The 144,179-nt window shown below is 40.3% G+C and overlaps 10 protein-coding genes across 11 annotated transcripts; 3 read left to right on the top strand and 7 right to left on the bottom strand.

Moving 5' to 3' along the window:
• Positions 1-5,108: 5,108 nt before the first annotated feature.
• Positions 5,109-17,220, bottom strand: wnt11 (wingless-type MMTV integration site family, member 11). Its single transcript, XM_080779656.1, has 6 exons — positions 16,989-17,220; positions 15,201-15,391; positions 12,758-13,002; positions 9,879-10,156; positions 8,966-9,258; positions 5,109-6,204 (listed from the first exon to the last, which is right to left on the bottom strand). Exons 2-6 carry the CDS (start codon positions 15,305-15,307, stop codon positions 6,030-6,032), a joined length of 1,098 nt encoding a protein of 365 aa, XP_080635782.1. The 5' UTR covers positions 15,308-15,391; positions 16,989-17,220; the 3' UTR covers positions 5,109-6,029.
• A 9,540-nt stretch (positions 17,221-26,760) lies between these two features.
• LOC308327196 (uncharacterized protein) lies at positions 26,761-44,707 on the bottom strand. The gene is made up of 11 exons (XM_080780423.1): positions 44,337-44,707; positions 42,959-43,079; positions 41,299-41,403; positions 38,099-38,135; positions 36,162-37,975; positions 36,014-36,044; positions 34,001-35,769; positions 33,838-33,886; positions 30,720-32,521; positions 30,541-30,586; positions 26,761-28,945 (listed from the first exon to the last, which is right to left on the bottom strand). Exons 1-11 carry the CDS (start codon positions 44,447-44,449, stop codon positions 27,429-27,431), a joined length of 7,404 nt encoding a protein of 2,467 aa, XP_080636549.1. The 5' UTR covers positions 44,450-44,707; the 3' UTR covers positions 26,761-27,428.
• A 1,216-nt stretch (positions 44,708-45,923) lies between these two features.
• Positions 45,924-51,545, bottom strand: thap12a (THAP domain containing 12a). Its single transcript, XM_080779488.1, has 5 exons — positions 51,341-51,545; positions 50,412-50,532; positions 48,658-48,753; positions 48,493-48,532; positions 45,924-48,059 (listed from the first exon to the last, which is right to left on the bottom strand). The coding sequence occupies exons 1-5, from the start codon at positions 51,424-51,426 to the stop codon at positions 46,207-46,209; spliced, it is 2,196 nt and encodes a 731-aa protein (XP_080635614.1). The 5' UTR covers positions 51,427-51,545; the 3' UTR covers positions 45,924-46,206.
• A 2,027-nt stretch (positions 51,546-53,572) lies between these two features.
• Positions 53,573-58,439, top strand: LOC308326999 (cytoskeleton-associated protein 2). The gene is made up of 7 exons (XM_080780116.1): positions 53,573-53,710; positions 53,933-54,021; positions 54,778-55,604; positions 55,702-56,026; positions 56,307-56,367; positions 56,766-57,042; positions 57,192-58,439. Exons 2-7 carry the CDS (start codon positions 53,977-53,979, stop codon positions 57,463-57,465), a joined length of 1,809 nt encoding a protein of 602 aa, XP_080636242.1. The 5' UTR covers positions 53,573-53,710; positions 53,933-53,976; the 3' UTR covers positions 57,466-58,439.
• A 112-nt stretch (positions 58,440-58,551) lies between these two features.
• On the bottom strand, positions 58,552-67,047 carry stt3a (STT3 oligosaccharyltransferase complex catalytic subunit A). Its single transcript, XM_080779498.1, has 18 exons — positions 66,992-67,047; positions 66,184-66,308; positions 65,739-65,799; positions 65,526-65,647; positions 65,193-65,338; positions 64,974-65,064; positions 64,759-64,865; positions 64,480-64,644; positions 63,892-64,072; positions 63,495-63,650; positions 63,260-63,351; positions 62,737-62,892; positions 61,399-61,587; positions 60,522-60,638; positions 60,332-60,434; positions 59,922-60,110; positions 59,361-59,476; positions 58,552-58,916 (listed from the first exon to the last, which is right to left on the bottom strand). The coding sequence occupies exons 2-18, from the start codon at positions 66,269-66,271 to the stop codon at positions 58,878-58,880; spliced, it is 2,118 nt and encodes a 705-aa protein (XP_080635624.1). The 5' UTR covers positions 66,272-66,308; positions 66,992-67,047; the 3' UTR covers positions 58,552-58,877.
• Positions 67,048-68,043: 996 nt separating this feature from the next.
• ei24 (EI24 autophagy associated transmembrane protein) lies at positions 68,044-73,948 on the bottom strand. Its single transcript, XM_080779372.1, has 11 exons — positions 73,823-73,948; positions 72,620-72,756; positions 71,637-71,782; positions 71,207-71,267; positions 70,811-70,877; positions 70,596-70,720; positions 70,362-70,481; positions 70,010-70,121; positions 69,801-69,912; positions 69,618-69,692; positions 68,044-69,506 (listed from the first exon to the last, which is right to left on the bottom strand). The coding sequence occupies exons 2-11, from the start codon at positions 72,659-72,661 to the stop codon at positions 69,344-69,346; spliced, it is 1,023 nt and encodes a 340-aa protein (XP_080635498.1). The 5' UTR covers positions 72,662-72,756; positions 73,823-73,948; the 3' UTR covers positions 68,044-69,343.
• A 917-nt stretch (positions 73,949-74,865) lies between these two features.
• Positions 74,866-81,638, top strand: LOC308326807 (beta-galactosidase-1-like protein 2; the record flags this gene model as incomplete). Its single annotated transcript, XM_080779841.1, has 19 exons — positions 74,866-74,957; positions 75,372-75,557; positions 75,648-75,716; positions 76,771-76,866; positions 77,261-77,369; positions 77,461-77,553; positions 77,679-77,760; positions 77,901-77,965; positions 78,097-78,181; positions 79,028-79,165; positions 79,347-79,424; positions 79,525-79,631; positions 79,727-79,873; positions 80,243-80,314; positions 80,430-80,508; positions 80,660-80,747; positions 80,830-80,941; positions 81,084-81,200; positions 81,552-81,638. 19 exons carry the CDS (start codon positions 74,866-74,868, stop codon positions 81,636-81,638), a joined length of 1,902 nt encoding a protein of 633 aa, XP_080635967.1.
• Positions 81,639-81,964: 326 nt separating this feature from the next.
• LOC308326921 (galactosylgalactosylxylosylprotein 3-beta-glucuronosyltransferase 1-like) lies at positions 81,965-94,958 on the bottom strand. The gene is made up of 7 exons (XM_080780001.1): positions 94,778-94,958; positions 88,792-88,898; positions 87,484-87,632; positions 85,788-86,299; positions 85,025-85,321; positions 84,174-84,279; positions 81,965-83,595 (listed from the first exon to the last, which is right to left on the bottom strand). Exons 3-6 carry the CDS (start codon positions 87,599-87,601, stop codon positions 84,193-84,195), a joined length of 1,014 nt encoding a protein of 337 aa, XP_080636127.1. The 5' UTR covers positions 87,602-87,632; positions 88,792-88,898; positions 94,778-94,958; the 3' UTR covers positions 81,965-83,595; positions 84,174-84,192.
• Positions 94,959-112,760: 17,802 nt separating this feature from the next.
• On the top strand, positions 112,761-124,591 carry slc37a4b (solute carrier family 37 member 4b). Of its 2 annotated transcripts, XM_080780334.1 has the most exons (11): positions 112,761-112,851; positions 113,610-114,081; positions 115,083-115,315; positions 119,262-119,508; positions 119,889-120,035; positions 120,119-120,204; positions 120,292-120,405; positions 120,716-120,778; positions 122,134-122,199; positions 122,325-122,463; positions 123,359-124,591. In XM_080780334.1, exons 2-11 carry the CDS (start codon positions 113,934-113,936, stop codon positions 123,523-123,525), a joined length of 1,410 nt encoding a protein of 469 aa, XP_080636460.1. In that variant the 5' UTR covers positions 112,761-112,851; positions 113,610-113,933; the 3' UTR covers positions 123,526-124,591. The 2 variants fall into 2 exon arrangements, with proteins under 2 accessions (XP_080636460.1, XP_080636461.1); XM_080780335.1 differs by lacking the exon at positions 120,716-120,778.
• Positions 124,592-125,795: 1,204 nt separating this feature from the next.
• On the bottom strand, positions 125,796-129,175 carry hmgn1b (high mobility group nucleosome binding domain 1b). The gene is made up of 6 exons (XM_080779828.1): positions 129,007-129,175; positions 127,545-127,571; positions 127,346-127,384; positions 127,180-127,218; positions 126,947-127,054; positions 125,796-126,819 (listed from the first exon to the last, which is right to left on the bottom strand). The coding sequence occupies exons 1-6, from the start codon at positions 129,022-129,024 to the stop codon at positions 126,763-126,765; spliced, it is 288 nt and encodes a 95-aa protein (XP_080635954.1). The 5' UTR covers positions 129,025-129,175; the 3' UTR covers positions 125,796-126,762.
• Positions 129,176-144,179: the final 15,004 nt, after the last annotated feature.

Here is a 144,179-nt window from a genome sequence, read left to right as displayed (position 1 = left end):
TGCAGACCAAGGGGAAAACATGAAACGGTTGCCTATGAAAGTTTTTATCTGACCAAAATAATAATTCAATTCAAATGAACTATCAAGATTTCAAAGTATAAATGAAAATGTTCAATCTTCGGTTTTTAAGTCCCGCAACGTAAAGTTCCTTTCAATGTATCCAATATCAAAAACGTTATCAAAAAAGTAATCCAAAAGTAATCAAACCAAACATTGTAGATCTTCTATTTTACCAATTAAAAAAAGTAATCCATATGATATAAGTCATCAAATAAAAATAATGCATTGCTCAAAAAGGGAAAATTATATTCATCATCCAACCTTCACGTCAGGAGGCCATAGCAGGTTCTCCTTTGTCCAAAAGTCCTGAACTGATTCAGAGCTAAACCCTCAGAAATGTTACTGAGGGTTTACCAAACCTTTCTTCTTCAGATCTCAAAGTTTTCCGGCCCCACTACTCAGTGGTTTATCAATTTCTGATTATGGTTTAGTATTGGCCTTAAAAGAGTCTCTGTGACAAACCAACAACAAACAGTCTTTTTGATACCTAAAATAGAACCCCTGGCCATCTCACTTCCTGTACCTTTATAGATGTTCCTGGTACCTCACTTCCTGGAACTATTGCTAACATGCTTTTCCCCACAGCTCCCCCTATGAGCAAATCTTGTCAACAGAAAATGAATGACCATATTATTCAACTACACAAAACAAAACATATTCTTCCGTACACTACATTTCGGGGGTTAAACATTCAACCAATATATTCCCTTGTTATCAATATCATCATTGTTATGTTTCATTTTCTTTCAAAACTCATACCAGGACAGGAAATACATTTCTTCAGACATTTATGTGGCAGTGTCACAACTCCGGTATCTATAGCATAATGGTCTTTAGTCAAACTTTTGCCAATTTGCCAAATCAAGTAAAATATCTTTGCCTCTAATTGCTATCACTAGCAGTGATCTACTGGTTGGGTGCATAATATCTGCTATCTCCCAGTAATGTGCCTGGGGACACATTCTAACTACACCCCCATCTCTCTATCTCTCTCTCTCTCTCTCTCTCTGTGTGTGTGTGTGTGTGTGTGTGTGTGTGTGTGTGTGTGTGTGTGTGTGTGTGTGTGTGTGTGTGTGTGTGTGTGTGTGTGTGTGTGTGTGTGTCTCTCTCTCTCTCTCTCTCTCTCTCTCCCCCCCCTCTCTCTCTCTCTCTCACACACACACACACACACACACACACACACACACACACACACACACACACACACACACACCGTGCTCAACAAAACATCAAAACAACATTTAATAGCACATACTGCTATTTAAAGTGTGGAGGGTGGGGTTGTGTCCTACAAAAGTCCATTTACAGTACGGGTCAGTACATCTCAAAGCCTTTAACGCTGCAGTCAAATTCTTTGTCCCCTTCATTCACAGCAAGTTAGCTTGTACAGAGACTATACAAAGGCAGTTGGCATTATATTGTCTGGACTGACATTAACCCGTGATATTTCCACTGCTCTCCATTAAAGTCCCTTTCCTTTCTCTATTACAGGGCAATTCTCACAGACACAGGGGTCATAGCAAACACTACTACTCTGGCATACTGAGACACGTAGACACTTCTCGACAAAGAAAGAAAGAAAGAAAGAAAGAAAGAAAGAAAGAAAGAAAGAAAGAAAGAAGGAAACAGCCACTTGATTTCTACAGCAACAATTAGTTCTATTGTTTTGTGTATCCTTTTGGTTGGTGTTATTTTTTTAAATGCTTTACCAGGATCTTTGAAAGTGGTTGACATGATTCTGGGCTCATTCTACCCACATGGCTCCTCTTCAACTTTTCTGATGGACAAAACAAGAATTTGCACATTTTTCTTATTAAAAAATGGTGCAAATTCTTGTTCAGTGCAACACATTCCTTTCTTTTGAGTGAAGTTGTTTTACGTGTCGTGTACCATATCCCCAATAAGGGGTTAAAAACAGGTCAGTGCAATAGTTGCACGTCTTGTTGATAACAATAGTTACTTAGAACATCAGCTACGATTGTATTTCACAGAAGGCATGTCAGACTATAGATACAAATTCAAAATCTAATCTTTTGAGGCGTGGTGAAATGTCTTTAATATACATTGCCATTGTTTTTAGTCTCAAAGATCTGTCAGTGACAGACATTCTGAAAGATATCAGTGAGATTATACGTGGTTCAAACAATTACATGGAAGATATTGTACATAGGGCCTTCACACGACCTGGCTTCCATTGATTGAAGATAAAGTAGGTTTTGTAAGACACTTGTCACAGGTTTGCTATAGTTGACACTGTGAAAGGTCAAGAGTTCAGTTACCCTCCAAAATGTCAGTATTTCGTTGTTCTACCAGTGCATTTAATAATGCAGTGCATTTTCAAATGTTTTATATCAGTTTGTTATTGATGTTTCCCATAGAAGTAAATGGTTAAATAACCTTCCATAATAACCTTGGATGTAATTAACATTACTGATGTAAATACACTTAACGCAGCGCCTCACAATAAAAAAGTGTAAAGGTTATGAGTGTCTTACTGTCTTTGTTATGTGTACAAGGCTTTGGAAGAGGCTGTCTTGTGAGTTGTGACAAACACCGACATGAGGGTGTAATTTATTCTCTGTCTTCTGATAATCTGAATATTGTAGACCCAAGGTACCACATCATGCTGACCTGTTACTGTTATGGGAACAGCTTGTGACTGAGACATAAGGTTTGTGTATAACCATGGCCTGAGGCTGTTTTTGGCAGATGACTACTTAAAGGGATTTTATTTATTATTTATTGTGGCCCTATTTATTTCATCATTTGGACCACAAACAAAGCGTGGGCGCAAGAACTATTGAAATCGTTCCCTTTGGTCGCCATTCACCTTGGTTGAGGGGCAAGCTTGTAATTCTGATTCAAACTATGCCTGTATTTTCTTCGCATTTATTTTGTATTTTCCTTTTTCTTTTTACCCCAGAGACCATTAGAACAGTACTGTGTTTTCAGACAGATGTAAGAATATACGCCTGGATTTGTTACAAAAAGAACTTGCTCCTTGATCTGTACATGAAATGTTCACAGGCGATTTGAAAGGACCAATTCTAACAATTTTCCAGACACTCTTTGTTTGTGGACCAAAATATCTAAAATAAGGCCTAGAATTCCCCTACAAAAACCTGTATTTTAATGTACCTCTCCGGTGAGCTCATGTAGTAAAAATCTATCTTATAAATACTCAAGTGTGCCAGACTGTTTGCCTCAACATCCTCATCGACAGTGGTCTCAAAATCACGACTATCCAATTCCAGTTATTAGGCCACCTCAATTCAACAAGTCCTACATTCAAAAGTTTAGGCCTCACGTTTACAGCACTGAACACAGTAATGCACTGCAGACAGTCCACACACACACACACACACACACACACACACACACACACACACACACACACACACACACACACACACACACACACACACACATCTTAACCTCTCCAACTGCCAGGCTGAGGAATGCCAATGACTGAAGGGTCCTCGAGGCTGTCGACAAGACGGGGCTGTATGGCAACAGACCCCCGCTCACCTGAACTTTTTCTTTACATCAGACCTTCCCTCCCCCTAAGTCTTATTTACTACCAACCCCACAGACATACTGGCCATCGTTGCTGCTGCCTCTGCTTTAAACCACACAAATATTAGCATCCCTTAACCCTTTCTCCCTAAACTTATTGCCATTTTTTACTATAAAAAAAAAAGTTGAAATAGCTGATCTACAAGTTCACAACATGTAGATGTAGATCGACTAGTTGAACTATTTTAAAATGATTTTCAAAATAGTAAAAAATGACAAATAAGTTTAGGGATAAGGGATAAGGGTGGCGCAAGATGGAGCCCTTGGTGTAGAGGGGGAAAGCGGTAGACAGAATGTACCTTAATGTTATCTCTCCAATATAAGCCATTGTCCACTATTGTTACTACACTGTATGATTGTATCATCTTATATCATTATTTCGCTGTTGAAAAGAAGAAAAACGCTTGTATCCAGCTTCTTGGCTTAACTAAAAATCTCAATATGGAATCTGGAGTCACATTTCCCCTCATTACAAGTGTTAAAATGTGGCTAATTGGCTAATCATAACCCGTGGTTTCACAGAGAAAAACTAAATGAAATGAGGAATGGAAAAAACACCCAATGAAACATCAACGCCCAAATCATAAAAGTCACACTATAGTGTAATCATAAAAGTCACAATATAGTCTGGTGTAATGGTGATGGCATTCCAGCAAGGCTTATTGTTCTGAAGCATATAGTGCTGTTTTGGCAGTGTGTGCGCTTCCACAGGCCAGGGTCAATGGTGTTACACTTGTGCAGATATTGCAGACTGGATGTGTCATGTGAGCTCACAGCATGGACCCGTACATGCTCTTCAGCTATTTCTGTCGGCGTAAAATCATGAGAACCACTTCAGCCAACACAAGACTGGAGGGCAATACTTTTGCTCCCAACAGTCTTTGGGAGTGAAGTCTTTTGTCTCCAATAACAACCTGACCATCTATCAAAATAAAATTGATTTTGTTCTTTTCTTTTTTTTTTGTAAAGCCATTGGAGGTTTGGTTCCTAAGATGAGTGTTTGTTAGAGCCATGATAGAAGGGATGAAAAGCCCTTTACAATGGCCTTTGTGAGGATGTGGAATGACCAAACAAACACTTTCCCAGGGTTGGGTAATACAGAGGCCGATCCCAAAAGGGCTTTCAGGTTGAACTCTGAAACTCATAATGGAATGTGCTGATTTGATTTACAATCGAAATGCGCTATAAACTGTGTTGAATTGTTATTTTCTAACACTTGAACATATATGGTAATTAATAACCCCATTCTTTTTGCCCCCCTTTTTAAAAGTAGCTTAATCCAAAAATAATTTGCCTCCGAGGTTATGTGGCCCAGCCGGTTACTGCAAGTACACACACACACACACACACACACACACACAAACACACACACACACACACACACACACACACAGAGAGAGAGAGAGAGAGAGAGAGAGAGAGAAGAGATGTGGTCAGAGTAAAGGAATACAAATGCAATTTTCATGTAAAGATCTTGGTAAAGATTATTTAATTAGTTTATAAATATTTCTTTCTTTATTTCAGTATACAAAAAGACAGTATTTACAGCCACACAAACGTGGTTTACAAAATAGCATTGTAGGAGAATCCATGAGTTCAGTTCATAAGCTTTCCAAATAAAATAATTTGAACTGCCTGCGTTTCAGACATTGTGGAGATAATGCACTTTTTCACAAATGGCAAGTTCTTTATCCTGTTGTTGCGCTCCTCAGATGCACAGACATGACCGATAGGACCCATGATCAGAGTCAAAAACACCAAACACGAAAATGTTCCACAACTGAAAAGTACTTGAAGTTCCCTTTGTGTTGTTCCTTTTTCTGTCTGTCCGTGACAGTCCGTCATTCCATGGGGGAAAAACGTACCAAAGTACATTGAAAAGAAAACGTACCGTTCGAGTTTCATGGATCCTTACAGAACCCTTTTCATTTCCATGGAATGGTTCTGAAGCCAAACACCCATCTGGGTATAGTTGGCTTGGAGATACAACACCCCTGAGGGGAGAGACCCTCCTCCACCAGAATAAAATCCAATAGTATTTCTCTTAATAAAGATATAATAAAATAGACTTTCAGTATCCAAGTAGGGCAATTGTGTGCTTATTAACAAGAGAAAATAAACACACATTAGGACGGTGGTCTTCACGTAAACCAACAGGCATTATCACAACACCCCACGTTCACGTTCGTGAAAGGAAAAAAAAGAAATGGCAGTTCGGGAGATTCGTAAAAAAAAAATAGACTTTCTTTTTTTGAGAAATATACATACTAAAGCTTAAGACAAAAGTAAGCCTTGTTGTTATCGTAGTGCTTTGGTTATCTGTAGCCCGATAGACACTGGGCTGGGTATTAAGGTATAGGACTGCTGGTTGTGCTGTTGTCGGTGGTAGGGATTCATTTGCAGACATATCTCTCCACCATTCTCTCACACTTCTTACAGGTCACATAGCAGCACCAGTGGTACTTGCAGTGGCAGCGCTCTACCAGTTTCTCTGAGTAGGGGTTGTAGCCACGACCACAGCACATCAAGTCACAGCTGTCACTGCCCACTGAGGTTTTGTTGCACTGCCTGAATGATAAAGATAGACAAAGAGAAAAAAAGTCAGAAAATAAGCTTATATATTTTTTTTTTATCTGTCCTGTCCTGCTGAGAAAAAAAGGTTAAATATTTGTCTCTATATGTGATGATGTGAATGGCTCTGAAAGCCCTGAAATGACTCTGAAAATTCCTGTGACAAACACAATTTGGTTTCCTGCCGAGGACAATTAAGTTTACAACTTCTTCTGTGAATCATTTTGTCCAGCGGCGTGTACAATCTCACAGACCACAAGGAGCGCACAATGGTCCCCAAACAGAGTTTGACCAATGTGCTTTTGTACTTTTGCACATTCATTTACCTAAATACTTGAGCAACGGATGCTTCGGGGCCTTTCATTTCAGAAGCCCGGGGCATCTTGAGGGAGCAGACAATAGCCCCACCATAAATCACATTGAATACACAGGGGGACCCTCCCTCCATTTAGCCTGCCCTCTACACATAATTGTATTGTTTTATAATGGCCAGAGTGTTAATGACCAGTGTGGTGAGAGAGACATTGGAGGAATGGTTGCCTGAGAGCGGAGTGTGGGTCACTGAGAACGTAGGACAGGCTAATTACATTGGCACGTCCTTTGTGACCAGGCCATTAAAGAAATAAATAATATGTTTTTGTCTGCCTAAAATCTTAACAGCTAGATTGGTGACTCCACTGACACTTATTCTATAGTAATCACACATCATCCATTACCTTCGGTGTACAATTTGTGCTTGGATTTGCGAAACAATAGGAGTATCGCTACAAGTAGTACAGCATAAGTGTACATGGACTGGGACACAGCGCTCTCGTTTCTCATCAATGGGTCACATGGCTATCAATGCTGACGAGTAGCAAGATTAGAAGTCACTTCAAGGGTAAAGCCAGATTACACCGTCCTGAAGTGGCCACCACTGAGCGAGGGGTCTGAGAACATATTACAAGATTGCACAGACCTCATACAGGAGAAGCCGCGAGACAAGTGTGGGATAGCAGAAGACACTGTGACCTTGTGATCAAGTGGGATGGTGGGTGGTTGGAACATCCTCCAGATTCCCCTGGGTGATGCTCATGGAAACATACAGACAACCAGAAGCATGTATCGGCATCACACGTTCCCTCGACGACGGCCACCGATTGGGTGCCTCGTGACTTGGCGTAAAGTGCTAAATATGTAGCAGGACGTATGTGACTGCAATACTATCAGGTGGGGGACAAGGGATGCATGGGGCACAGTGAGTGTACTTGATGTGAAGCATATCTTCAGGTTATCTACAGCAGGGGTTCTCAACCCGCACGACCCCTCGGATGGTCGCCAAATTATTTTGGGGGGGGTCCCCAAATTATAAAAAAAATGAAATGCAACTGCATTGCTGGAAAATGAAAATTAAGAGTTTACATAGTACGATATGATTATATCTGGTTTCAGTATTCATTTATGACATGTTTTCTCTATTATTAAGGTTATTTTTGCAGTCAGTTTGTATTGGTGGTGGGGAGGGGGGCGGGGAGGGGGTCGCGAGGAATGGCCAAAGCATTTCCGGGGGTCCCCAGCCAAAAACATTGTGTGGACAGGGACTGATGGACATGATATGACTGAGACATGATGTTTGGCATTTACATACCACTGGATGACTCCAGTCTCATTAACGGTTCTGACAAATAAAGGCACACTGATATGGATAAGTATTTCTTCTTAGGTTATTGTATAAATAAAAATCACACCCGTGTGAAGTGAGTGTTGAAACTCTGTGTGGGGGTCCCCGGAACTTCCAGACCCACAGGCACGCGCCCAGATGATAGATGTTTATAATTATGGTTTATGTTGGTGTAATTACATCAGATGTGATGTTTTAACAATTGTAGGGGAACTTCAACAGCCGCACATAGGTCACTCTTGAAATTGTGCTACAACCCAAAATAAATTATACAGACATATGAGCTATCCCACACTATAAATGCCTACAGCTGAGTATATTTATCATAATTTGGAAAATACAATGCACTGTCACACGTTTATATAGCATACGGGTTGACCAGAACTCAACTGTGGGTGGGTGTGTCTATAAGTGTGTGTGCATGTGTCTGGCTTTCAGACAATGAGGCCCCTCACTGCCCAAGTTCTCACAGTACACACACACACACACACACACACACACACACACACACACACACACACACACACACACACACACACACACACACACACCACCATCAACACAGACTCAAATAAAACATTGGGCATGAATGGAGTGAGTCTCTCTTTATCTTAGAGAGACCATTACCTATTTCCCCCCTTTTGTGTGGCGCTCTCAAATTGATATCAGCTGAGTGCACTCAGGCCTAAGAATAAGGACATTAGTCATTGGTTCTGTTCTGATAGCAGCATACAAGGGGCTCAGTCAGACACACGTGCTTAGACATGTCACAGTCACAGACAGGCCAATCTCAGGGATCACCAGTGGTTATCACTATCAGCCAACGTCCAAATGGAACGGTGCCATCAAGGAGGTCAACACTTCACTAAAGTCAACATCCTGGACGAGCCGGCAAAAAACAAAATTGGTCACTTCCTGTTTGTTGCTTGGCCGGATCTGTCACTTAGGTTCTGATAACGAGTCCAAACAGGAAATGACAAACTCACTACACCTTAACCACAACTTGAAGCTTTCAGCGTGTGCACACGCGCACACACACACACACACACACACACACACACACACACACACACACAGAGTGAGGGGGATGACCATTACCTGTCCTGGGTGCCGACAGAGCCAAGCTTGTCATTCTTAGTACAGAAGTCCGGGGAGCTCTGCAGGTATACCAGCTCATTCTCTCTCACTGGTCGAATGTCGATGTCTTTGGGCACCAGCTGCTTGCGTGTGCCCATGGGCCGGTGAACCACCTTAGTGGCAGACAGATACTTGGTCTTCAGGTCCATAGCAATGTCTCTCAGGTCTTGCAGGCCTCTCCAGCAGGTCCTTATTGAGCAGGAACCTGACACACCGTGGCATTTACACTTCATTACCAATGCATCTCTGAGGGCCTGGAGGGCAGGAGGGGGGGGGGGGGGGGGGAGGACACAGAGGTCAAATTCTGGATGCTTTCTAGATTTCATATGAACAAACTACATATAAATACAATTAATAAATAATTACACAAATGCATATGGTCGCCGTCAGTTGTAAACCTTGTAAGTCCAACAGCTCTACTTTTCAGCAAATAACCTGAATGGATCCACTCACTGTAATTTTTTGTCACAAGCTCTTGTTATACTTTTCATTAAATATTTATAGAACCAGACTTTTCTTTTTTTTAAATAGCAAATATAGCCAATCTAAAAGCTCACGATGAGTTTTCTATATTTGCCACTTTAGTGTGACACTGTAGTATAATGAAGTAGGGCATTCATTAACTAAAAAACACTTGAGGTTTCTGCCCGGCAGCAACACTATTACATTTAATTGAGAAGATATTTCTATAACAGAATAGACTGGGAGATTGCAACTGTGTGTATGTGTATGTGTGTGTGTGTGTGTGTGTGTGTGTGTGTGTGTGTGTGTGTGTGTGTGTGTGTGTGTGTGTGTGTGTGTGTGTGTGTGTGTGTGTGTGTGTGTGTGCGTGCGCGCGTGATGAGTGCATAGTCATATTTAACCCTGAGCTTACCTGTCTCCCGACTTCGCTGTTGTGCAGGTGCATCAGTTTGTTGGCATGGGACCCTGCCTTCTTCATTTTCATGGGGGCGTCACTGAACTTGGAGCCCATGACTAGACCATAGTGCAGGTTGTCTGCACAGCCGCCCCAGCGGTAGCCAGGTTCTGGGATCTCTCCGGGGATAGGACCACATGAGCATAGCCGCAAGTCCCCTGATGTGCACGCCCGCGCTATTGTGTGACTGATGGCCGCTGCAGACAGGGCATAGACAAACGCCGATTCCCTCGTTCCTGTCAGATAGGAAAGACATGGATCAGTATTAGGTATATCTACTAAATATGTGGTACAATCAAGTCTCTTGAGAGTTGAAAATGTCAGTATCATTATCTACATCCAGAGAGATGTGCACAGCGGATAAGACTCCTGTCCTTGAAAACACATGTGCAACTGCTGGGCCTGGAACTGAATTCCATTAGAGCTTTCTATCCTGTGTACCTCCCTCCTTCGATCTACTCTCAGGTTTCTTACTGTTTCGCTAAAAAGGAAAAGTAAAGTACTGATTAGAGTGAACTTCCCGTGTTCTTTTGAAATACTAAATGTAATTATCAAATATATCAAGGGTATGTCGCTACTCGCGCTATAACAATGGACCGAGCAGCACTGATGTAATTGGTGATGATGTGCGTACACGAAGAGCACATGTGTTTGGGGCTAGAGAGCAAATGGAGATAAGATAACAATCATGCATAACCAAGGACGGACTGTAGATCAAAGCCAACCCTGGATAAAGAAGCACCGCCTCCCGTCTCCAAGAGCCTCAAAGGATGTTCACTTGGCAAAAGGAATCTGTGTTCTTTTCCGGGGAGCAAGCCCTCACCTACACCCTTTTCTCTGGCCTACTCTAAGTGGTGTTACATCATACTCAAAGAGTAGAAAACACACACCCATGCTGTCCATAGATAATAGTAGGAAATGTATCAATAATGAGATAATTATTAGCCTGGCCCAGCCAGTATGATTTCTGGTCTGTACTCTCTAGAGGGGCGGGTGCTGGTCAAAAACAGGCGGTTGATCCTTGATTCCTATTGGTTCACCGATCTGAGCGCCCGCCCCCGCTCCTCTCCACTATCCGGTAGAAAACACCGGAGAACACATAGATATTAAATAAATCACACCCGTGTGAAGTGAGGGGCACTCTTATCATTGTACATCATCATGCATTATCTCATACTGGCCAATCAGAATGCCTGTTGCCTGTTGCCACAAATCTACGTCATATTTGGCGGACATTTGACCTAATTTCTCCTTTCGTTGTCGATGGCAAATATGAGACATGTGGGGACAAGATGACGTACATTTTCCCTTCATTGTCAATGGCATTTAATGTTTGTGTTGCGGACATGTTGTGGGGACTAAAGCTGTATAAAATAAAAATAGATGCCTCATTGGCCACTGCAGTTCATTGGAGCGACGTGTCTCCATTGAAGGCAGGAAGTCAAGCGGAACGGCATTTGCTGAAGGCACGCTGCGTCGCTGCCCAAGTGACGTCACTCATGCGGCTCCTCCATGTCTCTCGTTGCCACTCAAGTGACTACTGGCCAATCACAGCGTGACTTTTCCGGGACTTCTGTGACACACACGGAAGCTTGACAAGCTTCCGCTCATGCTTCACAAGGAATCTCGGGAAAATTGTGCCTTCAATGGAGACACGCGCCACAGAGTCGGAAGAGGCATACCTTTTTATGTCTATGGGAGAACACTGACGTCACTAAATTTGGAGCAACGCCCCTCTGCACTGTTATTGGTTAGCGAAATACAAGTTGGCTCCCACTTCCTATGCCAGATTTTCCAACGAGTTTCCCCAGGCTTTCAATTTTTGAGCCGAATGACAACTAAAATAAAAGCCTGGGTACCGAGGATAGACAATTATTAAACCATTAAGACCTGAGAACGATTCTACAAATGTCTTCTAAATCAGTAATTCTCACACTTTCAAGATTTTTCAGAAATACTCGTAGCACGGTACAAAGTGATGTGCTGTGAGCTTGTACATCTGCTATTTTTGAATAGGCAACACAAACATCTAAAATGCTTAAATGCCTTTTTTTCTTTCTTTTTTTTTTACACATAATGCTTTCCCAGTTTTAATGTGTTTGTGGGTTAAAAAGGGAGTATTTCCGAATAACTGTTTTATTACTAGCTTCTGTGGGCTATTTAGAAATGTATGATGTAGGTTATTATGTACAATTAATTTATTTAGCAACATAAAATATTGAAGATAAACAGGATTTTCTTTACGAAATGACAACTTGAAATAACAAATAATTCTCATGTATAACTCGCCTTTCATTATGTCTACATCATTTCCGTATTCTCAATATAAAACTCACACGAATTGTGGCGTGTGAGCCCAGCCACTGTCATGTTTATGAGCATCATTCCAGAGAATCCTAAGTGAAAAAGATGCAGTTCATAAAGAGGATTGATGACCTTGGCCTGGGATATACACGCAACGTTTTCGAACATCAAGGAATCCACAAACCATTGCCGTAAATATTCCACCCTTGTGAATAAATCTAATAAACCATTCAGAATTTCCGATGCTCTTTGGAAACATCAGTGTTCCTACTTCCTACTGAGATTTGAATCCATTAAGGCGATCACGTCACAATTAATTTAACCACTTAACCTGGTGTCCCAATTTTGGGATGGAAATTATAGTATATAGAGCAGCCTCGAACATTTTCTGAAAATAGATTATGTACAAGCTCATCATCGCACTGCGATATGTTGTGAGCTTCTAGAGTGGCTACTTTCAAAATAATGTATAAAAACATTGTAGTTAAGTGGTTATAACAATCAACTCCTTCTGTTTATGGGCCAGCATGTACCTCTGTCCAGGTCGGGGCGATACTTTGGTGACTCGACGGGTATTTCGATGGAGGAACAGTTCCAGCGCATGTCAGCGAAGGTCTTCTGGCAGGTTTTCTTGACCTCACGGGCAGCTTGAATGATGGTCTGCATGAGCTCCAGGTTGCTGCGGCACAGCTGGGCTTGGGAGGACACCAGGCCTGGCAGCTGTTTACAGTGCTGAGTCTGGTTGATGTATAACGACGTGGGGGTGTGTGATAGCGCTCTGCAATGGGAAACACAGAGATGGCGAGTTCAGTCACACACGCAGCACAGAATGTATAATACTGTATGTATTAACATGGACTGTCTTCCGTCCGTCTTAAATATTTGAACCTCTGGCGTACCGATTCGCATGTCATGACATTTGCAAAAAGATAGATGAACATTTTGGTGAAGATAGCTGACCTGCAAGCTCACAGCGTGGCGCAATGGGACGCATTGTGATGCAGACATTAATGTCTTGTGATGTGTTTTCACTATTTGACATACAACAGATTATACATATACAGTAGGGTTTAAGACTTAAACCCATAACGCATCGTATTCAATTTATAACATTTTAAGTGGTTTGGAGAGTGTAGACTGTAGAGACAGGAAAATTAGGGCACAGAGAGGAGAAACATTAAAGTTTAAGTGGTTAAAATGAATACGATGCGTTATGAAATCAAATTCGAGAACATAAAAATAGTCAACAATAAGTGGAATGTTTTGAGTTCCATTGAGATTTCTATGTACATTCCTGTTTTTTAGTAATGCAGATTTCCAACATCTGAGATGATCAGATTAAATTGAAAAAATCATACCAAATTGCAGGAAGCAGGGGAAATTTCTGACTTGCTTTGGCAGAAGGGAACCAATTTATCATAATTTCATAATTTATCACAATTTCCTGGAGAAACTCCTGTCCGGTCTCTCACATGTTTCTCCTCTCTGTGCCCTACTTTTCCTCTCTCTACACTCTCCTTTATAGAATAAAGCATAAAATGAGAAAACAAAAATCATAGAAGAAAGAAAGAAAGAAAGAAAGAAAGAAAGTTTTCACTTTTGTTTCAACACAGAGGTCGTGGGATATGCCAGACAATCTTTCATTGCAAAACAAAACACTACAGATCTAACCCAGATCTTAAGTAAGGATCTGCATCCTGTGTGTAGGTTCATTGCATGTTATGTTCCGCATCCACTGCCATTGAAAGGGTTAGCTCTCTGTGGCCTTAGTTTGACATGAACCACCTGTTTACAGATGATTAAAGAAAGAGTGGCCAGATTTCATTACAACAATTTAAACCTATTGAGGATTAACTTAATAGAAGAACCACAGGAGGAGAAGGTCAGCTCTGATCTCGGCTTTCTGCATCTTGCACTCTACAGCGAGTTCGTGAGAATGCAGCGTCTCGTCCTGCACCTTGGCCTGTTTCACATTAAGGTTGAGGGGCCGCCACTCATTGTGCCCTATGATAAGCTGTGACTCCCCTGTGCTTGTGGTAACCCAGCACTCACAGGTGTTTACAGCTGCATCTGTTTTGCATTGGTAGAGCCATGCATTATCAAGGCTGTGAGAGTCCTCACTTGGATTTAGCACATGCCATCCCTTTTCTCATGAGCACATCTGTGTGAATGTTAGGCCAATAACCCTTGGTACACAATCAAATCCTCAGTGTTAACTACTCTGGACCCAAATTGACACGTGAAGGTCCATTTTTTAAATGAACATAAAGGGTACCCCTGTGTAGTGCACAAAAAGGTCTCGCTGATGAGTTGTGATTGTGACTGTCCTAACGTACATTCAGTTCCTGAAGAATTTGAAATGCTTGTACCCTACAAAGAAACTCTGTATCTCTCTGATCTGCTGTAAAATGAATCACTTCTCCAATTCTCATAATAATTACTTTTATGTTGCTTGCAAAAAATTAAACGGTGGAGTGACGCACGGCCCACACCAGCAGGATGCCTTGCCGTTTCTTTCCTAATTATTTGCTTTTCAAATCCTCTCATTGCCATAGTAAATTCAATTCAATGAGAGATTACAACTGAACACACCTTTCATAGAATCAGCATACAAAAAACATGGTTTCACTTGCTGAACCCCGGCCATGTAGACAGTAGATGGAATACAAAGGGCTGAACCCCGGCCATGTAGACACTACAGTAGATGGAATACAAAGGCCGCCATTTCCCAATTCCTGTATTGTGACATTGGAGTCCATTTCTTCTGCTCCCATCTATACACTGACATTTCAAGGCCACAAATACGGTAAGACATCTCGAATGTGGGGTCTCTATCTGTCTGCTCTGCGGAGCCTAACAACTAATACAGATAATTTATACCATGCTGAAAAGTAAAAGACACTTAATTCACAAATAGTGAATAGGCCTATGTGTCTTTTTATGTCTTAAAAAATAGAATAAGAATAGAATACTTACAGCCATTTTATTCCCGAACAGACCTGAGACAGCAGCAGAATCGTGAGCAGACCAACAGGCAAAATATACGAAGTACTCCTCATGATTAGGCTGTGGTTCCGATTCATAAAGGACAGAACTATAGGAGGCTGTTTAACTTCTTGGCTCAGAGAATCCACTCAAAGGTCAGTTGTCATGTCCACGTCTTCACCCTGTCATGAAAGAAGTCGAAACATTCACATTAAGGCAACACTCCAAAGTAAATAAGCCATAAATAACGTAATCATAGATTTTGCCATTTAATATTTTCAAATTAGATGGGAGGACTCCTTGACACATGATGATGCATGGGGTTCAGTAACCACTAGACTAGATTGTGGATCATGAGACCAAGAGTAAAAGTTTATCTGAGATAACATGGTGAAGATAGAAAGGGTATTTTAAGCATTTATACAAAATACAAGAACAGTAGCCTACTTGTATCTACAGTATATAGTCAGTCACGTTATCAAAACAGACAGAAACACTAGAGATGTGCTTATTTTCAACAGCAAACGTTTCTGGGACTAAGCATTTTTGTTTTTTACCTCTTTTTTTTTTACACAATTATTTAGATACACAGGTGCTCTAAATAGACACTAGGTCACAGCCAAACATAAGTAGGCTACTCTAGCGTACACTAAAAATACAGAGATCATGATGGGACAAGCTCAACCAACCAGCTATTTTCTAAACTTTTTCATGAGACACACACATTTCTCCCCCCAATAAACCTGTAAAATGTACAAATGTAGCTATTTGGGGGAAACTTTGAACAAGTTGATTAAAGCGGCTTAAGTGCATTTTAACAGTGTCAACTCTACTTCAGTTGGCGAAGGCGAAGCCCTAAGCATTTGAGATAGCAAGCTAGGCCTACAGCCATTATAGAGGATACAAACCATCACATCTCCCTCCAGTGGACGCAGCAGTGCATCTGAAGCGCATTATCTGATGGTGCTTTTTGTTGTCCCTATGCCGATAAGGTAGGCTATCTCTTTAGTTTAAAGCGTGCTTCAAATGTGTGCGCACAACGCCCATGCTGGCTGATTGCATCCTTATTTATGTTTGTTTAATTGTAGACCAATTAGCCACAGGAGGACAGACTTTAATACAGGTCACTGGACACTGGGCCAGGTCACTGACTGTCCGATAGATTTCACACAAACCATTAGATACGCTGGGCTGGACTTCATGATTGACAGAGCATCACATTAGTAATGATCATAGTCATTATCACTATTAATGATAATGCCTGCTACTATACTGCTCATTGATTAGCTGTAATCAAATGTTGCCTAATTTTGAGAAATGAGTAGCCTAAGCTAAACCCGCCAACCCTCCTAAAAGGGTCACTCTGCAATATTTATAGCTTTTATTGCACTATTAACAGTGTGACCTTAATGACTCCATAAACAAGACTGCGCCTGCTACCGATGTTGATTTAGGCTACTTTACATGAAATTAAGTGTGAGACTGAACCTAAATGAACCAAATATAGTCACAACATTTGCGATGGGTAATTAAGGCTAGATAGAAATCAATTTACAATTTCTACTGAAGATGTGTCCCCTGTCTGTTTTAGTCGATCACAGCGCGACATGTAGGCTAAATTCACGCAATTTTAAAATTGCTTCTTTTCTTATTTTTTACTAAACAATAACATACATAATACAACCTAAAAGTAGGCTATATCCTACACACACTACTACAACTAATATATGCTTGTAACAGCTTCAACTTTCTTTAAAACGCATTCGTTCACTGACTCACCTTTACTGAATTGATCACGTTTCGAAGTTGTTGCGAACCCTCCAAAACAAACCAAAAACCAAAATCTCAATATAAGGCGAAAGAAATATCCTTTTCATCTAGTAGTGGGATCGGCCAGGTACACGAGTAGTAAATCCACAACGAGGCGATAGAATAGCTCCAGATGGGTAAGCATCATTCAGTAGAGTGATGTGCTCCTCGTGCGTGCAGTGCAGTGTGGTGGTGTGTGGAATGTGTGTCGGACAGGGCAGTGCAGCAGCCTCCACTCTCATAAGTACTCCTGCACCGCTTTGATCTCACTGCTGATGTCACCGTTGATTAGCATAAGAAAGCAGCTGGAGGGGGGACTTAAAAGAAGGAACTCCAAATACTAAACATTGTTGTTTCATTTGTATCGAGGAAACAAAATAATAAAAAAATAAAAGATTAATCCACCCGCACACATTATTTTCTTCATCTATCACTTTGCCATTGACTACTTTGCCATGTTTCCCCAAATCCGCCTTGAAAAATAGCGGGCTTTGCCAACACACACAATAAAGTATTGTTTTCAATTTTAAACAGGTCACCCTTAAACAATAACACACTTTAGCTGGAAAATAATAGACTAATCTATTATAATCTTATTAATCCCGAAATAATTACAATCGCATACAACTCGCAGTAGATGATTCAGCCTAAAAGATATTTAAATCCTAAATTTTAAAAAGTTAATGATTCAGGCTACTTGCCTATATAAACTGGATTAATTAGAATAGCTAATGCTGTTTAAACATATAAGCATACATTGTAGTAGCCTATACATTGGCCCTACATTATATTATAGCCTACTATAATTCTAACCATTGAAATAAATTCTGTAGCCTATAGTCACCATCTGAAGAAAAAAATAGTGCTTTGCTCTATAGGCCTATCAAACGGCACTGAGGAGTACAATGTTATTTAATTACTGTGGCCTGAAGCATTTCATGCAATCTTCATGTTTTGTACACCGGCTACATCAGACTTTGAACCAGAATTCAATAACATTTCTGTTTGGCTAAACTATCCTGTACACTCTTTTGTTTGTACAGGTGTTATTCACTATTGCTGATAAGCTGTATATATAAAGGATACTCATTATATTAACAGTCACTGTTGATACATTGACTATATACCGGTAATCCAGATATACTCACTGCTGAAGAATGGTTGACATTCATATGTCTGTTGACAATATAGATACGTGCATGTATGTAATATCTAGATGTATATTATTGCATACATTTTATGATATTGTATATTTATAACCTACACAGGCACCAATAAAGATTGATTTTGATTTTGATTTCATTTGAAATTCTGTTGTCCTGACCTATACAATGGGAAAAAATATAGAGGCACACTACAATTTCACACAGCATATGAATATAAAATGTATGTTAAGCCATAAATATGGCAAAGTATTTAAACGCTCACACGCACGCACTCACTCACTCACTCACTCACTGACTCACTCACTCACTCACTCACTCACTGACTCACTCACTCACTCACTCACTCACTCACTCACACACACACACACGTATGTTCAGTTTTCGTTCACTGAGTGTTTCCACAGAAAACAACAACTTATTTTGTTATTTAATATTCACCCATTTTACCCTTAAATTATAAGTTGGATAGCCAGCAACGGGAGAATATAGTTCTACACATTGTCCAGACCTTGACATTGGTACTCAAAACCATAACATCATCATCATTTCACACAGCCTATGAATATAAAATGTATGTTAAGCCATAAATTTGGCAAAGTATTTAAACACTCACACTCACTCACTCACTCACTCACTCACTCACACACACACACACACACACACACACACACACACACACACACACACACACACACACACACACACACACACACACACACACACACACAGTTTTCGTTCACCGAGTGTTTCCACAGAAAGCAACAACTTATTTTGTTATTTAATATTCACCCATTTTTACCCTTAAGTTATAAGTTGGATAGCCAGCAACGGGAGAATATAGTTGTACACATTGTCCAGACCTTGACATTGGTACTCAAAACCATAACATTCACTCTTTATACACTATACTGGCCTCTACAGTGTACCCAGGAGATCAAATGTTGTCATGTTGTCTAAGTCTAACCCCCTAGAGAAGACACTTTTACAGACCAGAACATGCCCACTTCCTCTGGGAGCATGGGGATTCTACGTCCAAAGCTGTTTGCCAAACACGACCCGCTCCAACACTTTATATGACAGTCCCATATGTTGAGGGAGCTCTAAGGGACTGGACATATCTTATTTACAGTGCGGCTATGATCCTGGTTCCAGAGAGAGTCAATGTGTTTTCCATGGCAGTCAACTGTGAATGGGCATAGAGTGAACTGTGTGGGCGTTGTGGTGCTCACAGTGGAACCAGGGATGTCTGAGAGCTGAGCTTTTTACACTCAGGCTCTCCATTCCAGACTAAGCCAGGATCAACACACAGTCTCTTGATCTTGCTTCTCACCTTCCAAGTAATACACTAGGCGGGAGGAATGCCTGATTTGTATTTTGCACTTGTGCGCCGTGTTGCACACCAAAGATAGCTGATCTACAAGCTCACAACGTGATGTGACATGACGTGCTGTGAGACTGTAGATCGCCTATTTTTGGTGCAAGACACAAGTCAGACTCATGCATTTTGACTGTTCCAGAGGGGGCAAGTGAACCATATGAGGATTAATGTTGAAATCATTATTTGGGTAATTATATAACAGTTTATTCTGAGCCTGCTTATTATGACATAACGGTATATCAACACCACCATCAACATTTTCCCTTGACTGTCTTTGTCTCTCTATCAATCAATTCAAATATATGCAATTTAATTTACAATAAAAATAAAATATGCAAACATGGTTACAATCATTCACTCTTCAGCTACACTATTTAGCCCAATGGTATAATCTCATATGCAGGTCAGGTACATTTTTTTAATATAAATTAAAATGTTTTCACACATTTGGTTTAAATAATCGGTTCGCATCAGCACTGAGGTAAATTTAATTTAATTCAGTAATCTCTAAAATACACTGTTATTCATTGGGGATATATAGTATAACTGATCTACCAGCTCATAATTTGCTGCACCACAATGTGTTATAAGATTGTAGATCATCTATTTTTGTGTGCGACAACGACAAAGTATAAATCAGACTGAAGTCTTTGGCTGTTCCAACTATGGTTCCAACTGAACCATAATATGGAATATGGAAATAATGATTTCAACATTATAATGTTGAAATCATTAGTTGAGTAATTATATTGTGAGCCTGCTTATCAACATCAACGTTTTCCGGTTTTCCTGTCTGTCAATGTATATATGGTCTAATAATTGGGTTATAATTGTAACACTAATATTCAGAAGAATAGAGTGCTACAATCAATATGCAATTTAATTTACATAAATTAGAAATATGCAAACGTGGTTAGAAACAAATGTTCAATCTTAAGGGTAAAATCTAAATGAAAATGCTTTAACAATAAGATTTGGTTAGAAATAGCTAATTCACAACAACACTGAGTTATGTACACAAACAATACCCCAAGATATATATTGATCATTTATATTAATTTAATTTTAAATGGTGTAGGCCTACTGTAAAGACAAGCATCCAAGTGTAAATAAAAAATGAAATAGAAGCTTCAATTAATTTACTCATTTAGTAAGTTCCTGATAGTTTTAATAAGACAATCTGTTTTTATAATAATTTATTTCAACATCTGAAATTCTGAATAATCCAGAAAATAAACAATCTGAACTTTCTTAATAAAGGCTTAACTCAATGGAGCCTTGGTGCACATACTGTACAGTGCTAAAGACTGGGGAATGGCTTCTATGGCTCACAGTGTTGGACCATTGTCCATCCTATCTCAAGAGGATCAGGGCAAAATCAAGAGTCTGGAGGCTCACCAGAGGGAGATAAGGACACTCAACTTTCACCCAAGAGACCTGGTTCTGAATGGGTCCCGAGTCACAGCTATACTCCTTGAAAATACTCCCAGGGTTTCATCAGGACATCAAATTGTAATGAGCTTCGTGAAACAATGCGACTGAATCTCTGGCTCAGCGGGCAACAGAGAAACAATTCTGAGATTTAACAGATGCTTCAAAATGAATACACACAACAAACATACAGTTCATAATGTTGGTGCATGCCGGTGGAACAGCGAACTAACATTAGTCCTTTTAGGATATTGTTTTAAATTCAGAATTTTAAATTCAACCACTAAATAAAAGCATGTTATTTTCCTTCAGCAGTGCACACATCATTCCTTGTTCAAGCCTTTGCATTCATGCACGTACAGTACCAAGTGCAATGTCTCAACTATGTTGAGATATCCTAGAGAATTTAGCAGTTGACAAATATTCATGGGAATGTGATGGCCATTGAATTATTTTACAACAAATCCGTAATGTTGCATGCCACAGAAACCAGCCTTTTCAGGTTGGTGAGGTTGAGATTTGAGAACTGAAAATTGTGTTGTTGATTTCATACAAGGTGCTATATCTATAGTTTACAAGAGATATGCATGGAAAAAACAAACATTTATAATCAACTAAAGAATATTAGTCGACTAAGACCAAACCAAATGATTAATCGTCTATGAGATAACAGTCCTACTAATATGTTGTACATATATTGTAAATATGTTATGTGTGGAATTGTATTACTATATTTCTATCTGGTCTATAAAATATGATACATGACATATCTCATCACAGCATATACACAATTATGTTCCGTGCTTACTGCGTGCGTATACTGCTCACATCTTGTGAAGAACAACGCATGGGCACCCGAGGTTAGCTCACATCTGGTCTGAATCTATGCTCCTTATTTTGCTATTTTTACTTTCATATTTATATTACCTTTTTGTTACTGTAATATTATATATTATACTTGTTTATATCTGCTGTATATATTTATTTAGTTTGAGATCAATCCACCAAGTCAAATTCTTTGTACGCAGTAAAATTGTACATGTAACTGAAAGCGATTTTTTTACCCACATGTACAGTGGGTCTCAAGTTAAATGAACAACCATGATTTTACTGTGTGTGTGTGCGTGTGTGTGTGTGTGTGTGTGTGTGTGTGTGTGTGTGTGTGTGAACATACTTGTCCAATGTTTTCAGCAGGAACAAAATTACTTAGTGTCACATGCTGTACACAAACATATCCTTTTCACTGTCTGCATGGATTCTATCCCCTGAGCATTTCATGCATTATAATAAATTATATAAATTCCATAGACGTTTTCAATAATGAGATCAACCAGCATTCATGAATCAACATTGGTTGCGTGATGTTAAGCAAACCCCTTTAAAGCTTTAATTACTTTCATTTCTCAGCTATGAACACCGGGACAAATAACTAGAACATTATGCTCTAACCTCGATCCTAATATATTTTGAATACCAATGAATTTTAAACAAGGGATAATGCTTCATTAAAAAAGTCTGTAGTGTTCTGTTCAGCCATGGGAAAATCCAGTCTCTCAGCATTTTCTGGTACCCCACCTGTGCCTGCCAAAAGTGCTGTATCTCACAGCAGGGGTCCCACCAGAAACAACAATCTCCATCCATTTCATGCACCCACAGGGTGCATTGGACCCACACATCTTTTGTGAACCATTTGTTTATAACCTTTCTTCTATTGTGCTTTGAGGACTAAATTCTTTCAAGTGACAGATGGGTGGCACTTTTGAACATTATATGTGGTCTTAAAGGAGCGACTCAGACTCAGTCTGATTCTACTGACTAGTTACTACATTTTGACTGTTCATCCATGCATGAATCCTATCACAAATATATATATAATAGTTAGAGTTATATGAGCCGATCACTAAAAAAAACTAAGTTGTGTTGATGAGTAAAAATGTTGTATTCCACAAACTATATGCAAACAATCTTAGAGAAAGAGAAACTCAATTTTGAAAAATATAAATCCTACAATGTGTCTATCTAGCTAAACATATACAAAACTGGTCAACTTTGTCTGATAAGTATAAAACTGGAAACTATATCAATTTCACCATGTATTGCCTGTGAATATGTGAACATTCTTCAACAACTAGACAAGCTTAAAAATACATATTTTCTCTCAATGTGGCACTGGCAGTCAGGACTCGTGCAGCTATTTCGTTGCACAAAATTAAATCATATCACAGTGTCTGATGACAAGGTGTTTGTTGAAAGAAGAGCAAAGCGGTGCGGTGAGCAGGTGTTGAGGCTATAGTGGATTGAAGTGAGTAATGCACATGAGGTGATGACAAGGTAAGAGTTCCCTTCTGAGTCCAAGCTGAAGCCCAATTCATATTTTGTAATATGGTTCTTTTTAGAGTATTTTGTAGTTTGGTTCGTGAAAATAACCGATTGTTTAACAATTATGTATTATATATATAATATAATTATGTATACATCAACCAACCATTATTAAAAATAAAATATGGTAGGCCTAACCCATTTGGAAAAAAGAAAAATACAAAAATCTGTTTGAGTGAATTTCTTTTTCTGTTTAAAAATATGTCATATGTATCTTGGATGTATCTTGTATCTTGGAAAATGATTTTTTAAGGGCCCTACATTAAATAGCAAAAAGAAAAACACTGTTGAAGCCATAACACCCAAACAGTGTTAATTATGGAATTGGTCACAGCTGAAATGCATTTGAAAATGGATAAAAATGTAATTGGATATACACTATGGTCATCATGGATATTAGCTATGTCAAAAACAAAGAGATAAATACAAATTTGCTATGTATTTTCTTGAGTGATATTTGTTGTTTATTTTGTCTCTATTCCATGAAATTCATATTGTAAGGCACATATAGTAAATACATAATTGTACAATGTAATACATATACCGGTCATATAGATTAGCTTTCCCTCTGCTGTCAACTCTCACTAAACATGGGGCCAAAGAGAAGTGGAAGAGCCATAGGGAGAGATGCCAGTGCCACAGGCTTCTAACCAGCACAATAGGAAAATTGTGCAGATACATCTGTTTCGTATGTTTTTTTGGGGGGGCTCTTTTCATAATGGCTGAAAGCGGTGTCAGTGTACTTGGGCAATTTTATAATATAATATATGACACTTACATCTTAAAGTATTACAAAAGCAGAAACAATCAAGTGAAATGACTAATCCATCCTACTTGCCTGCTGTTTCTAATGACTGTTCTTTTTTCTCTTCATCTTTTTTTGTACAGTGAAAACATTCGGAATGTTTTTCCCCAACTGGTGGGCTGGAACCAAACTATGGGCGAAAGGAATGTTTGTCTGTGCTGACAGTCACAGACATGCATGTCTAAACAATATTCCTTTAATTACTAAGCACCGCATCCACATGAAGTGATAGGCTATTTCGGGATAAAATCAATAAAACAAAGATGTAAGATACTTCAGGCTCTTTCAGTATGAATATAATTCATTTATATAGGATTCCTGCTCCTTTTCTTATCCACATGTATAAAAAAGTACATTTGGACAGTCTAAACAATTTTAAGATAATGACAACTTGACATCACTATAACTAAGAAGTAAGGACTGTATATTTGTAGGTATAGAATCCTTGCCTATACCGCGGTTTTCCCTTGAAAGGGGTCCTTGAAATAAAATCCACTTAAGCCTGCTGTCTTCCCCTCCAGAGTGTAGTTAAATCCTGGCTGTGTATGGACATGATTACAGAGTGCCACAGGTCTTACATCAGTGCAAAACCTTGACTTCCAGGAGGAAACCTGGTATATGGGTCAATTATGGCAATTTTTCGGTTTGCTTAGAAACAGAGGATGTCTTCCCTTTGCAAAGAAACACAGAGTCCAGCTCAGTTTCACCCCCTTAAGCCTAATTTATACTCTGTAGCCAAAATCAGTTCTCATCGGCAAGTGACACCGTCATGCAATGGAATATAAAATTGGCTTTACACTCTGTAAGAATGTTCACCCCTACATCAAAAGCAGAAACAGAGTAGAACCTGTACAAGGAGGTCCATCACTTTTGGCAGGGTGTGTCAGGATGGGGTTATAAGACTATATCGGTATGTTACTAGACTGCACATGGTCACAGAATGGCCAGGACTGTTCTCCAGTCTGTGAACACAGCCGATTACCGGCTCACATTGGAGACAGATCCGTTTGCTCAGCAGCCGAACAAGGACATGGAGATGCACCTTTCACACTGACTGAACAGCAACAATCACGCCTTTGTCGGGGAGGGATCTGCTCTTACAACTCACAGGAAGAATACATGCCTCTTAAGTACATTGACTTACTTAAGGTTATCAGTGTTTAAGATATGAATGCCTCACATCAACACTCAAACAAATGTAAAAAATATACTTGGGGTGGGGTGCCAGAAATGAAAGTTTTTCATGAGACCTCTTGGGGCGATGATTCTTATCTATGACATGACATAATTATGGTAGTGTGAAGACCAAATTATTTGTTCATGGATATTCACAAACATTAGCAATGAGTAGCACATTTATCAGTCATGCGACGTTACCAAATGCTTTTAAGATAAACACAAAAGAACTTGCAGCAGCGTGATTTCAAATTATACTGACTACAAAAAAATTCAATAAATTCAAACAGATGCACAAAGTCCACAAGCTACGTATGTTTAAACTGAGCAACAAAGAACAATATCAGGCACTAGTATAAAGCTAGTATTCATTAGTTATGGTCACTGTGGTGCTCAAATTCATTTTGTAAACAGGCCCTGCAACAATATGTAAAGGATTTGATGAAAATGTAGTAGGCCTATAACTTTATGTACTCGATGTTCAAAACAGTCCTTCTCAACTTTGTTTCCAGTTAAATCTACAATTAAATTAATTCCCAATTTCCCATTAATACAGAACATAAGTAAACCTGGAATTTATACAAAGCAACAGCTTTCCTTAGTGAAAATGACTCTACGATGTGTAAATGACCATGAAGGTCAATAGAATTTCTGGCAAATTATTGACTGGAATGTTTTACAGCAAATATGCATAACTGTTTCTCAGAAGAAACTAAACATTAGCCAGATTTCAATAACAGGAATGGCATAAGTCTGAACATTTAGATGTGCATGAGCTACACAAAATGTGGCACATATACAGACGTGTTGATCGAGTACTTCACCTGACTTTGATCACTTCCAGACAGTGTAGTATTGAGCCTTCCTGTGCAATTTCTGTTTCCCTTCCCATAAACGACGAAGATGGTGGACTTCCCTGATTAAGAAATCAATCATATTAAATCTAAATCACCATTCCTTATAATGCAGAGCAAGTGTTTAGAACACTTCAAAGCCCTAAGTAACTTAAAACTAGGTAACTTCCCATAAGTATTTGAGTCCTGGTTAATTGTATGGCTTTTATAACAGCAAGATTTAATTTGTGCAATGTCAGTCAATGTGCTACTACCTAGAAAGATCAAATTAAGTAACTAATTATTTTGACCAATTCTTGAAAAAATAATAAAGGTGAAAGATGGGTTTGATATTTGAAAAGTCTACTTTTGACAAACGTGGTTCAGAAGATCAACAAGATATGCAATTAAATTGCTTAATGATAAAACCTTGTGTAGCTCTGGATAGTACAGATGAGATTTCTCCAGTTTCATTGGCTCACTGTGCCATCTTGTGTTATCTCACAGTACTGCATCAGCAGGTAAATAAAAACTTGACATGCAATGTATTGAAAACAAAGATGAAAACTATTAATCCTTTTGGAGATTTTTATTACTTTTTTGACAAATATATATGAAGGTTTTCCTTTCGAGGAAACATTCTTTTCAAGATACGTTTACAGCAAATCATTCCTATAAAGAGACAGAATCGTCTGATATCATCAGAAGATATATGATGGAACTAACCTATTTGTAAAAAAAGAAGGGAAAAAAAAGAAAATAAAGATAGTGGTGCAATTTCATATTTGCAATGAATCAATGAGAGTGATTTATTTAAAAGTCAAACGCATGATTTTTGGTAATGCTAAAAACAAACTAATTTCAAATGCCTGATGGGACAGTGCCATTTTCAAACACGATTTAAATTTCCAACTGTACTGTGATAGATGGGGTGGATTTTTAGTTTTGCATAAAGGCACACAAGCATTGATAACCCTCAGTTGAGCATTGCTTTTTGGCAAGACATTGGTCCCATTGGGCAGTACAATAATTGTTCAAACTACAGAAAAAGAAAAGTCTTTGCTTGCAAGAAAAAAAATACATGAATTCTCAAACAATTAAGCTCAATAATGTACAGAGAAATATCGGGCGAGCTCAAAACCTGGGACCTACAGTAAATCAGGGCTGACGATACAATGGGTCAGAAGCATGGTGCTTCTCTGAAAAGCTTTGTGTTTAACTTTGATGGAAGACCTTCATCTATCAGAGAGGATGTAGTTGGTTTAGGGATCTCTCCTCCTGCTGTAGAAATGCCTGCAAGCTTCTTTTCCCCTGCCTGAAGTTGCTCTCCTTCCTTAAGAAGGGCATAATGATTAGAAGTCTGAGGAGAGTCTCAATGTTACTAAAACTCCTTATCTGCGAGGTCTTCAGAGTGTCAAGCACAGTAGTGGGCAGATAGCCTGCCAAGGGATCTAGCCATTTCTCCTTCCAGGACTTCATCTCAGTTTGGAGGGAGGTTTTGTCTGGCAAATCCTCTTTGTACTGGCGGAACACAATACCATCAACAACGCTGGTTTCAACTTTGGACATTGCAAAAGGCACAATCTCCAAACACTTCAAGGTATCCACTAACTGCTCTGTGAAAAGGTCAGTGACTTCTGAAATGGAGTGCTCTACAACCTTCTTGCTCATTGATTCTTTGTAAAACTCACTTAGGGGCTCTAAAAGCACCGAGTGCAACATTGGAACCTGGAGTTTAGAAGCCAGCTGCACAGCTTCCTTGAACCATGCCTTGTGTTGGGAGTCAAGATCACTTTTCAATTGACTGAGGGATGCTTTCAGACCGGGCAAGGTGTTTACTGCAAGCAGAATATCTAGGGGCTTGCCTAGAAGGGACTGACTTAGCTTCTTGGTTCTGCTCAGAACGTTCTTCAGCACCACTGCTGAGAAGATAAACTCAAAGTTCCTGACCGCATCAAAGAACTGTGATGCCTGCCGCCTGTCTGGGCCACTCCCTTCCCGCTTAAGCTCATTCAGGCAGAGCATCACTGCCTCTAAAAGCTCTACCATGACTTCATGCATGTCGTGGCTTTTATCCCAGTTTTTGATGAGTTTGTCCCTCAGCTCGGTACCCTTTCCCTCATCAAGCTGGAACACATGAATGATCATGTCTTCCAGTTTGTTCTGGCGCTGTGGGTCCTCTGTGAGCCAGAGCAACATGTTCTCCATCAAAACCTCACCACTGGCTGCTTCTTCTGCAGGGGACGACCTGGCCAGCCATACATTAAGGGACAAGGCAGAACTAAAGGTTTGGATAGCCTGGGGGTATTTCTTCGCTATTGCTGAACATACAGCCCTCATCTGAGCTCCTATTTCACCAACACTCAACAAGGCCTGTCCTCTACAATTTTCCATGGTGAGGCCCCATTTTTCTGACAGTGTTGTCTCAATAGCATGTGCAAGGAGAAGTGGGTCTTCATTGAATGGGATGAAAGCCAATGTCTCCTCACACTGGATGTCCTCTTTGTTTAAATACCTGACGCACAGGGGGACATATGGCACACTACCCACCTCAACAGCCTGCTCACTTATTATAGTGAAGAATTGAGAGTCCGAGAGCTCCTTGAGGATTTCTTCACGCTGGTGTGGTTCATAGAAAGACATGGTTGTTCTTGGTTCCTGAGTATCTTCTATTATCACAGCAATCACGTCATCAGTGGACAGCTCTGCTACACCGGAAGCATGCGTCTCACTCTCCATCGGTTCAACCACAGCTGGTCCTAATTCGTTTTTTAATTAAAGTGAACATGTGTTAAATCTTGTCTGAGTATCGTTCAACAAATATTGCAAAACGATACCAAAACTCAATACAGATTATTTGCATTGCAAAACAATACAAAGTAAAATGATACGATATGTTGTCGTTTACATTTCGATATACTTCGATTCTTGAAATTAAAATCGATTTTTCGATTCAGTTACTATATCGTTACACCCCTAGTTGATAGCATGCAAGTCATTTTTGTCACACAATACCGTCATACACGGATTACAAATTAGGCTGTAGGTATCAAAATTAGGTACCGAATGACATGGACATGGAATGATATGGACACAAAGTGGGTGCCTATGGGCTATAGTTCCAAACATTGCTCCTATGGCTGGAACTATCCCATTGAGATAGAATGAGCACTTCCATTGTTACAATGGGAATCAACGCTAGTGTCACCACTCTTACTATATTACTCTGGATTAACCATACCTACGACCCTCCAAACCTTCAAAACCGCCCTCAAGACCCACCTCTTCAACATTGCCTTCCCTAGCTAACCCTTTTCACTGTCTTAATGATTTTTAGCTTCTAGTGATTCTTTATTTTTAAGTGGTGCAACCACTTCTACATCCAGCTTTGTCCGTGTACCTGTGTACGTACGTCAAATGAGCACGAGTGGTGTGCGCATGCGTGCGCGTGCACCACTGGTGTGCGCACGCACCCGCACCCGTGTGTGTAGTGCCGTGCATGTGCGCGTGCACCACTGGTGTGCGCACGCACCCGTGTGTGGATGTTGTTGCTAAATAGCGTCAATGCTAGCGAGCTAAAATATAGCCATCCTTGCTCTGAGAAAGCACCAATGTTTCCATCTAGACCACCGGATTATCAGCAAAAACCTCCGAAAATCGCGCTAATTGACCAAACCATGGAAAGCTCCGTAGATTAGGAGTTATTCAGCTTTTAGTCTGCCTGTATAATGGGAGGTGGACGGCAGCGCGCATGCGCGATCCATAATAAAACTAATCTAACGGAGCAGAGAGAGAGAGAGAGAGAGAGAGAGAGAGAGAGAGAGAGAGGGGAGTTGCGCCACTTGGTTCACACAGGTGTGATTTTTTCTATTAAAGTTGTTTTTATTTGTGTTGTTCTCTGTAAAGACCCCCCATGTAAAGCGTCTTTGGGTACTCAGAAAAGCGCTATATAGGTTTGAGATATTATTATTAAAGTGAATATGTAGATGATAGCCTAGATGATAATGAATGGATACAGACCATGGTTCTGAACTAAAATGGACATGTGCACATATTGGTTGGTGTCATGTGTCAAAGAATCCTTCCAACAAAACTCATTATGTTCAGGCCTTTAAGTTAATGTAGCTTTAACTTTACACACCATTCTTACACTGTTAAGTTTAGTCTACACATTACTTAAACCTTCTATATGTAATAAACTGGGTCTGTGTTGACTGTACCATCTCTTTTCCTTCTACACCAAATCTCTTTGCCAAAAATAGGTAATCTACAAGCTCACACCTTGTGGATCTTGTATTTTTGGTGCATGTAAAGTACATTGTAGCCTAGTGTTCATCATAACATTTTCACTTACCATTGCCCAGTTGTTTCAGAATCAGTCCTCGAAAGGTTTCCTTCACCTAAAAACATAAAATAAACCATTTTCATTGACTATGAAATACTGTGTAAAAACAACGCCATTAATTAATTTACGACATAAAATATACAATTCTGACAAAAACGTTTTATATACAATTGCTACTGTGAACTTACCTGAGAAAGACACTGGCTGCTCTCTGGATGAAGTTCCATGCACTTCTCAATGATCTCTTCTAGTCCCTGCAGAGTCGGCTGATGAGTGAGGAGCATCACACAATCCGTTTTGCTTCCCTTACTAACAGTGCTCTCTAAAAGTTCCCTGATTGAATTCAGTGTTGTCTTCATCAAGTCACACTCTATGCTGACACTAGGCAACACGGCCACCAGTCTGAGCAGCAAGGTAATGGTGGGGTGGCTCTGTGACTCAGGGTGGAGTATCGTTTCAGCGATGGATGTGGGAGGCGCAACATCCTGGTACTTCTCCCTCCAGACAGTGGCCCAGTCATTGATTTCCTGCTCCACGGTGTCAGGGTCAGGGAGATCTGTCAGGTAAAGACTAAATGGCTTGTGTGTGGACTCTGGGAGGATGGCCTGGGGATTACATGATGGCAGCAAAGACAGGACAGATAGCGCTTTCAAGTGGCTGTCTGAGAAGCTGTAATTCATTTCTTCGATGAGACTTCTGAGCAGAGGAACACTCAGGTTCTCTCTGTAGTATATCTCAGGGGACTCATAGGCGTTGGCTTCCTCTGGGAAGCACACTTGTTCAGGAGCCACTTTAGTAGCAAGTTGATAAGCCTGCTCAAACCAAGGGGCATGCACAGTACCGATGTTCTCCAGCATTTTGTTAAACGTCTCCATGATAGCAGGGATTTTCTCCACCTCACAGATGATGTCAGCAGGGTTGCCACAACGGAAGACAGTGCTGCAGTTACGGAGAGGGCCACAAGCATTCTTCAAGATCACAAGTGTGACTATGAAGTCCACACTTCTCAGAGCGGTAGAGAGAACTTGTGCATGCAAAGACTTTGCGCCTGTGGCACTGGAGCTGACAGATTCCAAGCAGCTCAGGATTCCCTCCAGTGTGTCAACAAGGATATCAAAGAAATCCTCCCTCTTCTTCCACCTCGAACAGCAAGTTTCTGGAATCTCCTCCAGGGCTTCCCTGGGTGTATTCAAGAGCCCATCAACAGCCTGTGCCAACTGCTCCTCCAAATCTGCAGAGTGGTCAAAGAACAGTAGCAAATCCTCCACAATATCTAGCATCTTTGTTACAGAAGGACAAGGCACATTTCCAACCAGCCAAGAGGCAAGGCCACAGGACTCACTAGGTGTGATGACAGACAGAGGATACTGCCGAAGGAAATTCAAAGACATTTTCTTCAGACTTTGGCAGCCGGAGCCCAAGTACATGAATGCTTGGCCACGACACTGGGACATTGGCAAGCCCCAGTCTTCGATGAGAATTTTGGCGAGACTCTTTGCTTGCCCATCACTTTCACAGGTTTCATCAAATGGTAAGAAACCAATGAGCTCCACTTTCGGAGCTGAATCACCCACATACCTTACAAATGCAGGTAGAAAGGTTTTGTCGGCAACTGTAACAGACTTGTCTGTAATAAGAGAGAAGAAGGGTGACTCCTGGATTTCCTGGAGTATGACATCTCTGATTGCTTTTATGAGCATTTTCATCATTTCTTCCTCAGCTACGGCAGGGGTGGATTTTCCATCATATCCAAACCACTGACAGTTACCGAGCTCCTCCTGGATGAACGTTTCTTGGTCCTCTTTAGAGATTTCAGACAGACTGCTATTCTTCTTCCCCAGTGATGCAGCTAGTTTGAAAACGGTCTCCAAACTTGGGCGATTATCTCCTCTATGGCTGTTCTCATCTGGTGGGTTAACGTCCTCTGCCTCTTTTCTGGCAGTACATTGCTGAATCATGAGTTCCTCTGCCTCTTCTTTGACGTGATCAACTAAAAGAAAATCCAGAAGAACACATCAAGACACCAGAATTGGTCAATGTAGCCTCTTAAGACAAACTGAACTACACTCGACGCAGTAAAACTTTTTCACGTAATGGACCCCCAAAATGATATATACACTCGCATCTCAAAACACAATACATCCCGTTACATTAGGCGGGAGCGTGAGACCAGTGCCAGTCAAATGGGCGAAATACCACAGTAGAAGAGATCCTCTGCAACCTAGGAAAAATAAAGAGGAAGGTGCACGGAGGTGTGGCCCGGTCTCCTGCGGGAGGTTTGCACATGTGCAGTGTAAACAGGAACTGCGATTTTTTTGTGGATTTTCCATGTTTTTTTGATGCTCGCTTTGATTGTAACTTTTATTTTTGTGAAATGACAAAGGAACATGGAAACTGTTCATTCAAGTGCTGTGGATGATATAAAACATTTGAAAAGGGAAGGGTGACTGCTGTTTAATTCTCAACTGTTCTGGATCTTATTATTTACATCTCAAGTTATGAGCTTTCTATCTAGCACCTCTGCTGGAACACTCCATCGCAGTTCCCGTTTACACTGAGCATGTGCAAACCTCCCGCAGGAGACTGGGCCACACCTCCGTGTACCTTCCTCTTTATTTTTCCTAGTCTGCAACCAGGAAGTGCATCCCCCCAGGAACCTCAATGGGGTTGTTTTGATCCGTGGATAATAACCTTCCAAACACTGGATTTTGGCTAATTTTGAGAAGAAAAAAAGTTATAAGCTGGCGCGTGCACATCAGATCCGTATGTAGGCTGTCTAACAAATGAAATTAAAGAATGACGAATGATGCACCAAATATTCGGCCGGAGAAAATATTCGTCAGAAAATGGCTAAAAATGCATTTTCGGCCAATTCGGTTTCGGCCCCAATAGGCAGAAAATGTATCACCGAATAGTATATGCAATTAATGCATTAAAAAGAGCTGAATAAATGTTTTATGGACCCATAATAGTGATTATTATTTAAGTAAAGTTTTGCCATAACCATTTATTTTGCCATAAATCAGATAGCTTTAAGGTACGGCCATGACATCAATTCGGCCAAGAATTTCCCTTTCGGTGCATCCCAAATATATATATATATATATATATATATATATATATATATATGGGTTTTTTTATTCAAAATGACACGATCTACAAGCTCATAGCTTGGCACGAAGTATATCTGCTATTTTTGAATAGTTAAAATCTAAAATGACACGGATGCTTTCCCGTTTTAATGGGTTACCGTAAGTGAAAATCATTACATTCAGTAATAATAGTGTAAATTGATCACAACAATACCTTCCATATTGTTCTCAGCGTTCTTCATGAGACCTTTCGATTCCTTGTCCTGAAAATACATAATCAGAGAGATAATAATAAACCATCAAATCAATCAATGTGATTAAAAGACAAACTTAATTCAGTGCAATATGTAAGGCAAAGCTAAATGAACAATATTTACCAAGCAGATGCCCTCCAAGGCTTGAGGGGTGATCTTCAGGCACCGACTCACCATCCGGTCAAGGTCTCTGTTGAAGTCAGTGCTCACCTGCAGCATAGCCAGGCATGGGGTCCTGTCTTTGGGGCTGGTATTCCTCAAGTACTCTTGGAACATCTTGTGCCGCATTACTGTCCCACAATCCTCGAGGGCTGTACTGGGTAAAACGGACATGATCCTCAGTAGAGTATTGATGTTCCCAAAGAACTGCATGAGTGGCAGACGCAGTGTATGAAATATCGTATCTGGGATGGTTACAGATGCAACTTTGGTCTTCCATGTCACTCTCCAGCAGCACAGCTCAGTGGAAAAGTTATCAGGATCAGGAAGATCACTGCTGTAGAGAGGAGGCTTTGACTTCAAGCTCTCAAACATGTAACTTACAGTTACAGAGCACGGAACCAAGGAAAGGAAGTTCAGAGCTTCCTTGTGGTCATCTGAAAATTGATCCTTCACTGCATTGATCAGGTTATCCATAAGAGGCACACTCAATGCATCCTTGTAATAACCGACTGGCTTCATCATGTTATCCATTTGCAAAGAGGAGTTTTCAGGTACATCAATCTGCACTCTTAAACTCTGTGCCATAGCACAAGCTTCATCAAACCAGTTCTGGTGAAACACCTTCATATTCGTTTTCACTCGGTTCAGTGTGGCCACAACACCACTGATTTGGCAAAGTTGGGAGGCAGCACTGAAATGGTCTTTCTGGAGGGCTGCACTCAACTCTCGGGTGAACGAGGAACTGTTCTTCAAGATAACCATGGCAATGATGAAATCAAAATCCATTATCTTGCGCAAAAGTGTGTGAGCATGATCAGACACGAAAGCTTTCCATCTTTGTGGATTGTTCTTGATTTTCTCTAGACATTCAACCAAGGGCTCTAGCATCTGCACAAACACCTCGTAAGAATCATGCTTTTCCTGCCAATGACTGCAGAACTTCCCTTGCAGTTCTTGGACTTTCTCGAAGCTCTCTCTGAGACCAAAAGCAATGACATGGTCCAACTGTTTTTCAAGAAGGGCACTATCACCAAAAAACGTCAAGACCTCCTCAAAAGTATCCAGAGCCCTTTTAATTGCCGGCACGGGGATGGATTTTGACCACCATGTGTTGAAGGAATAGCAAGAGCAGTGGGTGCATATAGCAAGGGGGTATGTCTCCTGGATTTTGCAGGCAAAAGCTTTTAGCTTATAAGACATATCGCCAGAGCCCAAGTAGGCTTGGCCTCTACAGTAATTGAAATCGAGACGCCACTCTTGTGTAACTATTTCTAACAGGCACGACTGCATGACTTCACAGTCAAGATCAGAGTCAAGGAATCCCATCAGCTCTAATCTCATGACATCAAAACTATCAACAAACCTAAGAAATAGGGGGAGATAATCTTTTTCCCCAAACTTCACAACACGGTCAATGAACAAGGAGAAGAATGAATTCCCCACTTCCATGATTATTCCTTCCCTGACTGCGCCCTCGCAAACAGTGAGAACCTCTTTCATCTCAGACTTGGACACATACTCTTGTTCGGCAGAAACTTCACCAGCTTTCCTGCTGTGGTGGCTACTTGCAGCACTTACTGCAATCTGCAATGCGGATTTGAGAGCTTCTCTATCAGTCTCTGCACACTTCATCTCTACAAGTTTTTCACTCTCCATTTCCAGGGTCATGATTTGCACTTCTTCTTCATTGTCCCGCTCAGTATTGGTTCCATCACTTTCTAAGGCGAGTGCTGTAATGAAGATGTGAGAATGTTTATCAGGCAAGATTACAAATTAGAAATAAACAATTGTGTGTTAAAAGACAGATTATGGTGTTTTGGGTAACTTAAATGGCTGCCATGGGCTTACTTATACTTTAATGACGGAACATAATGTTCAGTTTTTATAAAAGAATGTTAATTGTATTGAAATTAAATTAAGTTTGACTGTGGAAAAATACAATTGGAATTAATGACAGCTATGCATAAATCTCACCTTCAGGAAGTTTTTCTTCTTTGCCATCGCCCTAAAAATAAACACAATTAAACAATTAAAATATTTTCTTTAAAGGATATCTCATGTTCATGAAACCAAAACCGTGCAAACTATGACAAGCAATTGACTAATACTGCATTTTACTTACCATTTGCAGCAACTGCAATATATCAGGATGCTTTTGCACATAGGATTCCACCATTTGCTCAACACTGAAGTGCACGTCTTGGTTTACAAAGACATATGCCATGCTACACCGCCTCTGGTCCTCCGGCGTGCCTGTTAGGTAGGAATGACATCGCTCCAGCACCATGTTGTACTGCCCATACACGTCTGCCTCTGCATTCACACATGGAACAGTGCCCAGCACTCTCAGCAGACTCTGCACATTTGGGTAAAACCCTATGTCTGGAATTTTCAGTGTAGCAAAGACAGTGGTCGGCAAAATCCTGCGTTTGCTGGCATGCCTCCACTTCACTTCCCAACAGCCAAGCTCTTCATAGAATGTGTCAGGCCTGGCGAGGTTGTTCAAATTTGCATCTGCCACTTTATCCCGTCGAATACTGAAATTGTGATCGGCCATGTAAGAAGGCACCAGTGAGAGCCATCGAAGAATTCTCCCCATTTCAGTGCTGAACACTCTCTTTACCTCTGCTACAAGGTACTGCAGGATGGGCCTGCTCAGCGTTTCTTTGTACAAGTCCTCCATGGGGGTTTCATCCTTAGTTTCTTCGTTTGTCTCCAATAAGATCTCTGGCTTAGTGACCTCAACTCCCAGCTTCCTTGCTCGGCCAACTGCATCTGAGAACCACTTCCTGTGGAGTATTGAAATCTCCTGCTGATATTTGTTTACCAGCTTTAGGGCATTGGAAATTGTGTACTGCAAGGTGCTGCTGATGCTTATGACTCCCTTGAGACTTGAATTTAGAATGCTCACACAACAGAGAGTGTTCTTCAGAACAACAAGGGTAATGATGAAATTGAAATTCTTCAGAATGGGCTTCAGCCGTGCCATCTGTTCAGCAGTGTCTTCGTCCACCTTTGAGATCATCTCATTGATGCAGTTCAGGAATGGTTCAAGAATCTCCAACATGGTCTGAAAAGCATCCGTGCCGTACTCCCACCTACCATGGCTGGCCTCCTTGATTCTGTCTGCTTCACCTTTAATATGCCCATATGTCATCTGGATCTTTCCATCCAATCTCTTGCAGAGCTCTGGCGTTCTCCTGAGTAGCGCAGCCACCTCCTCAACAGTATCTGCAACTTTCTGAATTGAAGAGACAGGCATGCAGCGGATAATCCAAATGTTGAAGGCATACGGGTCACTGGGTGCCAGCACTACTTGGGGAAACTCCTGAAGAATCTTGCAGGTCAGGTCTCGCATCTTCTGACACATGCTGCCTGTAACCAGATAGGTGAGTCCTCGACAGTGCTCCATTCGCAGACCCCACCTATTTCTCAACTCTGAGATGAGAATATAAAACAGACCCTCAGCATCTTCATCACAAGGCAAGAAACCAACAAGGTGTTTTTGAGGGAACCCCGTTACTGTGACAGACCTAACGAAAACTGGGATTTGCTGCTTGCCCTCTATGATGGTTACATCTTGGAGCAAAATGGAGAAGAATCGTGCTTGACGTAGGCTGCTCTGTATCTCTTCCCGCATGAGGTCCTCACTGAACTGAAGGATTTCCTTCTGGTCAATTTTCTCCACACAGATGGGATTGAGAGTCTGCCGACCTCGTGCACTTCCCATTTGCTCATCCGCACTGGTATTTGCACCATTAATGCTGAATCCAGTGAGCGCAAGGATTTCTTTGAAATAGACTATTAGGATCTCTTTTGCGTTGGTGGTGGCTACATTGTCGGACACCTGGCCATCTTGTTGTGATTCATAATTCACACTGTTCTCTCCAGATACTTCATTTGCTTCCTCAGTCCCAGCGGGGGTTAATTCACTTTCTGATTGGAAAAACAAAATATTATAAATATTAACAGTAGTCACAACTATACGATGCAAAGAAATGTTCAGAACAGGCAAGGCATTTATCCTCATCTTTTGGTCTGAAGATGAAACAAACGTACCTTTAGTTTTCTTCACAGCAGAAGGTTCCTCTTGCGTCTGAGAAAACAAAAGAAATGGACATTCAAAAGGTATTGAGGTAGTACACAGAGCTCACTACTTTTGGTCAAATTAGTCCAAGCAATGCAGAGTAAATAAATTAAATAAAAACATTAGTTGCATGAGGAACTACATCATTACTAGGGGTGCACCGATGCATCGGCCGACAATCGGTAGGGGCCGATGTTTGCCTTGTTAACTGCCATCGGTGCATCTGTAAAAAACTTGACTTTCACCGATGGCAGTAGCCGATGTTCTGCTCTGCAGGCAAATCCGGTAATACACCCTTGTACGGAGATGTATAGAGCGGCTGCGTGTCGCTCAGTGTAGGCTACTGAGTGGTGATATTCCTCCTCCCCGGTTAATTTATGTGTACAACCTTTATTCAAATAGTTGAATGTATGTATGTATTTTTGATCTATAAGGCCAAACCTCATTTGAAAGAATATATTCAGAGTAGGCTATATGACAGCCTTTTAAAGGCGCAGTGAAACGGAAATGGTGAACAACATGAAAATGGTGTTTCCACCGGTCTGAAGTTTCTGAACCAATCAGAGTGTCGCATCCCTTCAGGCGATGGGACGGTAGCTAGGGACGGTGGCTAATGCTATGCGCAACAGCGTGGTGTTGTTTGTTTATAAATCAGACGGTCGCCCAGCACAACCAGTTTACTGTTATGTGGCTTATTTCTACCCTATAATGTTTTCAGAAACATATTTTAGCGTGATGATTAAGTTGAAACCGAGTAATACACTGTCTGAATGTTATCTTGAATGGAAATAAAAACGGAGAAATCTGTAATCAGAAGCAGCTGTGTTGCATGGATGCGCAGACATGGGGAATTAAACATGTGAGCTTCATTTTTATTGGCTTTTATCGATGTGTATCTCTACACGTCATCACGCAGCACGTTTTCGTTTTAATAAATAAATAATACAATCGTTTTTATGGATATAAAAACACACAGAAATGAGAATTTTCCCATTGTTTTGGCATCCATTGTTAGGTATGCTCATATGATGACCACGGATATGGTCTAAAAGTGTGAAAAACTTATTTTTCATTTCACTGCGCCTTTAAAATCTTTATATTAGAATTTTACACAGCTGTGCTACCAAACTAATTAATACATCACAGTCTGTTTGCACAAATCTGGGTCAAATCAATGAAGCAGCAGGAGCTGCTCCCATATTCTCAATATTAAATAAAAAAGACTAAAGACTTTGCCTGCTATGCATGTTCATCATACCTTAATATGGTCAGATAGGGACATATGTGATAATTTGTCCATTTTTTCCTACGTGCCTGCCCTGTGCTGTGTGTGGGAGAACAGCTTCAGAAACTGCCACCAGGGCCAGGGGGTGGCCGTGCCCACGCGTGTGTGTTAAATTAAGGGAACACCCACCAAAACCACAACAAACTGTCTTTTTTTAGCGACGCTATAGTATACTGGAAATTGTAATGAATTAATGAAATATGGGAGGAGGCAAGGGAGGAAACTACGACAGACAGGCTTTGTTAGGACTCAGGAGGATGCTTCTTTGGTAAAGTAAATGTTTCTATGTATGAGCTATAACATAAAATTAAACTTTTCCAATTTCTTTGGTGGTTTCTTTTAGCTCCTGTGTATTTTCTATCCCAACAAATATGCAATTCTGAATTAGGATTTCTCATCATATAGGGGCTTTTATGGAAATTGCTCTCAGGAACAGCTCAACTGATTTGGTCATATTTTTGTAATTTTGTATAATTCCTCCCTCTCTTCAGTCTTCAGTTCCAAATTTGCATTTCAACTTTCTTTACAATGTTGCGACGTTACATTGTTGATTTTCCAAGGTGGCATGTAATGGAAACAAGCCTGTGTTTATCTAGCATTAGTATTATAATGACTCAACTATTAAATAAGTTGCATATCAGCACCCCCACCACCTCAGGACATTGTACTGCAGCTAAAACAGCTTCAGAAGCAAAAAAGAAATGCCATGGAATGGTTATATCTGAGTGGTGAAGTGATTGAGGCTCAAAACATTAGAAGTAAGTTTGAGGGACATAGACAATATGATATTAAATATTAAAAACAGTTAAAATTCATGTTATAGCTGCTAACTAAATTGACACTGCACTTGCTGCCCTTGTGCCTCGAGACACGAGACTAACTTGGAACTGTACACAGTTGACTTGTCTTGGCCACATTACTATTGTAGCGTTCCGAGGCGTAGTGCATTAACCCGGTCGGTGCCAAATTTTGCACGCACACTCCCTGGATGCCAACGATGAAACTCCCTGGATGCCAACGATTGATAGTAATTTATATTACTCCTTCAGATTCTGTCCAAAAATGCCGCAAATCGTAACACAGTATCTCTATAGTCATGTTCAAGACGGATCTGTCCGATATTTCATATTAAATCTTAATTGGCTAACATTGGCTTTCAAAGTTTGCAGCATTGGCCCGTTTTGAACAAAAAGCCTCAAATCATGAACACAGCATGCAATTTACATGAAATCTTTCACAGACTTTCCTATTAGGCTGAGGAATATATCCCACCCTTTTCACATTGGCCTGTTACACATTGGCCGAGGGGCACAGCTCGTTAACAATAAATCATGCACGGCAAAACGCAGCCAACAACAATGCACTGACGTGCACCTCTTGCGTCATCATACAGTGATATACTTCAGTTCAGGCAAGAGCAATCTACCCCCCTGAGCTCCTGTGGCGGGGAGGCGGCCGCGAATAGGCCGAAATAAACGCATAAAACTAACTTTTGTTTTTTCTTTTTTTAAGTTCACATGCACATGCACATGCACGTGTACGTGTACGTGTACGTGTACGTGTACGTGTACGTGTACGTGTACGTGTACGAACATGAATGCGCACATACACGGCACCTATTGACTACTATCAATCGGTTGGATGGGGACACCTGGGAACCCCCTCAAAGACCCCACTTTGAGAACCACTGGCTTAGAGGAGCAGTTATCTTTTCCATTTTATTTATTAGTTTTTGTGTTGAATATGAGTTCTCAAGGCACAAGATGTCTTACCCACATATATTGGACTGTATTGGATAAAACCCCAATAGTCAAATTTAGTGAGGAAAGCCATTTATTTTGTTACAAAAACAATTAACAATATGATAACATGAAATGAAACACTTACAGGATGTGCTCGTTTCCTGTTGCAAGTTGATGGATTGTTTGAAGGTGGTGTGAAGTCAAATATTGTTGGAATGGCATCTTCCTTCAAGACACAACTGGAAGCACTCTGAAACACAAATAGTAAGAGTTTATGATGTAGTATGTTTATTTGGTTTGAGCTTTTGCCTACAAACACACCTCTGCCACATCATATTGGGTAAAATATGGGTTTATATGAGCCAAGTTTATATGGGTCCATTTATTTTTGTAATAAATGTACCGATAGCTATTAGCTAGGTAGCCTGTGCATAAATGTATTTACGTGAAAACATATTGAGCTGCTCGTTTGATCAGCTGTAACCACCAGGAAGTAAAACTGATCTACCCCTGGCCTCTGTAGCTGCACCACCAGGAAGTAAAACTGATCTACCCCTGGCCTCTGTAGCTGCTGTAGAGTAGAAACTATCATGGTAAAACAGATCACACAGGAGGGACTACAAAATAACAGTGGAACTTGTGGAAGAGGGGACATTTAGATGTTTCATCACTTTAGTGTTTTTTTACAGCTAATATTGCCACTGCTTTGTCTGAAGCAAGATTAGCTTATCAGTCAAATTATTTGCAAAGCCAGGAGTGCTTGCTGTGGTTGGCTTTAGATGTACTTACTTCAGACAATTTAAATAACCCATCACACTGTGGGTGCATTTTGTTTGTCAATTTTCAAAGTTAAAGCTCTGCAATCAATGCCGTTTGGTAGCGGCAATATTTTAATATGATTGATGACTTCACTCCAGTGTCTCCTAAACAGACTAGAGACTACTACAGATTACTACAGACTTGCAGGCGAAAGAAGTCGTGAGATCAGTCAGTCATTTGGGGGGTGTTAAATGAGTGGCGCTCTTATCATTATAAATCATATTCCATGCTCAGTCAATCAGCTGAGCACATTCCGTGCTCATACGGACAGACACATACACAAAGCTGTGCATGCCACTCAAAGTGACTGAATGCACAGAGCCGACACAAAGTCACAGACAGACGGCTAGGCTACTATGGCGCTACAGTGTCTTTTTCAACAACACATGAACACATGCAATGTATTTTTCAACAACACATAAGCATCATGCACATTTGAGAAATTATAAAGATAATGACTGCACTGCAGGGTGCTTAGGGCATGGGAACAAGTTTATTTGTATTTTATAATATGGCGTATTTATGTATAATGTTAATAAAACAATAAACACAGCGTGCCTACAGCACAGTGAGCACACTTAAACTAATGATCGATAATATAATAGCTAGAATGATTAGGGAAAAAATGGAAGCCTATCATTTCTGTTTGAGTTACTGTATGATTACTCACTTCACAAGCCTTGCACATCCACAAAGTAAGCTAATCCAATGTTTCAGCATCCTCATTTTCAATTGATAAAATTACCAATCTCTAAGAGCCTACAGCGAAAGTGAAAACTACAGCTGTCCACACTGCCTGCCGACAAATTATTATTATGACATGACTAAGAATTGTCAAGTAAACACGTTTATTTTAAATAAAGGCTCTCATTTTTAAACATTTAGGCTGCAACATTCGTTTTTTTAGCCGGAAAAAATAAAATCCCTAATAACCCTACTCTGCTGAACCATTTGCTCTTCCCTGAGGTCAATCAGCTAAAGCTTACCTGATGGGAGATCAATGAGGGCTCAAAGTGTTTTGCACAAAGTCTGTAGAGCTCGTGCAACTGTTCTGGAGGTTTTGATGCCAAGTCCTGGCGATGACAGTTGTTCAGCCATTGTTTACATCTGTGAAATGAAAGGTTAAGAAATGATACATTATATCATGACAAGAAGCAGTAATGTTACAAAGAAATAAAATATATATATGTAATTGCATTACACTACATTTCACACAGAATAAGGCATGTTTTATTATCCCTGCAATTTTTGTAGTATTTTGTAGGGTAAAGGGTTTAGGGTTCAATGGGTAAAACAAAGTTTCACAGTACGGATTAATTTGACATAGCTTCATGCACTCAGGGAGGACTTTTACTGCTTGTGATGTTTTGCTAATTAATTTCACCCACATAAAATTGCAGGTGTCGGTGCAGTGAAGAAAGGTACTTATATAACTATTCAGTCAAAAATAATTAAATAAAAAATAAAACGAGGATGATCACAACATATATGTATTATTAGTTAATCAGATAAGTCAGACCATTAAACCATACGATACCTGAAAATAATTTGAAATAAAATATATGGCAACTTTATGTGAAATTCACTCCTTCCAGAAATATAGGTCTGAGTGACGTTTGAGCAATAGGAGTTCAGTTTCAGCACTATAATTTCCAATGCTTATAAGCGATGTTTACTATGAGTTATTTATTCAATATATAAATCAATATTTTTAAGTGAATAGCCCTGCAAATCGATTCTGTCACAAAATGAGCACAAATGAAGTGACAGATCAGTAGGGGGCGCCATACTGCAATTCCCGGAGAGGAACTTTTATTGTAACCTTCATTCAAAACTAAACCATCATAAGACTAGTAGTAGTAGACTACCTTTTCCTGGTAAAGTACAGACAGTTTCAAGTTCTACAATCCACAAATGGCCTGCGCAGATTAAAGTGAACGTAACATGGCCTAGATGAAGATAGCAAGATTATAGCTGGTGGTTGGGAAATTATTTTCCGTAGGGCCCCAGGTTATCAGTCAATGGACTAAAACAACATTGAACCACAGTGGGTGGGTGTCACACGCATTGATGGCGATGTTAATTACATAACTAAAAGTTTTGTGTGTGCTTTATTTGAAGCGTCTTTGGTTGTATATACAAAGATACCATTTGGCCAATAATTATTAATGCGCATAGAGCAAACGGTGAAAAGAACAGAGTGATTTTCACAGGGACTTTTCTTTCAGGAATAGTCTGCGCCATTTTCAAGAGTTGTCACTAGTAGCTAGCGTGCTGCCTGCTAGGCTCCTGCTAATGGTGGATGTTCTGTGCACACCCTGTACAGGCTCATTTATAAACTACACCATCCACGCAAACTCTCACCTTTCTGGGTCTACGGGGAAGCTGAAAAGAGGAGTCGCGTTGTCCGATGATGAGTCCTCTCTGTGAAATCCACAGTTCGTTGCGGCACAGCAGTCAGTCATTTTGGACTGCATGTACCTAGCTAGCTGGCTAGCTAGTAGCTAGCACGCTAACTGGCGGCTGCAAGCTTGCTAGCCTAATGCAAACCTGTGTCTATCTACTGTGTACTAGCACAGCATGATGCCTCATGCAACAGAGATGAATAACACTGGAATCGACAGGTGGACTTTTCTAAACTCGTCGAAATTCAACCATATGAGCTGAGAAATCAACTCATTTCCTTTCTTTCAAAAGTTGATGCTGCGTGATGTGCCAGAAAAGCGTGCAACGACATAAACCAGGAACTAAGTGCAGGGAATTACTTGGCCAGCAGAGGGCAGAGTGAGGCAAACGTTGACCACGCTTGTAGATCTGCTTCCTTCCTGCTGCTCAGCTCACAGCCAAAGATAGTTTATTCCTCACATTTTCTGGAAATGGTCTAAAATTATACAGCATAGTTCTAGTCTCTCTCTCTCTCTCTCTCTCTCTCTCTCTCACACACACACACACACGGGTCCTTGTGGGGGAGCAAAATGTATAAGCATGACTATTCTATTCAAATCATAAGGTTTCACGTTCTCCACTCGGATTCTGTACAAAATCAAAAAAATCTCAAAGCACAAAATCTGTCAGATGGGGGTCACTTACCAATATCATACACTCCCTCACCAACATGTGTACTAGTATTATTTTACTGTAAAATTGAACAGTTGCATATTTTGTACCTGTGTAATGATTATTTTATTTGAAAGTTAAATATCCCTTTAAATATACTCCCAGTTAAATTAACCATATGGAGTTTAATGTGTGCAACCTGAACCCAGGAATCACAATTTCTTACCCATCTCTGCTTTTAAAAACAATTAGTCAGTATGTGTTGCATTTCACCCCGACACCAGTTCATCTTGAAAAAATAAAACTATGTTTTCCATTTATGTTTTTTATACTTGTCTGATGTGTACTAGCACAGCATGTTATGCCCTCAGTTGAATTCCAGCTTGCCATTATAGTCTCTAAATGCTAATATCAATATGTGGCTAGGAGGCTGGAGCAGGTCAAATTCCACTAGTATGCTTAATAACCATAAAGAGCTGGAACGCATCTGTGTCACCTAAGCTTTTATTCCACTTTAACCATTAATTTTAAACTTTAGCCATTTAAAAAATGGCAGATATAGAAGCTCATAGTGTGGCACCAAGTGCCACGCTACAAGCTTGTGCAAAAATATATATTCTTTCACAGCGAACATTTTTAACTCATCTTTGCTACTGGGAGGTCCCTGGAACAAGAACATCATATTTTTAGATAGGGTTGGCGGGCAATTAGATAATTATTGTGGTCCTTGACATGAAATAGTTTGAGAACAATATAGAAACAGGTTTTTCAGAAAACTGTCATGATTTAGAAGGCATTTGTAGAATCTGGTCTCAAGATTCTTGTGTTCTAAGATCACTTCAAATATGACAAGGTTCAAACCAAAAAAATAATTAAACGTGTATTTTTTAATGATTCACATTTTAAACTCCAGTTTGGTGTCTCTTAAAAAACAAAAAAAAACAGATAAATTTTTTTTTACCACAAAAGCACAATTAAAACGAATCAGACACTTTTACAACTGTGAAATCAAAAGGTGAACAACATAACTAAAGACAATGATAAAAGTGAGAGCTGCACACAAAAATGATTGATGATGATTGTTTAGATATATCTATCAACAACGCTGTAGAAACTGTAAAACACTGTCTGACCTATGATTTCAAGGAACAAGTGATAAGGCCAACTACACATTCTCCTACTTGGGGAATGTTTTCATGTAAGCCTCAACCATGGAGTCCAGGTCATGTCTAGCATCACAGTTTACATTCAAAAGAGAAAGACCCTTTGATCTGTCGATTTCTTGAGTGTTCTCCACATATAGCTTGAAGCGCCTGTAGGCAACATCGTAGCTGCTTTCAAGATTCAAAATTGGTAGGGTGCCAACCACCCTAAGGACTGCAAGCATGTTGGGGAAGAACTTAATGTCAGACAGTTGCAGTGTTTCACTAAGAGTGGAAGGCCCGTTGTCCTCCTTGCCTTTGTGCACCCATTTAACCCACCAGCAGTGCAGCTCGGCAGAGAGTGTGGCTGCATTAGGGATGTCATTTTCATACATTTTTATATCAGTTTCACCCTCTGAATTTAAAGACTTTTTCTGGCCCACAACAGCAGGGATGAGCAAAAGACATCTCAGAGCCTTTAGGTGATTCTCGCAGAAGAGTTCTTTTAATTCTGCAACAACATGGTTCACCACAGCAATGGAAAGGTATTCTTTGTAGTAACTCTGTGGTTGGATAACAGAAACTGTTTGTGGCCGATGCTTTCTCAAGACTGACCTCGGAACCTTGACAGTGATCTCCATTGCAGTTGCTAGGTTAATGGCTTCATCATACCAGAATTCATGATACACATCAATGTTGTCAGACACTTCGGCCAATGACAGCAGTACAGCTTGCAAACTGTTTGCTGCCAAATATACATCTGTAGCTTTGCTTTGCAAATTTTTCCCAAACGCCTGTGTAAGTGACATAATATTCTTAAGCACAGTCAAAGCCATGACAAACTCAAAATCAGCTAGCGCCTTGGAGATCTCCAAAGCGTCATGTGTGACTTGGTCACTCCATCTCATGTCTTCGTTATCATGCACACTATCCACACAGAGTAGTATAGACTCTATAATGTCGACTGCCACTTCAAAGGCATCATGCCTTGTAGTCCAGCTAGTGCGACAGATCTCTTTAAGTTCATTAGCTTTCTCTGCCTTGTCCTGGTAGAAAATTGCAATGGCATGCTCCAACTCTAATTGTAGGGAAGGGGAGTGACTGAAAAATGACTCTATTTTCTTAAAAGTCGACAAGACAAGCTGGACTGCTGGTGAAGCCATGCCACTGGCAAACGAGGTATTCAACGAACAAGTGGATCTTGGTACAAGTACTGCCATTGGGAATTTTTCTGTCAATTTGGTGGCAAACGCTTTAATTTTGCCAAAATGTCTGCCAGAGTAGGAATGAGCCTGACCTCTGCAGTGTTCCATAAGCAACCCCCATTTGTCAGAGAGATCAGACAAGAGTCTCTCCACAAGAGCCTCTCCATCTCCCTCAAAAGGCAAAAATCCAACAAACCTTTCCTGCTGGCAATTACCTTGGTCCACGTAACGCAGAAACACAGGCAGGTGCCATTCCCCAGAAATCTTAACCAAATCATCGGTTATCAATGAGAAAAATACATTTTTCTTGACTTCCTCCAAGATGCCTTCACGAATGCTTTTCTCACACACTTCGATCAATTGGTTCAGCTGCATTGGGGGGCAGCATTCTTTGTTTAAAGGGTCTGAATTAGACATCTTTTGTAGGGCTTCATCCCCAGTATTCATGCGGTATTCTAGCAATGCCTGAAAGTTATTTGAAACAAGGTTCTCCTGTGCTGAAGATCTTTCAGCAGGTCCCTTTAAAGGAATGTTTTGCTCCCCCAACAGTACAAGAGCTTCAAATAAAGACCTGATACTCTGTTTATAGACCTCCTCCTCTGTAGTAGTAGTCTGAGCATCATCTTTCTTTGCAGTAGTCTGAGCATCATCTTTCTTTGCCACTTTTCTGGCCTTTGCGTTTTCTACGAGGAAAAAATAAATCATTGGAATTGGTCAATTCAATATCTGACAATGAAAGTGTAGGCATTTCATATTAGGGCATTAACAATGACTAATTTGCATTAGGGCTGGGCAATGTATTATTATTATATCAAATATTAGCATTTAAGCCCCATTATACTTTGAACATTCTTGAAAAATTATAATTGATAAAGGAAACAACTAATGTTATTGTCACAATAGGTATCAAGGTATTGGTCAAAAACATTGTGATATTCACCCAGCCATACTTTGAATGTAAGCATTTCTTTTAAAATATCGATCTAAAACCTACAACCTGTCAAATATCAGGGTTGTGAATAAATTCACTGCACTGGTAATAACACTAGTAGTAGTATTAACATTAATTTACACTAGCTTGAATATACTGCAATTCAGGTTCAATTCAATTCTTACTTTTCTTCACTTTGTCTTTATTCTCAGTCTCATCTTCAGTCTAGCAAAAAAAATAAAGAGAAAACATTTAAATGCATGTAGTGTGTATTATACCACGAAATGTATTAAAAGTACAAAAAAATATATATATTTCATGACATGCATGACATGCTTGTTATTCCCTACCGTCTCTTCACTCTGCTTCTGCTGTTGTGGTTGACTTGCCACATCAAAGATGGTTGGTATGGCATCATCCTTCAGCATGATATTGTGAGGATCCTCCTGACAACATAAACCACTTAAGCTCACAACAAGACACCAAAATATCACATTACATTCCTATATAAGCCTACTTTCTTTAACGTCAAATAAGTCCAGCAGGTATTCCAGCTCCTAAACGTTTAAGTTGTTTCAACATTCAGACATAATGCGCCCCATAGCCCTTGGTGTATTCAGAATCATCTTTATTGTCACATCACATTTTAGTAAAAGGGTGTGTGAAATTCATTTTTGTGCATACCGGTAGTTCAATTCATCATAGAAATATATTCTGTAACCTTGATGACATATCAGAATCCTACATGTATGCCTCAATTATGTGCGATAACCTGCCTGTAGAATAGAATTAGAATGTCCTAATCACTAATCTCCATTCAGCCAATGAAATCTAATACAATACGGCTTGCAAGTCTGCTGGTGATGCAGACTTGGTGTTGGCTGGTGATCTGCGGACCATTCGCCTGTGGTCCACAATGGTAATCTGCACAAAAATGATTCATTTCATTTTACATACAATAATTTGCCATCCTCAAGCTAATTTTAAAGTTGTGCTAGGTAATTATCTTTGCGTTAAATGTAAAAAAATATATATAATTATATTCAGACGGCTAAAAACATTTTAACTAGGGCTGGGAATCAATTAAAAATATCATTGATATCATTGAAAATATCAATATTTGACCTAAGAAGATTGTTTTGGTCGATTAAAACCGATTTTGGTATACAAGTGGTATACAATGAGCGAGTGCACTCCATGTTTACGCACAGACAGAATATTCTGTAGGCTACACTGCAGTGTTTATCCATTTCCTTTAAGCAATTGATTAATGTACTCGTCTTCATATTTCAATGAGGGCTCCTCATTCGACCACATCTATCCATGGTAACACGAAATCTTCACTTCAGACCATCATTCCCTAGAGGCCAAGGAAAAACCTTTGCCCTGCATTTTTCACATGCCTTTTATAGTTCCACCAAGAGGCAGACTTTTGTTAAACACATTTCTTTATATTACTCCTCCAGATTCTGTCCAAAAATCCCACACATCGTTACACAGTAGCTTTATAGTCATGTGCTCAATACGGATCTGTCCGATATTTCATATTCTATCCTAATTCCTACTATAATGATGAATAAATCCCACCCTTTTCACATTGGCCTGTCATACCACCACCAACAGGTGGATTTTTGCTAAACTAAACACATTTTTGGAACAAAATTCCTCAAATCATCAAATTGCCATCAAAGGCGCAAGAAGAAATGTCACCCTATTCACATAGGCCTATTATAGCCCCACCAGGAGGCCACAATAACCTGACCTGGCCTGGTGGAGACCTGTGCCCCGACAGGAGTCAAGCCTGCGGCACAATGCCAGGCTCGGGCTGCCGGCCAAGGTGCCTGGACCGCTGAGCCACAGCTCAGGCCTATGCCTAGTGCAGCTTTAACAGCTTTAAAGCTCCTGTCTATTCAGAAAAAGCATTAGTTTACAAGGCATTGACAGACACAGGTCCACAGAAATATTGACTACAGTGAAGTGGTCCATGGTGCAAAACTATTTGGAGACCCCAGATGTAAACCATTTGACCACATCGCATTTTAATGTGCAAAGTCTGCAAACTATAGTTTAAAAACAATGTTTGGCTCTATAATGCATTACTTACATTATTCTCAACTGAAGATGTTTCAAAGTGCTTTGCACAAAGCCTGTAGTATCTGTACAAATTGTCAGGTGATTTGTCCTCAAGATCCTTGCGATGGCATTTTTCAGCCCACTTCCTGCATCTAATTAAGATAAATAAAATGAAAAATGGAAGGAGATTAATGCCATACTGAATTTTCTTCATTTCCAGGTAATAATGATCAAAATAATGTAACATAATACACAACATGCAGTTGGTCCGAACCTGTTTTAAATAGTACATTGAATAAGAGCACCCAACATATTAATATCCCATCTATCAATTTCCACAGGAAACCCATTCTAGATGAGATTATGGATATGAAATTCCAGAATTTGAGCGTTATCTCAAGAATATATGACATACTCTCAGCCATTAACGCCCCTTCCCTTCATACAAGACGTTGTAGACTACAACGTCTATGTCATTTGTCTTGTAGTATTACTACAACTTGTAGTAGTATTCTCAGAGGATGCATGTCTCACTCTCAAATACATATCACCCATTTGTGTCCAACACAGGCTCATACAGTTTAAAGTGGGACATCGACTCCTCGGGCGTAGTTTAGTAGGCGGCGTTGTGAAGGGTCTGGCTCTGGCGAGACACTAAACACATTTTGCTGTGGACCCCTGAGGCTGAGGGTCCCGGGACCACAGTTTGAAAACCACTGCTTTTCTAAAGGAACTCTCTGTGATACGATTAATTCACAGTGCACAAAGTAGCCTACAGCAGACTAGGCTACAGTACACCGTAAAAATCGCAGTGTTCCTTTATCCAAATGTAACTATGAGATTGTACAAATGAATGTACCGGTAATCGAATTGACTCAGAGTAAAACGAACAACACTTGAGGATTTGGTAGGAACACATGCTAACTTAGAAACTAGCTATGCTAGTAGTAGCAGAATTACCTTTCAACATCCTTTGGAAACCTGAAGAGAGGCTGGTCGCTGGATTTACCACTAGTGCAATTAAGCACCGCGCAGTGGTTCTGCATCTTTCACGACTCAATGCAAAGCGCAAGAAGTGACATAACGTTGTTGTCTGCTAAATGTAACTAAACTATATCATCCACAGTCCAGACACAACAAAGCAGCATGCAACTAACTGTCTCCAGTCCAGAGAACGCGCGCGCTGCTGCTGCATGGTTCCTGTTCCCACAATCCTTTGCGAATTGCGATCCTCGGAATTAATTCAAAGCTATTCTAATTCAGAAACAAGCCCGGGCAAAAATTGACCAGAGATTCTAATTCAGAAACAAGCCCGGGCAAAAATTGGCCAACTGAACTGAACTCATAATAAAAGTAATACTAAACATTGAATACAGTACATAAACACAACAGGTTCATCTCTTGATTTCTGGCGTCTGTGACATGTATGTTAATGATGTTGACAGATTTGTTTCTTTGTTAAATTGTTTGTATTATATAAATTGTATAATACATAGAATACATGTGATGTACACTCCCTTGCAATGAAAGTTAAATACCGGTAGCAGCCAGCTATCTGGTAAAGGTAGGGAAGCATTGTAAAATAATGTGAAATGGGTAGCAGAACCCTTAACATTATTTGTAAATGTATAATAATCAATAATGGCATAAATTGATTGATTGATTTATTTATGTATTAACAGTTTGTAGAATTACAGTACATTTCAAGTACAACTCAATACAAAAACTGTTAACAATGAGTGGACGACACCATAAAGCATTACACTTGTTTACAATAGGGCCCACCATTTTCAAAACATTTAGAGATGTGTCAAAAATAAATCATCATAGGAAGTAAAAAGGGAAAAGAAACATTGAGGGGAAACAGGGGTGGGTGGGGGATTTTTACGGGGGCCAGTTTCGAATTGCATCCGTCCGTAGGTGCCCTTTGAGAGCAGTTTTGAAGGAGTCAAGGGATTCGCATGTCTTAATGACTGTTGGTAGGGTGTTCCACATTTTGGTGGCATAGGAGCGAAATTAATTTAATCCCTTGTTTGTGCCGAATCTGGGTTGCACATGTTGAACTCTCTCTGGTGTTGTGGGTGTGGACTTCGTTGACATTAAGGAAGTATTTAGACAGGTACATGGGTATCTTGGTGGTGTAGCGAATCTTGTGGACCAGACCAATTGCAAGGTGCTGTACTCTGTCGTCAACCCTAAGCCATTCCAGCCTGTCAAAGTGGGCAGGGGTGAGGTGGGTTCGGGAGTGCATGAGGCCAAGTAGTAGCCTGACCAGTTTGTTTTGGGAAGTCTGGAGCCTTGTTTTAAGGGCCTTAGGTGCTGTGGTACCAGGAGGTGCAAGCGTAGTTGAAGAAACCTTGTACGAGGGCTCCTGTTAGGGTCTTCAAGGTGTTTTTGTTGACCAGTGAGGGAATCTTGTTCTTTGGTTGACCTTTTTGATTACGTTGGTGGCCATTTTATCTAGGTAGGTCATTTCATCTTTTCGTGTGATAATATGTCACCCACTCTAACCAAGAAGCCATCTGCCTTGCTGAGATTACTATTTGATCCAAATAGAATGGATTCCGTTTTTCCCAGGTGTAAAGATAGTTTGTTATGTTGTTAATACAATAGACCGACAGACAGACAGACAGACAGACAGACAGACAGACAGACACAGATACAGACAGACAGACATCCTACTTTTTGTGTTATCATTTTATCTTAAATGTCTGACTGTCACTGTACCTTGTGCATTTGTACATTTCTGACAAATAAATTATGCAATCAATCAAACAACATATACATAAAGCCAAACAAATGTACATCCATCTGTGGATCTCCCCTTTGAGTTTGTCATCCATCTCGTGTTTAGACAAAACAACACTACTACTGTACTCAGTCACCCGTGTACTCTACTGTCAAGTCTGTCATGGTTTGGGAATTGGGCGTGTTGCTTTGGCGCAGCAGTAGGCAGCAGTTTAGGTTTAAACCAAGATACTGTTAGCTGAGATACTGTGGGATTCAGGAATGGTTGTGTTGTTCAAACATTCAAAAAGAACAGAGGGGGGGTTTTCAGGACAGAAACTCCGCCTTCACGTGCTTCACGTCTGGTGAAAAATAAATCCTATTGGTTGGATTTGGTTTCGAGCGACCTCATCCTGACCAATCCCAGCGCAGCGGCGCCAAAGTTAAAAAGCAAAGCAGTTTGTTTTTCAATAGAATGTAAGGCGACTTTAGGCGAGGCGAGTCTTTCAATTCAACTGGTAGAATTTAACACAAGACATCTTTGTCCTACATCGGTTCGGTTGGTTCGTTTTTCCATAGTTCCACACTACACCAGGGAATTTAGTAAGTTAACATTATTCGCACTTTTTCTACAACTAGCCTACAATGGGAAAATTCTCGTTACTTTGTTCTGGTTTATTAACCAGAAATAACGATCTATCGTGACTTCGTTAACTGTGGTAACGTAACTAGCTACTACATTCTACAAGGGAGCAGTTAACTCTAGGGCCGTTAGCATTTGGCTAAGTTGCTAGTTAACGTTTGTGTTTTTTACTCTCCCCTCAGATCCTCATTTCGTTCCTTAACTGGCCGAGAGAACGAAGAAGAAAATGGACAACAACATCATTTCAAGAAGACACTACAACAACAAAAGGGTAATTTAAGGTTTTTCATGATTTAAAATGTTTTGTATGCAATTTAGACATTCAGCACATGTGTTCAATAGCATAGTAAAATGTAGATATTCGGCTGTTTACACTGTCTGTACTTGAAAAACAAATCGATTGCAATAAATGTATTAAAATAAAATGTACTTGACAATTTGCATGTTTGAAGACTGAATAGGCATTAGCAGGCCTACAGTAGGGGCGTGTCTGATCAAATTAATATCTAAGATTTTACAATATAATATACAAAAGCCAGAGTAGACTAGATCCCAGTAATAAATAAGTAATAATAATAATGTGTAGATTTTTAACATGTAGATTTTTAACTAACCTAGGTGAGATGTGCTAAAAAGCAGCATCAATAAAGACATTGGTGCAGACTTGCAATGAATGACTGTAGAGCAGTGTAGATGGGCATAATTATAACATTTTCAATCTTCCCTGGGATATATTCTAGCCTATATTTTGAGGTTGCAGCCAAAGGAACATACCGTATACATTGTATGTGGTTGATTGAATAAATTAGCCACTGTGATACCGAATATACATTCTTGCAGCAGAACATTTGCCAAATAAATGTGTTATGATATTGAGAACAGAATATTATGTGCTTGTCTTTAGGCTTTACACACAGACACATTTTTTAAAAACCTTTTCTCTCTCTCTCTCTCTCTCTCTCTCTCTCTCTCTCTCTCTCTCTCTCTCTCTCTCTCTCTCTCTCTCTCTCTCTCTCTCTCTCTTTAGGGAAACAAAGAAAATGCTCAGCCTGCAGATAGTAGCAAGACCTCTAAAACACATGTTTCCAAAACAGTGTCTACCACTTTGGCCCCACTGTGCCAGAAGAGCAATGCAAAGGAGGCAACTGTGGCTACAGATGGTACTTCTCAAAAAGTAAAGCCCAAACAGGTGAATACAAAGAAGTCATCTGGAGAGGCTGTGGAAAGACTGAAGACAGTGCAGAAGGCTGATGTCAAACCCAAGACAACATTGAGTCAAGCTTTTCTCACTGAACAGGCTGTGAGACATAGAAAACTAGCTGCAGAGGTTCCAAAGCCACCAGCTGCTGTGCCACCAACAAAATCTGCTCCTGGCATGTATAAAGGCAGAGTTGTCCAGTCTAAAATCGGAGCCATTTGGAAGTCAAATCTTTCATTAGCAGGGGATGATCAAAAACCAATTGCAAAACCACCGGCGTCCAAAGTAGAAAGCAGAACAGCTGGAAAGTTGATGACAATGAGGTCTAAATCTGTTGCAGACTTGCCTCGGCGTGGCATACAGAGTCTTCAGTCCCAACGGTCAAAATCAGTGTGCAATGGACCTCCTCCAGTATCTAAGCGCACAGTCACTGGCCGCCCTACTGCAGGCCTTTGCTCTGCCATCCCCCCTAGCAGGTCCATTCCTTCAACTGTGGCTAGCTCCAGGAATGCTACCGTGTTGCCCAAGGCAAAAGGGACACGGAACATCAAGCCCAACAAGTTGCCAGTTGGTACGGACAAGAAAGTCAGCAAGCCTTCTGTTACCAGTACTATCAGCCAATTCAAAGGTTCTATGGAAACGGCTGAGGAGAGGAGGTTTGCAGTCTTTGAGTTTTTCTTCACTTTATTTCCATGGTTTCATTCTCACTCTAGGGATTGTAGATTTGATCATGTTTTATATGTTCCTCCACAGGGCAAAACTGGCAGAGTGGCTGGCATCCAAGGGGAAGACTCTGAAGAGGCCAGCAATGGCAACAGTAGCTCCCACCAAAACTAAAACAGCTGTTAAGCCAAACTGTCAGCTTAAATTCCAGGTTGATACCAAGATGGTTGAGTCTCAGCCTCTGTTACTATCTGATTCTGAATCTACTGCTGCTCAGCCTGAAGATGACCAGAATTTGAAACCTGTACAGCCAGCACATGACGGCTCAACTCCACAGATCATGAATACCACTCTGGACCTGTTGGACAACTCTGACGTAGATCTCCCTGTTGACCCAGAGCCCAGACTGAGCGACGTAAGCTAAAAATAACCCTATGGGCCCTTTCAGTCTCATGTTCTCTGAAAGACCCAGTGGGACTTTCAGACAACATTTTTGGTGTGGTTAATGTGTTTTTGGTTTTTAACAATGGATACATTTCATGAATGAGTATTTTTATTTTCTCCAACCAAAACTATGGTAGTTTTCACTTATCAGTGACCTTGTCTGAAAACCAGTTAAAAAAACCCACCAGTGTTTTCATAGTTGGTCTTTAAACAAGTTACTAACCAGCTTTCCCCGTAATTCTATTTGACAGGTTGTGGTAAACTTGTGTGATATCTTGGCAGCCATGGAGATTCCCTCTCCATGTGAGGATGGTAAGTTTAGACAATTTAGTGCACACTAACACAGCAATAATGTATTGGGGTGTTAGTCCAATGTTCAAACAAGGTTTATATGCTGAAGTAACTTGATAAGATAAGTTAAATAATTTCCACCTGAAATTGTATGGTGGTAAATCACGATTGGTTCTGTGCCATATACACAGATTGTGATATTGGTTGTAACTTGTAATTGCTCTCATCCATATAAATAATATAAAAGGATAGTCATATTTGCTTAGCCACAATCGGTACATTTAAAAATGTAAAACAAACCAGACTTGAACTTCAAGAATGTATGGTAGCCAACAGGTTAGTCCCGTTTTATGGTGGCTTTAAATGTTAGTTGCAATATAAGCAGACATGTTTTAATTTACATGCTTCTCATTCCAAAGGATCCCAGCAGACAAATTATACCTCTTGTGAGGTGGAAATGGACAGCGGGGCAAAAGATGAATGTTGCGATGAGAAGAATGACCTAGGTGACGTTGATTATGTGCCAGAGGATGTCGAAGTGAAGACTAAAGATGAAGAGGAGAAAGTTGATAGCGAGGAAGATGAGAGTGATGATTATGAAGATGGCGATGAGGACTCTCTGGAGACCACGCCAAAGAAGGATGAGGAAGCTTCCATGGTGAAATACAGTGTGAGCACCACTCCATACCTGCAAAGGTGTGTATTGTTTATTGCTCTGATAACAATACATGTAATGTACTTATTTGAACTAAGTTGATTCACAAAAAGTGTGATAATAAAAGTAATTATATATAATATTAACAGGATCAGTCCTACTCAACCCTTGCTAACTGCCTCCTTTTTAGAGTTAAAAACACAATCGAAGGTGAAGCAAATGCATCTGGGTCCCGGCGAAAGAGCAACATTAAAGACCTTAAGTTCCTAACGCCAGTGAGGCGTTCCAGCCGTATCCATCGCCAAACATCTCGTCTGCCTGGAATGCTGGCCGACCACGACCCCTGTGTGTCGTCACTGGCGGAGCTGGCGGGGTTAGGTGATAATGACCCCACCACCGCATACATCTACAGAAGAAACCCTGCCCTTCTGGAAGATCTGCCCGGCCAGCTGCAAGACTTGTAGACAAGTTGTTAGGTTGTTCACACTGGCGCTAATGTTCACTTTATGTGGGTTCTGCATTTAGAATTCTGTATTGTTCTAATACATTTGTACAAATTGTTTAAAATGGGTAATGCTTCAGTGCAATCAAACTGATTGCTTTTATAATTTTAAAAGCCTTTATCATTTTCCTTCCTTCCGTGTGCACTGTATATTTTATTATATTTGAATGCTACAGTCGTTACTGGTACCGGTATGTTGTTGAGGTACTTTCAAAATTGCATGATTGCTTAGTCTACTGAACGGTGTAATTTGTAATACAAGTTAATAAACTTGTAATTACCTCCTTTAATGCGCTGAGCTTATACTTGTCAATCTGGAAATCTACAGAGAATTGTACCATCTATAGTTTGGGAATTCGTAAAAAAAAAAAAAAAAAGGAGGGGGTAAAATGATGTTCAGACCTGATATTACATTTTGTGGTAGTTGAAGTTCAGTTTGTGTTTACACTAAGGCAGTGGTTCCCAAACTGGTGCGTGCACCTTCTAGGGGGTGCGCATCATGAAAAGTCTAATGGTGGCGCTATGGTTTTATTTTAAATATATTAACATTGCCAATATATGCAGAATATTGCCTATGCTGCATATGACATTCAGTCATGTGGATAAAAAGGAATTGTCTATGCAATTAATATTTCCGGGGGGGGGGGGGAGGTAACGGGGTACATGGCCAAAAAGGTTTGGGAACCGCTGCACTAGGCATAGGATCAGCTTTGCCAGCCACTGAGATTGTCATCTAGAAGTTAGGTCTGTTTTTACAGCACCAAAAAAGGTAGTGTAAGGTCAGTGTTGCCATCTGTTTGGAGGTAGACGAATACACAATCAGTTGCTTTTATACACTGCCTGCGTGTTCTCATAACCAGTTATTTATAACAGTTGATTTCTTAAGCCCTATACCTGTATGATGTGCCTAATAAGTAATAAATGTTCTTTGTAGCTATAAAAATGCAGATGTTTTTTTTTTAAATCATATCCTTAATGTCCAGCACTTGGCCTAAATACAGGCATAAGATATGCACACAATCCTCAACTGAAAAATACAAACTCACCATTTGATCACATTTATCCCACTTTATTGACCATATTGTACAAATCCAGGCTCTCAATTGAACATTTTCTTTTGGCCACAAGATTGTAGATAACACCTCTTGACATTTGGATGTTATCACCAGCTCCCTCTGGTACCAGATGAGACATTTCATTGTAACAAAATAACAAAACAAAAAATTATCCACAAAACAATCTCTTGTGATTTGCTTTTCCCAACATAAGGTATAAAAAGTATTCATTTAATTCCCACTCATCTGCTAACCACAGGGGAAGGCATTCAGTGCTGTGTGCTAAAAGGGGTGTGTGATTGCCGACAGATGAAATCTCTTATGTCCTTGACAGTCCTCGGTTGTCTAGGTCTTTCACCTGCAAGGTTGAACAAAGGGATTTTTTAAAATCAAAATGAGCTTCTACAATGGTTTACAGAAAGTGACAAACTGACAAAAAGTACTTTATTCACTGACGAAAACCTTTAACTTATGACTAAAACTAAGACTAAATATAAGGTCTGAGACAAGTAATTTTATATTTGGTTGGGCTCTGAAAATAGCAGATCTATGAGCATGCAACAAAGTGTAAAATCAGCCCATTACGATGCCATCAAGGCCCGCCAAAATACATCTTTGTCGACTAAAACAACTGTAGACTCAAGGTCCATAGATTTTTTTTAAACATATCAGATTACAAAATATGACTTAAATTAGAGCAAGAATGCAAGCAGAGATCAGATCATTTTCTTTATCAAAACAATGAGGAGAAACTACACCAAGAGGCACATAAAAAAAATGGTCACAAAGTGACATTTGTTACCTTGTATATCCTAACCAGCCAGTGCTCTGTTGTGTAGGCCTCTTCCAGCACGTCCAGTTCAAAGTCTTTGTTCCCGATCTCAGCGTTTCTCACTCGGTCATAGCCAGGTGGGCGCTCTACAGAACAGATGACATCAGGATTAAAGTTGATCTCAGATGCAACAGTAAACTTGAAATTGGTTAACTGACTGAACATTTTTGCAGTTATTTGAATAGTTTTGGATTACAGTTATTTTTAACCAGTAGGCCATAAGTGATATCTGCTACTATTGCACAGATTTCTTTTTTGTTTTAATGATTCACCAAAAACGATTATGTACCAGATTAAGGCTTAAAATATGAATTTCTGTCAGTGCTGTTAAGGACAATATGCCCTTCCTTATCTAGCAAAGCAGGCAACAGCAAGGCATCATTGTCTAACCTGGCTAACATTCTATGAATTAAAAAATAGTTGGTAATGTGTGGTAATTTTTTTTATATGTCAACATGTATAAATCCTAGACAACAATTTGAACCGGTAATTTGTCAGGTAGCAGGACCTGCCGTTCCAGTGACTACTTACTGGCCTCTGTGTAGACCTGTCCAAAGCGGTAATAGCACATCTTGTACATGAGGCAGTTGAGGAGGACGGGGGAGCCCTCCCGGTCCACTCTGAACTCCCCGGTGGGGGTGTAGTAGTCGTGTTCCTTGATGTGCTTTCCTGTGTCTGTGCTGCCCCCAATACGCACCATCCAAAGGAATTTATTGATATCTAAAGGAGGCAGATGGATGTATTCATTAAATACACCTTATGTAAAGACGCCGTCTCGTAATTTAAAGGGATCATGCTAAGAACAAGCATTAGGACATATATGCTTAACATTTCCTTAGACTGGAAATGACAAAGGAAGGCAGGAGACGAGCAAAGTGCTCAAAGACAACTCACACATGCTGCATTTGAAAGCTCAGTGTTAAGAGTTACGTCTGACATACCGTCTGAGGAGTAGCCCGTCAGTCCTCCGAAGATGACCAGGACGTAGCTGACGTCCAACTCCCTCATGATCTCATAAGCCCTCTCCTCTGTGGACGCCATAGCCTACATAGGGAATGGAGATACAAATATTGTAGTGCAAAGAAAGGCACGGTTACCCTTATTACATCAATCTTATGTCGAGAGGCTCACCTGTCCTACTCTGGAGATGTGCGTATTGTTCCACGTGTTGTTGTCCACTAGGATAGTTCGATTGGCCATGGCAGTTATCTGATAACCATAATCCCACCATGACATGACTTTGGCATCCTGAAAATAATAAAGTAGAACATTTTCACTATAACACAAGTCACAGTATAATAGGTACAGTATTAGAACATATTTTGGACATCAGCAAATGACCAATGGAAAAATAGATAAAAACTGATTATTTGTCGCCCAAAAAGCTGAATACATAATGTTTGTTGCCGAAGAACAAACTATCCACTAAACCTTTGTATTGACTGACATTTTGAAGTCAGATAATACTAAAATGACACTTTGATTAACATGCAGTTTTTCACACCACTCCAAACATTACCCTTGAAACCTTTAAGACGCCCTGAGGGCGAGTAGCGACCTCGCTCTAAAGGGTGACTGCTGGGCGAGTGCTGGCGCTTTGGCATGAGGGTCAGATCGACATATGGAATGAATTCTGTACTGGCCATATATGGAGTGTGTCTTGAATGTAGAGGATTTGATGAGGTCCATATATGGAGATCTAAGGGTTTAAGTTTAAGGTCAGATGTAGAGTTGCTGGCCGGCTCCAGTTTTTTTCACTATGATTTCCTGTTATCTTATACCTTGGGCCATCAAGAGTTCATAACGACCACCCTCAACTCGGCCCCGTTTTGTCTCAGGGGCCAACAATCCCCCCTTTTGGGGAAAAGCTTCTGGCAAAATTATGTAATTATACATACAAGGTACTGCAACTGCACAAATGCTCAGAAAACCCTCAAATTTGGCAGGATGTATCCTGACACATAGGGGAAACATGGCCTTTAAACAGATAACAGGATTGTTTTCTAACCTCTGGGGTGTTGTGGCGGAGCCAGTAGTAGGCCTCTCTGAAGTCGTCAAAGATGATCCGGCTGCCGTCGCCACCACGGGCAGACAACACAATAGAGGGAGAGGAGTAGGCCTCGCTGGTCACCCAGGTAGAGTGGAAGGTGTAGGTAATGAGGAAGAAGGTCATGACCAAAATCATCCCACTGGCAACCTGGTGGAGAAACATCAAGATATAATGACATGATGCAAGCCAGCAGATAACACAGGAGCACCAAATAGTACCATTGTCAAATACCAAAACTGTGTCACCTAGAACAAAAAACGCTTCAAATATGACCTAAAGTATGTGACTCATAAAAATAATAATCTCTGATCTATATCTACTCAATGTTAAATTGTACCCAATTGAATAATGTTTGTAAGGCTGCAACGATTAATCAAATCAATTATTCATTTAGTTGCCGTATTAATTGTCGTCAAGGCGGCAACAATTCACTGGAGTGTGGGTGTTTTCCACGTAATAGTTTTTCCAGTGTTAAATGTAACTAAGCCCAAGAGGAGTGAGCATCCCTCTTCACATGCAATCAGCCGATAGTTGCACATGCACAGTAGCGATTGCAAAGCAAAATTATGGTGGCAACCTATGCAGAATCACATGGTATTCCAAAAAAAAGTCTGAGGCCATTTGCCCTCAACATTTCAAAGAAAAGGATTACTTGCAGTATTTTCTATTGTTTCTATTGTATATTAACATTAAAGCCAATATAACTAGTTTGTACCTGCGTGCAGGATTATGGGATAAAGAACCAAAACATATGTTTACACCGACATATGTGTAGCTATTCTTTAGACTGACAAATTTGTGTAGCTATTCTTTAGACGGAAAAATGTGTAGCCATTCTTTAATCAAATGTATGTGTAACGGGGTTTAAACACGATCCGGGTCATGGCAACAATTTAACGCACGGGATTCAAACTCGGGACACTTTTGAGGCCATCAGGCTGAGGCTCTGAGACACTCTGCTACATATGCAGTCAGAATAAGAGTGAAGTTACTATGGGTGGCTTTAATTATTTGTTTTTTATTTGAATAGCAGCCTAATCAGCAGCTGAGCAAAATGTAATAATGTATTTTTGAATGAATTATTCATCTTGTATGTCTTTTTTGTTAGAACATGTCTAAAATAACCTAAAATGAAATGTATACGGTGATAGCTAAGTAAGTGCCATAATCTGATTAATTGTTTAAATAATAGTCTGATTAATCAATTATGAAAATAATTGTTAGTTGCAGCCCTAAATGTTTGACATCTGTTTAATCGATCAATTATATTGTCTCAAAGATGGCTCTCTGCCTCACCTCATTTTTGATTGGGTAAGTAGCGTCGTGCTGCTTCTTTGTCTTCTTGTCTGGACGGCTGACATCCAGGTTCTTCATGTAGGTGGTCAGCACCTGTGAGACGCCAATACCTGATAATATGCACATGACTGGAGCCAGGACCAGCATCAGACGCACCTGAGAATAAAAGATGGATTGTTGACAGATTTTTAGTATCACATATTGCACAAAAAACACCTTTCTTCTATGACTTTATTAATTATACTTAATACACGTGGCTACACGTGTTCACGTGTTGTGTGCCATTTAGTGCCTTGTTCTTGAGGTTGGACCAGCCTCAAAAGTAAACAAACTCTTGGCAAAAGACTCTTGTCAAGAAACACAGGTGTACTTTATAGGCTGTGTAATGACTACAATGGAAACAAGCCCTCTGGGCTTTTTGTGTTATCCTTTTAGCATTATTGTATGACTGACTTTACCCCTGTACTTTTTGTAGATCAAATAATCAATCAAAAAGTATATATACTGTATATCAACAACATACCATGACAGCTGAGAAGTACATGCTGGTGACTCCATACATGATAATGAAGATCCTGGCATCAGACAGGTTGTTGAAGCAGTAGTACAGACCCACTGTAATTAAAATTAAAAGGAACAATTAACATTTTTATTATTCGTTTACATTCATGGAAGTATAAATTAATTGTCAATATTGCATATTACACCAACAAGAGATTAATTATGCTTCAAGTCTAATAGCATGTTGGTCTACTTACCTGGGAACATGAAAACCAGCAGTTGCAGATCAAAGTAGTAAGAGGACCAGGTGGTGGGCTGATGCTCAGAGACAGATGCAATGATGGGGATGTTGTTCTTGGCATAGGACGGGTCCAACAGTGAGTAGAAGCGACCAGTCCATGGTGAGATCTTGCCTAAAACATGAGGCATGATGGGGGTCAACAACTTGATAATTCTGCAACTACAAAAGAAGCATCTCCATTACCCAAGATGAACCCAGAGTTCCCTCTAAGCTTATGAACACATCAGTGAAGTACATTTGCACAGTTGCATCGACAAAAACATTTGTTTTTTAATCAACTTCATAGTGCTAGAATATATCTGCAAGTAACGGGTGGCACACACAATCTTGCTACTGGGGTGGACACTTCTTACCAGTCAACATGAGAACAGTTCCCACAGACAGCAGGACGAAGCCCACCAGGGAGATGACACTCTTAAACAGGACCTCAAACTGCTGGCCGTTGAGCTTGCTGCGCAGGTAGTCCACAAAGGCGTGGATCTGACACAAACCGAACACACCGAAGGCAGCCATGTGTTCTGAAGACTGCACTGGCTGCAAGAGAGACAAGAGGACAGGGTGAGCAGGGTTGTACATCACAGAACAAAACTGAACCCAATCACTCCTGCAAGGTGTCAAACAGTGTCACATGACCGACAACCAACCTACAAGCGCCTTTGATGCTGTGTTGTGAGCTTGTAGGACAGAGGGAGTAAATATGCAAAAAACAATATAAAGAACATTTAAATAAATATAAAGGGTTAGGAAGACCAGTTGGTATTTAGAAAGCTCTTTAGGGAGGACTTAAAGCTAGCAATAGCAATAGAGTGCTAACTGACTGCATAGCACTATAAGGTGTCCATTCCCAATTTCCCACACAGCTTATGAATATCCATGGTACAAAATATGTGGAGTTATGCACCAAATATTTGATTAATCTCTGATTTATGTGGTCGTTTTACCTGGAATCCGACAAAAGAGATCTGCATGGAGAGGATGGTGCCCAGGCAGTACACAGTGCAGTACGCAACATAGATGCGGTGAGAGAATCGCCCTGTGAGCATCAGGACCAACACATGGAGGGGGATGAGGTTTATCAGGAACACATAGCCACCCCAGGAGGACACCTGTGAACGCACAAATACACCCCTCCAATAAGTGTGATTGAAGCCCACATTTATTTTGTAAACACGTCTATGCATCATTGGTTCTCTTGTATTGCCATGTAGATAGTTACTGACCATGTAGAAGTAGGCCAGTGCGCAGATGGACGACCAGTACACTGAACCCGTCTTGACGGCCTTGATCCACATGTAGTAGGTCAACAACATACAAAAGATGGCAATGCCTAGGTGTACGAGCAAAGCAGCATTTATCACATTTATTGTGGCTAACACTGTATTACATTTTTTATTCGAAAAAATAAATGGCAATACTGTATGCATAAGGGCTTTACCTTCATTGTCATAAGAACCAGCAACAGAACGGGAAATATAACCAGGCACGATTGCAATCATGGCAGCAGCTAGAAGTCCAGCACCTGCATCCTGAGTATAGAGAAGTCCAGGAGAGTACCAGAACAAAGAAAGATGATGTACAGTTAGTATGTCACAGACTAGTCATTTAAAGTCAGCATATGAGAGAGTTCCTTTTGCTTGTCCATTATCTAGAGTACCTTAAGCTCTTTGGTGAAGTGGTATGTGACTATGGCAGTGAAGGAAGAGAAAAGTGGAGCCAGGAAAACACAGACATTGCGGATGTCGATTGTGATGTGGAAAAAGTGTAGTACATGGTAAAGGGCAGCAGAGGTGACCATCAGACCTGTTGAGGTAGACACAAGAGAAGATATAAGCTTGTCATAGTCCAAGTGGTAACCTAACAGCACACTTGATGGACATCCCACATACTAACTGCATAGCACAGTAAATTATAACGCAATAATAAGAAACAAACAAACAAAACCAGACCAAAGTAATTGTCATTTTAAAAGTTTATTGAGCATTCGTACCTGGGTAGATGGTGCCACCAATGATTCTGCCCAGAGGATACCATGCCCTGTCATCAAACCAGTTGTGGAACTTGTAGAAGCCTTCCTCTGTTAGGAAGCGGGTGGTACGGTAGTTGAAATATCTGAGGATACAGTATGTAAATTTAAGCACCACATTGGGGGGGGGGGGGGGAATCATTAACAGTTAGGGTTCAATGAAATGCAAAGACTTACGGATCAAACTCATGGATGACACTTTCAAACCTCAGTACAGAGAACAATCTGGTGGAAAAGGCTAGAAAAGGGTAAAGAAAAGCATACATAATTCATTCCGAGTTTGATTTATACACTGGTTCATCATCTACAGTAGGTAGGCATGCTGGTTATAACCTAAATTTGGTTTAGTGCAGTCAGTCACAGACTTGGTTCTCAAAGTGGGGTCCAGGGAGCCCCAAGGGTCATTGAGACTGAGAGGGTCCCCAGGTACATTAATGAATTAATATAGGATCCAAATCAGTTTCACCACTTAAATATAGTCACGATGCAACACGCTGTGAGCTTGTAGACCTGCTACTTTCAACAAGAAAATCTCTAAAATATAAATGGATGTTCACTTGGGGGTGAGTTTGGTGCTTCAGATGTGGTGGTGGGGGGGGGGGGGGGGGGGGGGGAGACTCACAGAGGATAGCAGCCATAGACAGAATGAGCAGCTTCAGCAGTGTGTCCTGCTTCTCATAGGACAAACGCAGGAACCCCAACTTAGTCATCTTGACAATGTTAGGGACAGCTATCCACACACACTACCTAATGGAAGAACACAATCAGTCAGTGCTGAATCTACAATAACAAACTCATGACTAAATTAGTTAACATTTTTCTCCTGAGATGAAGGTAAACTTTATTTAGGTCAAGTCCAACCAGATAAGGCCACGCACTTTGTTGTGGCATTAGGGGAACCAACCCGGAAGTGGGTCCGTATCTAGACGCTAAAACCAGTGCACTATAGTGTGCAAGAATGACACACTCACATTTATGTTTTAATTTTAAACTTTAAGGTCAGCAACCGTAAAATATCTCACCTTATTACGTTAGATATGTAGGAAGTTAGCTAACCTTGCAAGAATCAACAAGAGCAATGAAAACATATCCGCAGTAACTAGTACACCCGATATGTACATTAAATATGAATGCAACATTTGCACTAAACGATTGTGTTTGCAACTCTTAATCATTGTTTGCGTGCATTTAATGTGTCTTGTGACGTGTGAGTTGTGTCTGGTTCCATTCAATGTTAACGTTAGCTATAGCTAGCTAGCTGCAGTCTAAATGAATGGAGGCCTCAACCCCTTCCCCTGTGTTCTTTTTACGAACCCCAATAACTCATTTTAATCCCACAAACACAGAAAGATAATTAGAGTTAAAAGCATTGATGATTACCCCGCTCGAATGCACAGATATGTGAGCAGTTTATGTTCAGTAACACTCACCCACTCCGCTCCTGTCTCTCACCACTTTTCACACACAGACAACCCTGGGCGTATACTAGTGCCGCCCCAACCAGCCTTACCGCCAGCGTCAATTGGCTAATTGCTGTTAAAGTGAGACGTTGCACAACCGTGATTGGCTCTTCGGCTAGTCACTCAGTCGTGTTCCAAACATGCGGAGATTCCCTGTGGCGCTGTGGTGTGACGTGTCCTTAGAATAGAGTCAAGTCATCACTACGCCCTCTGGTGGTTTAAATTAGAATGATTGTTCCTATTCATCTGGGATTTTATCTAGTTAGTACATTGCTAATCTGAGTTCCCAGAAGTTTTATTTTTTACCACTAGTACATTGCTGGTCAATTGCTGGTCAAGTGCAGTGGTGGTACTCAACCTCAACCAGAGTAGATACTTATGGACACTGAATTACAAGAGACTATTATAAGAGCACCTATCTGCAATTTGTAACTACAACGTTTAAGAAAGAAATGACAGTTTACAGTACATATTTTTCTAATTTACTACTAGTATGTTTAGCATATTATTGTATATTATTCTATGTCTTTAAAACAAGTCAAATCAAATCAATCCAAACTTTATATAGCCAATTTAAAACAACAGAAGCTGACAAAAGTGCTTTACAAGGTTGAGGCAAACAAAGCATGAACAGGCACTCATCAGCACAGAGTAGAGTGTAGACAAATACATAATAGTTTAGAAATGCCTTGAGGAATTTAATATACAGGACCACAATGGAAACATCCTGTATTATCCTTTCAGCACCATTTGTGTAATCATACCACTGTATCTTTTTTGCAAACTGTAGTGTTCAATCAAAAAACAAGTGAAAGTTGCTTTGTCAAATTTGTGCCTGAGTAAACCCACTGTAAAACGTTGAATTAAACAATGCAGGAATTCAGCTTTATTGATAAACTATGGTAGTCCTACATAATGCAATTATGTATCGTTTCAGAACCTTGTGGGCTACAAATGCATTTTCATTACAGTCCATCCATTCCTCTCATTGATTTGAGCATTGAAATTACACAAGGTGAAAATGTTGAATACTGACCAATTTTTATTGAAATTAGACGTATTACTTTTACAAAACCTCACTCACAAATATCAGTCTGCACAAACACTATGCACTTCTTACAATTACATACCGTTTGAAAAACATGGCGCCTTCCCATGGCCATGTTTAGTTAAGTGTAGCAGAAAGGTTGGTGATGTTACCTCATTGTAGGAATCTGGTTGAACATTCAGAGCATAATTTCATTATACACAGCACACAAACAACAAGAGGCCTATTGTCTGTATAGGTTTCTGCTTCTGTGGGGAAACTAAAATGAGGACTTAAGGGTATGCATATTCCTTGAAAAGTATGCATAAATTGACATCTTTTATACTGTACAGCTCAGTGTGTGAATTCAACACAATGTGTAGATGAAGCAATTTGGCAGTGTCATTTGACCCAGCAGCAGTCTGTAGCTTCACCTACCCCTCACACACCAAATAAACAGATTAGCCTTTCCCATTACTCATTCTTTCTTTTCCACAATTACTTACTTACTGTTCTACAGTTGTTTTTTCTTCTTCTTTTTCTCCTCAGTATTAATATCAGGCACCTCTTTTCTTATCATGTACAAAAGGTGATTCAAATATTTGTATTCCATTAGCAAGGTTATCTTTCCTTTTATGGTACATTTACTTTGCTGACATGTAAAGTTCCACTAAAAACAAAGCACTTACTAGAATTTTAAAAGCCTCCCTTTTTTAATGCACCGGATCCTTTCTTGAACCTTGACAGAAGGAATCACATGGGTGCTGTGATGTGACAGAGAAACAGATCTACATCTGCAAGAAAGCATTCACTTTAAGGAACGTCACTTGCAACATTAAAAAAAGCAAATGTAACGAGACAAAATCTGTGCTTTTGAACGCAAACAAGCTCCTACTACAGCGTATTATGTAACTTTTGTAGTTACATCAGCATGAACAAGACTTCTTGTACTGTGCTTGATTAGAGTGACACTCAAATGGCACATCAAACATAAAAATACAACTGAAGACAAATTTAAACGAAACAAAAACATAGCATACATGTGTTTTGAGTGTGAGGCACAGGACAATCAATCACAAACATCATTCACATTAAAAAATATAGCTGAAGAAAGGATGCTCCAAATGAATAACCAAAGGGCCAAAAATGTGTTTAAATGTGTAAACCCTTGTACTTAAGCAAAAGACAAACTTCATCTTTACGATAAATCTGCTTTCTTCTTTTCCTTCTTCCCTTGTGTGAAGCAGCTTCTAAGTTGCTTCCGTCTCCTCCTAGTGTGTAGAAGGAGAGGGACATCACTGGGTGGGCAGGGGTCTCTGACGGGTCGGGGAGGCATGGGGTGATGGTAGCTTCTCTGTAGAAGCTGAAGAGGTCATGGAGGACTGCAGGTGAACAGTCTTGTGGAACAGTTTGTTGCTGATCAGCACCACCAAGGAAAACAGACGCAGCTGGAAATGGCTGCAATACGAGAAGACCCCATTATGACCAGTGACTGATGACAAAAAACAAAATACATTTGAAATTATTATACAGAAACTGTTAATGCATAAATTATATACGTATACTCACTACAGCTTTGTTGGGGTCTTGGCCTCATTAGCGCTAATAATGAACAGAGGGAATAGGATGGAGAACAAGCAGCCACTGGAAGGAAAATAAACACATTAAGGACAAAAATCATGGCTGTTAATTGAAAAACCTTTATGTCCTTTTACCACTGTTGGAGGGTCCGGAAAGTTTTTGATCTCATACCTGATAATATATGAGGATGGGAGGGCTGTCAATAGAGCCATGGGCAAACCAAAGCCAAAATAGTACGGCCAGTTCCTCTCTATGTTGGACAGTCTCTGGTGCATCTCGATGCCTGAAAGATGTGCATGGCAAATGCATATTTATGACATGCTCTTTGAGTGGCACTACGGGACGGGATCTTTTGTGTGGGAGTGAAAGGGGCATCTTACCATGGTTGAACCAGCGATACTCAAAGCAGTATAGGGAGTAGAGCAGAGACATGTGGAGGAGGCTAACCATCTGTCCAATGGCATCAATGGGGAAGAGGCTAACAATCATACCCTGTAGCACAACAATTTGTATAAATATAACTTTTAAAATAATTTGACCGTTTCAAAGCATGTTTTTGCACGTGAGCAATTCTTCTTTTATGTGCAAATGTACCGATTGTGATTCAAAAGAAAAACTTGGGGAAGAACCAACCATTGACCTCAAAACTGACAAAAGTTAGAGCATTTTAGTTAACTGCATCAATGACACAATATATGGTGGGTAAATCGATATCACAGATAAGTGCAGTACCTGAATGAGGAAGAGAGCCTGGAGTAGTAGATTAAAGAGCATATCTGCAATGATCTTGCTGACACTCGGGAAGGGCTGGGCCTTACGGCCAGACACCTCAAACGCCAGGTCAGCTATGTCCTAAGATTAGAGAAGAACGCACAATACAAACACTGTGATTTGACATGTATTGTGCGGTGTCTAATGAAACATTTTTTGATAATCATCAAATGGCAGCATAACCAGGAACCTGACCTGGAACCAGATGGCATTGACTATTTTGCTGAGAACAAACAGAGGAAGCACCCAGAGAGCACTGAACACTGAGGTGAGGATGAACTCCAACCAGGACCACACACTGCCATGGAGGGACGGGTCACCTGGAAGAAAAACAACACTTCTTAAAGGTCACTGAAGTCCCAAAATAATACACCCCTGAGATTTGGTAGCAGGCGTAGTACAATACATACCAATGATTCGTGCCGTGAGAGACTGCAGCAGTGGGATAAACACCCGATAGAAGAGAAACAGACTGAGCTGAGGAGAAAAACATGAATAGTTACTCTTCATACAATTTTCTCAGTTCATGTTTAATTATATATTTCGTTTCAGTAATTTGTTCCAATTCTAATTCACAAAAGACCAAGTGAATGCACCAGTTATAAAACAATGTGGCAATTAAAAACCAATATGTTCCCAAAAACATCAGTGAAATTTTTATAATCATGAATCCTATTTTATACTTTATGTAAAAAGCATCAACATATAAAGGTACAATGCGCCCACCTATGCAAAAAGAACAACACCACAAAAATGTATATAAGTTGATCTAAATTACATAGGCATGTAAAAGCAGTATAGCTTACCCAGAACACTCCTCCATTCCATGCACAGCACTGAAAAATCCTACTGGCTAATTTGGGTTCACTGAGAAAGAAGAACATAACCATACCACCCATAATGAACATCACCATTGCAAATCAAACAAGTCATTAGCAGTAAAAACACACTAGGTTGTTCAAATGTAATGCCTAATTTTTAACTAGCATGTTTTGTGTATTTGTGTACAGTATGCTTTTCTGTATTTTGTTTGTTTATGGGTCCCTCTTGTAAATGAGATGCTGCATCTCAAGAGGCTGTCCCTTCAATAAAAATCTAAATGACAGAGTATGACGTTGTTGCTTGCTGACAAGAGCAGTTCTTGTTGGAATGTTGTGCCAGTATCAAGTAAGCTTAACTCTTGTGAATGGATAAGAGAGCAAAAGTCATTGCAGCTCGTTCTAGTGCCTAACATACTTGTCAGGTTTGCGTTCCTCGCTCTGTGCCCGTCTCTGTGCCAGGGCTCCACTGACCCTTCTCCTCCGCTGCTCTTCCCTTTTTTGCTGGATGCGGGCATCCAGCTTAGAGATTGTTCCAATCCCCAAAATGGAGTCCTTGATCCCCTGAAGAGCAGGGGAAAAAAATATAAAAAATGTAATTCCTGCGTTAAATGTAAATATAATATATCCTGTACATTTTGCAAGTTTCAAAATAAGGGCTTCAGATGGACCCTTGTATGCGTGGTAGGTCAGTAAAACTGCTAAATTCTGAAGCATAAAACTAAATTTATACTTTAGTTGTTAAAGGAGCACAGTCTGATAATTTTTCCATGAAAACACCCAAGATAAATAGTAGGGGGAAGATACAGTAGTGTCTGAACATTGACCAGGGCACCAAAATAATGCCTTCTTCAACTATTATTTGTGACAGTGCACACCAAACAAACCAAATAAATATGGCAGTAGATAGTCATTCACACCATGGCCTCCTTTATGGAGAGGTTCCATATAATGTCTGTTCCAAGTAACATTAGACAACTGTTACAGATATAGTATGTAATATTTGCACAGAAACCATGTAAAGAATGTGAGATATTTAGGGATGTATTTTGAACAAACAGAAATCTGGGTGCAGTTGGGACAAAGATTATTTTAAATTTGATGGAATCTGACACATTGATTCCCACCTCAGCCCAATGAGGCTTTACATGTCTATTATTAACCTGCTATGCAGTATTGAGTAGCAAACATAATAATGTAAAAATAAATACATAAGATACTATAAGAAAATGTAAGAAAATAAATTGTGCCAGAGAACATATCAATGACCCTGCCCATTTCAAAGACATGGTCAAATGGGGACAGCTCATTTGCATGAAGCATCTATTAAAGCCCCAGAGTACTGTGTGTCACTTTGTTTCACTTGTGTGTGTGAGGTGAGGATGGGGTTTGTTTGCTGACCGTCGCAACATTGCGGAGGAAGGCCCTGACGCTGTCTGTCATCTCTGGGCCAGCAGCAGATCCATCAACTGCAGAAGGAGGGGGGGCTGGTGACTTGGTGGTCAGTTCTCATGGCAGAGAGGGGCTCACTCAGTAACCTGTCAAAACAAAGCACAAGAAAAGCAACAGGAGACACTTCACGTTATCAGCTTGAAAACCACTTCTTTTCAGACAGCATTGGAGCAATGCCATTGTATCAGAAAGTATATAAAGAAAAATCTCTACACTGTTCTCTACTTCTATTGTGTTGGGCAAAAGGGAGACATCAAAGAGGAAGGACTTGTGGGGACGGATCAACATAATGGAATTATGTCAGAACAGGTCAGCTTCATATATGGAGATGGAGGTGTGATGTCACGAGGCATGACCATATATGGAGGTGTGATGTCACAAGGTGTGACGTGACACACGGAAATGCAGGTTTTCATAGTAAATGCAACCTGTGGTCGCAATAATAATAATTTTAAGGAAATCGTGTATAGTTTTATTTCATTGTCACTCCTCCAGCCAGTCAAAATACTGATGTCAGAGCATGACAGCTGATCAGCATCTTATTTCACAAGTGCAATATTACAGTGGCTAATTTGTGCTGATTCACCACTGCCATAGAGTTTCTGATGATGTAATATGAAAGAGTTCAAAATCCCAGAAAACATAACATATCTGAGGTGCCGTTTATTTTCTTAAAACAAAGAATGATATATGGATAGATTAATTAATTGATACTAGAAGGACAATGTCACAAACAATCGTGTGATCACCATGTTAAAGCAGTTCAATCTCCGATGCAATGATCTGTTCGTCGTGTAAATATTTGTCCTGACAAAGATTCCTGACAATAACGCGAGCTATAGTGGCATGGGCCTGGGTTACCAAGATACTTATCTACATGACATGATGGGGATAAGGGTCGAGATAGATGAAACTCCCCATAAAAATACAGACAGTCCACCCGGAACAGTGTCTCTGTGTCTGTGATAACTTTACTCAATACTGGACTTCAATCAACAGACAGCATGACTTGTTTGCTTTAGTGTTTGGTTAGCGTCTGTGTTGCTACGTTAGCTGGGCGACCAACTTTGGTGTTTTTTCACGAAGACAACATGTTACCACACCAGGAAAGTCAAAGACAAGGTAGCAATGTAAGTATGAACTGCTGCTTACCTCATGCGATAAGACCACTGGGTGTTATTAACTTCGCCAAATCGTTCTTTTCCACCCTTTTATATCACAACAACAAAACCAAACAAACGCTACAAGACAGGCCCGTGGAGAACATATTGCGCAAGCTCAAGAAACCTCAAAGGATCATGGGAAGTGTAGTGAATCCAAACTAGAGAACTACTATAAACAGAACAACTATGCACTATATGTTCCCCCCCGGCCCCATACAAAACATAAACAAATGAAATCAAGTATCACTGTATCTTAATGTGTTAGCTATCTTGGATTTTGAATGTGTAACTTAAGGTCCATATTCATATCACATTTGAGTAGGCTATACACAAGAACTTTGGTTTTGGTTCATAAATAATCAGCAGAAGTAGAAAGTTCTTCTCGAGGTGAGTGAATGCAGCATGTTAGCAATTAGTGTCATTAAAAACACAATAACAGCAGGCACGCGCGCGCGCGCACGCACACACACACACACACACACACACACACACACACACTATAATGTAATCAGTCAGTCAAATTGTTCGGGTTATAAATACAAATCAGTAATTAAAACCACAAGGTCTGACTTAATTTATAGGCTAAAAGATTGTTGCGCGATTTTCTACATGGCGACACAGTCTGACTGGCTACAATACAGCTATAGGTATTTGATATGCATATGATAGACCTAATAGGAATTTCTATATATAGGTCATTATCGAAATTAATCTGCATTTCAAGAAATTATTGAATTATTATTATCATCATCTTGTTTTTTATCTTGTTTTTCAATGCTCAGGTTTATAGAGATTCGTATTATCACCTTTTTGGCCAATAGACTCAAAACCAGAAGATAGAAATAAATGGTCTATTGTGAAGTTTAGATGTTGATTTTGTTTCCATGGCTACAGTGGCACACCCACAAGGCGGTGTGTTTCTGCCCAGCAGCATCTTGTGCTCATCTTCGGTGTACCAACTCTTACTTCTCCATTGAGGAACTCAAGTTGTTTGACGCCTGTCATTTGAAAGGCACCTCCTACACTCTATCGATGGTTGTTATGAGAATAAGAAATGCACAAAAAAGACAATATGTGCTTATCTGTTTGAGCATCATTGGCTTCATTATGTACAGATACGTCAGGTAAGTTCTTAAAATTAATTTCTTCAACTATGATGTCTTCATTATAATTATTTCTAGCTTTCTTCCTTTATTTTACCACAGATGATTGTCATTGGCAAAACATAAAAACTGAAATGGCGTGGTGTGTGTGCGCGTGCGTGTGTGTGTGTGTGTGTGTGTGTGTGTGTGTGTGTGTGTGTGTGTGTGTGTGTGTGTGTGTGTGTGTGTGTGTGTGTGTGTGTGTGTGTGTGAGAGAGTGTGTGAGTGTGCATGGTTGCTGATTTTGTATAGTGTTTGGAACACATAACCATTTGTTTAAATATGTACTGTTGGCTATTCAAATTCCTACCAGGCATGTTATCAGTCATGTGGTCTGTCTGTTCAAACAAGATGCCATGTGTCTGTTTGTGACACAAAACCCCAATTATTCTCCAGGATGCCAAAAGGAGGTGGGAGAATGACTAGGAAATTGGGTCTGAATGGAAACTCATCTCAGTTCACCCTGGAGGGAGAGCCTTTTCGTATTATTGGGGGATCGGTCCACTATTTCCGCGTCCAAAGGGCTTACTGGAAGGACCGGCTGATGAAGATGAAGGCCTGTGGCATCAACACTCTTACTACGTAGGTCGTAGGATGTACATTATAGATCACAATGTTATATCACAAGCCCGGTCACTGGCTGAATACTAACAAAAAACACACTTCCGGCAGGCATGTACCATGGAGCTTACACCAGCCACAGAGAGATGTGTACGACTTCCACACGCAGCTTGACTTAGAGTAAGGACCAAGCTGTTTCTGTCGTAATATTGAATTGTGCTGTAGTGTATAATTCTACATTCTGCATTGTAGAATGACATACCATTGCTTTGACCTGGAGTGTAGTTTGATAAACCAACAGTCTCATGATAAAATTAATAAGAAATGTCTAGTCAAGTCAATTATATTCACCAAAGTTGTACAGCATGTGAATAAAAACAGCAAACAATACAACAGTCAGTAAAGGTTACGTGAGAATTAAAAGCGCATAAATATAATCGATACACTACAGAATAGAAGATAAAAAAGTATCCTGCATGACATGGAGAATGGTTTAAAAAAGCTTCAGGTGTCTGAGTCTTGATTTGAAAATGTCTAGAGAAGGGACAGACACTAACAGCGAAAGGTTAGTTATTATTCCACTGTTTGAGGGCAGCAACAGAAAAGGCATGATCACACATTTGCACGCGGTCCAATGAGCTATACTAAGTGGCCTGAGAGGTGATGAGGGGGAAGAGTACCATTCAGGGCTTTAAAAACAAATAATACTACTTCAAGTCAGTAGTGGTAACTGCCAAACTTCGTATCTAACAATAATATGTATGTGTATTGGGAATTTGTCCCTTTGTGCATGTGTCAGGTCGCCATTGTAGGGTGAAGTATAAATCAGGTGTAATCAGGTCTGGTGTCTAGTATCAGGCACCCCTGGGTTCTTCTGAGCCCAGAGGAGTAGGTAGCAGAGTGTCTGGTATCAGGCACCCCTGGGTTCTGATGCCCAGGGGAGTAGGTAGCAGAGGTATTCACCTGACAACAAGTGGCAAACCACAACAACAACCTGTCGTGCACTTAATTGCACAGGGGTCATATGTAAGGTGAAATGTGATTATTTCACACACAGTTCAAATAAGCTGTTGTGGAACTACACTGAAACAAGAAAAGAAAAACCTGTGTGTGTACATAGATATGACTTAGTGTCACACTTAATGACAAACTCTGCCTTAAGTTCTCGTGCTTAAAGTAAGGTTGAAGGTTGTTTTTTAATGCATTGTGAACATATTCTCAATCTTGATTTCAGAGCCTATATTAACCTTGCTGCTGAGTTAGGACTCTGGGTGATTCTACGTCCAGGGCCATATATATCTTCTGAGCTGGATTTAGGAGGGCTGCCTAGGTAAATCAGTGTGCAACACTAATTCACTAGAGGATTTTTTTGTTTGTTTGTTAGTTTTTCCCCCAAATACACTATTTGATTCAATTCAAGGTAAAAATGTACAGATCAGCCAAAAGTGCCTTGCAGAAGAAGTGCTCATTCTAGAGGACATTTCTCAATACATTAAATTAAATTAACTTAGTAAGAGTACACATCTGATCACGTAGAAAACTCTTGATCTCACGCCACAAAGTAATTTGTATTGCTGCATGTAGCCATGGCGACCATGGTAAGCTAGTTACATTTCCATGTGAGGGGAACGTTTGTGCTGCATGTGAAGCTCAGTGTACGCAACACTACACATGCAACTAAGCATTACCTAGGCTTCAGAACATTGTATTCTGTCCCTTTGCAGTTGGCTTCTTCGTGATGCAAACATGAGGCTGAGAACAACATACCCAGGATTCACGGAGGCTGTGAACACCTTTTTTGATAAACTCATTCCAAAAGTCATTCCACTACAGGTTATTGTTTTTACTTGACAATGGGTAGGTATACTGTAGTTGTACTACTAATGTGTTCTTTATAATCATGTAATTTATTGTGTTATTTCAGTTCAAGAAAGGAGGTCCCATTATTGCAGTCCAACTGGAAAATGACTATGGATCGTTTGCAAAGGATGAGAATTATATGCTTTTTATTAAGGAGGTAATACATTGCTTATATACTAATGCACAAACAAAGATATAGAGATAGAGACAGACATTGAGAGAGAGGGGGGGGGGGGGGTGCTGATGACGCTACTGTAACTTGTTTTGTTGTTGCTTTGAAAGGCCTTACAGTCCAGAGGGATCAGTGAGCTCTTGCTCACATCAGATGACCACAACGGATTAAAGGCAGGTGGCGTGACTGGAGGTACAGTATGTCATTTATACACGGTAAAAGAGTGTTAATTCCAATTAACTCTGAAAATGTAATAATAGACATTAGACACGTAAGGCTTCGGATTTGGTGTCTATAGACATACTGACAGACACACACTCTATCGCTCGCAGTCGTCAGAACAGTGAAGTTGCAGAAACTCAACATGAAGTACATACAGGAGCTGAACGCTATCCAGGTATATGTTCAACCTGTCCACATGACTTCTTTATCATCATACTATACAAGTCAAGGCGACAATAAATCTTCTTTACGAATTGGCTCAGGAGTTTTCTGCTGTATAGTTTGGACATTCTTTCTCCGTTGCAGCCTAACAGTCCTGCTATGGTGATGGACTACTGGACTGGCTCGGTTGATGTGTGGGGTGATCTCCACCACGTGCTACCACCAGAGGGTATGGACAGCTTCCTACATGCAACAAATTGTAGTCACAGATGCACTAGATCAGTGGTTCCCAAACGTTTTCATGTCAAGGACCCCCAAATTAACACTAATTATCCCTGCAGACCCCCATTTGAAAATATATTCTAGGGACCTCCATGAGAGAAGATTTCTTTACGGCTCTAGCAGTGATTCTCAACCCGTTTAATTTCAAGGACCCCCAGTTTGACATGCATTACTCTACGGATCCCCATTTAGTGGCATTTCTATCTGTGAGACCCCCAATTTATATTGTGATATCACTGTTAATTTAGATGACATTGATGTTTATAATATTTAGCCTGGGGGTTACCTACTTTGCATTGTCCAGCACGTGTGTGGACTGTGGGGCCAGCCCTGCTGTAGAACAGGGGAAGTGAATGAACTCAATGAAGGAGGTCTAACTTCAGCATGTAGAATTAAAGTATAACCATTGTTTCCCAAGCAATCTACAAGCTTGCAGGGTGAGCTTGAAAAAGCGCAGGGTGCACTTATAGATCTTCTATTTTCACTAGTTTGGGTACAGTGCAAACCAAACGTCTAATGTCTCTTTTGGGTCTCATCCTGAAAAGTTTGGGAAACACTGGTGTAGCGTATATACAAGTGTAAGGATACTACTGTACAGTACCACCTCCACAGTATGAGGCTAAGTAATTTGCCCCCTCAATTTAAAACTGAGGGGGCAAAATTTGCAACTGAGGGTTCCAGCCTGCCAGGCTGGGGTACCCTAAGTGCCCCTCAGTCATTTCATTAGTTTTCACTGTCTTACTTTTATGCCAAAGCATTCATTAAGATGTCACGGTCTCTGTCTTTTCGTCAGATGTGGTGTCAACTGTGCGAGAGATTCTAAGGCGAGGCATGTCCATCAACCTTTACATGTTCCACGGGGGCTCAAATTTTGGCTTCATGAGTGGAGCGCTGGCCAACCCTTCCTACAAAGCATTAGTGCCCAGCTATGGTGGTTACTTTTTATCATTTTTATACATACAATTATTGTACCATTATTACTAGATCAAGCAGAATGAGTTTTTTTTTTTTTTATGCTGTCCCAACTTCCCATAATGCTGTTACTTTTTATAACCAGCAGTCGGCAGTATAAGACAGAAAATCAATTCTTCTTTTTGGTGTACATTACACAGATTATGATGCCCCCTTGTCTGAAGCCGGGGAGTACACTCCAAAGTACCATCTCCTCAGAGATCTTTTTAGCCGATACAGTAAGTTTGATACTAAATTAACATAAATACGACTCTGTAATAAAACGCTTAGTTCATGGAGGCTGACTGAATTCTTTGCCCATTCACTACTTTGTGGCAGGTGAGGGTCTCCTCGATATGCCAGCGCTGCATTACAGGGAGGCTTATGAACCAGCTATCATGTATAATCACCTGTCTTTGTGGGATGCCTTGAGCTTCACTGAAGGGGTAAGTGTGCCATCCATTACTTTTAGTGCATGAGTTTGGTATATAAGACAGCCTCTTGCATGTTCACATCATATCCACCCTATCCTTTTCCATAGCCATTTAAATCTTCCACACCAGTAAACATGGAGAATCTACCACTGAACAATAACAATGGTCAGTCATATGGATACACCTTATATGAGACAACCATCACCTCTGGAGGATTACTCAAATCTGAAGATAATGTTAGAGACCGTGCAATGGTGAGTATATCCTTGTACATGAGTCATCAATCAGCTCACCTTATGCAGTCCTATTAATAATAATTTCAGCACAATAGAATAGAAGGTCCTTTGCCATCAACTTGAATTACTGCAACCACTCTACAATATCAGTGAATTTGACAAACCCTGAGCTGCAACATGCCTGCTTATTTACTAAATTATTTACTACAGTTTACTCTACTGATAATTAACACCTGTCATTAATTTCACAACAATTAGGATATACAGTGCATGTAAAGTAGCCTATAAGGAAATAATGACATTGGCCGAACTAATGTCCCTCTGAGATACGCCTGGCTTATAACATGACAGCATTGATGTTATTTTGAAAGTGAGTATTTTCTCCAGGTGTTTGTAGACAGACACTACATTGGACTTTTCAAACGGCGGAGCCTGGAGCTAGCGGTACCTGATGGTAAGGTATGGCATCATGATGGACAGTGAGCACAGTTGTCCATTGACCCTCAGTCTGTTCTATCCAATTTTATAGCCAAAAAGCATTGGCTCATTGCCTCACAGAGATTTCTCTCTATAGGAACAACGGACATTGAGCTTGCTAGTAGAGAACTGTGGACGGGTGCACCATGGAAAAGCCATTGACAAACAACACAAAGGTGTGCTCAAGCACTTTGTGGTATACAACATTCCCCAGTATTAATTGAACTGTAAAAACGTCACTTTTTTTAAAAGAGAACATTGGGAATTTGATTATGTAGCAGTGGGAATACAGGCTATTTTTGATGATTGTTTTTCACTTTATTGCAGGTCTCGTGGGAGATATTTTATTAAACAATATCCCTTTGCGGGATTTTACAATATACAGCTTGGATATGAAACCCAGCTTTATTGATAGGTTTGTGGTCTTTATTAAACTGAAAGCACTGTACATTTAATTAAGATTTTACATGGAACTTTAAATGGCTGCTTTATTTCAGTCTCTATCAAGCACCTTGGAAATCCCTCCCTGAAAGTCCCAGCTTCCCAGGATTCTTCATGGGGAGACTGTTTACATATGGTTATCCAAGTGATACATTTGTCAAACTGCCAGTGAGTGGATACCAATCAACCTATATAAGCATACAATACTTTACTCACTGTGATACAAATGCTTTCATTCCTTGTTAGATTATCATTTCACTGCATAGGTATTTTACAAAACCAGTGTTTTTACTCTGTCCATTTTCCACAGGGCTGGGGGAAAGGTGTTGTCTTTATTAATGGACAGAACCTGGGCCGTTACTGGTCTATTGGACCACAACAAGCTCTGTATCTCCCTGGCCCCGTTCTCAACAGTGGAATCAACCAGGTAAGTACTGCAACGTGGCGTTTGTTGGATCTGTTCAGGGCAGGGGAATACTTTGTCACACGGAGCCTTTTCATTTCAAGGACCTCCCATTTGATATTATCTTTCTCTGGCATTTTATCTCTTTGTATCTATCCATACATTGTAAAATCCTTGTGTTCATTTAACTCATTAGAGGGCGCAGAGTTTTGCACATTTGCACACTCTCTGAGTGATGGGCCCGTAAGGATTCATTTGGTTCCTATCAATCATTTAGCTGGGGACCCCCTGGAACCTGGAACCCCTGAGGGTCCACAGACCCCACATTGAAAACCACAAATGCTCACAGTATATCTCACCTTTTATGACACTCAGATCATTGTGTTTGAAGAGCAAGAGGCTGAATACAAGGTCCAGTTTGAGGAGATGCCCGACCTTGGCATGGCAGCAGACATCCAGTGATTTCTTTCTCCCCATCAGAGCAAAGCATGGATAGAGTTTAGTTTTTCTGTATTTTTTCTGATACAGATTAATATTACTTTGATTAATACATGAAAATGTATACTATGTTTTACTGAAGTCCATGTTTTGTATTAGACTGTTACTCCTGTGATACACCTGTAGATACTAAACCCCAACCCAGTACCAACCTGGGACCGGGAAAGGAATCAGTAGGGGCAGACGGAGGCACGGCTCTACACATGGTGTACTAGCAAACCACAGCCTGCCGCGTAGTCTGAGTCCGGGCCCTGTATCTCCTACGGTCGGAGAGGAACAAACGGACGGTCACAAATGCCAATTGAAAGCACAGACACATGTATTAGGAGAAGGCTTTATAATTCTGTACATACCTGCCTACAGTGAGTCTTTAATAAACAGAATTACCCTTTTTGTTTTTGCTTCTGGTTATATCCATTTAAAAGGCAATAATTTCTGGTTTGGTTAGAATCAGGTTACAAAACATCATTATGTGTGTGGATTGTATGCATACTGACTGCAGAATGTGTGGTGTAACATTTGGTTTGTAAAAAATATGTTTTTTAAAAAACATTATTCAGTGATATAATATAACTTCTTCCTAGAAGGGGTGCATACATACAGTAGGTATAAATAACAATAAAAAATTGAATCATCACGTACCATATGATCTTAAAGATAATTGGTTCAGGATTTTTAAAAGTCCATTCAACTTGATAACAAATTAACCACTTTAAACTGTCCTTATGTTGGGCATGCCACTGGGCAAAATGTTCTCACTGTTCCCAATCCTGAACCTTGCCTTTAACATGAGAATATATAAATAACTTGTATATCACCAACAAGCCCTAAAGGATATTACATTACAGTGGGGTATTGTGCTACAGTACCTGACCATTGATCTGTGCATTTGAGTGCATGTGTGCATGTGTGCGTGCGTGCATGCACATACTGTTGTGTAACAGTTACGTATGTGCGGCGCATGTTGGAGAGTTACAGGACTACTAATTAGCGCTGGGTTTGGGGTGCTATCTGAATAGCTCAGTGTTGTTCAGTCCAAAGTGGCGAGGGTTCACCATGCCCTCCAGTACAAAGTGGAGAGGGTTCACCATGCCCTCCAGAATGTCAGCAGCAGTGGTGGACATGACTTTTTTCATATCAAAGCATAACTTAACATTTTCCCAAAGAAATGCAAAGATGTCCCAGAATGTTTAAAAAACGTTTCAATAACAGTGAAAATAGCTGATCTAAAAGAATGTGTCGCACCGATAGATGTAGTGTAGTCAAAAGTACAGTACTTGTCTTTGAAATGTAGTGGCATAACAGTAGGCTACTCAAGTAAATGTAACTTGTTACTGTTCACCACTGCTCCTAATTAGTGCAGAGTTCGGGATGCTATCTGAATAGCTCAGTGTTGTACAGTTGAAAGTGGCGAGGGTTCATATCCCCTCTGTACAGTCAGCGCTGACTCACTTGAGACAAGGGTTCCTTTATTCCTCTGTGCAGGCCAGTGCCCAGACAAACAGTTTGGTCCGGGACAAAGGGGACCCTATTTAATGCCGATTGGATGGTTGGCTGGTGTTGTCTGGCTTAAAGCCCTTTTATGGCTTGCTGTGCCATCCCTTGCTGCAATTTAAACTGCCTGACATCCTTTGTCTTGGCTCTCCGGAGGGATCTCCATGGGCAAGCGAGCTCATGTTGGCAGCTTCTGCCCGGGTGTTACATCTGTCAGTGCCTCAAACAGAATAGGGTAGTTTCTTCAGTGAGGATGTGCTGTGGATCCAGCACACGCTGACGCTGCTTGTGCTGCTCGTGGTGGCCCATGTTTGCCTCAGTTCTTAAGTTATGGTAAGGTCAGCTACAGTACAGCACTGCAAAACGTTATTGACCCCATGAGCCCTGACCTAGCCTTACGGAGCCACAGGGTTGCTTTCAATCCAGCCTGAAACAGTACCAGTAAAACAACAATAATTACATCAAAAATAAATAAATGGGTGAAGACAGTATAAAAATGGCCATACTGTATCTATTGAAAACCTATATAGTGAGAATCACATTTTACAATTTAGGCATTTAGCAGACGCTCTTAATCCAGAGTGATTTACAATGAGCCAAGTCAACACAAGGTAACATCAAATGCATAGAAATAGTGATCTCGGATCATCAAGGTACCAAGAACCTAGACAGTAGAATATTCCCCCCAAAAAAAGCAATAATCTGTACATTGAAATTATACACACTATACAACATAACATGCTATTTAAATTAAATGTTAGCCTTTTTATAAGCCTGCAAGGTCATCTAGGTGCAACAGAATAAGGTGGAGTCTGAAGAGGTGAGTCTTCAGATTCACTGACACTGACTTGTTATTTTACCTGGGATACAGTACAATCACTACAAAACATGACATGACAAAACATGACAGGCAGCATTCCAAACATACTGACCTTAATCACGGGGCGGCCCTTTTCCTCTTAAGTCCGGATATATGAGTAAATTGCTGCCCTGCTCTTTTATTACCTGTATTGGAAGATGTATCTCATATCTCCACAGTGGAATCTGTAAAGCCCTTCTTGCCCTCATTGACCAGCACAGGCCTTTCTGTCCGGGTGTGCCATACTAGTACCTGAAATCAAGAAAACAGGTAAGGGTGAAAATATATTCAATGTTCTGGATGTACAATTACTCTATCGCCCTATTTCGCTTCTAGCAGTGTCACACACTGCAGCTCCATTTATTTGACAACTTTTCATTGGTCTGGCCTTATTCAAGATCAGAGAATTGAATTCAAGCATAGAGGGTAGAGGCATACTGTAAGTCATGCCATAATGCACTCAATGATGATTGCACAATCAGCGGGGAATAGAGGCCAAACACAGCCAAACAGGAAATGCATAGTCTGCCGTATATAAAACAACAACAGACAACTGGAGATGGAGCGTGTTATGTGTAACACATTATTTCCACAATTTTAAATGTAGTTGTACTCTGTGATCACCTATAACCAATATAACTGTGTCTATTTTCTTTTTGGTTGGTTATTATCTGATAGTTAACTGAGAATGAGGACAGCCTGTGCCCTGTGGTATTAATTCACATCTGACGGATATTGTACAAATGGTTCCGCTGCTTTATTTTGTCATCAGATGGTCCAGTAGCCCACGTAATCAAAATAAATAAAATCTGCACACCAGTGTACTCCCGTTTACACATACATTTTGAGATGTTAAATGGGAGTGCATTGGTGTGTGGATTTTATTTATTTTAATTACTTGTCAAAGTTTTGATCCAGCAGTACCCAATCCCAACCTAGTAGGTGCCTTCTTCTCATCCTAGTAACATTTCATACGAGCAGAGCCATGCTGTATTACCTTAGTGCAGTTAGCAGCCTTGGGCTCCAAGTCATTGAGAGTGACCAGCTCCTTTAACAAGCTGCTCTCCTGATAGCCGCCCTTCACCCCTCGCAGCTTGAAATATGCCTGAGGTTTATAGAGTATGAGGCGTAGGTTCACGGCAAAACCAGCCATGTCGATGGCGAATGGCCGGTGTGGGTCGAATACAGTCTTCCAGCCATACACCTTGCCCAGAGTGTTCACTTTAGGGGATTCATACCGTAGGCCTCCCACAAAGGCCACAGGCCACACGGACACCTTTCTGGTGGAACGCATCTATGTAGATGGAAATACATAACAAGTGGTGGAAATTATTCTCACAAGACATTTCGAGTATGTTAATACTTATAACACCAGCTCAAAACAACCCAGCTCAGTGGCCTTGTGGTTAGAGTGACCGCCCTGGGAGTGGGAGGTCGGGGTTAAATCCCTAGTCGGGTAATACCAAAGACTCTGAAATGGGACCTAGTGCCTTGGCACTCCATCAAGGGTTGGATTGGGGTAAATCCCTGTGACATACTAGTGTCATGTCCAGGGGGTGTACTTGTACATGAAGCTGCCTCACGCTACAGAAACAGGAGATAGGATCTTACTTCATACTTATAACGCAGGTTATCAGAATCGATCTCAAATGATCAGTCAGATTAACACCTCAATAGTTACAGACTAAAGTCTATAGAGTTTCTTGCCCAAAATGCAGACACACATTGTTGTTTCTGTCCAGGATACACTCCCCCCTCACCTCTTCAAACAGTTCCAGACTGTATGTGTTGTCGTCATCTGCGAAGTAAACAATCCCTGGCTGGCTTCTGTTGCCACTGAAGGTCTCCCTGAGCCACCGCAGAGCCAGATTTCTCTGCATGGTCCCCCGTGGGATCCGGGGGTCCCTGGTGTCCCCGCGTACCTTGTAGTTCCTGGGTGTCTCCACGTTGAGGTGGGTGTAGTTGAGGGTCGTCTCACGGAGAAGGCGGCTGACAAGAGATGTCATTCTCTGGGAGTCCTCCACCAGGATCCAGTGTAGGTTGGGCACGTGGAGCAGCGTGTTGGCCAGGCGTGTCAGCTCCGCCTTCTGCACCGACCGGCTGTAGGTAGGGGTGATTATGTGTAAGGTAGGCAGCACGTCGGACCAGGGAGGGGGCCGGCTGTAGACATACTCTGTGCGTACCACCTCCACGATGTCAGGCTCCTGCAGGGAGCAGGACTCCTTAAGCGCAAAGGTGTTCCTGGAGTTGGACGAGCTATCACTGCTTTCATCTAGGACCCAATGGATAAAGAGCCCAATGTTACAATGGGTTTCTGTGTACATTTTCTAATTCATGCCACTCATTATATATATAAATTGAAAGTCAATAATAATAATAATGATACATTTTACATACATTACATACATTTTATTGCACTTTACAATTGAAACAAACCTAAAGTGCTATAGTACAGAATAAAAAACATTTGCGTAAAACAATCTAAAAAGGAGGGTTTTAAAACAATAAAAAGGCAAGGGGTGGGGGGAGAAAACCTATAGGGGTTAAAACCTGAATAACTAACCGAATGCTTTATTAAAAAGTAAATATTATACAACAAGACATATTTTAGTTGGGTAATATCTGATACTTCTGATACCGACTACGGCAAAGGTCCGTTTCTCAGTGGATTTATCATCTATGAATGTTAAAAAACGAATTAAGCATGTCCCTTGTAAAAATGCAGGCAAAATTTCCATATGGCCACCATTTAAGGCACAATAAGGCAATTTTTTTTAAAATGTCATTATGCTTTAAGTGGCATGTGACGTGTCAAACTAGGGGGTTTTCATGATTCTGAATCCATTCCAGTTTTGCACAAAAATCACTCCTTGGGCTAATAACGGCCATATCCGTCAGTGGCTATGGCCGAATTTAGCCCAAGGAGTGTTTTTTGTGGAAAACTAATGCTTGGAATGGATTCAGAATCATGAAAACCCCCTAGTTTGACACGTCACATTATTCACAAATTATAAATCTTTGCCTTAACAGATTGTTAATGGTGGCCATATGGATTTGGGATTTTGCCCGCATTTTTGCGCGTGGCATGGGGGCTCAATTTGTTTTTTAACCTTTATAGATGATAAATCCACTGAGAAACTGACCACGGAAGTATCATATATTACCCAACTATTGTCTATTTTGGAGACACCTGTGATCAACAGAGATCATTAAAAACCCATTTCCCTTATTTGAATTGAAACAGTTCTGAAATTTCATTGAAGGATTAACCAAATGTATGATGTTGTGACTGTGACTGACAGGTAGTTAGCAGTAGCACTAGCAGAATGTTGAGCCTGTCTCAATGTTTGTGGCTTTGTGCACATTTCACAAGGTGACAGATGCACAATAGCAAAGCAGAATTATTAATGGCATAATCATAAATAAATAAAAACATTATTTATGACCCAAAATTACCTTTATCCTTTCGAGACGCTAGCAGAGGGGTGATGGTACTTTGGTGCCAAACAGTGATGAGCAGTGTCCATGGCAACACAATCAATACAATAGCCAGAATGTCTCGTCTCTTCGGCATCTCCAGGATCAGACCTGAGTCAAGTCATTACCTGCAGCACAAATCAAACAACACACTAAAACTGTGGGGAAACCAGAGGCTGAAAACTACAGAATATAAATAAATAAAAACATTAACATTAATAATGGGTGTGTTAGATTTAAGTGTGCCCAGAGTCATGGCTGTGCCATTGGTTGATGCAGTACAGTTGTAGTGCAGCCATGATATTTGGTTTGAAGACATTTTTGTTTGTGGTAACATTTGTATGAACATTTGCTTCTGATCATCATAGAACAGAATATTCTAAATAGTGTATTTATAACTTATTCTAAATCACTTATTACCTTGTTTTGTTATTATGGTTTCTATTATTATCTCTAAAGAGACATGACTGAATGAATTGGCTCTCTTACTCTCATCTTTCTTTTTGAAAGGATCATTCACCTCCTTTGAGCTACTATATTTAGCATGCTCTCAGTGAATAGAGGAGCCCATCCATTGAGCCTGTCACAGTTACTACTGTATGTGATTTGTATTCTAAAGTACTATAGGCCCTCCATTGAGATTCAACATAGCTGCTGGCAAAATACTCCAAGGAGGTATGTTGTATAGAAAGTGTCTCTGGCTCACTGGAACATTTCACACTGGAAAAATAGGTCACAAAATGCTTCTAGCCTTTTTGTCTCAGTTGAATGAAACCATGCTGTATAACAAGGGAAAGCATGTCTCAGTAATTTCAGTGATTGGGGAAGTCTACAGCTTAGCAGAGAGGGTCTCATTGTTTGAAAGGATCTCTTCACAGTGTGGGAGTTACATATCGTCGCTGTTAGGCAGAAACCTCATATTTCCATTTTTCTTTTTTTTTGTGAATGAATGCCCTATTTGTATTTTGTTATACAATAGTGTTACAAAAATAGCAAAAATAGCCATGTTGTGAGCTTGTAGATTTTTGTCTATTATTTGTGGGAATGTGAAAAAGTGGTTACGGTAAGTCTGTATTTTATATATAAAACAAATGTAAGTAGTAACAAAAGTTTGTGACTAAATAATAACTACATTGGATCTATTGGAACACCATTGTTTTTTTGTTTTTTTTTAAGGTTTCCACACCCGACAGCGATGACATACAGTAGGATCCACGTCCGTGTTGTGTTCAATTCATCACATTGTAATGATGATGAAGAGGTACAGTATGTTCTGTGAGAACATACCCATTCTTTATGGCTCACACGCATGGCCAGCTCACAGTGGGACCCACACAGTACTGGATCTACATGAAGATATCTGTTGGAGAGGCGAGGGTTTCTGTACAGCATCCCTGCAGAAATAATACAGAAGTTAGTACTATATGGACGTGGCCGAGATTGCATTAAGTATGTTTATTTTATTGATTGATCTGATAAGACTTTTATGTGTGTGTGTGTAGGGGGGGGGGCTTACATGGGAGATAGACAAGTAAGTAACAAGGAAAGTTTCTGGGAGTGACAGGAACCGCAGCAAAGGTTCATAGGTTTCAGGAATTGAACCTTTTCTTATTTAATACTCTGTTACAGCAATGCAATTGGATGTTTCACCACTTGGTGTGGAGTAGACCTCGTTAAACACCAGAACATCTGATGTTATTCAGAATTTTAAACGTATAAACATAAACATGATACATACAGTAATATCAAGTTGGCCAATTTGATTGACAGTATTAATAAGAAAGTTGTCTTTGCATGGAAGTGCATTGCGTGTACGCGAGCGTGCGCACGTGTGTGTGTGTGTGCGCGCGTGCGTGTGTACGTGCGTGCGTGCGTCCACTTCTGTGGAGCTTGGAGATTATCCATTGTTATCCAGAACTGCAGTCGAAACCCCCAGCTTACAAAACAATGCTTACTGCATCCAGCTACCCTTCATGTCAAGAGTATGCTACTGATGAAGACAGAACTAGTATCCCCTCACCTCGGAAGCTTCACAGTGTGACACAAAATAGTTACCCACTGTAGTAACTGTAGTAAGTGTTTATGAGAGAGTTCATGACATTTAAGGAGAGCCGAACAGCAGTCAAAGGGGATTTCTGTTTTGGTGCACTTCAAGGATGCAGAGTTACAATCGTCAATCAAACACGGGGAGTCTCTGATCCTGATTGGGTTATCATTACATGCAGCATCATGCCATAAACAAAAACAGTGGTTACTGTCTGCTAAACCATAATAACCATACTGAATAGACAGTCAACTTAACCATCGCCTTGATGTGTAATTCAATTCAATTGTATTAGTGTCAAATCACAATAAATAATACAGTGATTCAATAGTTTAGAACAGTAGGTTACTTTGGGCTATAGTCTTGTTATGCACTGCTTAAACCTGAGGTACAGGTACAAACATTTTGCATTAAACCTTCTCTGTCCCACAGTGTTTCCATGAGTGAAATACAGGACTTGAAATGAAGGGAGGGTGTCAGAGTTGACAGAGTTGACATAAAAATGTGTGCCAAATTACAATGTTAACACTTTTGAAAATCAGTCACCATGTTGGTTGTGGTTGTGGTTGTGGGCCTTCCTAAAGTTCAAACAACACTTACTGTCCATAAATCTCAAACTGAACCTCTGCAGCTTGGAATAACTTTCAGACGGATCTGAAGGTTAAGGAATAGATTTCGATAGGTCTTTTAAAAGTTTACTGACTGTTTTGATGGCAGACTCCATTGGACTGTATACCTTAACTTAAATGCCTGTTAATATTCTTCCTAGGCCAATTAATTACAGAGGGAGCTTTGTTAATCTAGACTCTAGTAAGTGTTTTGATTGAACTGAAACAGAGATTTACATTTACAGTTTCTGGATTCGGATCTGGATTGATTAGATGGGTGGGCTGCATACATTTTCAGAGCATGTTTATTTATTATAATTTTTTTAATCATTGATCAATCAATCGATTGTGTTCCACCTTGAATATTATATGGAACTAACATAGTATACTTTTTTTCACTTCACTTAAAATTAATTTTATACTGTATTATCATCATTGAAATTGTAGTGTTTTGTAAACTATTTGGTTTGCAATACCCTCGCGACCCTAAAGTGGGCCAGAGGGCCCAATGGTTGAAAGTATACAGTGGCAGTTAAGTGTGAACCTATAGTATCGTTAAATACTGAATGCCTTGCAATGACTTGTGCAGATGTGCCAGATTCACCATCACCTAGACTACCATTCATTTGAAATGCCAAGATAGATTTTCACACTCCAAGCTGGGAGCTTTATTCTCGCCTTATTAAATGGAATGATGGCTGTCTAGATACATAAATGAAATGGGATTTTATTTTCATGATGGGAGATTCCTCTCCGTGCACTTTTATCTCATGCATACTAAAATCATGAATGAATCCATTTTGTTCCATGCAGCAGGTTTTAATGCAACCACATTACTTCAAGCGTGTGTGATTTTTATTGTTTGCAAGCTGTGAACCATACGGGCAATTTAACTGTTTACTGTCAAATTAAATTATCATCAATATTTGTATCTGCAGGACACAAAAATGACAAACCTGATACAACAAAGATGTATTGACATCGGAACATTGTCATGTTATTTGCCTGCGCGCACCCTGTTATTAAAAAGGCTTCAACTGTTCGAGACTGCTCCAGTGCCTTCCTTCTTCATATAATTACTCAGTGTTCCCCAAACTGACAAGTTTTTTTTGACAAAAACAAAATAACTTGTCATTCATGAAAAGGAACTACTTCCCTCTTCTTCCCTCTGGTAGACCATAACATTTTTTTAAATTCCTTCATACCAAATGCCATTAAGGCACCAAATGATTCTTTAACTACAGTACATAGAAGTGTCTATTTGTATGTCTCTAAATGTTTTGATGAATTGAACAATGTGGACCCTGTTGTAAACAAGTGTAATGCTTAATTGGGTCGTCCACTCACAGTTAACAGTCTCTGTATTGAGTTTGTGCTTAAAATGTACTGTAATTCTACAAACTGTTAATAAATATTTCAATCAATCAAACCATGTCTCGCTAGATTTGTTGTTTTTCCAATGTATTTGCCACTGTTGTCCTGCACTTTTTTGCCATGAGAAAATAATTTTGTAAGTGTTGTTGCTGTTGTTGTAACTGTTGAGACCGAAAACAAATTTCCACACGTGGACATTACAATAAATTAAACTAACTAACTAACTAAACAAAGATGAAGGAATTAAGGTAGACCTTTTTTTTTATCCAGCATGGGAAATTCTGTTTCCGCTTCAGCAAGCTAATGGCTGCTCTGATGGTCATGCTGAGGTCACAGAGGAGAGTATAGTTCCCATAATATAAATAACCAGATTAACCAAATACTACCAGTATTCACACACACACACACACACACACACACACACACACACACACACACACACACACACACACACACACACACACACACACACACACACACACACACACACACACACACACACACACACACACACACACACACACACACACACACGCACACGCACACGCACTACATGCAAGTCTAAGTGTAGCCGTGTGACAAGTTGACAACTCTGTTTTATTTTATGCACGACTGGAGTAATTCAAGGACTATACTGTGGAGGGAAAATAGTCTAGTCACTATTTAAAATACAGAGAGTTCCTTAGAAATATTTGCTGAAATGTAACTGTACGAGCAAAAAAACACTGCAGTGAGTGGAGGGGAGGATGTATTGTATGACCTGTAGCCAGTATAGGACTTACAGGACTCCTTGATGCAACATTACATTAAAGAAGACATTTGCATAATTAAATAGCTAGCTATGTAAAAATGAAGGTCTCCTCATAGAAGGACAATATTTGTCACCATGGTTACAAGTAGGGACGCGTGATTTCAATTACTCTAACATGTTTGAACGGGTAGTGTCTGATCACATGAGTATCAAACATCAACTATTAAATGAAGCAATTTAAAGACTGTCTGGTGTGCACACAAAGGTCTGAGCCTGAGACTGTATTTTGCGTGTCTTAAGTACCAGGTCTTATTCCCTAATTTGAGTAAACTAAAGACCTGGAGGCGTGATCAATGCTCTTTGGCCACTCAGAATAGCCAAATGGCATTGATCACGCCTCCAGGTCTTTAGTTTACTCAAGTTAGGGAATAAGACCTGGTAGCCTACTTAAGACACGCAAAATACAGCCGGCTCAAATCTTACACCTATAGCCCTTGGTAGGTGTAAGGTCCTCCTAGTGGGATAACTTGGTAGGTGTAAGGTCCTCCTAGTGGGATAACTTGGTAGGTGTAAGGTCCTCCTAGTGGGATAACTTGGTAGGTGTAAGGTCCTCCTAGTGGGATAACTTAAGGTCCTCCTGGTGGGAGAACTTGGAGGATGGTTGTGGTAATGGTGAATGATACCGGCTGTGTTGCATCGGCGATGTGTTCTCCCTGATTGATTACACTCTCGGTCAACAATGATTACTTTGATTTATGCACGTGAGCAGAGATAGTGTTGTGATTTAGGATCCTCTTGTCTGATCCTAAAACATATAACATTCACTCGACTACTTTTCTACGAAGGGAAGGGACCAAAACTTACAAAACATATATTGTAAATTGACCACTTCAGCCCTATATCAAATAGTGAAATTAGCTCATCTACAAGCTCACATGAACTCGCTCAAATTGTGACGCTGACCTTGTTATTAGAATTATTGCGACCATAGGTTGCAGATTATTATGAAAACCTGAAAAACCCAGTGACTCCGTCAATGTCTCCGGTCAGTGACTCCGTCCCACCACCATATATGGCTGTCAGTCCGTCACGTCACACCTCCATATATGGTCGTCAGTCCATCATGCCTTGTGACACACTCCATATACAGTATGGCCCTCTCCATATATGAAGATCACAACACTGACCTCATCAAACCCTAGATAGCCATACGGTACATGGAGAAGACTGGATCATCACCTAGATCTGAATATATGGAGCCGCTTCTCGCCCTCAGGGCGTCTTACTGGTTTAGAATATTCTGTGATGAAATGGCCATAGAAAGGCATGACAGCTTCATCAAGCAGTCTAGCCTTTTATCATATTTTTGTCCATGTTATATGGTCTGCAGGACAACACATTTAACATAATGTTGATTGTAAAATGTGACTGTTACTGTATTCGTTATATCTTTTTGCCCTAAGTATCATGTCATACATTGTAACACTGTAAATGCCACTGAAATAGGATATTATTGCATACACCTGCACAGTACATGACAGTATGGAGTGCAAAACACATACTGTAGACTGCTCCTCTACATGCATGCTGCTGGTATTACATAATATTGGTTTATGGATGGTCATGGTCCATGGCCAGTAATACCTGCTGATACTAATACAAACCCTTTAGTTTGCATTACTTTCATAGACTGATTTAACTTATTATTTTATATCTTAATATGTGTCATTTAATAGGGCCACCCGGTGTAGCGTGTTACGTGTAGAGCGTACACCTTTCATGCAGAATGTTGTGGGTTTAAACTTCGAACCCTACTCGGGTCGATGTCAGCAAGGGCATATGGTCACAACACGTCCCTACTGCCAAATCAAATGGGTTCACATCTGAGCCAAGTCTCCTGCAAGAGGTGCGTCTGAAGCCTGTCCTAGACGGGAGTCTCCAGACGTAAAAACAGATGATGATGAATAGGCCTATGTGTAATTAAAATTTCCTGTGCTGACTTATGATATGAACCTAACAAATAGTAATGGTATTATCATTTGGTTACTGTAAACTATAGGCAGGTTGACTGTTTTAAAACTATGTAAAGAATAGTGCTTTTCACTGATTGGCTTTAGTGCACCCTAACGTGGGAGAGAACTTATGCACAGCCGGACATTGATCTGTCCATTTGGGTCAGTTTTTGCACTGAGGGTTAAACTAATTTAGTGTGCATGATGCCAGCTTGAAATCCTAATAGTGTACATTAATTTCTTCAATGCCTTTTCTTTCAGCATCTCTGTTTCAGTGGATTTGTGTCTTTCTTTGCCGGGGGGAGAACTAGGCACTAAACAGTAAACACCAAATGAAACATATGAGACCACACAATTAGAGAAAGTTGAAGACTGGCTTTCGAAGTTTGGAAATATTGAATGACTAATATGAGAGTTAAGCCTTTGGTGACCAATATAGACATGTTAAATAATAATCTACTGTAATCGAGAGATTTATACTCACATTAAACAGACAATAATCCACTTTTGTCATGCGGTCCAGTTCTTCTGTGTTGATGGTGAACAGCGATGCCTTGATGTGTCAACTAGCATGATCAGTCAGATCCATTATACTCTCTTCCTGGTGAAGAAGAGAGGGTTTTGCCCACATCCGAGTTACTATCACCGGGGTGACAACAAGGTTTGGTGGCAGCGTCCAGTCAGTGCTATCCAATCCCTGGGCAGGGTCGCGTCCTCAGTGCCAGCCCCTGTATAGAGACAGAGGAGGTCATCCCTCTGGAAGAATGCAGCTTCTCATAGCAAAAACAAAGGCTGGGATTGTCAAAGCTGACAGAGTGGAGGGGTAACCATGGCCGGGGGACTTGGGACAATGGAATAAATCACATAAAAAATGTCACTGCTCTATGAATTGAATTCATGCTTCTGGTTTAAGCGGACTTTGAGAAGAGAGCCGAGTATCAGGGTTGTTTATCTGTGGCATAAAAAAAGCTTGTCACATGTTCAACCAGCCAGCAAGGCCAATTCATTTCATTTTTGCTTTAATTTCCTTATGAGTGTTATCAAAGGACTGCATTCTGAATGGACTTAATATGGCTGAAGATTCTGACCCAGGAAAAGGGTAAAAATATACGTCTAATTTAAGGAATTATGCAGACGGAGGAAAGACTTCTGTGAGAAAGGCTGTACAGAACATCATTTCCTAAGAAGATTTGATTGAGTGGCATGCTGATATAAGCAATTAAGCAGGAAATGGTTGCTAATCTTTTGGCATGGGGCAAACTGCATTGGCTGTGACTGAGCTGTGCGGCTGCATGGGAGCAGGTGTTTGGAAAGAGGAACCATCTTTCATCTATCGAGCTTGAGAAACAAATGGCACCTTCTGCATTTCAAGATGAGTCAAATGTTGAATAGACAGTCCACAGCTGCGAGAGCATACTGTCTGCAAATGATTATTTGAGACATTCAATGCAGAATATTGTCTTAATACGACACTGGGTGGATGGTCTAAAACAATGTTTCACACTGGTAGACAATAGAGACCATACAAAACTACACAATGAAAGGAACAAGACATGAAAAGGAATATAATAATTGTATTAAAAAAGATGCATTATATGCATACTAGCCTGACCTTCACAGGCCTTGATCACCTTCTGTTATGAGCCGTTTCTGTAACAACTCTATATTTTACATAAAATGACTAATAAATATTTTGTCAATGTAGATTTAAATGTAGCAAAGGATATGAAGAGAAAACCAAAGAATCATTGGTTAAATATGCATGGCTTAAGTTCTTACAGTAGTTTAAAGTATGAATAAGTAATTCCAGTTGAGAGCTGAGACTATGGTGACTGGGGTATATTTTTATAATAAACAATCAAGAGTTTTGGGTACCTGTAAAAACTAGATTGCGCCCGGCGAGAGGCGCAATCCTATCTGCCGGAGAGCTGAAGACAAATGACTTTTCAGATCTTGTGCAGGTGAAATATAAATCAGCATTAATAGTAGGTCTAAAAAGTCCTGCTACCTCGAGTAGAGGCTAAGGTTAAGGGGTCACTCAAATGATTAGTGTTCATCCTCAAGCAAGTTTCATAGCAATCCACCCATTCAATTTAGATATGTGCAAGGTGGATTTGGCCTATGGGTGGTGCTAGAGGAAAATCAGTAGATTCATCCTCCAGGGGGCATAATGGTGCACAACAGTATCCAACAGGGGGAGGGGTACTGTTTTAGGATGGAGATTTGTCATGGACCCATGCTTCAAGGTTCAAAGTTCAAGGTTGTACTTTATAGTTACATCTTACATCTACACCTGTATAAGAGTTTGGCTTCCTTACAGACAATGCAGCAGCATATAGATAACATTCAAAACAACAAAACACAGCAAGCACAGCGAACAAAGGGATAGAATAAGAGTGCAAGAAAGAAAGAAAATACAATAAAATAGTAACATACATTACTATACATGTGCATGTTTTCCCAGTATAGCAAAGTTAGGTAAACTTTATGTGAACAGCTCTCAACACAATTTAGTTTAAGAAGCAATTTGAGGTTATGTTATATGCTTTGCATATACTGATCTTGTCATGCAAGCGTTCCCTGTTTCATGTGGGAGATGGGGCTGATGACTTCTCAATCATGTAATGATGCATGTCAACTCATTGACTACTAGACAGATATCAGTGTGTTTCAGATTTCAATTTGTAGATTGAAAATACACTATTTAGAACTTCGTTATTATAACATCATAAATACAAATATCGGTCTGTTTTACTCAACTTAAATAAACAGCCCCTGTTTCCTTGCTTGTCCTCTTAAGAGCTGCATCAATCAAATAGAAAACAAATAAAAACATGTCTCCAATGCTCTTTAAAATCTTTGGTGAGATCCCCATCCTTCTCGCGATGTAACCTTTTATAAGCTTGTAGTTTGTAGATAGCAAATTTTGAGTACTTAAGGCATAAGTCAAAAGATTTTCTTCCAATAGAATTGAGCACAGAACAGAACAAAGCAAAGCCTGATTAACATAGTACCTGGTGGAAATTGAGCAATCCTGTGACATTGATTGCACATCCTTATTTTATATTCCTGTCATCCAGTCATTGACAGGCTCATTGAATAACGTTGACTTGAGTCAGAATGAAAGTTAAATGTTTCAACCATTACACCATTATTCTACTAATGGTTTACGGAGTAAAACAATCTGAACTCTGAAAATTAAGTTGACATTAATGATGTAACTAAGGTATGGAACTGCACAAGACTTATGACAATATCAAAGTTCTCTATAACTAAACCATATCATGGATATGTGGCTTGCAGCTCAACATGTACTCAACTGTACTGTTAGAATAGATTTAGAGAAGGGAAAGGGAGGAAGCTCAGCAGTTAAACATATCAACACAATATGTATGTTCTTTCAGTAGATGTTTCATATTCAAATGGAATTTAGAGGGTCCTATAGTTACCTTAATTGTAGTTTAGTGTAGTACAGCATACTCCTCTTCCAAGCTGTGAATTTCTCTTCAAGACAGATTTGCATATGTCACAAAGTAGTGATGATTTTCAGTCTTTCAGCATGGAGACACATATGCATTGAACACCCTCCGGAGATAACCCTGTGTTCCACTCTACATTCACAGTGAAGTGGGAATAGAGAATAAACCAGCCTATTCTGTATTAAAACCACCCTCCCACTGTAGCCCTCCTCCCATCTCTCTCTGTCTTGCTTTTCTCCCCAGTATAGTATGCTTTCCTGACCCTTCTTTTTAGTTCTCTCCCTTGTTCCATCTCCTTTTGTACTATGAATCATCTCTCACTCGCTCTCGTGCGCTCTCTCTCTCTCTCTCTCTCGATACTCTTTAATTCTCATTTAGTAAATGAGAGCTAAAGTTAAACCAGAAGCAGACACAGCTTGGAGCAATACATCTTTGAGCGTATACACGTCTGCTGTGGGTGAAGTACTAACCCTGATCCCTAATGAGACATAGGGTCATTATTATGCAGCTCTAATATGTGTGTGTGCGTGCGTGTGTTACAATTACTGCTACACAGCTACAGCTTTTGAATTAAAATTGTCTACCCCAGCACCGTTTGCTGTACTGTATGGGTTGTATTTTTCGGGCCATTTGAATTTAATATTTGTTGAATTAAATTTGGACCGTATACGATAGACCCTCAAAATCAAAAAGAAAAAGTTTTCAGACCTGTTATCATCTGTCTTGCCTAAATGGGACAAAATCCTACTCGTGAGTGTCCTTGTCAGGGGTCTGGTACCTGAGTGCGGCTGTTTTAATTTGGTTCAAAATGTCACTGGTGGCCTGGTCAAAATCTCCAGTGGACTGTACAGCAAATTGTATGCATGGAAAAGATTTAATCAACAAGATACAGTAGAGTCCCGGACTGCTGGCATAGTGGTCCACATATAGGCTACAATGTAGAGTGTAGACTGACAGTGTTGTGGGTTCAAGTCCCTTTGCTGCGTGTCACTCCCCATCTCTCTCTCCCCATTTCCTATCAATAAAGGCATAAAAAGTACCAAAAATAAAATAAAACATACAGTAGAGTAGAGTGGGATTTATTGCGACCAAAGGTCGCAGTTAACTATGGAATCGTGCATTTCCTGTGTGTCGGGCACCCAGGTCTCGTGACACCATGAGAGATGGAGATGTGAGACCCTGATAGTAAATGCTACCTGCTGTCGCAGTTAAGCCCATATATGGAGTTCCCTGATGTCATCAATATTGGCAAGCAACTCTACATATGACCTCAAACCCTTAGATCTCCATATATAATATGGATATATGTCGGGACCTGTTCTGACATTCCATATGTTGATCCTTCCCCATCCGTCCTCTTCGATGTCTCCCTTTTGAGTGATACCTGTCCATTCAAACTCTAGACAGGCCTGCCCCAAAGTTATTAGTGCAGTTGCCCCCGACAGCCGGCGAAAACTGGAGTTCTCAACAGGCCCGGAAATTAAGGCCCTACCTGGGCCCTCATCAAGCCCTGTACACTCAAGAGAATGTCCCTGCTACCATCTATCTCCATATACTGTATGGAGCTGACTTGTTCTGACATTCCATATGTTGATCTGACATCATCAAACCCTGTACACTCAAGACATGCTCCTTATATGGCCAGTACAGGGGTTGATCTGACCCCCCATGCCAAAGCGCCAGCACTCGCACAGCAGTCTGCCGTCGATGAGGCGGATGCGTGCACGCGACCTGTCGCTTCTTGCCTTCAGGCGTCTCACTGGTAGGTTAATACATATTTTCTACCCACATACACAGGCATGGTGGGAACTAAATTTAGTTAGCCAAAGTTATTAAGCTTATGAGAAAGACTGTATCAATATACTGTATTTAAGTTCATTATTGATCCTTTGTTGAGTAAGTATGATATTTCCCCCCCCTTTTTAACTCCTCTATGATGATTTCCTGTTTTTAGCTATATAGAAGAGTATATTTATATGTCTAATTGACATGGTGGGCCCTACTGCAAACAAGTGTAATACTTTATGGTGTCATCCACAGTTTACAGTTTTGTATTGAGTTGTGCTTGAAATGTACTGTAATTCTCCAATCTGTTAATAAATTCATCAATCAATCAATCAATCAATATGTACACAACTTCAACAGTTACGTTATGTCCATTCTGCATCATTGGGCTTACAAATTGTCCCGATCAAGCTTTCTGTATGCTGAAGAAGAGAGTGAATCAGAACAGTACCAGTCAAGCAGATCTGTTGTCCTAGGTCAAACGGATACAGGTCAATCCTATACAGTATTATGACAATAATATATATTATGACAATTATATACAGTACTGTATGTTACTTGCAGTCATGCACCTCGTCACTGCTGTACGTGTTACCATGGGAACGGTGGTGGAAAACATCACATACCATGGTTAAAAGAACCGGAGACAGAGATCAAGGCACAGAAATTTGGAAAGAGAAAAGTGGTTGAGCCGAGCTGAATGCTGTGGTGTTTTGTCTCAGTGGGCAGTCTACAATCTGTGTTAATTCATCCTGCACAAAGAGCCTTGAAGCAAGACTAAAAGCTGCCTCAATACAAATAAAAAAAATAAACACATTGTAATTTCAAGGAATGTAAATAAAGTATCATAAACTAAATATATAATCAAATATTACACACAAATACTACTCATTTTGAATGTATTTAAGTAGTCCACAATATTGTATCTTTATGATGAAACACTGCTGATGCAAGATAATGGAAAGAGAAATGTATCATGTTCTATGTGCTAATGAGTATACCCCCTACCCCCTATGTTATGTGATCCTAAAATTCCCTTCAAATCACAAAACCATGTCAGGATGTCTCAGGGGAATGCTAGTGGGGTAGCAGGAACACAGGGGAAGGAACCAAATGCAGAACGGAGGTTGAGCAGGTGCGATACAAAGGATTTATTCACACACAACAGGAGGTTCAGTACAATGCTTATGGAGTGGTGAGGCAGGCAAAGGTCAAAACCGGCAGGAAGACAGTACAAAACAGGCAAGGAATCCAAATAGGGAGCAGAAATCCAAAGTACAAGGAATGCAATGGTCCACCATAGGTGAGGCATGCAGGTAGAACAGATCCCAAAGATGGGACTCCAGAATAGGGTTGCACGATATGGACAAAATGTCATATCTCTGTATTTATGCCAGATATTGTGATATCGACACGATATTACCGTTAAAATGTCATATTCTATATTTTAAGCGTTGCAACATTGAAAACTAAACATTATTAAAGAAATCTGACCCGTCTGAACTCTGAAGTGAGTGTTGCTGTACTGTACTGTACTGTACTGTACTGTACTGTACTGTACTGTACTGTACTGTACTGTACTGTACTGTACTGTACTGTACTGTACAAGCTCTCCTCCCTGGCCTCTGTGTATGTGTCTGTGTGTTAGGCTACACAACAGTTACACTTGGTGGTGACAATATGCTATTTCCGTGCTCGGATCCAGGGACACAGCCAGGCAGGGACACACATAGCTGTCTATAGGAGTGGTTGCACCACTCAAAAACTATATCAAAACAAGTCAATATCACTCTTAATTTTTAAGTGCTATATATAAGTGATATTCTAAGTGTAGCAACAATGAAAACTAGCATGTTGCTGGCTTTAGAAGTGGACGATATATCAACGATATATTGATATATCGCGATACCATTTCCCTTTTGTGATACTGATATTGCGCATGTTCATACCTCGATAACAATACGATAATAACGATATATTGTGCAGCCTTACTCCAGAACACAGATACAAGAAACCAGAGTCTGTGACGGGACTCAGGCAAAGACACCGAATACCAGGATAGAGGCCAAAATTCAAATGAGGATTTCAGTCTGACTTTTGTCTTTTATGCCCCATTCCATGAAAATCCATCAGACTTCATGTTTTGAGTCATGGTGATGGTGTCCCACAGTTGTTGTTGTAACATGGAATGAATTATTAACTAACCAAATGGCCTCGCTTCATTATTGAATGACAAATGGCAAGGGGAAGCAGTCTGTCAGTGGTCCATGTTACTTTATGCAGAGGTTTCAGGGGTCTTGTAGTGGTTCACAATGGGGGTAGGGGGGATTAAAGGGGAGGATTAATATTTAATAAAGACCGTAATTATAAAGCTCATTTCAATAGTTTACACAATTACGTACACGCAAGAAGGCAAGGTTACTTCCCTTCTTTAATGTTTCATTTGAAAGTATGTCACAGAGAACACATTTGGTTTGGTATGGCCTTCGGTGTTGAAGTGTATACATGTGACGAAAGCCAATCAAATACCGTTTTCTGGTATCATTGTAGAGCTATGAACAATATAACACACAAATTCCTGCCTATAGTATACTATAAACAATGGAAAGCATAATGCAGTGCATTTGCTTTGACCATTAACACTGAAGAAGGCTGGAAACTAAGATTTATGGAAGGATATAATATATCAAGTATATTTAAATATAAAAGTATTACTCTGGGGTCTGGGTTATATTCTTATGCCTCTAAAGTGCACATTGGTTTCAGGCAATACAGTATGTATAGCAGGGGCTCCATTTTCTTCCTCTTTGCCTTTTTTTTTTTACTATTTAAAAAAACATTTTTGAATAGTTCAACTAGCCAATCTACATTGACACGTTGTGAGCTTGTAGACTGGCCATTTTAACTATTCAAAAATGTTTAGCAAAATAGTAAAAAAAAGGCAAAGAAGTTTAGGGATAAGGGGTTTAGCGGTGACGGAAATGGAGCCCGAGGTATATACTTGACCAGTAAACAGCAGGGTTCTAAAGCAAATTTCACACCAGTATGTTATGATAGAGTAGCCAGTTTCAATAATGCCTGCGGACTCCGAGGCTAGTTTCAATGCAAAGTCTAATTAAAAACTCTACATAGTCATAGAGCCCCTCTTTTTTCCCCAGAATATCTTTCCTCCGACCATCAGGAGAAGGGACTGCACTGCATTAAAACCTGTAAATACTCTGCCATGATTTTCTTCTTTTTAGTTGTTAATCTGTGTACATTAGCCTTCATTGAGAGAATTGTCGAGCAAATCAGGATCAATCAGTAATTGTAATTTACCTTTCCAATATTCACACATTGTTTTTTAAAACCATAAAACCTAAAAAGCATTAACTGCATATGATGCTAATGTTCTAAATATACAGTTTCATCTGCTTTCACATGTGCTGTATATCTGTATATCTGTATCTTAATTTTTAAGTGGTGCAACCACTTCATTAAGTAGCTTTGTGTGTGGCTGGCTGGCTGTGTCTGAGCACGGAAATAGCATTTGGTTGGTTTTCAAAACCAAGTGTCACTGTTGTGCAGCCTAACACACACATACATATTAACTGTATTATGTATATATATGATGATTTCAAGTGTATCAGTACAGTACAGTACATTACAGTACAGGGATCCCCTGGGGACCCCCACACAGTAACTCTGTGATTTCTCAACCGTTTTGGATATACAATATAAGATAGCGGTGGCTCGCCGGAACTGGCCTGCACCCATGGGCGCGTTCCTGGGGGTCTGGATGTTCTGGGGACCCCCGGGGATCCCCACATGGTAACTGTCATTTCTCCTCTTTCCCTTTGATGTCACCCTATCCTTTCTCTCCTCACAGAATACTACAAAATTATGGAACGCACACAAACACTTTTCTTCAGCTTTACACCTACACCAACACTTATTTCAAGGTGGTAGTATGGTGGTTGTGCTTTAATATATGATATCATGGGCTGAAGTACATGACACAAGTGTCGGTGGTAAAGCAGTTCTGCATCTTGACTCTGATAATGTGCAGAATGTCAGAACATAATAGATATCGTAAGCGGCAAAGGTGAAAAACATGGTAACAATATAAGATAGCGGTTTGTTTATTTATTATAAAGGGCGCTAGAGGCATTTTGCAGCTCAGGGCTGGTGCCATGAGCGGGACAGAGTAGGCTCTCCCCAAGCACAGAATGTGGAGTAGTCACACACAACAGCACTTGAAGTGGACAAAAACTAACTACGATATGGATATACTGTAGCAAATATTAATGTTTTAACTAGCAGTTTAAGTAGATTGTAGCCACGTGTAAGTGTTCTTTTAGAGTGGTTTTGAATGAGGGTATAGGGAATCTAGGGATTCACACTTCTTTATGGCTGTTGCTGCATTCCACATCGGTGGTGGTGGCATAGCAGAAGAACGAATTGAAACGCTTGTTTGTGCCAAATCTGGGTTGAACGTGATTTGTGAAGCTCCCTCTGGTGTTCTGATTGTGGACTTGATTGGTGTTTATGAAGTAGTTAGACAAGTATGGGTATCAATGAGGTGTAGTGTGCAATCTTTCTAGTTTATTATTATATTGATTCCATTGTCAGGGATATACAAGGATGGAATAGTTGGCAATTTGCTGATATTACCAACCAACACCATAAAATAAATTTTGTTGTTGAATGAAAGAACAATGTTTGCCCTTGTATGCATGCATGGGCGGTCAGTCCTGCATGTGTACTAAGTTGTTGACATGCGTCCATACCATGTCAGTCATCCATGCATAATGAATATATATAGTTACAGAGGATCTTAAGACTGCGCTGAACATCTCTGTGGAGAACACATCCTGCATGCTGACCCTGTGTTATGAAGTCCTTGTCTACTGTCAATAGGTTTGACTACCGGTAGCCTACTCACATATTTTAAAAGTATGTAGAAATACTGTTACAAGTGAAAAGTCCCGTAATCAAAATGTAATTGAATAAAAGTAAATAAGTATTGGCATCGAAATATACATTGAGAAACAAGTTATAATGTGTATAAAAATGTATAAATATCTTTTGAAAATAGCAGATCTACAAGCTCACAATGAGTTGCATCGTGATGCGCTGTATAGCTTGTGGTTTAAATTGTGTGTTAAATGTATGTTTTGTAATAATTATCTATACGTCAAAATCGACAAAGTATTTTCAGATAATTGTAGTTGAAGTACAATATTTGCCTCTGAGACGTATAGTATCTTGTATGGGGCCATGTACAGACTTCCTCTGGCGCAGCCAACCTGATTGTGGAGTGTCTGTTATTAATAACACAGGTTATTAAGAAAAGAAAAACCTCCGCCTGTTTTCCATGTCCTCCCAATGGCTCCCACATTTAATAATGAAGACCTTTATGTTGGGTGGAGACTAGGGTAGGGAGATAATGGTAATATAAATTAACTGAATGTCACTCCTAAACGAGCCCCCCCCCCCCCCCCCGCTCATATGCATACCACTGACTGGACACCATGTAAACACAGGGAGTGTACACTTTATCACATACTTAGCATTTATTTGCCCTGGGTGGTGGGAAGGTGTGGTAAAAGGACAGAGAGGGTAACAAACTTGCATTTCCGTATGAGCCCTATAGGGCTGATACAGCATAGCTATCACTGCTGAGCCTGCATAGCTGGCTGCCACAACATCCCCAATGTGTCCTTCAACATTACAGGTTAGCTCAGTAAATTCAACTTGAAGGCCTCCATGAAAACAAGATGCTACATCTCAAGGGGCTTATCCTCAAATTTAATTTCAGATAAATAATTGCTCTGTGTAATTTCTGACTATTGAATCTGACAACCCTGACATGAAAGTAAACCTCACCAAAAAGATTATGCGTAGGGAACCCAAATGATCAGCAGCGGCCCTGAATAGCGGGTTACTGTTTTACATTTTCTCGTCGTCTATTTATCATTTGTTGTTGCCTTGCTATTCAACATTGTTCATGACTGCCTCAGCTCTCAGCCACAGCTTGGGCTATGCCAGCCATTGGTTGGAAAACCTAGCGCACTGACAAATGATATTATTCACTCAAGGTGAAGGTAGAAGATAGAAAAAGCGAAGTGAGCAGGCCTTATTTATGGCATGGCTAGCACCCTAACATTATCTCCTCTCTGTCCTGTGTCCTCCTTAGTTCCCTCTAGTTCCAAACACAAAAAGCACTTTCAAAGGCCTCTAGTTACATTTTCCTATATCAGTACTCAAAGGCAAAGAACACAAGCTAACTAAACAGCCAGCTGAGTTCCAAGTAACTATATTTACATAAGAATCCTTAGTTTGTAAAGCAACATTTTTACCGTACAATACATAGACTCTATTGGCAAGGACGTAATGTAATTCAGGTAAAGAAATATATTATACACATATACATATTTATTTAGAGTGTCTGCAGGCATTTGATTATCTTCAGTGCTCACATACTGTATGATCCATCCTTCTCTGTCTGCCTGTCAGTTGTCTGAACATGACAAATAACAGTGTAAACTAATTTGTAGGGCATTGGGAGAAAGTGAAAAAAAGTGATTTACGATTCTGTCACTATCAGGATTTTGGAGATAACTCGAACGCTGCTGAGTCGGCTGAAGTGGACTTCACAACGCTCTTCACGGCGACTCACTCACTTACAGTAAGCTCGCTCGGCGGTGCCTTGTGGCTCAAGTCTGTTTCAGATGGACATAAAAACAAGCACTCCAAGTCTCCCATGCACATAGGGAAACATTATCACCCGGAACACTCGCCCCGCCGGTGCGGAACGCTCGCCCCGCTTGGTGAGAATTAATCTCTCAAGAGACAGATTGAGAACTCTGCAGCTGAATCTGTCGGAAACTCCCATTACAACGTGTAGAGTGTGTTGTTAGTAGGAATGAAAACAAAGACGCACAACTGGAAGAGGAGGGCTGAAGGAGAGTAAACAGGCCAACATGCAGTCTCTACACACAGATGTGGACAGTGCCCCTAAGGCAAAATCAAAGGATTTTTCCCCCCTTTCTTCTCACCCAGATTGGGTGAGAAGAGAGTAAGAGACTACCAGGCTATATCTTGCGCCATCCCTTATCCCTAAACTAATTTGCCATTTTTTACTATTTAAAAAACCTTTTAAATAGTTCAAATAGCCGAAAACATTCACCCAAAATGGTATAGAAATGCAGTGATTTGTTGAATGAGCACATACATACTTTATTTCTATTGGCTACACACATGATTGACGTTATTTCATGTTTTATGATATCCCTCATCTCCTTAGATGCCTTGAAATTATTGTTTGATGTCATGGTAGCTATTCTCAAATGCATTCCAGCCCTAGTTAATAACAACTATGGATAAAGAAAATGGATGATTGACTCGTCCATGACTTGCATGTGATAACTAATTCATGAAGATGAGACATTTCCTTGGGTCGTCAGTCACAGAATATATCACAGCCTGTGCGTGTGCATGTGCAGTGCATTTGCAAGTGCATGCATGGGAGTCCCTAGGGCTCTGTTTTCTGTTATTATGGGGAAGGCTTTCATAGGAAATATTTGATCGACAATCCTGCAAAGGTTTTCTCCACAATAAGGAGGCTGGGGTTTAAGTGGTTAATAGATGCATCATGCAAAATGAATTAATTCATGTTTGACTTTTTTTTCTTCAATTCACACTAATGTGTGTTACATCCCTCATACAGGGTTCCTAAACATTTGGAATTTCAAAATTCCATACTTTTTCCAGACTCTAATTCCGGGCTCGTGGGCCGCTCCCTGCAGGCAAGTTGTTTGGCCGAAAAATGCAGATGCCGGAGACAAAAAGTGGACGGTTCAGTGTCATAGAGCCAGGAGGTGCTCTTTCCTGGGCAGGGGACTCAGGGGGAGGCTCCTGGTCCCTGCCCGGTCTGTGATTCCAGCTCGTGCTGTCGCCTTAGGTAGTGGTACCTTGGGTGTACTGCCAGGGCGGCCATGGGGGCGAAACTTCCCCCCATGGCTGCCACGTGCAAAGGCTCACTGGTGCCAGAATATACTGGCCGCCCTGGGAGTATGGACACCCCTGGTTAGGGCGACAGCACCCTGGGAGTATGGACACCCCTGGTTAGGGCGACAGCACCCTGGGAGTATGGAGACCCCAGGGCGACAGCACGAGCTGGAATCACTGAGGGACCGAATGTACTGGCCGCCCTGGGTGTATGGACACCACTGGTTAGGGCGACAGCACGAGCTGGAATCACTGAGGGACAGAACAGCAGTAATAGTAATTTTTTTCCCATACATTATTTTATATTTTCCATAATTTTCCAGACCTGATAAAGTATGGAATGAAATTCCATACTTTTCCATACTTTCCATACTTGCGTAGGAACCCTGCTCATAGACTCTTATGGGTACATTTGGTTCCATTTGTACACTTTTGGAATTACATTCACACTCTGGATTTTACTGTGCAGTATGGTTGCTAGGAATGCCAGGTGTATTTAATTCAGTGCCTCAGTGAATGCTTGGCCACCCCTTGTTAATGAAAGTCAGTGATCCACTTATATGACCATCCATCTCTATACGTTGTCTCTATCGCTGGTGGGCAATTACATGTTCATACACACAGCAGAGTTTAATAGCGTTGGAAGCCAAAGGCCTTGGTTCCCCTCTGCTGCCACCATTTGGTAAAGGATAAAAAAACCCTTCCATGCCTATGCAAACACAATCCAATTAATTATTATGTTGTTCAGATCATCACATTCGTTGTCATAACTCTTGGGAAATTTACATATTTATTGAATCTCCCTGTTTATTTATCTATCTTTGAGTTTGCACCTGTAATCGTGATTGTTAGGCCTCTGCTGTCTGTGATTCATGGCCTTAGGTAGTAAAGTGGCAGAAGACCTGCCTTTGAGATGAGAATCATATAATGTGCTAATAGCATGTGACTCCATCTGTTTCTGAGAGAGATTTTATTTTAAAGATGATATAGTATTTTCTCACACACACACACACACACACACACACACACACACACACACACACACACACACACACACACACACACACACACACACACACACACACACACACACACACACACACACACACACACACACACACACACACACACACACACACACACACACACAAATATAGGTGCATTAGAGTTACATTTACAAAATCATGGCATGTGTTTTAAAGATACAATAGGCATGTCAATCACTACTCTATGGGTATAAGTAACAGCGTCTCCGCCATATATACGGCTGCCAATTATAGCGGAGACACCACAATACTTTTCCAGCCTTTTTGCCTCCTTTTTGGGCATCCGAAGTTGTTGGAACCCTCTAACAACCAGTCTGTACGTATGCCCTAGGCTGCCAAATACACGCACGGACGGATGGACGGACGGACGCACGCACGCACGCACGTGCAAATATATCCTGAATATGCACAAATATTCATAGCTTTTCATAGGTATTGCACAAATGCTTTATCCACCATCCCCATTCGACTGAATGAACTGATGAAAACAGAGAGGTAAAAGAAAAGAGTGGCATTTTCTGACAGCATGACACAGTGCTCTGCACAGGTGAAATTAGATCTGCCGGAAAAGTGTCTAACCCCAGAGGGCAGTCTCCTTCAAACAAGGGATGTAAAGGGGATGGAGGAGTTGTAATGGCCTGCCAAGTTTCTAGTAGCAGCTGTTTGAGTTAATCATGCATTAATTAGAATATTATGGAGTTAATTCCACTGTGCCCTGTCTGTAGATCTATGTGGTGGCACTATTGCCTCTTTGGCACAAGTGGAGTTGTTTTTTCTGGGCATAATTTCAGGAATGATGGTTTCTGATTCACTATTCACATTATGTTCACTTATTTGACATGTTGCTACGAAGGCAGAGTTTATGATGCATAGATTCTGCCTTAATTCACAGAAAACACAAGTACCGTAATGACTAAACCATGCCCCAAGCTTTAATATACACAGATTACACACACAATAGCCTACACTGCATGCATGATTCCTTCATGATTATAATCTAACATCATCAACAATAACCTCGCCATAAAAAAATCATATTGGCCATGTATTATAAAAGAGATATGGTAGCATTTCTTCTCATACGTTTCCCTTTCTGGTCTCTATAGGTTAATTAACTACGTACTTGATAATATCTGCCACAGCTTGGCTCCTACATTCTCTGCCTCTCCTCAACACACCTTCTATCCATTCCAAGCATTAGTTTTGCACAAAAAACACTCTTTGGGCTAAAGACAGACATAGCCACTGGCACTTGCCCAAATGTGCCCAAAATGTGCTGACCTCATCACATTTGTGATGGCGGCCGTTTTTTTATCCCTGCAAGGAGTGTTTTTTAATGCTTGGAATGGATTCAGAATCATTGAAAACCCTCTAGTTTGACACGTCACATGCTACTTAAAGGGATAGTTCACAACTTAAGTTGTATGAAATACTTAAGTTGCCATTAATATAGTTAATTGATTGCCCAAGTCCCGTGATGGGAGTTCTGCTCTGGTTTTGGTGAATATTAAGTAGTTCCGGTCATTTCGTGGGGGGCACTGGGGCCACGCATTAAAAGTAAATTAATTCACAAAACTAACGTCATTTGTATTGTTGTTCTATTTCTAAAATATTAGTGCAACTTTCGTTCAACTTTGACCCCTCAATCACATGGAACTATTTTTTTGGCGTAGTGATATGGACACAGTTCTGTGTGAGGGGTCAAACATGAACGAAAGTTGCACTAATATTTTAGAAATAGGTCAACAATACAAATGACCCAGTTATGTGAATTAATTTACTTTTAATGCGTGGCCCCCTGTGCCCCCTACAAAATGACCATAACTACTTAATATTTCACTAAAACCAGAGCAGAACTCCCACCACGGGGTAATCAATTATTACAGTTGAAACCACTATATTATTAGCAGGTATTTGATACAGCTTAAGTTTTAAAAGTCTGAACTATCCCTTTAAAGCATAATGAAATGTTGACATGTTTGACATTTTTGCCTTAGCCTATATGGGCATATAAACCCCTATTAAACAATTGCTCAATACTGACAGATGGTCAACAAGTGGATTCATGAATGTATACATATAGACAATATTTTAGGCCAATAAAAAAAACTATATAGGCCTACCTACTAAATTTCCCACTCCACACCTCCGGCTGCTGGACGAATACTGAAACCTGAACGTGCTGAATCAAGGCAGAGGAAGCTGATAATGTGGTCTTCTCTGCTTGTTATATCATTCAATATAGACCGTACAGGAATACACAAATCTACATTTGTGCATCTTTTCTTATACCGGTATTTCTATTTTGCAATATGCTATAGCAAGTTTGCACTGCTTTTTCCCTACAGGTAGGCCTACTATGAATATTTTGATCTCTCCACTGTTTAGAGGCTCTATAAATACAAGAATGTCTGCAATGTTGCCATAGCTGAATTGTAAGCATGCATGTGTGACAATAAAAAAAACTTGAAATATTGCCTTTGCAACCATTATTAGTAGAGCATTTTAAACTTGTATATGCTATTACCTACAGTATAGGCCTACAGCTTGTATTTAGCTGCATGACCATGAAAAAAACGTCTCTTTATATAATTGGTTGGATTGGATTGGGTTGGATTATTTTCCTTTCCCTTGTTATTTTCATTGAAAATGTGCGTACTATGGCAATTGGCAAAACACCTGTACCTACTTTGTAAAATATCAGAGCCAAATCACTGACTGCAAATAGGCCTACATGAAATGTATCAAAACGACAAACTCAGCTGCATTGCTTTAGCCCCATCTATTGGTGTTATCAAGACTCTGCAGACTGCATCGAATGATTCTAGGGCTACTTGTTTTGACATGTATAGAGGGCATGCGCGTGACATCGTTCATCATCATACCGGTTACCTGGAAGTTATGCGGGAATGCCTACTGAGTAACTACTTTCTGGCCTTGACAGCCCATACATCCAAACAGAAAAGTCCTATTTGATTGCATTAAATGACTTTAAAGAACATTAAATTAACTAATTTTGCCACTCGATCTGCCATTCACTTTATGCATGCGCATACCCTCTATTATCCCTCTAGGCCTGGCCTACATGTAGCTCTGGTCCATAGCCTTGCAGAATCGAAGCAGTAGAAGGCTATGGACCAGAGCTAGCCTACAGGCCTACCTTTTGAAAGAGAGGGAAAAAATCATTCAGCTGAATCAGCTCAGAGCATAACAATTAACAATATGACATACAATAACAGTAGAGCAGTAGCAGCAGTAGTTCTCAAATATTTTAAGTTCAAGAACCCCTAACTCTCAGAGTTTCATAAAAACTTACAGACCTGTCCTGTATCTGTCCAGTCCATAGAACCCTCTCAAGGAACGCCGGCTGAGGGTCCCCCGTCCCCACCTTGAGAAACACTGGCATCGAGGCTCAGCGCTGCCGTCCAATCTAAGCATACTATCATAGATTAGGCTTGACTCAGATATAGGCATATATTTTACAGTGATAAACGAGTACATGAACCACGTGACCGGGCTGTTTTCTGCCCCCTCAATGTCGTTTTCTGTCTTACTCTATGGCTATGGCTCTACTGCCTGCTAGTGCTACCGAGTCCCGACTAGTGCCGAATGGCAGTTGGCAGACCTCGTTTGCGCATGTGCTAAACACAGGATTACCCGGACTGGTGCATCAGGCATGCATAGATTAAAAGCGTTCTTCTATGGTTAAACATTTGTAGCAAAACTGCTTGAAACATGTTACTTAAGTGGTTACGTGACGCCTGGCCTATGTGGAATTGACGTTCATTGGATTATAATGCTGATTCAGATTGACCGTCCCGGGGAGGCGTGTGTGCTATGGGTGGCAACCGTGGCATTGTTTAGTAGTAGTCTAGTCTAGTCTGAGTAGTCTCTTGCGTGGCAAAACAACGGATTTTCTGGAATGTCAACTACTAACTAGGTGTTTGTCCTTGTCGTATAACTTTGCAATCCACAGCACGTAAACACCGATCATCAAATTCGCACGCTTACACTTCACTTAACTATAGCTATAGCAAATGTCTTATGACCGCCCTGTATGTTGCCCTTCGAATATTGATCCACCACTGATAGGAGTGAAAATAATCTTTGGTATTTGTGACAGACACGCCCCCGAGTCATTCAGCAGTGGGCCGGGTCACGCACGCGCAGCATGTCCTGCCGCTGTGGATGAATGATGATGATGTGGAGTCCAGTCAGTCAGTGCAGTCCCAGTCAGTCGGCAGTGAACAGCTGAGGTAACTGGTTCATTATGTTGTTTTGATCAATGATCAGTGAGGTGGGGGGGTGTTGTGCACAAATCAGCCGAGTAAAGCTGCATGGATGCACTTGTAAATGTATGCGCTTTGATTGCGATATGATATGATTTATTTAGTCAATCCGGCTTCGAATAGTAGAGTGTACACAAACCGGTCGCCATATGTAACCTGATGTACACTACAGTACACATGCACTGTATATATTGCGAAATGTAGGCTTCCGTAATTTAGCTATCAATGCATGAATAACATTGGCATGTAACGTACGTAACTTCAATAACTACTGCAGGTTTGGGTTGAGTGGTTAAAGACATCAATCCTTATCCAATAAACTATTACACCTCTCGTTAAAGGCTCAACTCCAGACAGTTTCTGAACAGAGTTAAAGTGTTTCTGTTCTGTCCTGTACTGTACCGTAGGGTTGTAAATCTGAACTACCCAAGACAATTAATGTTAATGTGGAAATCACAGTTCTAACTTATGTTATGCTGCATGCATGCTATTATCCTCATTGTTGTATAATGAATTGGGTGGACATTATTTCCATCTGACACATTGATTTATGTATTATTATTGACATCCATTGAATTAGGGTGCTGCTGCTATCTTTAAGCTTAATTTGTCCTGTTATTGAAAGTGTAAAGAGTGGCTAATATGTAGCTGGTGTTTACATTGGCATGTTGCAACTGCTGCTATTATTTCATTCTGATGATTGTTATGTTTCTTCATTTTTCTAGGTAAATGTGATGGTCTCTTTGGCTCAATCCAATCAAGCAGAAACCAGACAGTTTCTGAGAAGTGCCAACTTGGAAGTGTTTTCCTCTGCACTGTTGAGCCATAGCTACATACAGTTCAACTACATCTGCAAACAATACTATTACATCCAGTGTGATTAATCCCATACTACATGCAAAAGATTGACACTACAAATCTAGACGGAGACATTTTCGGAAAGTATCATATATATATATATATATATATATATATATATATTATTTTTTTTCATCAAGCGCTGAATCTTTCCAGTTTTGATTGTCAGTTGTATTTTCACTTCTGGAATCATGGGGGCCGCAGGCTATGGCTACTATCGCACAGTCATTTTCCTGTGCATGTTCTTTGGCTATGCACTATACTTCTTTAACAGGAAGACCTTTGCCTTTGTCATGCCCTCTGTGATGGAGGAAATTGAACTGGACAAGGGTGACTTAGGTAAGACAATACATTGAATATCTTTCTACCTGCATGGCTTGAAGTGAAAGTACCATTATATTTATCTTTGTATTTGATATTGCACATCTCATGGTTCTCGTCAAATCGTTGTGAACATTAAACGTATGGTAAGTGATTGTATTTGGTTAAAATAAGTGTATAGCTCTATATTCTGATACTAATCATTGCTATATAGTGTTTGTTGAGTAACAGTCTCCAGGGCTCTTAAGTAAACAGAAAATGCATGTTCAGGTCGGGATACCAATTATATCCAATCAGGATAGAGAACTCAAATAGGATACAGATTAAACAGCAGACAAAATTGGAACTGGAACACTATAAAAATGAAACTTATAAATGGGTAGTTTCTCCTGATTGTTACTACCCGAAAATGTATTTTATGTTTATCAAAGCGCTGGAGAGACATAGGGACACTCCTGTTACTCAACAAACATAGGATATATTGGGATATATAACAGGATATATTGCTTTAACTTTAAAGGACAACTTTAGCTTTTTTTTCATGTTCAGATTCATGTTTTAGGTTGTTATTAGAGAAAGTAAAAGATGAGTGTTAATTATTTTTCATTTGCTGCTTTCTTTCATTTTAGGGAGTTTAGCTGTTTTTGACAGGTGGGCGGGGTCTTTGTAGCATAGGGCTTTTTTTTTTTTTACTATAGTCCTAATAGACCTCAGAAAATTACATCTGGCCACAGAAGATCACAGGATCTACTGAACGTGAAGGAGGCCTACTGGGTCATAGGCTCAATATGTCAGTTTGACACATATTTTACTTTCTCTAATAACAACCTAAAACATGACCCTAAAGTTGTCCTTTACAAAAAACTTTTTCTTTTAACCAAAACATATCGCTTACCCTACCTTAACTTCAACTATGATAATGATTACCCGACGTAGAAAGTAACAGACAAGGAATGGTGTAGTACAATCTCTACATTGTTGTTTTACCCCTAAACTTCAGTTCCTATTTGTCTCCGCAGGTCTGATCACCAGCAGCCAGACCATGGCCTATGCTGTTAGTAAGTTTATCAGTGGAGTGCTGTCTGATCGGATTAGTGCCCGCTGGCTTTTTGCCATCGGTCTGTTCCTGGTGGGGGGCATCAATGTGGCATTCTCCTGCTGTTCCACTGTGCGCATGTTCGCACTTCTCTGGTTTATCAACGGCTTGGGCCAAGGCTGTGGCTGGCCTCCCTGCGGGAAGGTTCTACGCAAGGTAATGCTATCCACTCGTCTTTACTGTGTGAGGGGAGTGGGGACCCCATATCCTTGATGTGGTTCCAGGGGATCCCCAACTAAATTATTGATAGTTAGGAGCCAAATGGACAGTTATGGGTCTAATCCCAAGACTAAGGCCCAAACCACACCAATGCAATTCATTGCTACAAAACAGTTTTAAAGACATGTAACGCCAATGCAACTCCTTGCAACTGCCATCGGGGATAATAGTTTCATGCAACTACTCACAACCGTTTGGTTGCAAGGAGTTGCATGGCGAATCATTGGTGCAGTTTGGGACTAAGAGTGTACAAAATAAATGGAACCAAATGCCATATGTTAACACTTAACACTGAGGATTCTACAGTCTAGATTGGGCTCCTAGAGATAAAAATAAAACATATAGTGAGTCCTCAACATTGTTCTGGGCAGGTAGTAACACCTCATAAGAGCTGAACTTTCTGAGGTATAAGTTGTTCCCACCTCTTGAGCTTGTGTTAGTTATGTGGTTAGTTACATGAAAGTATGCCAGTCAGTGGCTGGCACTGTAGCAAGCCTAGTGACTAGTGAGGAATTCTATCTCTTGCCCTCAGACTCGCCTGACCTCTTAGGTTAGAGAATACTCACACTCTCATCTGTTTCAGACACTCATCTCATGTCAAGTGATGTGTGACAGGACATGCAGTTAAACGGAAAAATATATCTTATTACTTGTTGATAGGAATGTATTTAACTGTTCTATAGCAGGATGGGTTGTGCCCATTTGATAATCATAACCACCATATTACCACTGTTACAACCTATTTTCCATTGAACTGGAATTTGTTTCAACGTAGGTACTTATAGGTCAGGAATGAGGAGGTTAGTTGCATCACAACCTAATTGACTTAGTTTGTTAGACTCATCATTAACCACTTATCCCTATATACTTTGTTGACCCCCTTGAGGGCCCCTCTTTTTCTGCCCAAAATAGCCGATCTACAAGCTATAAATACATCACATTCTTCTCTCGGACTGGCTATCTGTTTGTGAGTATGCTTGTGTGGGTGTAGGTTTATGTTTAATGTCATTCAAGAAAGAAATGTTGCAGACAGACACGCACGCGTCGCTCGCACGTACGTATGTACGTTGTACGCACACGCTTCTATCTCATTGAAATACCTCTTTTCGGGGGTTTCAATAGAATCAAATTCTGATGTTCTATTTCCACTTTCAGGTCAAACTCAACTGCTAAAGGTTGGGTCAAGGTTAAATTGTTATATTTTCAACTGCAGCTCAATCAAAGGTCGGGTCAAAGTATCTCACACTTTCGCTGCACATTCAAACCGGTGTATGAATGAGTGGAGAATGATGGAGTCTACCCCTTGTCAGCCAGTATGATGGAGATGAGCAGTGTCCAGGTACTGGTATCTGTTCAACCGTCAGCCTCCCATATGCTGCTGCAGTATGACTGTATGATATACATCTCACCGCTGGGTTGTATGTTGTAGAGCTGCACCGGCTAGTTACAGCATATCTGCTTTGTTACATTTTTGCTTGGAGGATAAAGTGTGAGATAGACATTGACCTGACCTTTAACACGTGAGATTTATCTGCAGTTTAAAAATAACAATTTAACCTTGACCTAACCTTAAGCACATGAGTTTGACCTGCAATTGAAAATAGAACATCAGAAAGGGATTCTACACACATGAAAAACCCCCCCCAAGTGGTTTTCGCCATGGATTTTAGTGGCAATCTTGGATAATGCGTAATTTGGGAAACCATGGCAAGCCAAAAAGGACACCATATTAATTCAAATCAACAAAAAAAACGTCATAGGAAACTACTTTTTAGATTTAGTATTGAACACATGGGAGTGTCAATGGACGGATGGAAGTGGTAACCATTGGCACTTCCTTCCCCAGATTAAAAGATATGTGATCAAAGAACTTGAAAGAAGGTATACTGTATATGACACAAAGTAACATCGTAAATGATTGGGAGGCTAATAAGGTGGCGAGCAAGATGCGGCCCTTTATCTGGACATTTTGTGAGTAATTTTACATTTAGGTTGTCAACAACCACCTAAAACGGTGTTGCTGAAAGGTTGACTAGATAGCTAATGATGTTTGACATCATTATTATTTTGCAAAGTACACATTCACATTGAAAACATTGTTCTCTCAATCTGGCTTGCTATAACTTCTAAAGCACCGCTCCAGGAGATGGTTGACCAGTCGTCACATAAAATAATGACTTCCAAGGTGATCGATGTTTGACATATCTTATTTGGTCAAGCTGCATCAGTTCATTTGTGCTAGTTTGAATGCAGATACATTGAGCAATTAACTATATATATTTCTTTCTCTTCTTCCACAGCACTATCAAATATCACACATTGTTGTTTTTTAGTATACACTTACTGTCCACTGCAACATCTTGCCTGTGCAGAGGCGTCTGGGGGTCCTGACCTTCTATAAAAGCAGTACTGTTCAAAGGGCGCGGAATAAATAGTCATTGGCAGGTGTGTGTGCCAACAGCGCAGGAACAGGATTATATTACAAGAGACTACATTTTGAGGGCTTCTTTAACAGAGCTTTTACAAATGCATAATGCCAAAACGTCTTCATAGTCTTCATACTCTCCCATTTGAGACTGCCTATATATGCCAAGTATGTAATGCAAAGCTATTTATTCTCTTTTTACTGCCGTAGTAACTTATAGCACCACATTCTGTCGTGTTTGGCACAGTACAGAAGGCTAGAAGCTGAATTTTCTCTGGGTCAGTGTTTAACCCCTAGCTACCCCTCAGCAGTTTATTAAAGCAACCTGAACCTATGTATGGCTTTCTGTAATTAGCCTGGGGATTCTCATGTTACTGGTGTCAGCTGATCTGTCTGAGTGTTAGTCTGAAGAAGTACTGCACACCTTGAAACACCACATAAAATGAATTTTAAACTATTGAAATGAAGAGTTTCTCAGTGTGCACACTTTGTTTTTGTATATAGGATTTGAGTTGAAATTTAGGTGTGAAATTATGTCATTGTCAGAATACCCTATTGAGTGGTATCTGTATGTGAGAAGAATCCAAACACTGCTAAGATGGTATTGCTACTCTGCACTCTGCAGAGTCTTTTCTGAGATGGCAATATTATTATATAAGTGCTTTTGTCTTGCCCTTACATGTCATCCACAGTCGTATAGACAGTGTAACCGGCATACTTATAAAGTATTACATTTAAAACGTCTTGGATTTAATCAGAAATGTGAAATTCAAGGCCTAAAAATGTAATTAAAATGTCTTGAATTGTAGGAGTTAGGGCATTCAATTTGATCTGGGGTAGAATTAATGAGCGTTTTGCAGAAAGAGGAGTTGTTTCACTCTGTTATTTAATTCCCGACTTGAGCTGATACGGAAGCCCATGACAAATGCAAAACAACAATACTTGCTGGGTACACTCTGCTCAGGTGGCGGTACGCCCGAAAGTAACTTCTGATGGGGCTGCAGCGTGGTGAAGGAAAAACAAAACACTCAATGGCATCACTTAATTCGGCTAAATATTGATTATATGACACGACACGCATATTGTAATTTCTAATGTTTTTCTTTTTTCTGAATACATCTGAACGCTACAAGCCATCTATGCATGGGAAACGCAAAGCTCCTACAAGCTAACGGCACGTTGCGATGTGATCCCCATCCGTAGCTGTAGTGTAGTCCTTACATTTGTGCATTAAAAATGTGCGTATACTGTACCCTGTATACTTAGAGTAAAATCCTCAGTGTTCATTTTACTGTAGTGTACAAATGTTTGTAATTTCATGATCTGTTGAAAATAAGTATCAACCCAAACAACCTATGAATCGGATTTGTTTTATTGTGTTGCATGTGCAGCCGGTTACTAGTAAATAACGGTCACATACTAGATGCTTATGTACTGTATATGTCCCTTTCCCCCCAGTGGTTCGAGCCATCCCAGTTTGGAACATGGTGGTCTGTGCTTTCCTGCAGCATGAACCTGGCTGGGACTCTGGGTCCAATCATGGCCACAGTCCTTCTTCAGTACTACGGCTGGAGGACCATCATAGCCGTATCAGGACTTGTCTGTGCAGCCTTCTCATTCGTCTGTCTGGTGTTTGTGAAGAATGAACCAAAAGACGTGGGACTGCCCTGCATTGCAGCTGTGGCTAAGAAAGGGACTGCTGGAGGTACTGTACAGTGAAACAAATTCCAGTTATGTACAGTAATAAAAGTACAATATGAATTTCTATTGATTTCAATTGCAGGTTAATTGTGTGTGTATGGGGAACACATTTTATTACTTTTACTACTGGGTTGCTGTGTACATGGTATCAATGTATAATAAGATAGGTAAATCTTTAGACACCCTCAACTTCTCAAGACATGTGGCTATAGCAGCCAATAACAGAAAAATATATACTGTAGATGGGAGTCATAGGACACAAAAGAAGCTACAGCATCATTATATAAAGTAAGCAAAACCTCTTATCATAGGCAAGCAACCTTGCTGCTGAAGTAGGTAGGAATCTAGGTAGAATTTTACGATTTCTTCTGTTTCCTACACCAGATAACAGCACGTTCTGTGAGTTTCTCACGTCGCCTTTCCTGTGGGTCCTGTCCCTGGGCTACTTGGTGGTGTTTGGGGTGAAAACAGCTGCCACTGACTGGGGACAACTCTTTCTCATCCAGGAGAAAGGACAAACGGCTCTAATGAGTATGGTTTTCCAACTAAAACTCTTGTTGTTGTTGATTTACTAAATGGACCACAGCTTCTTACCGCAACCATGTTGCTAACAGGTAGCTCCTATATGAGTGCCCTGGAGTTGGGAGGCCTGATGGGCAGCCTTGCATCAGGATTCCTCTCAGACAGAGCTGTGGCTCGGGTAAGTTAAGACGGTCAGAGTTTAACACAACTTTCCCCAAAACTCTGTATTTGATGTCACATTTGGATGTCTCCTGTTTCACTCCAGCGAGGACTAGGTACACATGGCAACCCTCGCCATGGCCTGCTCCTCCTCATGATGTCTGGTATGTGTATCTCCATGCACCTCTTCAGAGTCACCGTCACACCCCAAGTCCCTGAGGTGAGGATGGTTTTCTTTCTATCTGTGAAGATCAGTTGGGTGCTGTCATCTGTTTACCCCACTGCACTGTTAAATCCTCTGTTAATTTAACCCCGTGTTTCACAAATGTAACCAAATGGATGCTTGATGAATGTCGGGCTATAATTTATCACATACAAATGGCCTTATTCTTCCACAAATTACAGGTCCATTCAGTTACATTTGTAAACTCAGGGTTACCAATGGATACATTAACAGTGAGGATTTTACACTGTAGCAAGAAGGTAGATTAAAATAGAATTAAAAAATGTTGTATATGCTCATTCTTCAGGCTCCTCGTTGGGTCCAAGCCCTTCACTCTGTGTACATCCTCATCGGGGTTTCAGAGCAGGAGGTTTGCTAATTCATTCATTTGTGAGTTGAAATAAACATCAAAGATGCTTTGCTACAAGCTGGATCTGCTAGAGCTATTTACAGGTGTTGCAAGTTCCACCTCTTGCTGGTAATCCTTGGTGGCAGGATGGTCTGAGCATTGCGAGTACCAGCTGTCAGGGTCATCAGTTGCGAGCCATCCTTCCTTGATGTTTCTCCCCTTTCACCCGAGAACATCTCCGAATGGTATAGGACCCGAGGTCAGGGATGTCTCCCTGCAGTGGGTCCTACTCCTTGAGCCAAGTCTGAACCTGGCTGCATACCTTCTGCTTCTTGACTGGGAGCCGTCAGTGAGTGTCAGATTCGCCTGCTCCAGGGTTCCAACTGCGGGCTCTTGTCAGCCATATCCATCTTGATGTGGTCTCGGCTACCGTGGCTTCTCCCCAGTGGCTTTCTTCAGTAGTTTAGGTCCAAATCGATCTTCTGCAAGAAGTGGCGCACTAATGTTGCTGAGAAACCACAGCAGCCAACTTCGATGGGGAATAAGGCTACGTACCATCCTTTGACAAGAGCCTCATCAATCAAATCCTGGTACTTGGTGGTGGCTTTCTTCAGTTGGTGAGAGATGGTTAGCCTGTCCTCTCAGGGCACTGTTAGTTCTAGCGCCGTCCATGGCAGCTGTGGTAACTGCATTTGTAACTGTACTCTGCTGTTCACCGGAAAAAAATCCTAACATGTTTTACATGAATGGCAATAAAGGCTTCTGATTCTGACCAAGATGGTTTTCGTGCTCCTGGATAGTAGGATCATGTCTGGTCTGAGAGACGTTACAGCCGCCTCTTTTGGAAAAACAAGTTTCCTTTTCAGGTCCACTTGCATCTCCTAGCCAGACACTTGGTATAAAATGGAAGGTGGGTTCTTGGCAGTCCAAGCCCTTCATCCTGTGTCCGTCCTCATCAGGGTTTCAGAGCAGGAGGTTTGCTTATGAATTGGCTTTACCTGTTTGTGGCCTGTTTGCATGCCTGCTCATCCAATTGCCGCCATCTGTAATGGTCTGCTGCTGGTGGTAAATTCACCTGAGGTTTCCTCTCGATGCCCTCCAAACTCTTGAATTCACCCCCTCTTGTGCTCTGAACTGGTTCAACAGAGAGGTCAGGGGGCACTGTGTTTTGCCTGCTGGCCCTGGTCATCCGTCGACTGACAAGCAATGCTAGTGAACTCAGACATGGCTTTCTGAGTCATAGCAGGTGCTTTGTGTTGCTGTAGTTGCTCTTTGCACTTAGACTTGCCTTGGTGAATCTTTATGCCACATTCATTCCGCTGATTAAGACTAAAACATAATTAAAAAATGTTAAATGTTGTATGCTCATTCCTCAGGTGGCTCCTCTTTGGGTCCAAGTCCTTCATCCTGTGTCTGTCCTCATCGGGGTTTCAGAGCAGGAGGTTTGCTTATTCATTAATTTGATGGCTTTATGTGTTTGTGGCCTGGGCTTTTAATAAGACATTCAAGAGCATGCTGTTCCTATACTCACACTCTCTCTCTACCCCCCCCCACCCTTCCTTCACAGATCTGGATCCTCTTCCTTGGTGCTGTGTTTGGTTTCTGTGCCTATGGACCAATTGCCTTGTTTGGAGTGATAGCCAATGAAAGTGCCCCATCAAACTTCTGTGGAACCTCCCATGCCATTGTAGCTTTAATGGCCAATGGTAAATGCCTTACTAATACTAACTTTTCACCAAAATATTCCTGAATGAATAAAGGGGTTGTATTTATGTTTTTTTGTTTAAGGGTTAAAACTATATTCTGATATCAATCATTGCTTCAATGTATAGGAGACCCCTGTTACTGAACAATCTATAGCTTGGGTGTTCAATAGGGGGCCTGTGACGGGCCCTCTGTATTAAGGACTTTATTTTTGTAATTTTTAAACATTAACCACTTGAGTCTTGAACCTTTGCATCACTATTATGGGGGGAACATTAGCCGGAAATGGGAGGCTTACAAGCTCAAAACACGAGACTCGTTGTGAGCTTGTCGATCGGCTCTTTTTGAGGTTTGATGTACAGGGAAAAAAGTTTATAAGTATTGAGGGTTTAAGTGGTCAACATGAAGCCAATATAGTGGGGGTCCCTGCTTCATCTCTCTCAGCTAATAAGGGGTCATTGGCCTGAAAAACATTGAAGACCCCTGATCTATAGTATAGATTATTCTAGTCTCTCCAACCCTTTAGTAAACAATGTTCAGGTCGTGTTACTAATTTTATCCAACTCATACAAGACACAGAATAAACTAGGGATGAAACAATTAGCAGGCGAATTGCAACTATAAAATTGTTGATAAATTCTGATTATATTACTTGTGAGGCACACCCCAACCAAAGTTTTTCACAATGCATTTATGTACTTGAAAATTTAATTAAATAATCTCTCTCCTGATTGGATAAAAAATTTACCTCAACGTGAAAATGTATTTACTGTTTACTAAAAAGCTGGAGAGACAAGGAGACCCATATTATTGAACACTCTAATATAGCAATGATTATTCAGGATATAAAGTTTTAACAAAATGCATCACGTACACCACCATCTTTTTCTGTTACAGTTGGGGCGTTTATAGCTGGACTCCCATTCAGCAGTGTTGCAAAAGAATACAGCTGGGACATGGCATTCTGGATAGCTGAGGTGTCAATGGCCGTTACCACTATATGCTACTTCTTGGTGCGCAACATACGTACCAAAATGGGACGAATTTCAGAGAAAATGGATTGATATCCTCTTCAACTGTGCCAGTTGTTGATGCCCTGTTTCAGTATGTGACTTGATGGACAGTCTACACATACATACAGAGCACTGCACATTCAGTTCCACCAAGGATAACCATTTTGTCTAAGTGATTCATCTTAAGGTATTCATACACAAATTAGATGGATGCACTCACTTTAAAAAAAAGGTTGCTGAACTGGAATAAATCGTAACACTTAACTCTGAATGATGCACAATGAGCTACAGTCACCATGCATGTACATAATACACTTTTGTCATACTGAATATCATGTGGGCAGGGTTATTTTGGTTGTGCTTGAATTTCTTGACTTCACTCACTAGACCAAAACACTTGAAAGTTCTTCATTACAAAACTTTAAAATTCAGTGAAGCCAAGAATCTTGAATGCAAATCATGAATGTTTACGGGATTGCACATAATTATTCTTGGTTAATTATATGGAGATATTGACAGGTCTGTGTTCACTCTTCCCTTTTATGATACCTCATATTTCACTGAAGAGAAGCAATGCTATATTTTTCTAGATCACATTGTGCTACAGTATGTTAGACCCAAACAGATTTGTTTTTCATGGGACACACAACTTGTGAATGGTGATGTATTTTGAGGAGTCAGGAGTTTGTCTGGTCTTTGGTACAGAATAGAGGTTCTGTCACTGCCATTGTAATTATAGAGCAGGAATGCTCCCTGAAGCTGTTATACAGCATTAACCTTTTCAATCTCTATAATGCATTACTCCTGTATAAACTATACTTTATTAATAACAATTATGTCTGCTCAGTGCCATTTGGTATATTTTTAAACTTACTGGAATTTTTATATTGACCTGTAAGAAGGAATATATGTAAATGTCGTAGTTGCAGTGGACATATATGGTATTCAACCAACATGTGTGCAGACATTCTAAAGTGATATGGGGTCAATATTTATTTTGTATATGTGTATGGTTTATTTGTCCTAACTTATTTGTCCTTACTCTGCCATTGTGGCTGGCAAGGTTCAATATGACTGTGCTAACATCAACATAATAAAGATATAACAATACATACAACTGACCTGCCATCAAATGTGTGGGTGGGCTGCGTGGGCACACTTGCGCACGTGTGAATCGTGTGCTCCCCCCTTTAAAATGAATTAATACTTATTTTTCCTTTCAATTTCCTCAAAATATGAAGTCTGGTGTCTTTGAGATTGACATGTGTCGCAAATGCCAACAGTTCCGGTAGTAGACGGCTACATAATCAGTTCCCAGAAATTCACGCCAGCTCTGGCATACAAACAGGAGGGGCGAGAAACAACTGCTAGAAGACACTTTATACCAACACTTCCCAAATATAAACTATAATTCAAATGACCGTAAAACAACAGTAGGCTAAGTCAGTGATACTCAACCTCAGGCCCGCGGGACCATTGTGACTGGCCCACCAATGAAAATCTAAAAAAAAGAAAAAAAATCTGGAAAATGAAATAAAAATAAATAAATCTGAATGAAGTTATCTTTAATTACATTATTATAAGTAATACTATTAGAGTTGTACTATTACTCGAACGAAAATAAAAGCTTGGGGGGGGAGATGCAATGCAAATGAAAGACATATACTGTGTATCCCTATTCCCTGACATAATTTTATAGCTAAACGGACAGAATTCTATTTTATTTGAATGATGAAACCCAGCTGCCATTAATAGTTGGAAATGGAAATTGCGGAAATTGCAGAAATGGAAATTGCGGAAATGCGGAAATGGAAATTGCGGAAATGGTGGAAATGGAAATTGCGGAAATGGAAATTGAGGAAATGTACATTACATACTGCGACGTCAGCAACGAGTCAAATTAGGTAAGAATGGAGCTGTCCGTGGTGCTGAAATATGGGCTTTAACAGTTGTAGCATGTCATTTAGATGTAGCCATCAGATCAGTGTTCATTTTTTCAGCAGATTTGGTTTAGTCTTTACACTGGTAGCCATCTATATACTATAACTATATACTGTATATTTTGTAGCTAGTGTGTGTGGACAGTAAGTCTTCGATTTATGCAAACTCCAGGGAATTGTCACATTGGGTCAAAACTCCAGTCATCTCCGAGGCTACACATTGGGTTACTGATTTTAAAATCACATGAATTGCATGGTTTATACTTTTAAGTAAAAATCATACTATGATGAAACTTGACGAGATTAGCCTGATAGTTGGCTTCCAATGCACATCATCTTGAGTAGGCTACTATGGTGCTCACAAAATCAGAAAGCAAACAATTACCAACCAATTTTTATTGGTTTGTTTATAACAATCAATACACCAACACATCTACAAAGAAAAAAAAGAAACTGTACACATGTACTTGAAACAGATACCTAAAACCCACATGGATATTGCTACTGCTGGTATGCATTTGACATCGTAAGTGTAGTTTGTCTCTTGGCATTCAATTAACTCATTTGTCTTGTATATGGTTGTAATCCATTAGCTTGGCTAAGAAAACATTCCGTTTTTACCATCCTCACAATGTACCATTACGCACTGCGCATAGAAAATTTGAAAACCCTTTTCACAGAAGCTATACAAATTTATTGCAATGCTATCACATTACAGAGACAACCAATACACGCGATGCACAGGTCTGATAGGGAGAACTCCAATACTAGAGACTGTAGATTTATTGAACAGTTTGGTTAAGAAAAACTGCATGGTACAAGAGTTAACATACAGGAACAAAGCTTACAAACATTTTAACCCCCTTCCCCAATTACAAACAATAAAACCATGGGTTGCTCCATGAGTTCTCTCTCGATCCCAATCCCAACAGATTATGTATCATGTCCCTCATAAAGCATATGGAATGTTAGCGTCTCAGGCAAGCTCTCAGTTGTTGCACCAACTCCACTAAACGGCAAGCTTGCATGTTGATACAGTAATCTGCTCATATCCCCCCCCCCCCCCCTCCCACACATTGAAAATAAAAGCCATTGCCATTTACAATGACCGCAATTGTTCTGGTGATGCAAAAAAAAAAAAAAAACAAAAGTGGGATGTGATGAAGTCCACCTCTCCAAATGTACTCCTTTTATTTTGTAAAAAAAACAAAAAACAAAAAAGGGTGTTCTCTACAATCAAACTACTAAAAAACCTGCATTTAGAAAATAGTTGATAAAAATATTCCCCTGAATTGTACAAGAAAAAGAGGTACAGGGAGCGCTGATCAAAGATGTGGTGTGAGAGATGTTATTCAGCCGCCTCCTCATCTTCTTCTTTTTGTTCGGCTTCTTCTGTAGCGGGGGCCTGAAAAACAAAGCAGTGTCAGATGGTGTCTTATGCTTTGCAATGTTTTACATCTTAAACCAGTCACAAAATCATCTTATTTGTCAGGCATTCATTACATAACACTGTCTCCACATGAGCATCTCACCTCTTCCTCGGCTGTGGCTTCACCATTCTCTGCAGGCGCCTCTTCCTCTTTCTCCTCGGGTGCAGCCTTCTCTACCTCTTTAGCTTTCTTAGGCTTAGCAGGTGCCTTCTACAAATACAGATTATTGGTTGACAACATACATTTTTAGTGTCAGGTTGATTATAATTTTAATGTTAGTTTTGAAAATGTTACCAGCTTTTGTAATGATAGCAATAAAATATGATGATTCTCACCTTTGGCTTTGCCTTGGGCTCTGCCTTTGGAACGGGTTTCTGCAGGGGGATATCAAATTAGAACAATATTGTTTGCCTTTGTTCTCAGACTGTATCTAGCAACATTATACACATGCAGTCTATGGCAATAATTTTGTCAAAAATAGGTAAAATAAAATGTATTTACCTTACTTACATCCTTCAACCTATCGGATCTCCTCTTGGGCTGCAGAGTGGTTAGAGAATAGTTATTAAATCATTTGACATAATTCAGGTGAGTGTGATCTATACTGACCCCTGGTGGATATACAGACCAACTGTCAGATAATAATTTAATAAAGAATAATGCACCCCTGATCAAACAAAACAAACCCATTACTCCTTACCTCTGCTACCTCGCCATCAGCGCCTGCCTATGAGACAAAAGAAAAGACAAATGTTAGGACATCCTGCAAGCACACCTATTATGAGTTAGATGTGGGCATTGGTCGTTTATAGTCTAGCCGGGTTATACAGGTCAATACATCAATATTTGTTTTGCTTAATTTATTCTCCATCACGCAGCCGCAGGGGTTGTCACCAGCCAAAACTGATCAACAAACTTAGCTTGTGGATCTGTCCTTTTTGGCAAACACAGGACACCGTCATACTGCTAAGTATAAATCTGCTGACGTCATGCTTCCGCGGTCTTCCCGGGCGTATACTCCGTCGTACAACAGTGCCGCGAGTCGAAAATAGCCGATCTACAGGCGCCGCATTGTGAGCTTGTAGGTTGGCTATCTTCGGCGCGCGACACCGCCGCGCGACGAAGCAATCACTGCTGTGAGAGGAGGGAAAAGCGGACCCCGCCCCCTCTCCACACATTCATTCAGCGTGTGTGATAAACGGGACATGGGGGGGGGGGTTGGTTTGATTCGAGTCGTCCTCTGTGCCGACCCATCTACTATGTGTGTTCCCGCCATCCGTTCGAAATCCTAAACTCTCCGAGATGCTCAGCGATTCTCCGAATGGTCAGTCTCACAGAATCTACCAGAACCCCCAGCAACAAGAGAGATGTGACGGAGAAACGCCATTGCATTGCATAACCTGCACCACAAGGCATGAGCCGACAATAAATCGAAACGACACGACGAATGTTGAATTTTTTTTCTCCCCCCTTTTTTTAACCAACGCAATGGCGTCCATGATGCAATAACAATAACCAGACGAGCCTGTTGTTGTGGCCATTATTGAAGAAAATCGTCTTCTTAAAAAGGGGAAGGCAAACATGGAAGCCATAATCAAGTCTCCGTGCCCGCTCCGAATAACAACATGAAGCTCTAAGCCGACTTGTGCAAAGCATATTCACATTAGGCAATAAAGCATCTATTTTGTGGAATTTAAAGGCGATGTTTAAATCAACGACACCCACTAGAGGGAAAACAATATACCCACAACTTGTAAATGCAGAAATTCCATTTTTGCGTAAAGATGCCAATTGTTCGTTACTTTAAACAGTGCATTTGTTTGAAATGTAGTTGACTATAATTATCACACCGTCCCAGTAAGACGTGGGATATCACAGTAAATGTAAATAAATTCGCACAAAGATAATCATAATCACTGCACAACGAACAGAAGACCGCGAACCAAACACTTATGGCTCCAATCAAAACAAAGAATATATAACGTTCTAAACTCGAAACGCAACGCCTGCATTCGACGAAGCAATACCAAACATTTGGATAATTAAGAGAAAACATTTGAACAACTCTGTGAAAACTGGTAGGTAAGCCAGCACAACTGCAAATCACAACTGTTTAGAAACGGTGTGCTACCAAATGCATGGGAAACTATGCTTCTACTCACTTTGCTCCTTTTAGGCATGGTTGGTTTGTGTGGGTTTGAAAAGAAAAAAAACGCGAAGCCTGTCTAAATAACAGGATAAAATGCCGTGTATATATATTCTTTAGACGAGTCTAGCAGTAGCGTCTGATAACAGCCAAGCGAGACGTTAATGTTCCATTGGAAGCAAAACTAGCTGAAACCGGATTGGATTCTCCCCCTCCCTCCTGGAACAAAGACAACACGGATGAGTAAGTGACGTCACGTCGAGGCGGAAGTATTTCGCATCGGGACCTCTATGATCGGGACACTTAAGCTAAAGCTATCCATCTGTACATTTGGATCAACACAATGTGTTTTACAGTGTGGAAATCAGCGGATGCATTGTTCGTGCACGTTAAATGTGTCTACGTCTTAGCACGGGCGCTATATTTGCGCAAAACCCCAAACCCGTTAAACCACGGGCCGTACACACCAGAGCAATAGCCTGGCACACACCGATTGTCTGTGACGTCACTGATCTATACCGTGGTGTGTTTATCCCTCCACCCCATTCAAATCATTATCGTTTCAACCTGATGGACGGGCCACGCTCCGCCCACGGGAGCAATTGATTGGCTCAGTATTCGTCAACAGCAAGATTTCAAATCTGAGCCATCACCTGTGTGGATGTATTCAAACGCCAATCACAAAATATGTAGGCTCGTTTCTGACTGTCCTTTTCTATGACTATGCGGCCGTGAGGAGATGGCAGCCGCAAGCCAGGCAGGCAGCTGCAGAAGCAGAACTTGCTGCAAAAAGAGATTATTTATTCCCCACTCTGGCTCACACGTCGCCGGGGGTCGCCCACATTTTTTGTGTGTTTATAATGCATTCCGAGTCCGCAGCACATAATAGCATTTTATTATTGCGTTTCCTGCTTGTCACAATGACCGAGCAGACAGACATGATGGCATGTATAGGCAGGCAGGAGACTGATCAGGGTGTGTACAGTGTACTCTCAAGTCTTTTGTACATCGGCTTGGGAAAATGGCGACAGTTTTTGACTGACCCCCAGATTGTGTGCTCTTTTGCGACCACGTCGATGTTAACTTATTACAGTATTTTCCCTCTTCAATTTGTAAAGGAACCATCATTTCAAATATGAATGAAAATTAATCCAAAAACGGGCCAACTGCTGGCAACTTTAAATGTCTAAAAGACGAGATTCCTTAAATTGTTTTAGCCTAGTTTCAGTTAAATTTCCTTCAGTGGGATGATCAAAGCACTGCACTCTGACTCCAGGAACAATTATTGTCCAGATTTTCTAACATTGCACAGTAGTCGTAGTGATATGATTTATCTAAATAAATAAATAAAACTAAACTAAATCATTATTATTTATTTGTTTTGACATGCACTGACTTGCACACCAAACATCTGGTGACAATTTATTGTTTGACAAAAATGCAAACCATAAACTTATAACACATGGAAATTTACACATAGAATAATTGTAAGAGTATCCTACAGCTGCCACAAATAAATCAATATGAAGACGGGAAAAAAACACTTTTTACATGTGCAAAATTTGCAACTGCCAGTCCCAATACATCAGATGGTTAAATAATAATGCTCCAATCAATCAAAAAGTAGCTGGAGTCACTGAAGAAGAGAAGCAATTATAAGGAAAGGCTAACATTACGCACTTGCTTTCACTCAAACATTCCTCTGTAGACTAGATCACCGTATACACATTTGCATGGAAAGTTTTAGTGTGTTATTTACTTTTGATTTCATGTATTCATCTCTGGCTTCATTATTGCCCCCCAAAAAATCTTAAGGCAACATGGATTTAAAGATAATATTTTGAGTTAGGCTATGTGATGTTCCTGAATCCTAATCATAACCATCCCCAATGAGATGGCTGAAGGCAGTAGATTAGACTCATAACAATCCTAACATCTTGTTTAAATTCCTTAAGAGTTAACCAAATTCAGTTATGGTGCCGAAATCATGAAGATTGATGTATTTTTCATGATAATCATATTATTTAGAACGCCAAAAGTAGTGGATAAAAGGGAGACATAATACACGTGTAGTAGTACAACTACTACACAGGACTACTACAAAAATATAAAATAAATGGCTTCACAGACATTCATTAAAACAAAAAAGTGATGTTATGCCTGCTAATCACAAAACAAAATCAAGTCTTGTCTCACAGATTCATTATTGCAGTATTTCATTTTCAGTGGTTCCCAAACTGTGGTGCGTGCACCCCTTGTGGTGCGTGGGCGCCTTCTAGTATAGTATAGGGGGTGTGCGACATGAAAAGGCTAATGGTGGTGCTATGGTTTTATTTTATATTATGCCAATAAATGGCAAGTATATGCAGAATATAGCATATATTGGCAGTATATACCATATTCAGGTTCATGTATGTGCATATTATGTGGATAAATAGGACATATAGGTCTCTATATAGCATGCAAATTTCCACGTGGGGGGTGCATTAGCAAGGTCAGGAGGTAACATGGGATGCATGGCCAAAAAGGTTTGGGAACAGTCCCCTATCTTATCGACACAGGTTGGATTTGAATTTGTCCGTGGTAGAATACAATACATATATGCAATATCAAATCCAAAGATAACCATTTACAGCAGTGAAAGCAGAGAGTAAGAAGGTGCAATTAAAATGTTTTAAATGTCAGGCCTTACATGACAGTATACTATATTGTTCAGTAATGTCAGCATATTTCTTGTACTGCTTTGTGATTAAATGAACAGGGTATTGAGTCGGCTGATTGGAGGGTACGGAAATAGAGACCTCATAATCCTCAACGGAAGGCCATGAAGGTAAAGGTGACCTCCACTAAAGCCTCTTTGAAGAAGGCCAACTTGTTCATTTATCTTCAGAATGCTCTCTCTATCAAACACATATATGCAAATAACCAGAAACTGTTGTTCACTTTGTCCTGTTCTTGGTGCACAAGAACAGGTGTACATTTGTTTGACCTGTTCTTGGTGCACAAGAACAGGTGTACATTTGTTTGAATGTGTGTCATATGTGTTCTAATTCAGGAGCTGCATCCTTCGAAGGACACAGCCTACTATGCAGCCTTTGGAGGCTGCAACTGCACTGCCACCCAAGTGTGGAATGCCCTGACTCTTTTCCTAAAAAAAACCCACCAGATCACTGGCATCTTTTACAACAGGCCTGAAAACTCACCTTTCAGCAGGCCCAAGGAAGAGGAAATTATCACTTCTCCCTTAAACAGGTGATCACCCCCTTCCCTTTTCTTCCACTCTGTACATATTGTGTTTTATTATTATTTTCTGTAATGATATTGAATTCAGTTCCCTTTCATGTTATATCTGAATTGATTGTGTATGGGCCTAAATGTAAACAAACCAAACTAACCCTGTACTCCTGTACGCTGCTATTTTACATTTCTGTCTAATAAACTACCAATCAATCAGTCAAACCTTCAAAGGATGCATCCCCTGTATTGGTACACAGCTTCTAGGCCATAAAACAAAAGGTTTTCATACCTGTGAACTACCAAATATGTGAGGGAATTGTGAATAGGAATCAGAATGGATGAACTGGATGTGAGAGTCGCTCTCTCCATCTTCTTTCTTCTCCTACTGTACATGCCCTAATGATTTCTCTGATCTGTAAATATAATGCTGACTCGGCTATGCTCCCAACAGGAGGCTAAGTGGATTTCTCCTCTGGACCAAATGGTAGCCTTTCTATCTGGAGTAGCAGGTAAGCCAGATTACTCCAGTCTGAAAGTACAATAGGCCTACCACCACATGATGGCACTCCCATCATGCATTGCATGTACATATGCAGAAGTACAGCACATATCAATATTATTATGACATTTTTGCTGGATTAAAATTGTAACCATTAACTGAAATTCATAAAGGCAGATTTGGACAAAAATATTAGTCAAAGGGGCGTTGTCAGCCACTCTTAGTTGTGATATCGCAGCCTGCTGTAAGTTATTGCTTTTTTATAAAATGGTTACCACATAATTATATAAATAAAAATATAGAGACAGCCCAATTAAAATAGAAATTGTGCAAAATAAATCACAAGAATCATTAAAACAAGAAAGGAGTCACTAGCACAAACATTACTATGCAATATTTACATTTAGTTTGTCAAACTTATCTTTGAGCAGCGCTTTCTGAATCCTTTTATGTCGATATAAAACCTTAGTCCTAAAAAGCCAGTGGGCTCGGCCTGCAATCTTAATTATGATCAAACATATTTCTTATTTGAGATATACATTTATAATTGCCCGTTTCAATACAATGCATGAAAATGCCTTATTCTCAAGTCTCATAATTTCCCCATAAATGTGTAGCTTTGCGCATTAGATTATTATTTTCACCCAAAAGAAGATGCAGTGTGATAATTGCATTCAAGCAGTCAATAGATGATTTGTGAAATATTAACTATAAGAACTAGGATATGCTGGAACTATTAAAGACCAAAAGATCAAAATATAGATCAAAAGGTCATGGCTATTCTCAGCCTTGGTCTTCAGATGGCGGTTTTCTAAAAATAGAATACTGTTCTATTTGTCCACTCAGCAGTCAAATGAACAACCATACGGAGAAGAGCAACCAATAACTTCAGTTGTATTTCTACAAGTACAATTGAAATACCCATGTGCACACAATTATTTTCAATTCAAAGGACTTTATTGGCATGAGAAAACATACGTTTACATTGCCAAAGCAAAAAGTGGAACGATACAATCAAAACAACATTTATGTACATTTGAAAGTCAGAATCTCCAATAAATCAATTTCTATATGCCAAGATCACTCAATGCAGAATACACAGGAATACACACAATGATTAGTCTTTAGGGTGGTTGTGTTCCATTTGATATCCTTCTCCTATCACAGCAGCTCACAAATCTTGCTGCTGTGTTTGCACATTGGTGTTCTTCACCCAGTAGATATGGGAGTTTTTTGTCATTAGTCATGTTTTAAAAATCTCTGTGGGTGATTGTAATCTGTGGGAACTGGGAATGTGTCTCTGATGTCTTGATACAATAGACAGATGGTTAGGAAGTGTAGCTCAGTTTCCACTTAATTTTGTGTGCAGTGGGTGCATAGTCTGTCTTCTCTCGGGAGACAGGTATGCCTTTCTCGATCACAAGACTGCTCATGAGTCTGTACCTATAAGACTTTTCTTTGTTTTGGGTTGGTCACGGTTCTCAGGTATTCTGCCAAAATGTACTCTCTGTTTAGGGCCAGATAGCGTTATAGTTTACCCTTTTGCTGTTTTATAATTTGGCTTAGTCCAATGGGTTTTCTATCTGGTGGTTTGTGCATGGTTCTTGGAAGGTATTTTCTAGGAACTGGTCCAGTTGTGATTGGACTTGTTTTTGCCTAATAGCATTTTGGAAAGCTTCTGTGCTATGTTCCTTCCCTCTGAAGCGTTTTCTGATAGTGTGTAATTTGTTTGGCATTTGTTCTTTTTGTCTGTGTTGATCTGTTTAGATAGGCTGTGGTTCTGTTGTGGTCTGACAAAGGTGAAAGCTCTGAGAGATGCCAGGTTGATGTCAGTGATAAAGTAATCTACCATACTGTTTCCCAGGGATGAGTTGTATGTATATCTACTGAAGGAGTCCGCTCAGAGTCTACCGTTAACTATGTACAGGCCCAGTGAGCAACAGAGCTGTAGCAGTTGTGACCCATGTTTGTTTGTTGTTTTGTCTTGATTGTATCTCGGGGGACATGTTGGGGAGCTGCTGTTAAGTGTTTGTTTCCCTGTGTGTTGAGGGTGTCGGACACTTTTTCCCATAGAGATTTCCAGAAATATCAATATTTCAAGCCTAGAATGAAGCCACCCTGGATCCTGGTGAATCATGACCATAAAACATTTGATTCTGAAAACTTTTGGAAATGTCTATGGGTAAATTAATAGGGTCTGGAATGATGGCCGGCAACCGCTCTAAGATCAGTAAAAGCAGTAGGTCACCAACAAACAGTTGGTTTAGCCATTGAATGATACAAAAACAATCACACAATAGGCATTAGCACGGTGCTTTGTTAGACAATCTTTGTTTTCCAAGCGTACTATGCAGAGGGACCATATCTCAGTACCTCCCGTAAATGAAGGGGAAATTGAGTGGAACTAATCCATAGTGGCAATCACTGAAATGGCCAACAGAAGGGGCGAGGCTAATAAGACAAGTGAAGTAACTGACACAATTCATAGACATGTTATAGGAAAGATGACTTATGATCTCTAACCTATAGTAGCTTTAAGGTCAGGGGGTCTCTTTATTACCCCAGAGCAGAGAACCAGAGGGTGGTTGTAATTGACCCTCCCCCACTGTGTTTCCTGTTCCCCCATTCTTTTACAATACTGCCTGTGTCTGGAGACATACCTACAAACCAAACCCCTACTGTAGCCTATGCCAAGTGTAAAGCTATGACCATCGGCCCATCCTATCAGGATATTCTTCTGGTATAACCTCTCTATATAACAATACATATTAAAAATAAATAAACCAATACCTATGCAGTGTCAGTGCGCATGTGGTTTGGGCGTTAATTTGCTAAATAATTATTGGGATACTAATCCCACGTACAGAATTTTGTGGCAAAACAAAATCCCTATATTATAATAGATTGCACATCACACTAACAGAGATGAATGTGTAATTAATACATTTTCGCATTTTTTAAATACATTTATCTATCAGGGCGGAAAATAAATACAATTATAACATTTCGTAGTTGAACTTCAAATCCAATAAATAACGTGATTATTAAGAGATGTAATGTAATGCAATGCAAGTAGGTTAATCCTAACTGTCTCGTTTGTCTGCCTGTTGTTGAGAAAGCTAAACGAATGGCACACAGCCATGTCTTTGGCCTAATCCTACAGAGCCCTCTAGTGGACAAAATAGAGCATCTCACAGACACAAGTTGTAAGGTGCTTTCTCTGTAGTTCACGTTTCAATGTCTATCCTCTCCTCTGACCAGCTCCATAATAGGTCAGTGCAGTCATTGTCTCCACCAGGCCGAAGGCATGGGGAGAGAGTCTGTTTTACACTCCGTCCGTCAGTGTGTGCGTCCGTCTGTCTGTGTACACCTAATCTCTGGCACCGTTAAAAGTCTCAATGGACTGGGCGGATCTGATCCTAGGGGCAGCCACAGTAAAAGCACGGTCTCCCCTGGTTTTAAGTAGGGCTGTTTTGTAGTAGTATAGTGAGAGGTGCGCTGACCTCAGGGCTCTGACCGGCTTATGGTGTTGGTGTTGAGCGTGCAAGCCTGCGAGGGTGCGAGGGTACAAGTGGTTAATGTAAAAATAAGAAAATCCCTGAAGATTTCGAGGCCCCCAACCCCCTGTACTGCCATATCGTCAAATATTACCTATATGTATCAAAGTCAAAGTCGTACTATTTGTCACACACGTTACCGCAGTGAAATTTGTTCTCCACATTTGACCCATCTCTTGGAGCGGTGAGCCGCAGCCAAGGAGCGGTGAGCTGCAGCCGTGCCGCGCTCGGGAATCATTTGATTCGTTGATTTGACCCCCCAATCCAACCCTTTGATGCTGAGTGCCAAGCAGGGAGGCATTGGGTCCCATTTTTGATAGTCTTTGGTATGACCCGGCCGGGGATCGAACCCCGACCTCCCAGTTTCAGGCGGACACTCTAACCAGGCCACTGTCTGGTCAAACCTTTTCGCGGTGTTGTGAACTTGTAAATTGGCTATTTTCAGCTAATGTTCCCCCCAGAATAGGGATGCGAGGGTTCAAGTGGTTAATGTAAAAATAAGAAAATCCCTGAAGATTTGGAGGCCCCCCTGCAGCATCTCTGAGGACCCCCTACGGGTCCCCTGTTGAAGACCCTTGTACTGCCATATCGTCAAATATTACCTAGTGTATATCTGCTATCACAATATTTATATATAGTAGAACTGAGTCAAACTACTAAATGTAATGTCTACAATTCCAAGTGCTTGTGAGGGTGGGGGGCATTTAATATATGATTATTTTGGGGGTCCGTTTGGCCTAAAAAGGTTGAGAACCATGCGTTACTGTCCAGGACAGGTGACCTTGAAGTTGATATTGTGGAAGCCGCCCCACTGACTGTCAATAGAAAATGTGTCAGAGCTCCACATGCCACTCCACAGTAGGAGTGTGAACACCACTGATAAACAAATTACATTGTTGTGTTGTTGTGTCCACAACTCCACACCTGTCTGCATTCATGTCATTAGCTTCCAACAGCCAGGACCAGACTGGGGACCACTGATGTAAATCCGACGGAGCATTAGTCCGAATGTTTTTTTTTTAAGTGTGTACATTGAGGGTATTTGTCAAATACAAGGTTAGGAGGACATTACATATTGCATTACGTTTTCTAAATACGCTTTTTATCAATAGTTTGAGCATGATGACTTTCTTCCTAAATGCTTTCTGTTGTGTTGTGTAGGAGGCTGGATCATTGCTTCTCAAAGTGGGGTCTGGGGACCCCCAGAGGTCCTTGGGGGGGTCTCAGGGGGTCCCCAGCTAAATGAGTCAATATGGCTTCACAATCATTTTAACCATATTTTAATATATATATTTTATACTTAGAATATATTATAACATCACTTTGTGCCATGCTATGAGCTTGTAGATCTTCTATTTTTGTGCTATATGTGTGCAAACCATTGATTAGATAATCAATGGTTTGCACAAATATAGCACAAAAAGCGAAAACTTTAAACAAAATCTTTGCTTCTGGGGGACCTCTGACACAAACTCTTTTCAGATGGGGGTCCATGGACAAATACAATCAACTTGGGGGCCCTTGACATGAAAAAAGGGGGGGGGGGGTGGAGAAAAGAAAACAACCACTTACATTGTTTTAAAATTAATTTTCTTTCTTTTTTTCTTCTTTTTCTTTAAACAATTGAAACCCTACCCTGCCCTGCCCTAGTCAGTCAACCATTTGAGGCATTATTGACTCACGCCACACGGCCACAGGTATCTATACGAGGGAGATAAGAGTAATAATGGCCCCGGTTGGACCTTGGTCATAAGCTCATAAAGCTGTGTGAGTTTCACAGTCCCAGATGGAGTCACTCTGCTCACCTATTGTTTCAGGAAATACAACAACAGGCATCCATTTCAGGCACAACCAACTGTGAGAGTCAACATAGTGTAAGTTTTTAATGTTGATTATTTTCTTTCCTTTTCGAATAGGTTTAGATTATTTTCTTTCTTTTGTCTCTCAATGTTTATTTTTTGCTATATTTCATCTGATATTCAGTTTAAGTGTTTTTCTTTTCGTGAAAAAATGGTTAGTGTTTTTGGGGGCTTTTTTAGGGGCGGGCAGTAGTGGATAGAGAAACTTTCTATAATGAGATAATTCAAAAGAGCAAGATCACTTAATTAATATGTATTATTTATTAGTCAGAGAGGCTTATTACGTTGCTAGTAGCATAGCTCTGGAAAAGTTCCCCTTGTGAAATCAAAGCCTGGATAATTAAAAGTTAGAACCCATTTCCAAAACACAGACAACCTTCTAAGTTTAACGGTGACTTTTAAACTCAGACTTGTATTATTAAACTGTATTATGTCTAAGCATGTTGTCACCACACCAGTAGTCATCCGTCACCATTGATTTCTGTCTCAGAGAGAAGACTAGAGCGTGACTGTTATGGAAAGACACCGTTACAATGAAGACTTGACCAGGCTCTTCCTAATTTTCTTATTAATGTGTGCAACAGGAAGTAAGTCATTATTTATATTACTAAATATGACAGGATTTAATTAAATTCAGTCAATATCTTTGACAGAAATAAGCTCTTATATTTTGTATGTAAAATCAATGTACCAGATTTAAACATATCCAATGAAACAATGGTATTGTGTTGCAAATTGTGACTAAACAAACTTATAGCCTACTGCTTTTGGGTTTGGGTTAATTGAAAAATATTTGAGTGTTTTGCTGGTTTTATCTGTAACTACCCTTTACTAATTTATATTTATAAATAATTCAATACTATTAGCTACATTTCCAATGTGAACTGTTTTTTTAGAAACATATTCCGAACGTAAGAAACTGCTATACCATTTGGTGAAGCTTGGGGGAGCAATGCACAAGGCGTTTCAAAGTCAAACGTATGCATATAATCACATTAATCAGTCTTGTCATGAAAATGTAAACACTAGTGAATGTTTGAGAAATGTGTCATTTAGGTGAACAATAAGCACGGTTTTGACTCTCTTTACTCTTCTGAGGGTGCAGCAATAAAACAACCAAAGTAAAGAAACCCAAAAGAACATTGAGAATCTCTGGCATGCTTTTGACCTGTCAGATTTCAGTTTCAGTCAAAAACTACAAGGTAAGGTAACATCACTGTTACCTGTAATATTTCACTGAGCAAACTCTTAAAGGGATAGTTCAGATTTTGTTTTAACTTTCGTTAATTTTTTACCCGTCTATCACACGGAACTATGTTTTTTGTGTCCATATCACTATGCCTCAATGCCAGTTTTCTTGGAAAATGGCACATCATGACGTGGAACATACATGGACTGTTTGTAATGACGAATTGCAGTCAATGCAGAGACCGGTTCTGTAGTTTTTATTTCATATTAATGTACTGGTTGAGTTTCAATCTTGTCAAAATCTCCCAGGTAAGGTAATAGCAGTGTTACCTGTAATATATTTCACACCCACTGGGGGCTTTTATTTTATTTATTTAGCATTTTGCAGTAATGACTGCAATAATATTTCTAAACTAAATGGCATACTGAATGAAAGCCAAGATTGGAATTTGAATGGCAAAATGTCCCTCTGCAAAGTAGTAAATGGCAACTCAATTGAAAGGCAAACTAATTTAAACCCAAATCAAGCTTAGCACCTCAAAATTAGAGGATAAAGGATGATTTAGTCAGATTCATTGCTGGCAAAGAAAATATCCTATATTTGATCATACTGTACTGTATGTTTTTCAGGGTTGTCAGCACAGTCTCAGCTGGAGCCCCAGAATGCTACAGTGCTACAAGGCTCTGATGCTCACTTCAATGCCACTTTGCAAGGGAAATGGTATTACATGACCTGGATTGTAAATGGAATGTCAGTCATGGTCATCAATGAAAAGACTGGTCCTTTGAAACCATTCGCAGATCGCTTTTCTGCCTGCAACTACTCCAGTAGTGCAACTAGCCGCTGGCAGTTTACAATCCATAATGTGAGCCGCAAAGAATCTTGGCCAGTAACCTGCGCTGTGCACGAACAGATGGAAATGCATGCCCAGCTTTTTGTACAAGGTAGGGGACTTTACTAACAAACCCTGCCCTGCTCTAACTGCTAACAAAGACACGTCCTACAATCGTTTAATTCACAGTATATAAGTTCAGGGTTCCTTTAAATAAAATATGGTGGATTTCTAAATAAACCCAGAAATAAAGTTAATGCAAGACAAATGATACGTAGCTTGCGGAGTTCGTTCAGTCAGATATACTCGAGGGGTATCATGCTGTGCTCAAGGGCACATACATATACTCAATGGGATAATATGCTGCATTACTATGTGAGTGCCTTCCCCATATCAATGGCTTTGATCTGGGTGTATCATTACATCAGCCACTGAACACTGACCAATTACTATCCCTCTCCTCATGAACATTTTAAAATTGTCAGACTTTTAAGCTATAACTACATTATAACACACATTTTCACAGCAATCCTGTTGAGAAATCTGCTGGCTTCAAGTGTTATCTTGTATTTCTTAGTTCTAAGGTGCTGGAGACACATCTCATTCCACTGATTCTCTCCTTCATGTAGCAAAGCTCTAGTCTACACTAGAGTCATACATAGAGTCATTACATTGATTGTTTTCAATGCTGACTATTAACCAAAACATTTGTAAGGATCCTGACAATTGTAACCTCATATGTAAACTAAATAAAGAATACAGAGCAAATGTCTGACACCTATAGTACATAGTATAAATTAATAGTTTTCCCAATGCCAATTATATTCTTCATTATTATCATTCAAGGTCATTGATGTCATTTGGCATTCCTTAGTAAATCCAAAACTTGTCCTCCAGAGAGCGGTAAAGTGGACATCCTGGGTGGGAACAAATCAGTGGTCCAGGATCATGAAGTGGAGTTCCATTGTGCAACAACTGGTTGGTTCCCAGCACCGACAGTCATCTGGGAGAAGAATGGATTGGTTGTGAATGCCAGCCTCTATACCACCACCACCCAACCCCACGATGACTGGTTCAATTCCACCAGTGTCCTGAAATTGACAGCTGCCAAAAACACCACAGTAGAATGTCTGGCAACTGTTCCAGCCCTATCAAGCCCACTATCAAGCTCTGTCTATTTGGTGGTTGGTAAGAGTCCCCTACTACTTTCTACTTTATGACACCTCCATGAAGGGTTCTTGAGGAATGAGGAATAGCCAATATGAGTATAATGGTGATTTATGTACTGTAGCAAAGTGTATTGAAAAAAAATAATCCCATTCAAAGAGATATGATAAATTGGGATACAATATGAATATGATATGACAAGATAAGTCAGCATTGGATAGGGCCAGTTTACTCAGGATTGAATAAGACAAGATAAGGTAAGGATTGGATTGGACACAGTAATTTAGGATATAATTGGTAAGTAAGTCGGGATAGTATTGGACTAGATAAATCATTATTTGATACAAGAAGTCAGGATAGGACAAGATAGAATAGGGGAAGGCAATGCAATTTACCTACGGTTTTAGAAAACATAATTATGCTCAGTCTACTGTACATATCATGACTCACAGGAAGCACGTCTCACACAAGAACATCAATCAAGTTGGCCAGCACAGGAGTTCTACAGTCATCTTAATAACCTACAATATTTTATTATTACACTTAATGGCCCGCAATCGCTGATTGTTTCATTTTTGCACATCACTCCTGCTGAGGGTAATATTGTGGATTATGGATTAGTATTATCATCTGTGGAGTATAATGACCTTCAGCAACCATCAGCATCACTTTAACTTTAACAAAGAGGGAGGGAAGGGAATCTCAGTGAGTCTTAAAAATGTCCGTCGTCTTCAGTCTAATAGTTTCTCCCTCCTCATAGTTCCCAAACCCACTGACTGGACTGTACTGATAGCTGTGGTTGTGTCCATTGGAGGCTTTGCTCTGCTGGTGTTGCTAATCATTGGGATCATCTTCTGCTACAAGCGCAGGAAAGAAAAAGGTATGCCTTTGCCTGCACTGGATGTTTGTGTTTTATTTCTCTTTAATAATAATAATAATCTTTATTGTCCCGAAGGATATTCATCTTCTTTGAAGAAACTTAGTGACATGTGGAGAGCTATAACTATATCATATAGAGCAGGGGTGGGTAACTCTGACGATGGAGAGGTGCCATTATATTTCCATACTCACTCCAGAGGGGCCACGTTGCATGCATGTCGTAGCAAAAATAGCCGATCTACAACTTGTAGATTAGAGGAAGCAATGAAGCAATGAATCTGGTGTGCAGATCGATTAATCATGATGTTATTGTCTGCCTATATGATCCGTTCCAGAGTCCAAATACCAAGATGAAATGAGGTAGGAGAAATCTAATACCAGAATAAATAGTCCACTCTCCTCATCTGTTTGTATGTTTAAATTTCCCACATAATCAAACAATGTCCCTGTTTATGTGCAGGAGAGGAAGAACACAGAGCCAGATAAGTACTGTTAGCGCATCTGCACAGAGACTGGGTCAAGTTAACGAGGGATACGCGACAGATGGCAGAATAAGTAAAAAAGCGATTTACACACGCACACAACTGCGCGCACACACACACACACACACACACACACACACACACACACACACACACACACACACACACACACACACACACACACACACACACACACACACACACACACACACACACACACACACACACACACACACACACACACACACACACACGCGCACGCGCACGCGCACGCGCACGCACACGCGCACGCACGCAATTGTGATAACATTAAAATTGTCATGCTTAAGCCTTTTATGATCCATTGTACAATTGTGTGTCATATGCTGACAAAAGTGACAATATAGTAGACCTACAAACTCACAACGTGTTGTATCGGTGATGCGATGTGAGCTTGTAGGTCTACTAGGAAGTATGAATTTGGTTTTACAGTATAAGTGATATTATCATGCATCCTGCCTTCCTTCTTATTTCTAATCATCTCTCTCATCTGTACGAACAGGTATAAGTCCCAGTGAACTCAATGACAGTGGCTTTAGTGGGGCAAATGGCTCAAACACGAGTGAGGTAACAAATCTCCTAAACTATACTTGTAGACACCTCAGATCAACAACAATCAGCTCAAACATTAACATGCTATTATGCTTAATTTACTTAAGTAGCTACAATTTCAGCTTACTTTTACTTTACTTGAGTAGGTAAGCTATTTAGAATTGATACTTTATACTTCTACCCCACTAGCCCAGGGGTCTGCAACCTTTTTAAAATGAAGTGCCATGTTTGTATTTTCTAGATCGTCAGTGTGCCATATCAACATTAATTAACATGTTTTGCTTGTCCACAAATATAAAGTTTTTCCTTTTTTCTTTCACGTTGTTATAATGATCATTATACTCGGGGCAATAACAGAGTTCAGTTTTAATGAATGTGGAATGCAGGATGTAATTTACATTACATCTTTTACATTTACATTTTTTTAAATAGTTTATTTAAAACCAAAAATACTCTCTCACACACTTGCCAGTGTGCCAGTGATCACCCTTCTTTGTGCCAATGTTGGCACTCATGGTGCCTATACCTCAGAGCCTATACCTCAGAAACTACAAAACATGTACGTATCCACTGCGTTTATCAATATGCATTAACAACATGAGCCCTATTTAGGGTATTTTATACTTTTTATACCCATCTAAACCTGAGCCCATGCACGTACATGAACTAATTTTGTAAAGGTTTGACAGATTTTTAAACATTTTAATATTTTTTACTTCAAATTCAAGTAAAAGTAAAAAGTGGGAGTAGCCTACTTCTTCAACCACTGATTCAACCACAAATTCACACAATGGTGTTGCTAGCCTTCGCATCTTACAAAGCGTCAGGCCTCAGATGGACAATGAATGGAAACCAGCCATTGCTTGCCATGCATATTATTTTGTGTTTAATTGAAGC

Source organism: Protomyctophum bolini (genome assembly GCF_963924005.1).
Source record: "Protomyctophum bolini genome assembly, chromosome: 13".
Taxonomy (NCBI): Eukaryota; Metazoa; Chordata; class Actinopteri; order Myctophiformes; family Myctophidae; genus Protomyctophum; species Protomyctophum bolini.
Note: the sequence above shows the minus strand (reverse complement) of the source record. Positions and strands in the feature narration are given on the sequence as shown.

Excerpts from the sequence above, each read along its gene's own strand:
- wnt11 (XM_080779656.1), bottom strand. The coding sequence starts at position 15,307 with ATGAATCGGAACCACAGCCTAATCATGAGGAGTACTTCGTATATTTTG. Across the intron at positions 13,003-15,200 it reads TGTTCGGGAATAAAATGGCT|AGCGCTATCACACACCCCCA; the intron begins GTAAGTATTCTA and ends TTCCCATTGCAG. Across the intron at positions 6,205-8,965 it reads TCTGTCGGCACCCAGGACAG|GCAGTGCAACAAAACCTCAG; the intron begins GTAATGGTCATC and ends TTTATCATTCAG.
- LOC308327196 (XM_080780423.1), bottom strand. The coding sequence starts at position 44,449 with ATGCAGTCCAAAATGACTGACTGCTGTGCCGCAACGAACTGTGGATTT. Across the intron at positions 43,080-44,336 it reads TTCCCCGTAGACCCAGAAAG|ATGTAAACAATGGCTGAACA; the intron begins GTGAGAGTTTGC and ends TTCATTTCACAG. Across the intron at positions 32,522-33,837 it reads CGCTGAGAACAATATGGAAG|TTGATCACGTCAAAGAAGAG; the intron begins GTATTGTTGTGA and ends ATTTTCTTTTAG.
- thap12a (XM_080779488.1), bottom strand. The coding sequence starts at position 51,426 with ATGCAGAACCACTGCGCGGTGCTTAATTGCACTAGTGGTAAATCCAGC. Across the intron at positions 50,533-51,340 it reads TTTCCAAAGGATGTTGAAAG|ATGCAGGAAGTGGGCTGAAA; the intron begins GTAATTCTGCTA and ends TATCTTAATTAG. Across the intron at positions 48,754-50,411 it reads CATCTTCAGTTGAGAATAAT|GAGGATCCTCACAATATCAT; the intron begins GTAAGTAATGCA and ends TTATGTTGTCAG.
- LOC308326999 (XM_080780116.1), top strand. The coding sequence starts at position 53,977 with ATGGACAACAACATCATTTCAAGAAGACACTACAACAACAAAAGG. Across the intron at positions 56,368-56,765 it reads TCCCTCTCCATGTGAGGATG|GATCCCAGCAGACAAATTAT; the intron begins GTAAGTTTAGAC and ends CTCATTCCAAAG. Across the intron at positions 57,043-57,191 it reads ACCACTCCATACCTGCAAAG|AGTTAAAAACACAATCGAAG; the intron begins GTGTGTATTGTT and ends CCTCCTTTTTAG.
- stt3a (XM_080779498.1), bottom strand. The coding sequence starts at position 66,271 with ATGACTAAGTTGGGGTTCCTGCGTTTGTCCTATGAGAAGCAGGACACA. Across the intron at positions 65,339-65,525 it reads TGGTGGCACCATCTACCCAG|GTCTGATGGTCACCTCTGCT; the intron begins GTACGAATGCTC and ends CTACCTCAACAG. Across the intron at positions 60,111-60,331 it reads GACGGGCTACTCCTCAGACG|ATATCAATAAATTCCTTTGG; the intron begins GTATGTCAGACG and ends TGCCTCCTTTAG.
- ei24 (XM_080779372.1), bottom strand. The coding sequence starts at position 72,661 with ATGACAGACAGCGTCAGGGCCTTCCTCCGCAATGTTGCGACG. Across the intron at positions 69,913-70,009 it reads GTATCGCTGGTTCAACCATG|GCATCGAGATGCACCAGAGA; the intron begins GTAAGATGCCCC and ends CACATCTTTCAG. Across the intron at positions 69,693-69,800 it reads CCATCCTCATATATTATCAG|TGGCTGCTTGTTCTCCATCC; the intron begins GTATGAGATCAA and ends TTTTCCTTCCAG.
- LOC308326921 (XM_080780001.1), bottom strand. The coding sequence starts at position 87,601 with ATGCCGAAGAGACGAGACATTCTGGCTATTGTATTGATTGTGTTGCCA. Across the intron at positions 86,300-87,483 it reads AGCGTCTCGAAAGGATAAAG|ATGAAAGCAGTGATAGCTCG; the intron begins GTAATTTTGGGT and ends ATTGGGTCCTAG. Across the intron at positions 85,322-85,787 it reads GTCTGGAACTGTTTGAAGAG|ATGCGTTCCACCAGAAAGGT; the intron begins GTGAGGGGGGAG and ends CCATCTACATAG.
- slc37a4b (XM_080780334.1), top strand. The coding sequence starts at position 113,934 with ATGGGGGCCGCAGGCTATGGCTACTATCGCACAGTCATTTTCCTGTGC. Across the intron at positions 115,316-119,261 it reads GCGGGAAGGTTCTACGCAAG|TGGTTCGAGCCATCCCAGTT; the intron begins GTAATGCTATCC and ends CTTTCCCCCCAG. Across the intron at positions 119,509-119,888 it reads TAAGAAAGGGACTGCTGGAG|ATAACAGCACGTTCTGTGAG; the intron begins GTACTGTACAGT and ends TTCCTACACCAG.
- hmgn1b (XM_080779828.1), bottom strand. Across the intron at positions 127,055-127,179 it reads AGCCCAAGGCAAAGCCAAAG|AAGGCACCTGCTAAGCCTAA; the intron begins GTGAGAATCATC and ends CTGTATTTGTAG. Across the intron at positions 126,820-126,946 it reads AAGCCACAGCCGAGGAAGAG|GCCCCCGCTACAGAAGAAGC; the intron begins GTGAGATGCTCA and ends TTTGTTTTTCAG.